The sequence below is a fragment of the Paramisgurnus dabryanus genome, chromosome 12, assembly GCF_030506205.2.
Source record: "Paramisgurnus dabryanus chromosome 12, PD_genome_1.1, whole genome shotgun sequence".
NCBI lineage: Eukaryota > Metazoa > Chordata > Actinopteri > Cypriniformes > Cobitidae > Paramisgurnus > Paramisgurnus dabryanus.
In genome coordinates this window covers 5,480,981-5,616,223 of record NC_133348.1, presented here as the reverse complement: position 1 = coordinate 5,616,223, position 135,243 = coordinate 5,480,981, and the positions used below count along the sequence as shown (strand labels likewise).

At 37.5% G+C, this 135,243-nt stretch overlaps 4 protein-coding genes and 1 long non-coding RNA gene across 7 annotated transcripts; 4 read left to right on the top strand and 1 right to left on the bottom strand.

Annotated features, from left to right (window-relative positions):
• Positions 1–16,528: 16,528 nt before the first annotated feature.
• On the top strand, positions 16,529–20,293 carry vgll2a (vestigial-like family member 2a). 2 transcript variants are annotated; one of them, XM_065256257.2, is made up of 4 exons: positions 16,529–16,745; positions 17,444–17,735; positions 18,271–18,732; positions 19,218–20,293. In XM_065256257.2, exons 1-4 carry the CDS (start codon positions 16,662–16,664, stop codon positions 19,256–19,258), a joined length of 879 nt encoding a protein of 292 aa, XP_065112329.1. In that variant the 5' UTR covers positions 16,529–16,661; the 3' UTR covers positions 19,259–20,293. The 2 variants fall into 2 exon arrangements, with proteins under 2 accessions (XP_065112329.1, XP_065112328.1); XM_065256256.2 differs by having other exon boundaries at positions 19,075–20,293.
• Positions 20,294–44,779: 24,486 nt separating this feature from the next.
• Positions 44,780–82,577, top strand: dcbld1 (discoidin, CUB and LCCL domain containing 1). Its single transcript, XM_065256255.1, has 15 exons — positions 44,780–45,028; positions 47,753–47,971; positions 52,818–52,961; positions 53,479–53,536; positions 55,287–55,359; positions 61,544–61,677; positions 64,786–64,823; positions 67,189–67,383; positions 72,933–73,054; positions 75,787–75,943; positions 76,030–76,116; positions 76,210–76,294; positions 77,631–77,680; positions 78,185–78,304; positions 80,866–82,577. Exons 1-15 carry the CDS (start codon positions 44,953–44,955, stop codon positions 81,441–81,443), a joined length of 2,136 nt encoding a protein of 711 aa, XP_065112327.1. The 5' UTR covers positions 44,780–44,952; the 3' UTR covers positions 81,444–82,577.
• A 3,076-nt stretch (positions 82,578–85,653) lies between these two features.
• gopc (golgi-associated PDZ and coiled-coil motif containing) lies at positions 85,654–106,607 on the bottom strand. 2 transcript variants are annotated; one of them, XM_065256253.1, is made up of 9 exons: positions 106,114–106,607; positions 93,293–93,457; positions 91,814–91,837; positions 89,070–89,245; positions 88,655–88,820; positions 87,398–87,493; positions 87,109–87,273; positions 86,635–86,809; positions 85,654–86,552 (listed from the first exon to the last, which is right to left on the bottom strand). In XM_065256253.1, the coding sequence occupies exons 1-9, from the start codon at positions 106,393–106,395 to the stop codon at positions 86,434–86,436; spliced, it is 1,368 nt and encodes a 455-aa protein (XP_065112325.1). In that variant the 5' UTR covers positions 106,396–106,607; the 3' UTR covers positions 85,654–86,433. The 2 variants fall into 2 exon arrangements, with proteins under 2 accessions (XP_065112325.1, XP_065112326.1); XM_065256254.1 differs by lacking the exon at positions 91,814–91,837 and having other exon boundaries at positions 106,114–106,606.
• On the top strand, positions 98,433–100,097 carry LOC135731447 (uncharacterized). The gene is made up of 3 exons (XR_012338025.1): positions 98,433–99,111; positions 99,351–99,455; positions 99,763–100,097. It is a non-coding gene; the product is annotated as an uncharacterized lncRNA (long non-coding RNA).
• A 3,359-nt stretch (positions 106,608–109,966) lies between the features above and the next one.
• nus1 (NUS1 dehydrodolichyl diphosphate synthase subunit) lies at positions 109,967–120,859 on the top strand. Its single transcript, XM_065256252.2, has 5 exons — positions 109,967–110,491; positions 113,265–113,396; positions 114,138–114,290; positions 118,619–118,718; positions 119,765–120,859. The coding sequence occupies exons 1-5, from the start codon at positions 110,143–110,145 to the stop codon at positions 119,853–119,855; spliced, it is 825 nt and encodes a 274-aa protein (XP_065112324.1). The 5' UTR covers positions 109,967–110,142; the 3' UTR covers positions 119,856–120,859.
• Positions 120,860–135,243: the final 14,384 nt, after the last annotated feature.

Sequence of the window (135,243 nt, the reverse complement as noted above, 5' to 3'; positions counted from 1 at the left end):
ATGGATGGATGGATGGATGGAAGGACGGGCGGACGGGCGGACGGACAAACAGACAGACAGACAGACAGACAGAGATTCAGACAAAGGGATATACAGATAAAACTGATAGATAGATAGATAGATAGATAGACAGACAGACAGACAGACAGACAGGCAGACAGACAGACATACAGACAGATAGGTGGGCAGGCAGATTTTCAGACAAAGAGACAGATAAAAAAGATAGATGGATAGACAGGCAGACAATCAGACAGAGAGATAGACAAATAAAACTAACAGACAGACAGATAGACAGACAGACAGACACTCAGACAGAGGGGGAGAGAGACAGATACAGCAGATATAGGCAGGCAGACACCCAGACCGGCAAACAATCACACAGAAAAAACAGATAGACAAACAGAGATAGACAGACATACAGAACAGACAGACAGAAAGACAGATATATATTTAATATAATATATATATATATATATATATATATTTAGATAAAAGTCACTCATTACTAATTTATAGGTGTTAGGGGTCCCCTGCTGCCTAGCGGTCCTAAGTAAGCTTGGAAATGCAAAGCCCAAATTATGTATCCCATTCTCTCCATGTCTAGCATGCACCTTGTGTCCAAGTATGGTCACTATGAGGGAACTGTCAGTTGTGGAAAATGAATGGCGACAGAGAAGGGCAAGAAAGACAGGACAGGTGCCTGTCGCCGGTGGGGTCAGACCACAGGCGCAAGGGCTGATGTACGGTAGGTGCTCTTATGGTATTTACCTTACACAAGTTTTTCTGCTAATCTGATATTGCTGTCAGCAGCTATAGCTCATCTCTTCACATTACCCTTCTGCATGGCCTTGCACAGAGCAAACACAAACAAACATTACCCCAAACCAAACACGTTTCTGTTCTAAAACTGTCACACCAAAAGGACGCCCCCAAACTGTTTTACCATTAACATTTGCAAAAAATATGATATCATGAAGACTTCCATAAACAGTATTTTAAAAATGAACTGTAATTTACTGTAAACAATACATTGAAATACACATTGATCAACAAACTAAACGTTGTCTTATTTTTTGATTTAATAAAAAAGTCTTCTGATACATTTGCGGTGCAAAAGGACCATTAAAGGAGTCTCCATTCTGATAAATATCCATGAAACCCAAGTCAGGTTGAGTGTACAGTGGCTGTTGTCCTACATCTGTCCACAATGGTCCCTATAAATACAACACAAGTGTGACTAAAAAGATGACACGATCAATCAAGTGACATCTAATCCGAAGAAACACGTCCATAAATCTTATTACAGCAAACTGATTCTTTCCTCGATCAAAGTTAAGTTAAAAAAATTGTTAGGGTTAAATGTAGATTGACAATGAAAAGGTAGGAGTTGTTGTTTAACGAAAAACAGTATCTTATAACGTGTACATGTGTGATATTTTGTGGAGTTTTTAATCGTGTCCCAGAGCCCTAAAAATCCTCCATAAATGTGCAGAAACAAAAAACTCAATGGAGGGTTCAGAGACCAAGGACGCATCTGCCCGTGTTGTCTGCAGAGGCACAAAATTAAATCATTTTATTGTGTGTCCGTTGTCCCAGTCAACACTGGAGCTAAAAAAAGCTTTGTGTTTCGTTTTTCCTCGCGCACCCCTTTTGATCCCAAACACACCTCAGCTGTTTAAATCAACCAACCCCGGTTATGTTTTCAAACCTCCATTCACAGTGCTGAGCAATATCATGATGTCATACCGTTGAATGATTTGGCTTGATAAAAGCTCTTATCATTTATTTAGGGCGCACAACACTACCCTGTCCATTCAAACCCCAAAATCTCCAACCTCCCCCCACTGCCAGCTGTCTCTTTAATCTCAGGACCCAATGATGATGGACGGCACATGACCATGACACTGCACCCCTGCGCTCTTCTATCCTCACCGTCGCACGCCTTTGTTGGAAGCGAGTGTGTGTTGTTACAAGCGGGCCACCCTAATTTTAACCGCTAATGGGTCCAGCCCTGCCCAGATCCGAGTCTTTGCTTGAAATAGCCTAACGACGGACAGTCATGGGTTTGACAAGAAGCCAGGATTAGAGATAAAACACATTTGAGTTGGGTGTAATTTCTTGCCCCTATGAAAATACATACATTTTCTTAACCAGTCCACCCCGTTTCCTAAGCCCTCAACACTGCACTCATTCTCAACCCTGGTTGCGAACGGGAACTGAAAAAAAAAAGGGTTTCGAAGGTCACACTAGACATTCAAGTTAAGATACAGTGTGCTTATAGCTCAACTGGTATTGCGGAAACAATTCAAAAGGTCATGGGTTCGATCCCATGGAACACACCAGTGGTGGCCGGTGTCTTCTTATTTGAAGACAAAAAATACAAAATATGTATTACACCCATCATGTGTGTGTGGCTTGTCATGTCAAAATGTGTGTTCGGCGCGTCACGTGAACCTATGTGGATCACACGTCATGTCAAAATACGTGCCTGCTGCAGACACTTTATGATAAAAGAGACGCAGACGTTTGCCGGATACTTGCTTAATATAATGTATAATCAGTTTAGTGTAAATGAGTGTCTTGCGAGTATTTTGTGGACATAAACCATTTCGACGTGTGTGCAGCAGGCATGTATTTTGACATGGCGCATGATGCACATAGGTTTACATGACGCACCGAACACATATTTTGATATGACAAGCCACACAAGTGACAAGCCGAACACATATTTTAAATTCCTGCCCCTCGGAAAAAAAGTCACAGGCCGCCACGAAACACACATTGATAAAATGTATATGCGTCTATATAATTTAGCGTCTGCTAAATCTATAAACGGAAATGTATTCATACATGTGAATGCAGGTGGCCAGAATCAGAAGCTCATGCAAAGACGTTTCAAGTTGAGCTGCGTAACAAAAAGTTTGGTGAACTCTGACCTTTGAATTTATATCATGAGAGGAGCAGGTGGTGTATTTTAACATAAAAGCATTTATTTGCAAATGTATTTAATTGCATGACATTTTATGGCTTTAGGTTCCAATGTTATGAATATTTGTGTCAGTAAGTTTTTACTTAAACACAAAAGTTCATATTACATTTATTTTATGTAAAATTTTGGAAAATACAGCTTTCCTGTAGCTCAGATTGTGTTAGCAGTGCAAAAGGTTGTGGGTTCGAACCCAGGAACGCACCTACTGATAAAACGTATACCTTGTAACAGTGGCGGCCGGGACTTCTTTTTTCGAAGGTGCTCGATGAGAAGTTCGTCACAACATGTAAGTAGCACGTCGTGTGTGGTTTTTTTTTATAAATATGTGTTCTGCACATCGAGAGATCGTGTGTGCATCACATGTCTTGTCAAAATAAGTGCCTGATGCAGACGTCTAAAGGGTTTATCATAAAAGAGACGCTCGCGTTTGCCAGATACTCGCGTAAACTCATGCGTAATCAGAGTTTAGTGTTAACCCTACTGAAAAATCCAGCTAAGACCAGCATAAGCTGGTAGCTGGTTTTAGCTGGTTTCAGGTGGTTTACACTGGTCCTGCCAGCCTGACAAAGCTGGTCATGCTGGTGGGCCAGCTGGTCTTCCAGCCTGACCAGCTAAGTCCAGCTAGACCAGCTTAAAAAGTGAGCAAAACCAGCTTAAACCAAGCTGGAGACCAGCTAAAACCAGCTTATGCTGGTCTTAACTGGATTTTTCAGTAGGGAAGAGTGTCTTGGGTGATTTTGTGAACGTGAGCGTCTCTTTTATCATAAACGGTTTTGATGCGTGTGCCGCAGGCAGTTATTTTGACAAAACACGTGATGCACATGGTTCACATGACGCAACAAACACATATTTTGAAAACACGAGCAACACACATGACACTTCGACAAAATATTTTGAATTTGAACCCCTCGGAGGAGCGGTCACGAGCCGCCACTGCCTTGTAATGAATTGTAAGTTACTTTGAATAAAAGCATCTGCCAAATGCATTAATGTCATGTCATGTAATGTAAAGTGCTGGGCGATTAAAAAAATCGTCATGGTATAACTTTGTCATTCACACAACTATATAGTATATATATTATACCTTGTATGTAACCGTAACATAACCTTTTGCTGTATTTGCTGCAAGCTAATTATTTTACTTATGAGTTTTCATGTTTTCAAGAAACTTTCTTCCATGAAACGGTCTGCTTTATTTTTAAATTCTGGTCCAAACAAGAATCTTAAGCTGTACTCTTTGAAAACTGGTTAATTGGATGTCTGTGCTTGTATATGGAGCAATTTTCAGCGCATTGTTCAGGAGCACAAGCTAATTTTTTTTTAAATAACAAAAAACACTTGAAACGGAAAACGTCTTCCTGAGCATCAGTCCTTTTAAGTACCCTAAAACGTTATCATCAGATAAACTTTAATGCTATGCCACTCGAAAAAGTGCACTTCAGTTCACTTCCATCATGTTTTATCTAAAGGATACAACAAGAGGCTGCTGGATTTTTAACTAAATTTTCTACTCTCGTTCTGTTCCTGTGTACTTTGGAAATCCTGGCTCTTTTGGTCCGCTAACCAGGGGAAATCATGACAAAAATACTTTTTATTAAATGATGAGCGAGTTCTGTTTTATGTTCCTGGTATAGAAACACAAATTTACACATTTACAGTGTAAAAATGGTCACCAGCTGGTCAAGAAATGGTGCCTAGCTGTCACTGAGGCAGTACCCTTTCAAAAAGTACCCTATACTATTGCACCTAAAGAGTTAATATTAGTACCTCTGAGATACATATACCAAATGTATGAAGAACCCCTTATTATGATATTTTGGTATTTTTTCAGCAAATGGCCAAACTTTGCCACAGGATCTTTTGAATAACTGCAATTAGTTTTTTGAAGAACTTCGCCTCTGCATTGTTTCCCTTCAATTGCCAATAAATGAATAATCCACAATGTTTGACAGCGCAAACAACAGACCTCACATATAGCACTGCCGTCATTTTTCACATTGACATAAAAGTAGGACAAAAATGATTGCTTACCAGCATATCGGTTTCTGAACTTTCAAGGTCTTTACTGCGGGAACTCTGCATTAGTCCATTCTGCACCCACTGGGACGGCCAAAATAATTCACTGAAACATTTGGTTATTCAAATATCAATTTAAATAGCTGGCCTTGCACTTCTAAACAGTAAGAATAACTTTAAAAAAAATGAATGGAAATTGCATTTAGCAAAACATAATGACACTTGTATGAGCTATTGAGTTTGATATTTGAATGTCTGCCTTATTTAAAAATGAGCCAGAAAGTGTTTTTAAAGTGGATGTTGTAAGACAGCCCAAATAATAGAGCAATATCTAATAGAATAATAGAACTAATGACAAATAATCAGTTTTTGTAATTAAAAGTTGACCATGAATTCAAAAGCAATTGGCAGATATCTATTATTTTTAGCTATTTAAACTCTGAATGGAGGAAATGTTGTTTTCAGCACAATAAAGCTATAACCAATCTATTCGTGGATTGTTGCATTTAAATGTATTTTACATATCACTCAAACACAACAAAGTCAAAACCCCATATTGTTATAAACAAAAGGTTTTATAAAATTCTTTTATGTATGAATTTCTTTCCTTTTGTTTTATTTGGCATAGATTTTTGCATTTAAGGATCTTGTTTATAAAGAAAGTTTTGTTTAATGTCAAGGACTCAAAGTGTGTTGTCTACCTACTGTGACGTCTTTAAACTGGAAGTTTCCACACGTAAGAAGCGGCATGTTTTCATCACAATGCATGCAGATGTAAAGCATGTTTTGTGTTTAATATACCATATTATTAAATATTATTATTAAACGAATAGAGTGCGGCAGGGATGACATATATTTGTAGGCCAACCCAGAATTTAACCGGACACTGGGTTCCTTTGACAGAATGCCCATTTTATTTTCCAATAGACTTTGGAATTATCGCAAAATATATAAAATATACTCTGTGTTTAACAAAAGTTTTGGACACTTACCAACAAGATAATCTTCACAAGTGAACAGTCTAAATTAGCTTTTTCATTTGTAATAAATGCATTCAGACTTCAAAAATCACAAAAGTTGTATTCACCTGTGAAGATTAACCTGTCAGACAAAAGTGTCATAAACTTTTGTTAAACACAGAGCTTATATATGGCGATAATTTAAAATGAAATGGCTTTTTACCCATGTCCCGAAAACTTCCGGGTTATGCCTACAAAAATACGTCCCGGGGGTAGTGTTGTAGTCAAGACCACCTAAACCGAGACCAAGTCATCATGACCAAGACAGGCCGAGACCAAGTCAAGACCAAGACCAGTGCAAGTCACTGCATTAAAACACTTGATGCTGAAATGATAAATGATAAAAAAATTGAATATGCATATGATTAGGCACTTCTCGTGTGTTTGTATGCCATGAGAGAAGTTGATAAAATAATAAAAAATAATAATAAATTGGCACCGTAAAATCAGTTAATTAAAATACTTATAACAATAATTTAATAATTAATGATAAAAAATTATTTTGTGATACACTGTAAAAAATAATACGCTGGATTACTTTCAGTGTATGCTATTGTCATGGGCTGCGCAGCCACGGACACTTTACCCCTCTACAGGGGCGCCGCTAGCAATTTTGGGCCCTATGAAAGAATAGGGGGTCAGGCCCCCACCATACCCATTTCACACCAAACATCCAATCCAACCTACTGTAGCTATTCAAAATCTTTGTCTGTAATTTAATAATACAGAACTATTTATTTTGCTATTGTTATGACCACAATTATCAGTATTTATAGACACCTACAATGTCTGCAGCTAAGATAATTTATTGTTCAATGTAAATTTAATTGAAAAATACAGTACATTAATCGAATATTCAGAGAAAATGCAACATTCTTAAAGATTAAAGATAAATGTGACCATGCCTGTGAAAACCCAGCTGAAGTATTTATTTGTGATTTACTGTTTTCCACATAAAATCATCCTATATAATGTAAAGAACATTTTGTGAAAATATGAACTTGATATATTTAATGTTGACTGAGTAATGTCATGTCAGCGATTAAAATCATAGTGAAATTAATGCTTGAAATTAAACTGTGATGCTTTTTATTTCACAATAAGATTTGAGGCTTTAGTCTGATTTTCACATGCAGTCTCAGTGACATACTTGAGCTGTTACACACATACCATTGTAACATTTAAAAATGGCGAACAACAACAATGCATCTTTTCTATACCTTATGCCTCAAATAAGACTGGATCAAAAATGCTTGATCAAAGCCTGTATTATAATTATTAGCATTATTTATAAGGTAAAGAACAAGTTTCACACACCAGCAGCTTCAGTAAAGCAAAAATAACGACAGATCATTGAAACCGTGAACTTAAGAAAACAGCTATACTGTTATTAAATGATTCTTCAGACTGTTTATTAATCAACGGGGCTTTAAAATGAAATGAATGACAACTATAGCAGATTACGACATAGATTTCCATTGATTTCTTAAACCTGTTGCAAGGTGAGAAGCTTTAATATACATAACTGGACTAGTTTAGCCTTAGTTGCATTTCAGTTTTATCACAATCAACTCGATTCACGACTGCATAAAAATCCTTCTTTGGCATATTGCGTTGCAAAACATTGAAGTGTGTAACCGATCGCATTTCTAGTTTATGTTAATTAGCTTATATGGGCTACGTTAAATAAAACAGCTTATAAGGGCTGACTTCGCGTTAGAATCATAACACAAAACAGGGAACGTAAATCACCTTGTTTATTTTTAAACTGAGGTGAACAGAGCGAAGACTTTACAGTGGAAAGAAAACTGCATTGTATTGCTCCAGCGTCACATTGTGTAAACTGCATTTTTAGTAAGGAAGTGCACATATTCAGATATCATAGGAAATAGCAGTAAATACACACACCTTGTTCTCTTCTGATTCTGAAGTTCACGCGCACTGTGAGACCGTGGATTGAAGACGGCGCTAACACGCAGAGTAAAGACGGGGGCGGAGCTAAGAGGGCTCAGCTTAAGGGGGTTGCGTTTGCGGCACAGTCCTTGGCTGGGGCCCTCAAAAGTTAATGGGCCCTTAGAATCGTCCTAACTTTTCCCCCCTTTACGGCGCCCCTGCCCCTCTACGTTTCAGCCGTTTGTTTTTGGGACTCAGTTTGTTCACCCTGTTGTTGGCCCACCCCCCCTCCCTGATTTGTTGTTTTTGTTAAATCATCCCAACCCGTTTGTTTTGTATGCGTGTTTACCTTTAATGTTTATTGTTATTTTTTCTTGGGTGTTCTCTGTTGTGCAGTCTCTTGTTCCTCGTGTTTAATGTTGTGTTTGTTGGTGTCTAGTATCCACCTTTAAAGGAGGGGGTACTGTCATGGGCTTGCCAGACCTTTTGTACTAGATTCAGGTCTGAGTGTATCTGGCACATGGGCGTCGGAAGCAAATGAAAAGTGGGTGGGTCCCCACATACCCCCCCCCCCCCCCCAGAAAAATACATTTACTGCAATAGATGACATTTTAATCCTTTTAATTAGCCTGAACATTTGCGTTTATTAAATTAAAGACAGTAGCCTATTACGGTCGAAATTCTGGTAATAGCCCTTTAAATATTTTGCAAATAATGACAGATGCATGTTTCATTTATCTTTCTCTGTGTCATTTTTTTTCTCTTCTCTGCTGACAGTAGGCTACAATGTTTATTTTTTATTTTGAGGAAATAAAAGGTAAGAAAAACGAATGAAGGTAAACTGATACAACTTTTGTATACCTTTTTTATTTGTTATACCCAATTTCTCTTTCTCTCTCTTAGAGAAATATAAATGTGAGATTCTGGAAATGAGATCACTTTATTTTATGGTATCCATCGGGAAACAATGCTGTCATAAGAGTTTGAGCATGTGTACTTCTAAAACACAATCGATTAAACACAGGTATGACTTTATGAATTCTGCAAATGTACCTCGCAAATAATAACAATACGTGAGGACGTTTATGTCGCAAAAGAAAAGTAATTGCAGGCTTCTGTAAAAAAAACTTGAAAATTATCCAGCGATCGTGGGACCATAATAAAAATAAACTATTTTACAGCAGTAATAATATTTTAACGATTAGCCTACACTTTTAACGTTTGAAAGGAACCACATTTAGTGCTGTGTTAATTATCATTAAAAGCAAAACGGGAGTCTCTGTGCCTCCGCGACAGACGCAATTCTTCTGGCATCTCTCCTCATCATCTCCTCTTTTTTTCTTCTGTGTCTTCAACTTGGGGCTCGAGTCCGACCTAAGGTTTGAGCTGCCTTTAAGAACACCAAGCTAAGTTCGTTTACCGTTAATTATTAAGACTAAATGGGCAGGCAAACTCGTGAAACAATGAAAGTAAAATAATCCGCTATAATATGGTTTTACACGTCTATAGAAAATTATACTATAAATAAAGCAGTTATTAATTTTCCTAATGCATGGTTGTTTGACATTTACTTCTGTTTAAAACATTTGGCAAAGGAGGTTTTTCAGCACTATGTTCGAACAGCAACTCAGCGTCCACTCACCCCCGCGAATTATGTTTAAAAGCTGAAACGGGTCCGCAGTGTAAAAAAAGCAAAGGTTAGGGATCCCTGCTCTAGTGGAATGGATTTGGACTAACAGCGCTTTGATAAGTGAACAGACAAATGCGCTAAATTAGAGAAAAAGTGGGTGGGTCCATTATCATTGGTCTTAAAAAGTGGGTGGGTCCTGTCCCACCCACGTATAATGGTTCCGACGCCCATGATCTGGCAAGACCATGACAGTACTATGTTCTTCGTGGGGACACGTGGAGTCATATTGTGTGTGTGTGTGGCTTCCACGTGTTCCCAGTGTCTTGTCGCTGTCATGGTCTTGCCAGACCTTTGTGTAAGATTCAGGTCTAATTTCAGAGGGCAAGATCATGGCAGCATTGTGTTTTGTGTGGGGACACGTGTTTTCACTTTATGTATTTGTGTCACGTGTTCCCAGTGTCTTGTCACTTTTACCCTACTCCCTTATGTACTCGTGTCTTACGTAATTAATTATGTTCACCTGTTCCCCATTTGTGTGTGTGTCTTTATAATGCCCTCTCGTTCTCTGTCGTGTGCTCGTTCGTTCGTCTGAATTCAGTGTGATTCATGTTCTCCGTGTTTCTGAATTCTGTTATATGCATCAGTGTTATTTTGTTCCAGTGTTTTGTTCCTCTGTTTTGTGTTTCAGCACCGTGTTTATTTATCTTCTGTTTTACCCCCACGTGGGTTTTTGTGTTTAATTAAATAAACTTTCAGTTTATTTTATACTTTCGTCGTGTCTGCATTTGGGTTCTCCTTTGTTAAAACCAGTCATGACAGCTATCAGTTGTGGTCTTGACCAGTCTTGAAATAAAATTCTGAGTCCTCTTCGTCTGAGACCTTGATCATGAGTAAAAATGCGGTCGATTACTACAACACTACCCGGTAACACTTTATTTTACGACCCGCAAAGTACCGCGTAATTAAACCGAATTTACAGCGTACCTATTTGTAACAACAGAGTACCTCTACAGTACGTACTTGTAGTTATAAGGGAATAATATTTTAAGTTTGGGGTAATAAGGGGGTAAGAATATATGGAAAATTATTCTCTAAGTATTTCATAACTACAGGGTACATATTGTAATATTACGTGGTATGTATGACTTACGTCTATGGGTAATATGGTCTATGTGTAATATGTTTTTTTTTTTCATATTTGCTACTTACCTGATGAAGTGTTTTGTATAGCCTACAGTTGATGTCTACAAGCCACGTCGGCAAATAAAATATAACACACAATAAAAATAATAGCAACTTGTACCTCTTTGATCTGTATATGTATACAGGAGTTACCAGGTAACTCTTATATTTGCGGGCTGTAAATTGAAGTGGGGCTTATTCCCCGATTGTTCGGTGTATGTACCAGGTAACTCACATATTTGCGGGCTGTAAACTAAAGTGGGGCTTATTCCCCGATTGTCCTGTGTATGTACCAGGTAACTCTCATATTTGCGGGCTGTAAACTAAAGTGGTGCTTTGTTCACCTCTTGTTATAGGGTAAATACCATAAACATACAGAATATTGTTATTTTTATTTTAAAACAACTTATTTCAAAACATCTTTAAAACACTATAATTAAGCCAACACTTAATGTTTATTATCACATAACTTTTATTTAAAATAAAAAGTCATGACAATTTTTCATTGTTTTTGCGGCTTGGCTTCCTCTGTTGGTGTTCTTGTCCACTCGGATGATGAGTTGATGTCGTCTCACAAATGCTGTTCTGCATTACATATAAAAAACATAAATGAAAGCCTTCAGTAAATGTTTCTTCACTGTGCCTTGACAGAAACAGAGTAACCTGCTACCGTTAGCTGGCAACTTTCTTGAAAAACATTGTTTGAAATGCGTGAGTCATGTATTAACAAAACCAGTCACCTTATCCAGCATGCGGAACCTGCTAACATCACTCGCAGCCGTACTCCACAGTGTAGAACGTTTTTAAAACCTCTTAAAGAAATTTCACCTCAGGATCGCGTTCCAACAAACCTCCTGCAGACGGCTGCGCATTCTACACCTGCGCAGTAGCCTACGCATGTAGTCGTCTTTTGCTTTAGCGGGAGCTGATATCTGCTGTTGTTTCATTCTGGTTTGCCATTGCATAAATTATATTTGGCTAAAATACTTGTGTTTACAGTAAATAAATTGCAAAGCACCACTTCAAATATGTCCGCAAATGTAGGAGTTTCCTGGTAAATAGGGAATAAGTTGCTATTGTATTGTACTTACCTTAAAAAAAAGATAACCACATTAAATCAGTTGGACTTTTGTTATTAAAAGCAAGTAATATAGGCTACTAAAATAAAAGTGATATGCTGTTATATTTATTTGCCGATGTGGCTCGTAGACATTGACTGTATACAACATTCAGTAGTCAATATGAAAAATTCACAATAAAAAATAAATAAAACATAATTTCCCCATAGACTTGACTAAGTCATACATACCACGTAATATTACAATAGGTACCCTGTTGTTATAAAATACTTAGAGTATAAATAATTTATAATTCTTCATATTCTTACCCCCTTATTACCCCAAACTTAAAATATTATTCCCTTATACCTACAGGTTACCTACCCTGTTGTTACAAATAGGTACGCTGTAAATTCGGTTTAATTACGCGGTACTTTGCGGGTCGTAAAATAAAGTGTTACCCACTACCCTGCGGCACTCTATAGTTCCGGTATTTAATTATGATTGGTCATGCCTGTGACACATACATAGACTGTGAAAAATATGGACGTAGTGTCCTTGACGCCATCCATAGGTTTATAAATAGCTTTTTTGAAGCCAATAGTCAGTATCTTGGCAGTGCATCACTGCGCATTACTCATGGATAACCGAAAATGGATAAAGAGGCGGGACGTATATGTGGAGCTGAAGTTGCTGGTTGCTGAAACCACGCCCCCCCCCCCCCCCCCCCTAACTCAACTGTAGTGATAGCAGTGGCAGTTTACCTGTAACTCAAGTGACCATGCCCTTAATTATGCAGAACTTTAAGGGTTAATATCATATAACTGATAAGTTACAAAAAAATTCACGACCCTCACCGTTGTCACAAAGGGAAAAATTTGCTATAGTCCAAGAACACTTTTTTGTACCAGGTTGTAAACACATTTATTTCTGTTGTAAAGTTGGGCATTTTAATATGGGGGTCTATGTGAATTGACTCCCTTTTGAAGCCAGTCTCTAGCGGCCAGTCGATGAATTGCAGTTCAAGTCACTTCCGTGTTGGGCTCACTCTCCTGCTGTGACCTCATTACATCAGTATTGCTGCGCCACTGCATATGTTGCTTGGTAACCATTTCGCTTCTGAAGAACTACATTACGTGGCGGAAGAATAATATTTTTATTAAGATCCTTATACTTTATTTCCGTGTGTTTCATTCATGTAGCCCTGCCAGGTGTATGGAATAACCAAATCACAGCTTATTGCTTTATATACTATTTGAAGATGAGACTTGTTGTGAGCGCACAGCATGAGCGAATGGAAACGCGTGTGTGCACCTGTGAGTTCACGTGGACCGTACTCGAGCCAAAACCACAGCTGACGCTATGACCTCAGTGAATGACGAGTTGATCTGGTAAGCGTGGATTTCCACATTTCCTCCACAGTCGTCGTGACTTCATAACGACCACAAAAAGCAACAGGTGTCAGCGCCTCAATGTCACTAAGGTTTGAATCCAACAGTTTTATAATCATGATATTCCGCCTTTATAACATTGAAAATTACCTCAATTTAAAACCCCGATGAGGCGACTACACAAGAAAGGCGCGTTCACGAGATAAACGATCCTGTTTTCAAAGTCTGAAAGGCGGCAAGACTGTAGACATGCGCAATGTCCAAATGTGTTAGCCTAACGTTACACTAAATTTTTTTTTTTATATTTACAAACAAACGCTATATTACTCAGTCTATTAGATAATAATTTGGAAATCTTTAATCCAAGACAATCAATATAAATATTATCTATAAAAGAAAGATAATATCACTTTGACTCCTAAATCACTTTTGACCCATAAACAATACAACAACAAATTCTGGTGGTCTTCCAGTAGATCTAAAGTGATTCAGTGGTCTGAAATGGTTTGTTCATACATTGCTCTCTCTCTCTTCACGATTAGGACAGGTGCCATTCTAGTTCTCCTAAAACAGACACTCTCTGTTTCGTTTTGCACGCCCCCCTCCCCAAAATCTCTCAACAGTTGTCGTGGTCATACTGAGTGCAGTGGTTCACTTCCATGTCACAATCCCACAATTCACCAGGGCTCCTGTTGCCTCATCAGCAACACATGGACCCTCAACTGTTCCCTTGACCATAACCCAAATATAATCATTTCTGCCTTGTTTAAAAAGTAGTTCATAAACAAAATGCTGTCATTGTTTACTTGTTTCAAATCTGTATGACTTTCTTTCTCGCACGGAACAAAGAGGAAGATTAGCGGATTGTTGATGCTTTTTCCATAGTGACCAGGGGCTATCAAGCTTGTATGCAAATACTGTATAATTGAAGTATTTTTTCTGAATCTGGAATATGATGCACAAATCTGATCTCACTTTATGATCACAGACTGGTTTAATTAAATTTTTTATATTAATACGTGTTTGCAATGAGAGAGATGAGAAAGAGTGTCATTGCATTAAATTAAATCAAATCGTTGCTTTTTAAAGAAATCTGTGCATGTCACCGTTTGTTGAAACATTTCTACATCCTTTACTCAAGTACATGTTGACATTCCTTCCTCACTTCAACTTGTCTTGACAATGTCTTTGTGCTCTTTTTCTCTCATCTCCTACCTCTCCAAAGAGCCCTGGCCCCACCCTCAGTTTGGACCAACTCAGGCAGATTACCTGCAAATTGATGGCTGGGGTCTTTTCTGTCAGCAGAGGCACAAAGCCAGGAACTTCTTTTTTTGTCACATATTAGAGAAAAAAGCCTGTGTTGAAATCAAGGGGGCCAGTAAAAGCTATAAGTGATGTGCCGTGATCCTTTCTTATTCATTAGATGTGTTGAATGCACAGTTGTTTCAGCAGGTTAGGTCGTATTAGCTGTGTGTTAGCACTCAACATTTCCTTGTCCTTAAGCTATTTGTGTAGAAATAGAAACCTTGTCAGGTTACACGGTCTAAAACCCTTATTGTTTGAGAGCTGTCACATCAGAAATGGAGAGTTATTGCACGCTGAAACTCTATCTGCGAACAGGTGTGAAATCGCTAAACTTGAATTGGGAACGAGGAATTTGAGTTAAATTAGAGGCAATTAAAATTTTTCCATTGGTGTTTTTATTAGCATATTTGGTCTAAATAAAATGTCAGATTTTATACAAAAAAAAATAATTGTTAGTTATGAGATTTATGTTATTTATAATAATAGTTAAATGCTTAATTGTTAACTTAAAATGTGACCTATTTAGTAAAGTTTTTTTATTTTCAAAATATAAAAAATTTCTTAACAAATTTCTATGTCATGTTTTGAGACTTTTTCTTTGTTAGGCAACATGATCTAGCTTGTTACTTCCAGTTTAATTTCAGTTGCAAAGTATTGTTTACAAATAAAATTAAAGTTTTTTTTGTAGATAAAACAAATATTTTTACAAATTGGTGCAAAGACAATCTCTTAAATGATAAGACAAGAGGTAAATAATGATACAGGCTTGTAATTATTTTGTTGTTGAGTAAATAACCACCCATCTTATCGTTTGCCAAACAAACAAAATACAAATTGGCACAGACTGGACCCATTTTATTCAAATCAATGTGGTAAAATAATTAGATCCCTTTGGAAATATACAATGTCATGCACAAAATTGTACAAATCCCATGAGAACCTATCTCAGACTGTAACCTTAGAGCTTTAAAACTGTAAGGTGGATTGTTTTACACCCCAGATATTGGCATTAGTGTTTGCTGTGAAATAACTGGAATATTTAACCTCCAGCACTCTGGACAGCGCTAGTTTAGCTTAATATCCGAAAGACACCATGAAGTGGATATATACTGTAGTGCCGGAATACCAAACATTCCTGTGAAATTCCCAGGAAAACCATGATGAGCTTTAACTACATGACCTCAGCTGCTCTGCTGTTGTATATTGGTTACTACAGCAGCATTGTCTTTGTTTTAGATCGAGCGACTAGTGTATCCGCGTTTTCTCAGTTGCAGTATATTGTTGATTTTAGGGGTCCTAATAACAGAAAAATGCCCCTTGACCCTAGCACCAATTGCTTTAAAACTATTTGACCTTCGACCTGGAACTCTAAAGAGCGCAGGGCAACTGGGCACATTGAACCATGGAATTTTAAATGGAGTGATGGTGACACCGTTTAGTATTAATTTATTTGTTTGAGTTGTACAAGTGACGTTGCAATCTTTAAGTATAGTATTAATAATAAAATAAAAATTGGCTATTACCTCAAAAAATTGTCTAGAAAATTGTTTGAATGGTATCTCTACGTTAAACAGTTAATTGCCATTATCTTTTGTGTTTATAGGTGGTTGATATACAGTGTCACAGTATGTGTATCTTACATTATAGACATTACAGAATAAATTTAAATATTTAAAAATAAGCTAAATTTAAATACACTTTAATTGTTAAAGAGATTCTTTGCACCATTCATTGGCAGCTTTTGGTCTCTGGCTCACGTCAAAACGCCTTGTTTTATAGTGTCCGGTTCTCAAATGAGTCTTTTGAATATAGATTCTAATAGTTCATGAATTGATTTCGGGTCTTTGAGGTAAAAACAATTTTCTTCATCAATTAAACTTGTTAATTTAACACACATTATTATTTAAAAAATAAATTAATAGTTTTTAAAATGTTGAATCAATTGAATCGATTCAACGAGCTGACTCGTCCGAAAGAACCGATTCGCTGAAATGACTTACACTCGCGCATAAAGACAGAGTACAGAACATTAAGGTACTCATTGCGCTTCAGGCGAACGTGACGCGCGGTGCTTCAGTTTCCGTCTGTACTCACTGAACCATCGCTTTATTTCAAATGAAGCATCCTCTCGTGCCGTTATTAAGTTTTGATAGGTGATATAACAGCTTCAACTTCGCCATGAGCTGCTTGGATGTAATGTATCAAGTTTATGGTCCACCTCAGCCATATTTTGCCGCAGCATACACACCGTATCACCATCAGGTATGTACATTTATATTTCTATAAGCCTATATACTGGGTACGTTAGGTTTATTTATGGTTTATTCGTTTATTTTATAGATTTGAATGTTCTCTGTTTTTACTCCGAGCTTAAAACTTTAGTTTCTTTAAAACTTTAACTTTTGCGGTCTTGGCAAGTAGTTTATTATATTGAATTTCCTCACATAATATTAATAATAGCCTATAGCTTGATGCCAACAAGTGTTTGCAATTTTTAAGTTTTACTTAATATGTGCAAAAAAGTCCTGTTCATATTTTTAGTAGTTTTATAAATTAGTAAAAATCATGTTCTTATTTTTAGTGATGTAAAGGTTATAATTTTAATTTGATGAAAATCTTTCAGTATTTATATAGAATATGTGTAGCCTATAACACATAAAAAACACAATAACTGGAATGTACAGTATATGGATTCATATTAAGTTTCTATATCTGCTTATGTATCTATGTATCAATCTATATAAACTCTGTTTATATATAAATAACTATATCTCAGTTATTTCAAAGTTTCGAAAGAGTAAAGAAACAGACATGTCCAACACAAAACAACTTTTGTTGTTTTATTCATTCTTCATTCATTTTAATTTCTTGTTAATTCTTTATGTACTAATAGAGTATGTGTGCAAGTCTATATTAGATTTTAATGTAAACTGATTTTGCTATTTTTTACATAATTATAGAAATTGGCATTTTACTCGAAAATGCAAGAAGCACCAGAAACGGTCAGCGGAAGCAGTTCGTCTTTTTCCACCCTCTCCGGGCCACCCATAAAAGAGGAGGACTGTACCCGAGAGAAAGATCACCCACCAGAGGCTGAGTACATCAGCTCCAGATGTGTGCTTTTCACATACTTTCAAGGGGACATCAGTTCGGTGGTCGATGAACATTTCAGTCGGGCTTTGAGTCAGTCCAGCAGCTACCCATCTGCATCCAACAACAGTAAAACCGCAAGAGGTGCATCATCCTGGAGAGGTGGGAAACCTTACATACCTTACATTTCCATCATTCATGATGTTATTATATGTGACAGCAGAGTATGATTGGCCTTTTATTGTAATTCACATCTTTGGTAAATGTTTTTGGCCTTGTGTATAAATGGCAAAAATATTTATTCTAGACATGAGAGCACCTAACCCAGCAAATGTATTAATGCTTGACAAAACTTTATTTATTAATCATATTGATGATTAATAAGTGTTAGATTTTACACAATACACATTGGGCATAAAAATATTTATTGCAAATGTAGTTGCATATTGTACATGTGTTGTTTAATGCACAGCAAGGCATAAGTGATATTTGTAAAGTAATGTTATACATTGTTAGGAAATGTTCTTGATAAATTATAATACTTAAATGCAACCGTCTAGTTTCTCAGTTCAATCAGGAAAAAAAATGACAGAATTGCCTTAAAACCCCATGCAAATATTTGTTTAATTTCTGTGATTGCATTACATTTGGATACCTTTGTCAAAAATGCAGAATAAACAAATGTGGATCTTTTCAGATGGATCATTCCCTATGAACCAGAGAAGCTTTCCTCCATCGTTCTGGAACAGCGCGTATCAGCCGTCATCTCTCAGCAGCGCTCTGGGATCCTCCCATTCGGATCTTCCCTTCCCAGCAGACCCATACTCCACCGCTTCCTTACACAGCCACCTCCACCAGACCACCCCAGAGCCCTGGCACCCGTCTCACCACCATCACCCTTACTCACTCAGTGGGGCGATCGGCACCCAGAGCTCGGCTTACCCCCGGCCCTCTATGCACGATATGTACGGAACGCACTTTGACCCCCGTTACGGCTCTCTGCTCGTGCCCTCGGTGCGGCCGCATAGACTTCCCCCTGCCACAGTACCCGCGTCTGGACAATCGCCATGTGATATCAGCAAGAGCGAGCCGGGCAGCTCAGCGTGGTCTGGCGCTTTTACGGCGGCGAGCTCTGATATGGGTCTGAACATGGATGCAGGTGTGAGCAGCAATTATATTTAAATATCAAAAAGATAATTAATTATGTCTCTTGACCTGTGTCGCAAGAATAATCATTGATTTCAGGTTTCCTAAATATTGTTATTGGTTAGAGGAACCGATGCAAATTTTGCTATGTTGGACTTAAGAGTGTTTATTAAGTTTTTGGCTACATCTAAGTTTTGTTTACAAAAATGTGCTTGGCTGACTTCATTATTCGCTCTTCATCTTTAAGTCTTTAATACTTTAATGCTTTCTTGCTTCAGGTCTATTCACTTTCCCGTATTTTCTTTCTTCTTTTCCTGACCCTTTCCTTTTCTTCCCCCTTCCTTCCTTCTTTCAGGTCTACAGAGCCAGGATAAGAGCAAGGACCTCTACTGGTTTTAGTGCCCCGCGGCCACTTCTTCTTCTTCATCTGGCTTGTCTTTTCTCTGACCTGTAGACAATCAGAGGCTTTTCTGTAACAGATTCTCATCTCACTTGCAGCTCGACGCTACACGCTCTGCAGCGGGACCGTCCGCAGCTGAAAATAAAGCCACGGCGGATAACCCATTCGGACGAGCGTGAAACTCTCTAGATAGAGAAAAGACAGAACAGAGAGAAGCGGTGAGGCGACACGGCGGCTTTCCAGAAATACACGGTGGCGTGACTGACTGGCAGCTGCTCTCGAACCCTTCCCTCCCTCGACCTTCTGCACGCTCAGCAAAACGGACCCAAAATGAGTAAATAAATAGACGTGTTTTTGGGGGGACACTTGAGATGGATTTCCCTTTTTTTTAAGAAATGAGAGTTTTTGGTGGGCGAGCTGCATTCCTTATCCCACAACACAGAGAGGGGCTGTTTGAAGCCACTTTACTCTATGTATATTGCTTTCAGCACCTGTCATCGACAACTGCTGTGGAACTTATAAGACACACAATGGCAGTTTCTTTGACCGAGCAAGCGCCATGGATTTCATAAAAGAGGCATTTTGTTGAATCTGGACGTACGGCAAAAGGGAACAACTGGTTTGGGGGTTTTCGTGAGACGTGGGGGCTGACAGGAATGGGACAAAAACATTACGTTGTATATACTTTGTGTCTTAGTCCAGTGCTACAAACAGTGTACGATCAAAGCGCATGTGTGGTCGTGACAATATGCAGGTCGATTTTGTTCATTTGTACTTTTTTAAAGAACGTTCTCATCCAATTTAGGGTGACATGGTCTCACCACGATGTATTTGAATGTATTTCATCATGTAATATATTACATCCTAAAGTATTTTTCCATGATATTGCATCGAGGTAAATGAGCTGTTGTCTGTTTTTATCTGTTACCACTCTTCATACTAAAGAACAAAACATAAAACTCGACAATATGCATTTAAATTTTTAGTCCTTATTCCCTTTTTTTATTGCACGTTTACTTTAAGTATAATCACATCTTTTAACAATCAAACCTAATTTATTTCTGCATAGTTTGGGTGTTGAGAAGGAAACAAATGGCTGTATTGTAGACCCGCTACTCAACCTTCAAACCCTCAAAGGCGACACCATGGACGATAAAATATTTTCAACTTTTTACCAATTTGTTCTCTGTTCAGGGTCTTTTTAAATGAATTTAGTCACCTTTATTATTTGTCAATGTCATAAATCCTATAAATACTGACACTGCTGTAGACATTGAATAGAGAGAGAGTGATTTCTAAAGGCGAGTGAAGTGCTTACCGTACCATTAGCCTGATATAAGGCAGTACGTGTAAGAACAACATTGACCTTCACAAGAATAAGCCACGGTAGCTGCTAACTGGTGTATTATACATGCTGTCGAGAGGCGACACAAAAGATGTTTTTCAGTATGGATGTATTCAGCGTGGCTCTTAGAAACATGAAAACTCTGTGGAAAGAACTTAAACATGTGCCATATAGTATAATGCTTTGTGCACCGAGCTGTAAAGTCAGCCAATCTAAAGCGAATAGAAAGCACGAATCATGCAGCCATTTGATGCTTTTCTTTCGGGTTGCGTTGGGAGTGAATACCGGACAGCTGTAGATTAATATTGGCAATGAGAGACGAGACGGGGGTGGCCAGAGGTCGCTGAAGTAAATGAAACAAATGCTACTTCTCCAAAGTGACACTTAAGGATAAGATAAAGTGCAGGAGAAGCTGAACGAGTTTGCGAAATAAATGACACAAGAAAAGTTAGTTACATTTGCTGCGACAGGTATGATTTTTTTACAACAATACAGCAAAGTACAGTAATAACGTTTTATCAGACTCTTGAACATTTATTTAAATTCATGCATTTGACAGACATTTTTATCTAAGCAACTTGCATAGCACACACAGATGTTATCATAATTTTATTTATGTTCGATAGGAATCGAACTTGTGGCACAAAAAGACAAGCTAAAGACAAGCTCACACTACAGAATTTTCTAGACTGATCTCACGGAGAGTCGTGTTATTGCACAAAAAATTTGATTCATTTATTTCGTGTCCATGGCACGACAGTGGCGGCTTGTAACTGCTCATCCAAGGGGCACAAATTCAAAATAAGTGTTCGGAGTGTCGTGTGTTGCTTGTGTTTTCAAAATATGTGTTTGTTGCGCCATGTAAACCATGTGCATCACTTTTTTTTTTTTAAGAAGTGTCTGCTGCACACGCGTCAAAACCGTTTATGATAAAAGAGACGCTCACGATCACAAAATACACCCAAGACACTCCCTTAAAAGTAAACTCTGATTACGCATGAGATTATGAGCGTCTTTTATCATAAACCCTTTAGACGCGTCTGCAGCAGGCACTTCTTTTGACAAGACACGTGATGCACATATTATCACTTATTTTGAAATTACGAACAACACACATGATGGGCTACATATATGTTGTGACGAACTTCGCATCGAGTGGCCACATGTAGTTTGTTTAGTGTGTTGTGATTCGACAGCAGCTTAGCTTAGCCAGAGCCATTTGAGCTTAGCTGAAGACCAATGTATTCCTGTGGGCGGAGTTTAGTCATAAACTCTTATTTTGACATCATTCAACCAGGAAGTAGAGGGCTGTAGTCCAAACTGGACTTATTTGTAGTCCTTGGTTGTTTCTCAATTCCAAGAATGCAAAGAACGGACTTGCGTTCTTGTGAAGACTGGTCTTGCCAGGTGAACTTGGAAGAACAAACTCAGAAGGTCGCGAGAACACAGAACGCACTTGTGAAAATTGAGATGTGTGCGATCTTCCTGTTGGTCACCTGACCTCCCCAGATTTCAGCGCACAAGTCTGCACTTGATGCATCCCCGATATCAAGAACACATCCGGGTATTTTCATGCGTCCTCTGTACTTGTGTTCTTGAGAATTGGAATTGAACTACGACAGTTAATGATGACGTAGAGCGAGAACACAAGGACGCCCTTGAAACAGCCCTTGAAAAGTGAATTCTGTTAAAGAAAATATATCGTTTGGCATTGAAATTTAAGCTTTATCATTTTGCAGGCATTATTTATGCTCTAACCTACACAACTAATGTTTGAAAAATGGGATCATGAAAAACATCCACTTCAATATCTTGTAGTGTGTGATACACCATAATATTTGAATCTTGTAGTGTGAGTATGTTTCTGACTTTAGAGAAGAAAATCTGTCAAGATTCTCCTTATTTGTGATTTTATTATCGCCTACGATATTAAAACTTCCATTGTGAACGCAATGCTTTTACAGTTGAGCTAGAGGAACCCTTGTATTTGGTCGTATTATTTATAAAGTTCAGTTTTATGTCATACTAAAAAATATACAGCAGTTTGTGTTGAGATCAAATGTTTCTTTCAAGCTAAAAAGTTTGAAAAAATAAATTAAAAATACATTTTACTTGAATTAAAAATTAATTATAACGGAAACCGCGACACACTGACATACTTTTTACAGCGGTTTATATCACTCATGTTAAAAAAAAACTATGAAGACATATGATTACGTAAAGCTGTTACATTATCCTTGCCTGGTAACTCCAGTGCTAATATTAGTATGACTGGATTTAGAACCGCACGCAGAGGACTGCCGCATAATTACGTGCAGAGCGACACTCGATATCCGACGTTTCCTTGACCGGACGTTGGGTAAAGTGGATGCATAATCTTACAGCAGTAGTTTATAAATTGCCAAGGTCTTATTAGGGGTAAGAGGACGAGTTGTCAGTCACTATCCCCAAAAAATTCAAATGCACTTTTTGGAAATTGGTGGTGAGGAATCCACAACCAGTTGTCACTATGCCCACCCTTTGCCAGACGAAACAATCATCATCTATGCGAAAGGTCAACGCTGCAACACTTTAAAAGCAGATCAACAGTTCGCTGGTATTTTAATCAGCTTGTGTCTCATGCAATCTATCAATCAAGAGTTTAAGTTAAACACTCATGTGATAACCATTATGCCGGTGATATAATTGAAGCATTTATAGTCTGCATCATCAAAGTACATGATGCAATGACAAATTATGTGTTGTATTTATCATTTGTGCCAATTTCATTCGACATTAAAACTAAGACTGACTTGCACCTGTACTGTCAGATATGGTCCATAGCTGTCGCTGGGCCAGTACCCTTTCAAAAACCTTTGCACCTAAAGAGTTCATATTTGTACCCCATGAATACATATCAGTACGTATATGGTACACAATAGGACCTTTTTAGGGGGTACTGCCCCAGTGACAGCCAGGGATCATCAGTGACTTTTGGTTGACAATAATTCATATGGCGTTAATTCTGATAAAATATCTAGTGTGATTTGTTCGTAGGTGCCATTTTGTTTGATCTTTAATGCAGTGACATTTATACTCTTAAAAGTGCCCAGATAAATTTTGGAACTGTGTTCATATTTGGGTATTTTGGGTATAATTGGGGGTAATTGCATTTTAGACCAAATCTACAGCATGCATATGTGACCCTGGACCACAAAACCAGTCTTAAAGGTGCCATAGAATGTAAAACTGTATTTATTCTAGACATAGATGAATAATAAGAGTTCTGTACATGGTAATAACACATCGTAAGCCTTAAACATGATTGTTTTATCCTTCATTTGTAAACCTTGTGCACGCAAAAGACAGCTGGAAAACAGGCCAATCTCAACATAACATCGACTGTGACGTTACAGTCGAGATGTACGCCCCAACATTAAATTACACATTAAATTAATTACAATACAATGCTAAAAACTTTGGTGTTTCGGTTTTCGGCCTTGGTTTCCTTTTTTTTTCGGTTTCGGCCAACAATTTTCATTTCGGTACATCCCTACTAAAAACAAAGTTGTGACTGCTGAGTTAGCGCTATATGCTAGTTAATGCTATATGCTAACGTTTACGTCTACTATGGACGTATAGTAACGTTTTGCCGGTAAATGTAATCTACTGATAAACACAAACAAACTTAGCAATCAGAAACGTCCATTTACAAATTCCAAACAATTGGTTGTTCCTCAAAATCTGTATCTTCGTCTGATACAGGCTCAAACATATAAGGTTTACTAATGTGAGCTACTGACATGAGCCTCATGAGCCTAGCTGTGAAACAGCCAATCAGAGCAGAGCTCAACATTATTATTCATGACCTTTCCAAATGGGCAGTAATAGACATTTTCATTCAAAGGACAAATCCTAGAGTTATAAATGGACACGTAAAACGATTCTGGATAATTTTTTCACTTACGGAAAGTCGTGTTATAGTCACATAAAATTTTATTAATTTATTTGTGTCCATGCCACGAAATTCAGCTCTTTTTTGTGCCTTTAGCACGAATGGCTTTTTCGTGTCATTTGCACAAATTTCTATAAATAGTTTTACGTGTCCGTGGCACAACTTTCTTTTTCGGTTCATTTTATGTACTATTTTCTCATTGTTTTTTCCTATTTTCTTACTTTTGTCGCTTAGGGTTTGGGCTAGAATCATTTTCTGTTTCATTTTTAGACATCCTTACCCAACAATGATTTAAAAATAGGGGGGGGGGATGAGAAAACAATACATAAAATGACATGTAAAAGAAAGTCGTGCCACGGACACAAAAAACTATTTATAGAAATTCGTGCTGAGTGACACAAAAAAGACATTCATGCTCAAGGCACGAAAAAAGCAGAATTTCGTGCAATGGACATGAATAAATTAACTTTTTGATCAAATTTTTCATGTTTCATGACTGAAACACCACTTGCCTTGAGATCATGTTGTCTATTATTTCAAAGCATTCTTCGACATATATATATATATATATATATATATATATATATATATATATATATATATATATATATATATATATATATATATATATACATACATACACGGTAGGACATTTACAAAATATCTTCATGGAACATGATCTTTACTCAATATCCTAATGATTTTTAAAGGATTAGTCCATTTTCTTAAAAGAAAAATTCAGATAATTTACTCACCACCATGTCATCCAAAATGTTGATGTCTTTCTTTGTTCAGTTGAGAAGAAATTATGTTTTTTGAGGAAAACATTGCAGGATTTTTCTCATTTTAATGGACTTTAATAGAGCCCAACATTTAATACTTAACTCAACACTTAACAGTTTTTTCAACAGAGTTTCAAAGGACTCTAAATGATCCCAAACGAGGCATAAGGGTCTTATCTAGCAAAACGATTGTCATTTTTGACAAGAAAAATAACAAATATACACTTTTAAAGCACAACTTCTCGTTTAAATCCGGTCGTGATGCGCCAACGTGACCCCACGCAATACGTCTTGAACTTCAAGAGGTCACAGAGGACGAACGCGAAACTCCACCCCAGTGTTTACAAGTGTTGAGAACGAGGACCGTTCCTACGTTGTTGTATGTCAACTGATACTAATTAATGTCTTTGTGTCAGTTTATTGTTTAAAATGGTCCGCAAATGTGCGTTTATATATGTAACACGTGACCTCCCTACGTCACTACGCATTTACGTTAGGTCGCGCTAGACCGGATCTAGACGAGAAGTTGTGCTTTAAAAGTGTATATTTGTTATTTTTCTTGTCAAAAATGACAATCGTTTTGCTAGATAAGACCCTTATGCCTCGTTTGGGATCGTTTAGAGTCCTTTGAAACTCGGTTGAAAAAAACTGTTAAGTGTTGAGTTAAGTATTAAATGTTGGGCTCTATTAAAGTCCATTAAAATGAGAAAAATCCTGCAATGTTTTCCTCAAAAAACATAATTTCTTCTCGACTGAACAAAGAAAGACATCAACATTTTGGATGACATGGTGGTGAGTAAATTATCTGGATTTTTCTTTTAAGAAAATGGAATATTCCTTTAACATTGAAAAAAAAAATTTTGAACCCATTTAATGTATTGTTGGCTATTGCTACAAATACACATGCGACTTATGACTGGTTTTGTGGTCCAGGGTCACATATGTTCTCAAGATGTGGTTGATACTCCACATTACAGCTTCCAGCTATCGTTATTCTTAAATAAGGGATCAAAGTCCTGTCGACATATAATTTGCCCAAAATAATCTTAGTATATCTCCAGCGGTAATCCAACCTCGATAAGCCATACGCAAATGTAAACACACTTTGGCCGAATCACAAAGTGAATTGTGTTTAATTTAGCCTGTGTGAACAAATGTCAGAATGACTCTCACACTTTGTTCTGCACAAACATGGAGTCACTAAATATACGGCACGCTTGACTCCATACAAGAGATCAGACTTCATTTACATTTCTCATCAAATTCTTTCAATACCACAATAATGCCATACGATAGGCTATCATATTTTAATATCATTACCAATTTTATATGTTGATATGTTATCAGTTAAATTAAGCTGAGAACTCCATTAAGCTCCATGAGTGATTACACAGCCACCTCTGGGACTGACAGTACCTTAAAAGTGTTGACAAAAGCAACCTCATGCCAACAAATTTTCCCTATTTTCTTGTGTGTCGTTACAGAGAAGTGTTCAAAGGCAACTTTGTGTTAGCGGGCAGATGCTATAGCGTGTGTGATAACCGCGGTGCTTGTGGAATGTGAGCCGTGCTAATGCCGGAGCTGAACGCCAAACCCTACAGTACATACAGAACATGCACAAGTGCTACATGGTTGTCAATTTTCACACCACCGCTGGTGGTATTTTTCACATTAGTCAACATAAGCAGTGAATTTCTCTGCGGCAAAGCCGACGGACGACGCATCGGTGCTCACGCGTACGACTTGTGAAGACAGCTGCTTTTCATAAGAAGCATGTTGTCAATTTTTGAGGAGTTTTTTTATTTGAAGATATGTGTGACATAACCAAGCCAAGTCTCGTCGCTTTTATGTTTCAAGGGCATTATGTTGTAAATGTCCCTGCACTGCACTGTTACTCTGATGTAATATTGGTCATCTAATATTGGGTCATTTAATATGCAAAAAAAATTAGCACATTACAGGGGATACATTAAAACTTTACATGTTAGGTTGATGAAGGTCAGAGAGCTGCAGATGTACTGGGAATCTGCTGGGAATGTTGATGATCCTTCATCTAAGAACAGGACGTTTACAAAACCTTTGGCTCATACCCTGAAGTCTGGAGCTGTCAATCAAACAATATAGTTCTCCTGAACAAACATCGGCACTGGGCGCTGTCTGTCGGGTTGGCTTTTCACATGGTTTGGACATTGGCTAGGCCTAAGTGAAAAAAATGTGCATTGTTTATGTTCACATAAATGTACAATTTGTGTTTCACATTCTAAGTTTACTTAGAAACAAAACTAACACAATCTCATGGCAATTTGTATGTATTTTATTAGGTGGCTAATTCGAATGAATTCGAACAACCAAATTTTCACGTTTTTGTACGATTAACTTTTGGCCCTGTGACATTGGGGTTAGGGGTGGGGTTATTATTATAGTTTATTACTTTTATGAATTCATGTGCCCACATAATCTTTAATCAAAAATGCAAATCTCCTCCACTCCTTGATACGATAGGCCTGTTCAACTTCATGCGCCGCCGCAAGAACCGACAGCCGATGACGTCAATCAAAGCGCCGCATGAAGTCGAACAAGCCTGACCACTCTTTACCTCCCGCCCCATCTTTTTTCGTTTCAGAAGTAGTTTCACCAGATAAGACAATCGCTATTTTCATTTAATGGCAAATTTTCTGCCTCACTATCCCCATCTCTGTTTGAAACATGAAACTGCAGGTTACTTTACATACTTATATTTGTTTATTTAAAAACAACTGACCTTTCCACTTCACTGATGTAAATTGTTGTAAGACATGGAGACAGATTTGAACACTGATTGTTTACTTGCTCAATAACTGATTTTTGTTTATTTTTACCTACAAAATGTTACATATTGCAGCTTTAAATAATCATGCAGTTCCAGAGTATATGAACACATAACACATAACAGTATTTTTAATAATAAAGAGTAGCAGTTAAGTACATGTTTGATAGCTAATGCGTTTATTTTAACACTCAGCCGCCTTTTATTCGTGGAGATGAAGCATCACTTTTACTTTTAAGATGATGTTGTGTCTGAAGTGTTAAGCCTAGATATCACATTTCACCCCGCTCCACAGTGTTTGGCTTTTCACCGAAGCCGAACATGCCTTACAGAAGCAAATGAATCCAAAGGTCTCGTCCTGGGAATTCCTCACATAGCTAATGTGCTTTGTTACAGTTCTTCCGACGAAACGCATAAAGCCTTTGCTTTCAGAAAGTCTGACAAATTGGCAAAGTAAAAAAAATGAACAGGCGGGCATTTGCTAAATGGAGGGTGGCATATACGGGGCTTTTAAAGTAGGGTAAATGGGACGAATAATCAAACCCCTGCCAAATCTGTGATTTCACCTATGCAGAAAGTCCAAACGGCTGTTTAGGTTTTCTTACATTTCCCTTCCTAAATGAAACTGTAAGCTCATTTCATCTCCTGGAATTTAAATGAAAGTGGAGACACATGTAAACACAGGACATTTGGTTAGACCGATGAAATGTATGCATCAACAAATCCATTGCCTGCTTACATTAACCAATCTGAAATTGTGTCACCTCTCTGATTGGAAATATGAAATGCTTTTAAACAGAAACATGGTTGAGGTTTGGAAACCAAGGGGTTGGGTTTTCTGTGCCAAAACTGTCTACCGTAACATACAGCAGATTGACTTTTATTGAGTTTCGTTTATGGCTCTCTTGGGCTAATTCAATGACCTGTCATTTATATATTAAAGGATGTTAACAAACCATACGCTTACTTGCCTGTATCATATTAACATTTTACACTGTTCCTGGATCAGAGATATCAAATAACCTTAAGTGCCAAACAGCCATTTTACCTTTAAAGAGAGTGGCTTAAACAACTGACAGATGGTAAGAGCCAATTGGAAAGACAATCTTTGTGTAACAATATAAATTCAATCATCACATCAACAAGACTTGGATTTTGTCACTGAAGCTGGAAATAAAAACGCCCCCATACTCTTAAAAATTAAGGTTCCTAAAAAGATCTTTCTCAAGCTGTACGGTTCCAAAGAGAACCTTTAACATCCACAGAAAGGTTCATTAGCCTCGCCGAAAACGCGTGCATGCTAGGAATAGGACCGATGCCTATTTTTCATGCCACACACAAGCGTCTTGGAAGCGTTTCCAGACAAAATAGAACACAAAAAGTGGTTTATATGTCAATTTGACACGACGTTGTTTGACATAAATGCAGACATGTAAATAAAAAATATAAAAAATCTATTTCCAACTATTGAATCTGCCAACAGGTTACAGAACAAAAGTCTTTGTGTAATCGAATCAGTATATGTATGTTTAACATGAATAGTCTATTGCAGGTAGTTCATTTTCATACGTCTCCCCATACGTCGAACAAGGGCGATCCAAATCACGTGACGTTTTTGTAGTTGAAACTGGACACTTTCAGGTCAGTTTATCATTAGGAAACATACATGTATACAGAATAGGCTAGCAGCAGCAGTGCTGCGTCAAAAACGCTTCTGGTAAGCAAGGGCATAGAAAACGCAATGCAACAGACACGCCACGCATCCGGTGTGAATCGGCCCTTAGCTGGTATATCATTGTGTTAGCATTGTGTGAGCATTGCTAGTGGTGATATTGTGAATTGCAACCAACCTCAATTTCGAAATGCAATGAGAAGCTACGGTAGCTGCCATCGGACAAACATGTTATCTTCTGAGACAACGTAGGGACGAAACGAGTTTTATAGACGGTTTCAGCAGAAACAACATAAACAAGCGGCTTTCGTGGTCAACACGTAACTTCCGGTAAACTCAGCTAAGAATAAATAACAACAAAGTACTTTAAACGTAGTTTATTTATATAACAACACGTAGATTACCTAGGAAACCAGATGAGGTATCAAGAGTTCAGTTTAACTAGTCAGACCATAAAAAAAAAACTCAAACTGGAAGTAAAGTTCGGACCAGACGCGTATTGCGTCACCGCACGTGCGTCCGATGAAACGGTCTGTAGAACAGTTTGTCCATTTAGGGCTACTGTAGAAACATGACGGCGACTTCCATGTAGGGGACCCGCAGTGTATGTAGAAAAAAACGGCTCATTGTAAGGTAATAAAAACAATACAATTTATTATGTAAGGTATTTACACCACTGATAATATAGTTATGTATATTATATTGCATTCTGTCAAGAGATCCTCCTAAAGTTCTACATTACACCTTTAAAAGACTACAAATATAAATGTGTACATATTGAGATTTGACAAATAACATGGGTAAAGCTTTAAAGGAAACATATAATGAAAATCTGACTTTTTCCATGTTTAAGTCCTATAATTTGGTCCCCAGTGCTTCTAGAAAATGTGAAAAAGATCAACCCAGTAACTTAGTTTTGGTAAACCATTCACTGCAAGCATTAAGTGAAAAATTAGGTAATTGAAATTTGGCTCCCCCTGTGATGTCAGAAGGGGATAATACCACCCCTTAATCTCCACTATCCAACCACAGCACTGTCATTTAGTCCAGAGATCAGCTCATTTGCATTTAAAAGGACACACCCAAAAATGGCACATTTTTGCTCACATCTACAAAGTGGCCATAAATGATCTATATGATATTTTGAACTTAAACTTCACATATGTACTCTGAGGACACCAAATATTTATTTGACATCTTAAAAAAGTCTTGTGAAATGTCCCCTTTAATATTTTAAACTTCTAAAAGTCCCACATTGCACTAAAATGCTTATAATAAATAAACATAAAAAAATTTAAAAAAATGGTAAAATTAAGAATATTTTTAAGAGTATTAAAGGATTAGTTCACAAAAAAAAGGACAATTCAGCTTTTTACAAAATGTTTATGGTACCCATTGACTTTTATAGTAGGAAAACAAATACTATGGAAGTCAATGGCTACATGTGTACATGCATTCATTTATCAAAATATCTTCTTTTGAGAAAAACATTATGAAGAAACAACAAGAGGGCGAGTGAATGATGACATAATTTTCTTTTTTTGGTGGAACTATTCCTTTAAGTAAAAGGCCTATTAAGTTGTTAAATGAATAAAGATTGTATAGGTAAAATAATTTGCATTTGGGTAAATTGAATGACAAATGTTTGAGTTCATAAAGAAATCTTTAACAATATTGACTTTTTATTAAAGTCTTGCCAAATCCGAACTCCGTTTGTGACATTGTTGAGATCTTTTTGAAACTAATAGAGACATCTTTAAGATTTGTGGGTCTTCTAAGGAGAAATATCTGTGATGCAGCTACTGTTTGCTCTCTAGGACTTATACATTTTTTATATTAAAGATATCTATGATTATTCTTTCTAATGGGGATATATTTTAATGTGAAAATACAATAAAGTACACACAACCAACATCCCCGTCTATTGGCTCAGTAACTATGGCCTTGCTGGGAGGTTGATGACATCATGCATATCCCGTCATGTTGAGCTAATCTAAGACAGCACTTAAAGTAGCTTGCACACAGATGAAGAGAACAGAACATTTCAACACATTAAAAAAATGGAAAGGGTAAATTACACTCCAATAAGTTGCCAGCGCTCATGTTTATTGCTATTTCAGGCCCTGTGCAGGGCCTTGGGTCTTTTTCTGGATCAAGGATAAACTGGCAGCATTCACGGTTGGGCAGTTGTCTCTTCACACTTAGGGTTCTGAGTGTTAATATGTCATCATGGTGATTTCAACAAAGTAGCCCTGGCCAACCCAGGGAAGTTGTGAGATTACCCAGCCTGATCTCACGAGAATTCGTACATATTTTACAAGTTGGCTAAATTGTACAAAATTGTACAAAAACTTATAATAAAAAATATTAAAGCAATAACGTAAATCCTCCCCTAACCCCAACGTACACAGGCAAATTGTACAAAAAAGTATGAATGTGGTCGTTCTAATTCATACAAATTAGCAATCTCGTAAAATACAATACGAATTGCCATGAGATAGCCAAGAGACATTTTTTGAAGACGTGGAAGAACATTGGAAGTGCTTGAAGAGCCTGTGCCAAAACTGCAGTGATTCCCGAAAGTTTTAGGGATTTTGACGCTAGCCTATCTTTTTCTTTTGAAAGGGGAAACCCAATGCCGAAATTTGAACAAAGAGCCAATCTGCTGTGTTTGAAATTTGCCATGAGAGCTTTAGAAATTTTTAAAGAAATCTTAATTTATAAAAACTAAAAATGTTTCTTTGCAGAGTTGCGGTTGATAAACCCCTAGTGGTTCGTGGGGGAATTGCAGAACAAAACAATCAGTTACGATTAAATCATAAAATGAAAATAAATAATAAAAAATGTATATGTCTAAATAAAACACTTACTAACAAAATATATGTTATTATTTTATTTCTTTTTATTTTATTTTATTTATTTAATCTGACTATTACACAACACTGTTTTATGTAGCAATTAAAGAAAATAATAATAACTTTTAAATAGATGAAAAATAAATGTTTTTGAAGTTAAACCGGCAAACTTGCTGCCTGATCTCACGAGAATTAAAAACCCAATACCCAATTTAAACAAAGAGCCAATCTGCTTTGTTAGAAATTTGCCATGAGAGCTTTAGAGATTTTTTAAAGAAATGTTTATTAATAAAAACCAAAACTGTTTCTTCGCAGAGTTTCTCGAAACCCCTGGTGGTTCGTGGGGGAATTGCAGGGGGTTCGTGATTTCATGAAAAAGCAATCAGTTACGATTAAATCATAAAATATAAATAAATAATAAAAAAATGAAAAACACTTACTAACAAAATATATGTTATTATTTATTTATTTTTATTTTTTAAAGTTTAGTTTCGCGTACTCATGTGAAAATTTCGCGTGCGCATGTGAAAGCAAAAGTTTCACATGCGCACGCAATAGATTCACGTCCGCACGCGATAGATTCACATCCATACGCGAAAGTTTCACGTGCGCACGCGAAACTAAACACGAAGGTTTCACGTGCGCACGCAATAGTTTCGTGCAAAACTTAACTTTATTTATTTTTTGCTCCATGTCCCCTATACGGCCTCTATATGATCTCAAGAGAATTTGTACGTATTTTACCAGTTTGCTAATTCGTATGAGTTCCTACGAAGTGAATCATACAAAAACATACAATTATCTTTTTATTTTTTAAACAATATCGAAACCCTGCCCCTAATCCCATCGTCACAGGGGCAAAAGCAAATCGTACAAAAATGTGGTCTTATGAATTAATACAAATGGGCCACCTTGTAAAAATACTTACGAATTTCCATGAGATAGAGTTGAAATGTACTGTTACATTTTTTAATATTACCTAAAATCTTAGGAGCTTCTTTTAGGTAAACAGTTTAGGTCGAAAGGGGTTCGGCTGACAAAAAAGTTTGAGAACCCCTCTTCTATGGCATCCCTGTAAAGAACCATTAAAGCACCTTTATTTTTAAGAGAGACTGTTTCAAGTCAAAAACAGATGTGTATTTTAACAGTTTCTACTTCTTCACCGCTTTTGTGCAGAAACACGAAGGCTTAACAAGGATGACAAACGTGTTTGTTTATGTTGTAGGAAAGATCAGAAGATATAGCTGTACAACACGAGCCGCATCACTGTCAGTCCAGAAGATATATGATTGCTTTCTGAAATGGGGTTTGTCTCAGTGCCCGAAACGCTGCTGGATCTCACACAACATCAGGATTGTGTCTCAACCATCTACAACGTCAACAGGCCTTCATCTCTTAACGCTTCAGTGCTTATTCATGTCTCATAACCTCCGGACTTGAAGTGATAAAAGTAAACAAACATTGTTTTACCTGGCCAGGTAACTTGAGCTTCCCCAGCTTCCTGCTTTGTGGATCTGTTAAGAGCTCAGCTCCAGCCACCCCTGCCATTAGATCTGTGCCCCGGGCTGAAGGGGCTTTACGAGATGGGGGACAACTAATGGACCTTAGCTACATTAAAGCTCTTGACACACCGCTGAAAGCAGCACCTGAATGGAAGGGGGGTTAGGGAGGAAAAAGAACTAAGATGAAGGGCTGTGAAACCCAACTGAGATCCTGGAGAAAGTAAATGTGCTCAGTTCATTAAATCAGTCAGCATAGATATGCAATAAATGGGAACTGCTAACCTTTCACTAAATTTTTAAGTACAATTAATTTCAGCTTATTTTTATAAGTTACAGCAACTTGACAAAATTGAACTAACTTATTTCAAATATTTTTACAGTTTATGAATTATATAAAACATTGTAAAAATACCACGTTTTTATTTCCGATCCGATTCCGATACCAGAATTCTGATACCTGCTGATCCGGTACTACTGTAATTTGCTTGGACTATTTAAAATTGCACACATACACACACAAAATGTTAAATGTGTAAAGTGCTTTCTGCTACATAATATAAATTTTAAATGTAAAAAACAATTATTTAAAATTATTTATAATTACAAGAATATTAATCATGACAGTGTTTAGGAGAACAAACGTATGTTTGATCAAATAAGTATGCTAAATATATTTTCATTAATTACGTAAAACTGTCACCGTAAAAAAGCTTGTTTGCAGATGATTATTTTGGGAATTATGTGCTTGACCGGACCTTTTATGCACATCCCGGGTGCAGAATTGATGCACCTAAATCATCCTGCAGGCAATGTTTATGGTGCTTTTATAATACTTTGTCCTTTTAATAGCTTGTCAGTAACAACCATGGCTAACGCACAGTATCGGAATTGGATCGGTCCTGTTATCGGTCCTGGATCCGATATCCGACCCAGCCAAAAAGCCTGTATCCAGGGACGGATTATGGCGATGATGTGCCCTGGGCACAGATGTCTCAAAGGCCCCCTTTACCAAGTTTTTTGGGCAACAGCGTTGCACTTGTATGCACAGGGCTCAAGTGTTGGTTCGCCTCTGCCTGTATGCCCCATCATACAGGATTAACAATGGCACTAATCAAGGGGAGAGAATGCACACAATATTCTGTACTTTCACACCACAAATTGGTTTATTTATATCTCACCAGTATCTGTCAACATACTGTACAACATACTCCAAAAAGACGAGCGGAGCTTTTCACTCAAAGTTGAATATTTTTGAACTCTTGACGCTCAGCACTGAGTGTGAATAAAACCTCGAGCGCCGGTTTTCAGTGCGGAAAAAAACCCGCTAGCTGCTTGCTTATTTGAAAAACGCAGAGTTTCCATTGGAATCAACTGAAAACATGCGCCGGCCGCGGGCGTAAAAGCTTTGGTGTGTCCAGCCCCTAGCTTAGAACAAAAAAGTTGGTTTAAAAAAAAAGCTGGTTTAAATTTACCTTAGCTGAGGGGTATCTTTCTCGATTTCCTCAGAGAAAACGCTTTCACCACATCATCAAAATCCAGTTCCATCACAAGATCGCATTCAATGGCCATTAAAGACGTCCTTGACACATTTTGCTTCTTAGTTCATTTTTTACTCTTGCCATTAGAAAAAATGAACATTTTCCTTCACAATTGCTGACTGGCGTGGTGAGGAAAAGCTGTCCTTTTGTGCTTTCTTTTCATTGATCCACTTGGTTGTGGTTTTAAACTTATTTTTGTTTTGTTTTTTGAGTAACCGTCTTCTACACGTGACTTATATATTACGCAATGCTTTTCACTCGCCTCTAGATGTCCCTTTCAACAGCGCAGCAATACATTAAAATTATTTCTTTGATTCATTTACTAGTTAATACTTTGCAACTGCAAAAAAATTCACATTATTCCTCAATATTTAACAAAATTTTACTGAAAATAAAATTAAAATATTTACTTGAAAAGAATAGACACAGTAAATTTGACAGGGCCCCCTGCTGGCCCAGTGCCCTGGGCAAGTGCCCAGTAGGCCCGTGCGTTAATCCATGCCTGCCCGTATCGGCCCCAATACCGATCCAGAATATCGGATCGGGACATCCCTAATATTTAGCTTTTTCTTTCAATTTTCAAGTTTAATAAAACAGGGCCATGCAAATCATTTCAACATATATGAGATCTTTAATTTATAAAATAATTAATTTAATTAATTAATTAATGTTGTATTAATAATTCATAATTAATTAATGTTGTGTTTTGTGTTTTTTCCTAAAAATTAAAATTATGAGCTTGATTTGTGTGATTGTCATATAACATTGATGTTGATTTTTTTTTTTAAGGTAAAAAGTATATTTATATACTCTATAAGGTAAGTATATTGTATTTGGTGGGTGCTATAAATGATCACCAATTTTTCTGTTTACTATCAGCATTTTGCTTTTTATATTCAATTTAACTCTGTAGCTTTCAAAGTATAAATATTTCAACATAAGGTTTATGTTAATATAATGGCAGTAAAACTATATAATAATGGATTTGGGAAAAGCTGTTACTCTATATCACGCCGCAGGACACTGTTTATAGTGTTTGAAATGTATCAACTATCCATTTGGGTACCGAATACAAAAGACTATAATATAGCAGTGTGTCTCGGCTCTCAAAGTTCACATACGTAATTTGAGGATTGAAAAACACCAGCGGAAAGACAAGTGGTTGTCATACACGTAGCCTCTGCTTATAACCGAGCCGTGGCCAGGAAAGCAGCGCCCATGAACAGGTGGGCATAGCGCCTGTCAAACGGACAGAGATTGATGCGCTGGGTGACGGGGCTGCTGGGTATTCTCTTTCCGCCCAGACAGCTGTGCTGTACTGAACAGAGATGTGTTATCTCTTACAAGGGTGGGACACGCTGGAGCCCTCCAAATTCTCTGGTGAATTTGGGGTCATTGTCTGGTCCTGGATTTAAACACGAGTAGATAAGTATTTATTAATAATCACAGTGGGATTATTTGTGACCCAGTCTGTGAAATCTCATAATCTAACTATGAAGAAAGTTTGATTTCACATTGATTTCGTTCTTTGTCATAACCTTGGTAAGTCAATATTAAATCAACCTATTGGCTGAAATGAAAGTTGAAAGAAGAATGCACCCAAGTGCTTCAGCGGTAACCAAACATAACCTTTAGCTTTACCTTAACAATCTCCTGTTACAGTGGATGATAAAGCAATATTTCGAACATATAGATCTGGCATACCAGTATTTCCAAAAATCTGTACAAAATAAAGAGGCGACAAATATCTTTAAAAAGAAAAAAAGACATCTGGTATTTCGGACCCCAGTTTCATGACCTTGAAAGTAACAAACTTGTGTCTCTTTACATTTGAATCTTTGTACCTCAGACACAGATGCATTCACAAGAACACGTCTTGCTTGGCCGCGTTCCTGTTTTTCAAAGAAGTTTAATGATTCATTCAAACACATTGAGCGTCATTTAAACCGAACTGCTGTAAAGGTGAAACAAGCGCTTTCTCAATCCTTCGAGACAAAAGGAGCAAAAGTACATTTGAAAATCTCTAATACAAAAAACTTGACCGTGACGTGAATCTTTCTGTCTGAAACATTTTCTTCGTTTAAAAATGGTACCTAACGATTCATTAAAACAGTTTTGGGATATAAAAAGATGTCAGGGCTTTGGAAACAGAAGTGTAGCACATATTAAAGGGTCTCATCCTTGGACCGCATGTTACACTTTTAGTTTAGTGTTGAAATAAGTGTCTAATATTGTCGACCTAAAGCGGTATTGGCTCAGACACGATGTATATATACAGCCCTATTGTTCGCCCAGAATAGCTATTATCTGTCAGGAACCTTGAACCAGATGACAGTATAGTGATTTTTACAAAGCTTCACAGCATGTGCTTGGTTTCACAAAATAGAGTCTCAAAAGAGTAAAAAGCAAGTTTCTTCACTTTACTTGCCTTCAATAGTGTGTCTGATGTTTTAAAGCCTCATCTAAAGTCCATTATGAAACAACAAAGTACACTGTCAGGAAAAAATGGTCCCAAGCTGTCACTGGGGCAGTACATTTCAAAAAGGTCTTATTATGTATCATTTAAGTACAGATATATATATAGGTTTGGTACCAATATGTACATTTGAAGTACTAATATGTCATCTTTGGTACCAATGTACACCTCTGAGGTACTAATATGTCCTCTTTGGTACCAATGTGCACCCCTCAGGTACTAATATGTCCTCTTTGGTACCAATATTTACCTCTGAGGTACTAATATGTCCTCTTGGTACCAATGTGCACCCCTATACTAGTACGTCCTCTTTGGTACCAATATTTAACTCTGAGGTACTAATATGTCCCTTTGGTACGAATGTGTAGCTCTAAAGTACTAATATGTCCTCTTTGGTACGAATTTGTACCTCTAAGGTACTAGTACGTCCTCTTTGCTACCAATGTGCACCTCTGAGGTACTAATACATCCTTTTTTGGTACGAATGTGTACCTCTGAGGTACTAATACGTCCTCTTGGTACCAATGTGACCTCTAAGGTACTAGTACGTCCTCTTTGGTACTAATGTGCACCTCTGAGGTACTAATATGTCCTCTTTGGTACCAATGTGCACCCCTGAGGTACTAATACATCCTTTTTTTGGTACGAATGTGTACCTCTGAGGTACTAATACGTCCTCTTTGGTACCAATGTGTACCTCTGAAGTACTAATATGTCCCTTTGGTACAAATGTGACCTCTGAGGTACTAGTACGTCCTCTTTGGTACCAATGTACACCTCTGAGGTACTAATATGTCCTCTTTGGTACCAATGTGCACCCCTGAGGTACTAATACATCCTTTTTTGGTACGAATGTGTACCTCTGAGGTACTAATACGTCCTCTTTGGTACCAATGTGTACCTCTGAAGTGCGAATATGTCCCTTTGGTACAAATGTGTACCTCTAAAGTACTAATAGGTCCTCTTTGGTACCTCTAAAGGTACTAATACGTCCTCTTGGTACCAATGTGTACCTCTGAGATATTAATATGTCCTCTTTGGTACCAATGTGTACCTCTGAAGTACTAATATGTCCCTTTGGTACGAATGTGTAGCTCTAAAGTACTAATATGTCCTCTTTGGTAAGAATTTGTACCTCTAAGGTACTAGTACGTCCTCTTTGGTACCAATGTACACCTCTGAGGTACTAGTACATCGTCTTTGGTACCAATATTTAACTCTGAGGTACTAATATGTCCCTTTGGTATGAATGTGTAGCTCTAAAGTACTAATATGTCCTCTTTGGTAAGAATTTGTGTACCTCTAAGGTACTAGTACGTCCTCTTTGGTACCAATGTACACCTCTGAGGTACTAATACATCCTTTTTTGTACAAATGTGTACCTCTAAAGTACTAATAGGTTCTCTTTGGTACCTCTAAATGTACTAATACGTCCTCTTGGTAGCAATGTGACCTCTGAGGTACTAATACGTCCTCTTTGGTACCAATTTGCACCTATGAGGTACTAATACGTCCTCTTTGGTACCAATGTGCACCCCTGAGGTACTAATACGTCCTTTTTGGTACCAATGTGTACCTCTGAAGTACTAATATGTCCCTTTGGTACGAATGTGTACCTCTAAACTACTAAAAGGTCCTCTTTGGTACCAATATGTACCTCTGAGGTACTAATATGTCCTCTTTGGTACCAATATTTAATTCTGAGGTACTAATATGTCCTCTTTGGTACCAATGTCCACCTCTGAGGTACTAATGCATCCTCTCTGGTACCAATGTGCACCAATGTAAATCCTTTTTGGTAACAGTGTGTACCTCTGAAGTACTAATATGTCCCTTTGGTACGAATATGTACCTCTAAAGTACTAATATGTCCTCTTTGGTACAAATATTTACCTCTGAGGTACTAATGTGAACTCTTTGGTACGAATGTGTACCTATGAAGTACTTATATGTCCCTTTGGTACGAATATGCACCTCTGAAGTACCTATATGTCCGTTTGGTACCAATATTTACCTCTGAGGTACTAATATGTCCTCTTTGGTACGAATGTGTACCTCTGAGGTACTAATATGTCCTCTTTGGTACCAATATTTACCTCTGAGGTACTAATATGTCTCTTTGTTACGAATGTGTACCTCTGAGGTACTAATATGTCTCTTTGGTACCAATATTTACCTCTGAGGTACTAATATGTCTCTTTGTTATGAATGTGTACCTCTGAGGTACTAATATGTCCTCTTTGGTACAAATTTGCACCTCTGAGGTACTAATATGTTCTCTTTGGTACCAATATTTACCTCTGAGGTACTAATATGTCTCTTTGTTACGAATGTGTACCTCTGAGGTACTAATATGTCTCTTTGGTACCAATATTTACCTCTGAGGTACTAATATGTCCTCTTTGGTATGAATGTGTACCTCTGAGGTACTAATATGAACTCTTTAGGTACAAAGGTGTTTTTAAAACGGCACTGCCACAGTAACAGTTTTTTTGACATTGTATAAAGACAATTAATACAGAAAGTAAAAGTTGTACAATGCTAATAAAGTCTATACAAGAACACAATACAATCCTATCTGATGAATGTTAGCTGTGATTAAGTTTTCCACAGCAAAAGTCCTTGCTAAAAAACTTTATATGCAATACTGAAATACAAAAACTCACCAAAATGTTACATAAAGTCGATTCACATTAGAGAAAGCAAAGCATAACCCAGATATGTTAAAAATAGTCTTAAAAATTGAGTGTTTGTGAAGGTCTAACAATTTGGCATGCTTAAATAACTGCAGTCAACTCTACAAATGACTTGATCGACACTTGATAAAAAAACGTATGCATTGAAAAACGGTTTTAATGAATAAGAAAATGTAACCTTGCCTTTCTTTAATAAAATCTGCCTCATTCTTTTAAATTGCTCTTTTAAAAATGGAGGAGTGTTTTTTGGCCCATCGTCAAGCACTTAACATCACTCCACGCTATAAACCGAATCGCAATACAGTGATCAAAAGCAGAAAAGTCAGACATTAGTTTTAAAGTAGTCAATAGCCTATCCTTCATATACAAAAGGGTTACCAAGGTCTTACACCATTCATTCATTATTCTCCGGAGATAAAATCTCTCAGGTATTTCAGCAATCCTTTTATTAATTAAAGGGAAAATGCATTACAAATACTTCAATACGTTTATAAACTTGCCCATGGTTTCCATTTATTTACTTTTTAGTTTCTTGGTTTTGCTTTATCTGGAGACGTTATTATGACTCAAAACGTCTATGGTATTTTTTCCAAAGGTGCATTTCCATTTATAATCATTCTAGCTATTAAACATGCATATCTGAAATGATCATGACCGCACAATTGGAAACTATACAGTACTATGGTATTCATTTGAAATTGCAGATATTATACAGTAGCGTTAGCCTATATAAACTCTTTGGGGAAGTTTTCCGGACAGGGTTTAAGTCTAGTCCCAGACTAAAATACAAGCTGTCTTAACTAATCAGCTTGAATTGACGTATCATAAATATATCAGTGTAAGGTGTGTTTGTAAAACTTAAATTTCCTAATATACCTCATAGAAAATGAACTTGTTTTTAGGCATTTTTTTAAACATCATAGGGTGAAAATCTGACTTTTTATGTTTAAGTATTAAGTATTATTGGGTCCACAGTGCTTCTATCAACCTAGAAAATGTTAAAAAGAACAACCCAGTAACTTAGTTTTGCTAAACCGTTTCCTGCAAGCACGTGAAAAATTTGGTTATTCGGATTTCACCTGTTTTGTGAGATAGGTAGCGAGTCTTATTACAATAATACCGCCTCTTAATCTGCACTATCCAACCACGTCACTGCTATTTAGTGCAGAGAGAAAGAGAGAGAGAAAATAATTAACAGCACAATTGAGATTTAATTTCAACGAACCACCATCATTGTGTTTAGTGTTTGAAGTTCATCAACTTGAACATGAATTTTAAAGGACAGACCCAAAAAATGGCACATTTTTGCTCACACCTACAAAAAGGCAATTTTAACATGCTATAATAAATTATCTGTTAGGTATTTTGAGCTAAAATTTCACATACACTCTCTGGGGACACCAAAGATTTGTTTTACATCTTTTTAAAAAAAATTATAATATGACCCCTTTAAGGACTTCATTGTGCTTCATTGTCCATTGTGCTAGTATAATTTTAAAAGGCATTACAGATATGTCTTTCCCTATAAGGATTAAACAAAAAGATTAAACAAAAACACTTAATTGATCCAGAAAACGTTATCAGCGAGATTGCTCCCCCTCAGCTGTTAAAGAAATAAGACAGCGCCATCTTGCGTTAATCTGTGGTTATTCACTTGATTGGCATTCAGAGTTATTCAAAAATCATCTTAATAATCAGTATTTCTGTGAATTTCATACTATCGACAAGAATTGTCCAAAATAAACCATGGTTTTAACTAATAGGCTATTATAAATAAAAGTTACCTATTCTTATGTGCTAAACAGATTTACAAACATATGGTCCACATAAAGTATTTTTTATAGCTCGTATGTTTTATTTTGAAATTAGGAATACACAGTTTTCGGAAAACAGATAAGATTTTATAGCAACAAATTAGACGACTATGGACTTTCTCTTGGACATTGAATATTTTTACATTAACCATAATTTTCCGCTAGGGGGCGCAATGTGTTTAGAAAATTTTGCATCACAGTAATTCAATTCAACCTGCCCTAAAAATAGCATAGAGATACTATATGTGGAAAATAAATCTTCATACACAGTCAGTAAGGGTTTTACATTTGCTTAAATTACTTCATTGTGTTTGCTGGGTTGTATTTGAAGCTACAGCAAACATTAAACTATTACACTTACAAATATCCCACTATCCCCTGTGGCCGGTTGCATAAACCTTTAAGACTAGTCTTAAAAGTTAGTCATGAATTTTTTTCTTCAAGACTGTGACCAGTTGCATAAACCTTTAAGACTAGTCTTAAAAGTTAGTCATGAATTTTTTTCTTCAAGACTGTGGACAGTTGCATAAACCTTTAAGACTTGTCTTAAAAGTTAGCCATGAATTTTTTTCTTCAAGACTGATTATAACTGTTTTAACTGTGTTACATAGAAAGGTAGATTAGTCTAATTTAAATCTAAATAATAAGACTGATTAGTCCTAACTAACTGCTAGTTAGTCAGAATCATTCTTAAGACGCATGACATCACGGCTATGTTTATGCAACTGGCCACAGGCCTATGTGTCTTTCATCTGATTCCTATCTGATCTTTAGGTTTGTCCACTAGGTTTGTTACAATGAGAGTCATTAAACCTTATGGTGCTGGATCATAGACTGCCGGATGTTAAAGACAGGCCTGTATTCTCCTGGGACTGAATACCAATCATATGCTGTGGAGTCTGTCCAGGGCCATGTGTTGGGGGAAATCCACTGGTTGCTGTCTGGAATTAGGGCACAGAAAACAAAACAGGAAAAATTATATAATACTTGTGTTTTGATGCAAAATCTTTTCTATAAAGTAATACTTAACTGATATAAACTAGGTTGTTTTAATATAATTGTGTGTATGTATATATATATAAGAGATTTTAGCTTACTGTACAAATTGTGGCTCAGACTAAAAATGCATGTTTGAGCTGCTATAATTTCCAAACACCTTGCACTGACACATTTTAACATTTATCAGTGCCATTGTTTTGTCTTGAGATGCACACCAGTATTGTCTTTAGTAATGTTTGTTTGCAAACACTACCTAAAGGCCAAGTCCTGGATTAAAGGTGCCATAGAATAAAAAAACTGTATTAGGCATAGATAAGAGCTGAAAAACAGGCAAATCTCAACATAACATCAACTGTGACATCACAGGCGAGATGTACACCCCCAACATTAATTTGCATATTAAATAAATTGTTAAAATGCTAAAAACAAAGTTGTTGCTCCTGAGTAAGAGCTATATGCTAGTTAATGCTATTATGCTAGCTTTTAGGTTGAATTTCTACTATTTACTTTACAGTTATGTTTTGCAGGTCAATACTGAAAAAAACAACAAAAACTTACCACTCAGAAAGTCCATTAACAATCTGCAAACAATTAGTTGTTCCTCAAAATCTGTTTTTTGAGGAACAATATAAGGTCTGTTTGGAAAAAACAGATTTTGAGAAACAATGTAGTTTACTAATGTGAGCTACTGACATGAGCCTCAGAGCAGAGCAATCAGAGCAAAGCTCAATATTATTATTCGTGACCCTTACAAAAATAGACCTTTTTCATTCAAAGGACAAATCCTAGGGTTGTAAATGTAAAAACAATTCTGGATATTTTTTGCATTTAATACGGTTAAATACCTTCTATGTAAATATCAAAGAACAATTTGTTCTTATTATTTCAATACGTTCTTTGGCACCTTTAATCAACATAACTCAACACATTACCAGTTGGGACCCACAGAAACCATTAAAGTTTCCATTAACACAAGAACTATTTTCGATTATAACCATTAAATCCATTAAGACTTATATGAAGGTTTTTTTTGTCAGGAATATTAATACTTTTTCATTTTCAAACTATATTTTATTTTATAAAAAGTGGTCCCAACACATAAATTCATCATAAAAATGGCTTTTGTACATGCATCTAAACATGTGTATCTATTTAATATTCTGTCCAATTTTACTCAATCTCAGTTTTGTAACTGTCCTACATGAGGCAGACCCGTCAGACGGGTTCAGTAACCGCTTGGTGCCGCCTATGGGAAACACGGAAGAGTTCATTCAAGGCGTTTTGAGAGCGTGGGCTGCTAATCCACGGACACACACACATACGCGAGAGTTTTTCCACTGTAAACATGCTGTCGTGAAGCTTCTCCAATGCGTCCTCGCGTTTTACTCTTGTTTTACTTTGGCTTTAATCGGAGATGTCTGGATTCACATTACTGCATGGACTGATTCTCGTTTGCTCGATTCAACCGCTCGTGTCCGCCGAGAAACCGGGTAAGTGAACAAAAACAAGACAGATGATCGGACACAAAAGCGTCCTCGGCTGATGTTTGGCGGTCTGATCGGAGCTAACAAATATTTTAAAGGACTTTCTGCTGTTTGTATGTCGATGCGATACTTTGTATCACTGCAAGTGCGCGTGGATAGTAAAGCGTTACAATGTTTCAAACGCGCGTTCGCTACATTTGTTTCAGATGCTTTATTTATAAACTCCATATGTTTCATTGGTAATTTGACTCGATGGTTTTTATAAACAAGTTAATGTATGAAAAGGGATCTGTGTTTCTCTTTTTCTGCTTACCTTATTTTTGTCAAGTTGGGGTTTCCTTTGAACCCGGGCTGTAAACGTGGAGATTTTAACGTGGGACATTTAAAACAGATTTTAAACTTCAGGAAAAGCTAACTTTCACACATATTAAAATAGTGTCGTTTACTTTAGTTTTTACTGTAGTAGATTGTAACATACTGTAGTAGTACACATAATTAGCCTAGTGCACTTTGTAAACGTATAGTTTAGTATTTGTAGTATACTATATTACTATAGTGAACTGGTCAGCAAGTTAAATACTACATCGTACATGCTTATGTTTTTTTAGATTAAAACACTACATTGTAGTGTATCTAGACATTTAACTACAGTTTATTATAGTAAATACAAAAGTGATAGAAAATACGGAGGGTTTTTAGTCAGAAAATGTGCTGAAAACATCAGAAATACAGCAGTTGACACAAACATGCAGGCAGTCTCGCAGTGGGCCTGTTTTGCCTTCCAAGTGCCTGAATGTTTTCACATGCAGATGAGATGGTGCTTTGGTCATTCATCTCGTGACAAGCCTGAAATTTCAGGTGATTTTACTGATGGGAACTAATTTACAAATTTGTTTTATTTGAGGTTTTGAACCTCGGTTACTCAGAATGCTTGTATAGCTGCTGTGTTTTTTTTTTACATATTGAACTTTCAATTATAAATTGTGGCATTGCCGTTTCCTAGAACTATGTTTTTAATTGTATCACAAACTGAATGAACTAGCTTGACCCGATACTTGGCGTTTGTTGGGAGACGTGCATTGCCTGTACATGCCGAACTCACTGTGTTGTGAATATTTTGTGCTCCACCCTGGGGCAGAAGATGGCCAGGTGTTCCTCGACATGCTGAAAAGTCAGCCATGCTCCTTTCTGTTAGAATAAAAAAAGCTTCCCAGGATGCTTACAACCTTTAATATATTGGATATATACTATATCCAAAAATGTAGATGTTGTAGCTTATTGTATGTTCGGTGGGTTTGAACATTCTTGATTCTCCCTGATGAATGTGTGATGTCATTCATCTACCCCACCTGCCCTAAGGTGGGTCCCTTCGGTTGATATTTTCCACCCACCTATTCAACCCAAACCCCACATCTGGACGAAGTTCAGTCGCCACCACAGAGGCCACTGTGTCCGCTTACATTTAGCACTGACGTAACCCAGGCTGAGGTCAAAGAAAGCATTTTTGTTAATCCCTGGTTAGTGCACGTCCCCTTGGAAACCCACAGTTTCTGAAGAGCTATTTATAGCATCCATACCTTGTGTCATTTAAGAATGTCTTCAATGTCAGAAACGTCCATGGTCTTTTACTGTTATGTGCATACATCAGCATCAAGTTCCTTTATGGCTGCTGGTGTCGCAGCTGTCCGGTAGGAAAGGAAGAGTTGTTGGTGCCATCACAGGTGTGAGTGCCTTTACTGTGAAAGACAGTGCCGTAACATATCAGTAAACCGGCTGAAGTGTGAGACTCTGATTTGTGCATGCACAAATGTGCATATGGACTCATAAACCCCCCTGCGTGGGATCCCATCACCCCTGTCTCATCCACAGGGTCTGAACGCAGCAGCTGACTGTTTCTAACACCCCACCTTTGTCTCTGTCTCATCCTTGGAATGAGTAGGTTTTTTCATTTCTAATAATGAAATCCAAGTTCAGGTCCACCTACTGTAAGTGAAGGCTTCTTGTGTTTTGACTTGTCTTAGGGGCCAAAGGCATGGACGTGTTGAAACACCATTTTAATTTAACCTTCTGTCTGCTTCTGTGTGACATAATATTGTTTGATTTATGCTACGTTGCATGTACTGGCTTGTTGCAATCGTTTGTTGCAAACTAGGAATAAGGGATTCAGGGTCTGTGAGAAACTTGTTTGCATTTTTTATAACAGATTGGATATTTTGATTCCATTGACTGTATCTGTAGAATTTTGTGTAATTGGAAGTAAATTCTTTGGTTCCAAATAAAATGGCTTAATTAAATAAATGCTTGCAAACATTTCCACCATTGTATTTCCACCCGAAGCAAATGCTTTCCACCACAGTAGCTATACACAATATGAGGAGGGAAAATGCTATATGTGATAACTGGCTATATTAGGCTATATATATATATATATATATAAACATTCAATTATTTCTGGAAAATAATCTCTCTTTTCAAACTTTTTAATATATTAAAGCAGTAACATACCGTGACTCTTGAACCTAGGCCCTCTACCCCAATCAGCAGGCTTCTGAATGTGAATAAAGCAAGATTTTTCCAAAATAGAAAGACAAAGACATTTAAATCATTTGCTTATAGTTGTCTCTGCACAAATACGCTTTATGCACTTCCTGATCAATAAATTAAAAGTTCAGTTTCTCCAGATATTAAATTCTTAATAGCTCATTTTATGATCTCTGTACTCTCTTCTAGATGATGGTTGTGGTCATTATGTCCTGGGCCAAGAGAGCGGCGTGCTGTCCTCCAAGAACTACCCAGGAACTTATCCCAACAACTCCTGGTGTGAGTGGCGGATCCGCGTGCCCATCGGCCACACCATCATCCTTAAGTTTGGAGACCTCAATATGGAAGAGAAGGACTGTGGGTCGGACTATTTGGAGGTTCTGAAAGGATCCTTTGGGGCAGAAACTGGTGAGCTGTTTGAGTCATGTATTGCATGGATACTTAAATATTTGCACAGGAGGATTAACATTATGTGACCTCGTGTGATTAGAAATTACCCTACATCTGAATTTGGTGTGGCGCTTTTTGAGATATGCATATTGTGAGTTGCACTTTGACGAATATTATCACAGGAACTCGGTGTTCGGTGAAATATGACAGGTCATTTGCGGGGGAAATTTTAATTTACAAATTACAGACATGGCCGATTTGCAAGGGATCAGGATCATAGACAGGCCAGCAATTATTACAAATGACTAGAGGTCAACAGGTAATACTAATATGGTGTGAATTGAGCTGTAGAAGTTTAGAAGTTGTAAGGTATAGCAATTTCCAAATATGGTCAGTGCAGCCAGAGAAATATCAGATGTTTTGTCTGTGCTTAGATCTTGAAAATGTCAACTGTTGTGTCTGGGCTTCTTTGTTTGATATGATGCATTGAAATGTTTTATTTATTTATTTTTTTGTTTGTTGTTGTAATGCCATTGGAACGTCAAAACATCAAAGAACCTGAATAGTTTTCTCCTCAGGCTTTAGGAAGATTTGAACAAGGGGCCTATTGGTGTTAGGATTAAGTGGGATTTTCCCCCAAATGATCAATCAGGAATTTTTCCTATAAATATACAGCCGCAGAAAATATGAAGAGACCACTTTTTTACTTTAATCATCATTTCTAGGTGTATTGTGACCATTTTAGTCCAGTGTTTGTTGAATTTCAACAAAAGCAAACCTCTTGCAAATGTAAAAGACTGAGAGCAGGACAAGACCCTTGAAAGATGCGACTAAAAATAAACATTAGTATTTTGTTGTTGAGTAATTAATTCGAACTTGTTTCCTCTGGAGTATTCAAGATCGAAAAAACACTGCATCTTTTTTTTTTGTTATTTTGGCCATGTTTTCCCTATTTCAATTTTCAATAAATAAATGCATATATAAACATAATTTTTATTAAGAGTTTGGCAGAAATGTTGTCAGTAGTTGACAGAATGAAACAAAAATTATAATTTTACGATGTAAACGCATACCTATAAATAGGGGTGTAACGATTAACCGTGCAAATGCACGTTTTCTCAATGAACGAATTTGAATGAGTTACGGTGAAATCCCGGCACATCCGAACGCCAGGGGGCGCTCTTGTGCAGAAACTCCCTTTGTGCCACAGAAGAAGTAGCTTTACAAACGCTATTCCAGGAAATGTCTACAGGAATGTTTTTACGCTGCTGTTCAAATTGTTTCAGGTATTTTCATGATAATAAATAATATTTTGAATGATTTTTATTTAATGAGTGTTGCTTTTTTAATTTCACGTTATAAACGACTCAGACTCATAGTGATTTTAGATTGATAAGGACTTCCTACTGATCACAGAGTCGTATTACACGCACAAGCTGTGCATGAAACAAAGAATCGGAGCCTTGCGATTCAGAATCGATTTCACACAGGCATTTTTAATGGGACACGCGATTGAATCGTTACATCCCTACCTATAAATAATAAAACTAGAAACTCTGAACTGAAATAGTCTCTTAAAGGATTACTCCAGATAATTTACTCACCCCTTTGTCATCTAAAATGTCTTTCTTTGTTCAATCGAGAAGAAATTACGTTTTTTGAGGAAAACATTCCAGGATTTTTCTCAATTTTATAGACTTTATTGGACCCCAACACTTCACAGTTACAATGCAGTTTAAAATTGCAATTTCAATGCGATCTCAAACGAGGCATAAGGGTCTTATCTAGCAAAACGATTGTCATTTTTGGCAAGAAAAAACAAAAATATGCACTTTTAAAACACAGCTTCTCGTCTTCCACCAGTCATGTGACACACCAGTGCAGCCTCACGTAATTGCGTAAGCATGTCGAAAGGTCCCATGTTACATATATAAAATGCAAATTTGCAGACCATGTTAAACAATAAACTGACACAAAGACATTAATTAGTTTCATTCCACATACAACAACTTCTGAACGGTTCTCTGTCTCCACACTTGTAAACAGTGGGGCGGTAGTTTCGCATACGTCATCATCTGTAACCTTTTGACGTGATGACGTATTACGTGAGGTCGCACTGGCGTGTCACACGGCCGGTGCAAGAAGAGAAGTTGTGGTTTAAAAGTACAGATTTTTTATTTTTCTTGCCAAAAATGAGAATCGTTTCATTAGATAAGACCCTTATGCCTCGTTTGAGATCATTTAGAGTCCTTTAAACTGCAATTTTAAACTGCATTAAAAACTGTTAAGTGTTGGGGTCCATTAAAGTCCATTCAAATGAGAAAAATCCTGAAATGTTTTCCTCAAAAAAAATTATTTCTTCTCGACTGAACAAAGAAAGACATCAACATTTTGGATGACATGGCGGTGAGTAAATTATCTGGATTTTTTTTTTTTTTTAAGAAAATTGACTAATCCTTTAATTTTGTGATATAGGTGATCATATGGTCTTTAGTCATACTATACTCCCTCAGAGCACATTACTGTGAGTAAACCTGAGTAACACATTTCTATCAGAGCTTTACAATGAGCTGGCAGACGTCACAGATTGATGAATTTACTGTAAAGCAAGAGGAAACCACAAAGGCCAATTTATCGGAGGAAGTTTAAAGTTAAAAACTACATGTTGGCAGTTCCTTTAACCCCTGCATGAGTTCCTCATATCCTAAAGGATAATGTCACTTGTTATCACTTGTTTGTTCCCATTGCTTAACTGCTAAAGCACGATGCTACACTTATAAAATGCTGGGTTGTTTTAACAAAATATAGACAATTTCTCTGTTAATTGAACTCAAACTGGAAGGAAAAGTTGTTTCCTTTAAATTGTGACTGGATATTTACATTTACATGTATGCATTTGGCAGATGCTTTTATCCATCCAAAGCGACTTACAGCATTTACATTGTATCAGTATTGAGTATTAACATTAGATTAATATGTTCCTGTCTGGGTTGAGTGAAAAAGTGCAGTCGCAGTGACTCATTATTGAAGCCTGAAGTGAAATATCAATGAATTTTGGATTTAGCGAACAGGGCAGAAGTCATCTTAAGCACATGAAAGCTCTCGCACTCCGTCAGTTTCCACCTCTCCCAAGTGTTTAACCGCAAACAGCATCACGGTTTGAGAGTCAAACCTCAGACACATTCACTGATCAAAGCTTCAGCTGTGGGATGACTGAAATTCCTCTCTGAGTGACTCTTGAATGGTGGTTTGGAGCTGTGGGTGATTTGAAGCTTTGTAGTGGTGGGACGTTTGACAGATACGTCAGTCACACTTCTCATTGTTTTGACCCTTCTGCTTCGTTATGAAGTTTAGCATACTGATAATCATAAGAGCTTCTTTCATCTGCGTGCTTTGTGTTTTCAATATTGTTCTTTAGTCAGCAGATGTTCCTTAAACTGACCACAGCAACACACCACCAGCTTCTTAAAGGGATAGTTCACCCGAAAATTATTTACTCACCCTCATGTTGTTCAAAACCTGTATGAGTTTTATTTATTTTGTAAGAAGATATTTTGATAAATGATGGTTAACCACAAAGTTGACTGTACTTTTTAAACTTTCATAGTAAGAAAAACAAATACTACGGAAGTAAATAAATAGTGATTTTTTTAATTATTTTTATCCCTTTAAGAATAAAGACTTTTCTTTGCTCATTTCTGTAAAATTACCCCAATGATCAAATTTTCTTTTTGCAACAAAACATTTATTTCGTTTGTTTATTTTGCAATTGGTTAGGGTTTATTTTGGACCCAATTTTTTATTTACTTCTGTTATCTACTTGTGTTCATGTAGCTTAATTGGTAGAGCATTGTGCTAGCAACGCAAATGTCATGGGTTTGATCCTAGATAACATACATCCTGATAAAAAGTAATTATAAATACTGGAAAAATATAGTTAAGTGTTGATTAAATAGATAGTAAGTCACATCTGCAAAATTCATAAATGTAAATAAACTGTTTATTTGAAATTAGATTAAAGGGACACCCCACTTAAAAAAAAAAAATGCTAATTTTCCAGCTCCCCTGGAATCCATTCATTTTAGCATAGCTAAGCATAATCCATTGAATCTGATTAGACCATTAGCATCACGCTCAAAAATAACCAAAGAGTTTTGATATTTTTTCTATTTAACACTTGACTCTTCGTAATTACATCGAGTAACAAAGACCGACGGAAAATTAAAAGTTGAGATTTTCTTGAATCGGAAAAATATCAAAACTCTTTGGTTATTTTTGAGCGTGATGCTAATGGTCTAATCAGATTCAATGGATTATGCTAAGCTATGCTAAAAGTGGTACTGTCAAACCCGGAGATGGGTTCAATGGATTCCAAAACGGTAAATTCAATTGTTTTTACTCTAGGGGAGCTGGAAAATAAGCAACTTTCAAAAAGTCCCAGATTTTGGTTAAGATTGGACTCTTTATATGTACCTCCGTATTAATGTAAAAATTGGTAAAAGAGTTAACACAAAAAGAAAATTACGTCATAATTTACTCACCCTCATGTTGTTTCAAACCTGTATAAATTTCTTTGTTCTGCTGAACACCAAGAAAGATATTTAGCAATCAAGCAGGAAACAGAAGCACCATTGTGCCAATACTACAATGGTGCTCAAAAACAGTTTGGTTACAAACATTGCTTCAAATATTTTCTTTTGTGTTCAGCGGTACAAATAAATGTATACAGATTTGTAACAACATGAGGGTGAGTAAATGATGACAGAATTTTCATTGTTAGGTGAACTATCCATTTAATTTTGAACAGGGTTACGTTTTAAACAAGTCATTTAAATAAACATCCCTTCATCTTTTTTTTTTTTAGTCGAATGGAAGTACTGTGGTGGTCCTGCATCCATGCCCACCCTGATTCACATCGAGTCCAGTGAGCTTACTGTCCGCTTTCGCAGCAGTCAGCACATCTCAGGAAGAGGATTTCTGCTTTCATACTCCATAGACAACAACAAAGGTAACTTTGTTTTAAAAGCATGCCCACACAATCCCATAAGACGTAACTCTGCCCAGATTCACAATTTGCTGTCACTTGCGTGCATGTAACGCTTAAGATCTCAGGAATCATCTGTGTTTCTTGGCTGGCCTCCATCCTTGTAACATGCCCTCTGCCCTTATTTTTTCATTTTTTAATTCAAACTTACACATTTTGAAATGTATCAAAGCAAATTTACAGTGAATAAAGAAAAGTGCAGGCAAATAAAACCAAGTAGTTAATCCAGAAATCAAAATTATTTACTCATACTCGTGTCATTCAACACAGATGAGTTTTTTTCTTCCATTGAATCCAGATGGAGATGTCAACGGGGGTTTATGTCTATGTGTGTTTTTGTGTGTCCAGGCATGTCACAGGAAGCAAGCCTGTCATCCTGTTGTGATGCTCATGTCCTGTTGTGCTTGTTGTTGTTGTTGTCGGGCCGTTTCCTACTCCATTTTTACCCTCATTGTATGTCCTCCTCTGCCTTCCTCCACAGAGCTGCTAACATGCTTGGACAGAGACAGCCATTTCCAAGCGGTACAGACAAAGTACAGGTGAGAGAATGTGCGCAAATGTTTGTGCTTGGTCAGGATCTATCAGCGTGAAAAAAGTCAGACGTGTGTAACTTTACAACTATGCAACTGTCTCTTTAATAAAGCCCTTCATCAAATAGTTTCTCACTGAGGCCATGTTTACACAACAACGTTTCAACTGAAAGCGGTAACCTTTCAGCTGTTCGTTTACACAATAATAGAGACAGAGCGCAGTTATGCTAATTTGAAAACTACGCCCACCGGGGGAAAACAATCCAACCGTCCCCATTGACTTTGTATTGCGAGAGGCTGCCTCCTTGTCCTTTCTGGCTTATAACAAAAACAGAATAATTCCTAAAAGCTGTTGTGTGACAAGGTGTACAGCTAACAAGCCAAAAAACCCAGAAATAAGTTTTTATAAGCTGTCCAGCCGTAAAACCCAGCCTTTAAGTGGATCGCCGACTACGTTTCCCCCTAGTGGGCGCAGTTCTTATAATAGTAATACTATGAAAAGTTGCCTGTTTCCAATTTTGTGTCTTTAAACGCTCGTTTCTTTGGGGTCGATAGCTTATAAAAACTTATTTCTGGGTTTTTTGGCTTGTTGTCACACAGCAGCTTTTAGGCATTATTCTGTTTTTCGTTATAAGCCAGAAAGGACAAGGAGGCAGCCTCTCGCTTTGTATCGTTTTAGTGCAATAATTGTTGTGTAAACATATCCTTAGACAATCTTATCTGCCATACTCATTTTAATCTATTGGCACTTTTGCATTGCATAGTACCCCACGGTTTGGTTTGGGTCAGGTCGGGTCTGCTCACCTCACTTTGGCTTGGTTAGCTTTTCCATCGAGTTTAGTAACACTTCGGAATGGGAGGGATTATAGGCGTGCCGTTACATTTGCGCTGCCTACTACTGTGATGATATACTAGTGAGAGGGTCATTGTACATTCCCATACATTCATTTATTTCTCAGTCCGCCACAAAATTAAAATTGACCATCACATATAGATGTTTGCACGTCGCATTTATCACTACCTCTGTCACAAATGACAGTTTCTGTACAAACACCAGTCAGTCGACGCGCGCCGCTAAGCCTCATTTAAGTTGCATTTAAGCATATATGCGAACGTGCGCGTCACAAATGTGTCGCCACAAACTGCAAGTCTGGAAAAAACAGTTACGTGTTCCTGATTCTCAACCTGTGAATGTTTTTCATCGCTAAAAGGGAGTTTGGGAACTTATAGCAAAGCACAGATGACAACGGGTTTACTCGAGACAGCGCAAGCTAGCACAAAGGTAAAGCTAATCTTTTACATTATAGCGATGGCGCTGGTAGTGACGATTCTCTCAGACCAATCAGTGATCTACAATGTTTTCGCATCACATTCTGGTATGAGCTCGGGTCGCTTGGAACCCCAACCGAGGTGGTCCTAAAAAATTATCGGGTACTATGTACTGCACCCAGTGGAGAGCCCCCAAAAGTATGCTGACCTAACCCAAACCGTGGGGTACTATGCAATGGAGTGCAATATCTTGTCTGATGATATGCCAGAAGACAACAAGTTGCAAATAGGGATGGGGCTTAGTAAAATTCAATTGAACCGATATTGCATAATGAAATCATGTGATACTGCATCATCACAGTAGTTCTAAGTTTAGTTTCTCACTCGACTGTTTTTAACCCACAAGTGTATCCGTTACCCTTGTTACCTTTCACCTATTATTAACTGACAGGTGTAAGCAGACATTTTGCTTTGTTCTCTCCTCATGTAGGAAGTACTGTCCGGCCGGATGCGCTGCTGTGACGGGAGACGTGTCTGGAGACATTTCCCTGGGCTATAGACACGTAAGTACCATCTCATTGTTTTTCTCAGGTGCGGCCAGCATGCGGTGTCTCATTCTGTATCCGCGGGATAACGTTATTCAAATTGCGAGGGTTATTTACGAGGGCGACGTGCGTCCACGATGCTTCCCGCACGGGTTTCAGTTGCCACTGCGGTCGCTGTAATGTGCAGGCAGGAGAAGCGGCTTTCCTGTTCAGATTTTCCCACAGGTGCTCAAACCTCCGGGGACTTTATTGGGAATGTGAAGCAGGCCTATAGTCGGGGGTGGAATGTGCTAATGGCTCGTCTCATTGTCTGTTGGGCATTTGTTGTGACAGGGCTTGTGTGTATATGAGGGAGCCAAGCAGTATGTGTTTTGGTGTGTGTGTGGATGGCTTGAGGACACGTAGTGTCAGATCATTTGTGCCGGCTCCATTGTTCTCCCTGGTCACTTAGTGGGCAGTGAGCTCTGAAAGAAAGCCGTTTATGTAATTGTGCATACCTCTCCAGTGAATCGGGGTCGGAGATTTGGGTTACATGAGGGATTGGTCGAGCTGCAACGGCTGGTTTTGATGTTTTTGTGTGGAATGAATCATGTGCTCGGGCTTTGAGCTATAACTCGAGAAGTTAAGGGCCGTTTCTGAAGGTTTTGCATTGTGGTAAAATCTTTTCCTGTTTGTGAAAGCACGACTTACGGCACGCTGTGCTGGTATTGCTTTTGTGAGCGTGATTGAAAAGTTATTTTCATCTAAATCTTGAACCTTTTTGTGGTGGTTTAGTCAATGTTATTGATCACTGTGGGATTTGTTTGTTTGGGAAAACAAGGTCCAAATGAATGTGTGAAATCAAGTTTTTGTTTTGCATTTTTCTTATTAAAGATCCACTGAAGTTCTTGAAAGTGCACAGCTTTGTTTGATACTATGACATTTCCACTGAAACACTCGGACATATTGAGTTCCCCTCCCCAATACCGCTTTGGTTTAGCTCATAACCTGGAAACTGATGAGAAGCTGAAGTGCAGAGTGATGTCATAAAAATCTTTAATCCGTTTTGGACAAAGTGAGAGACTTTCTGTTTTGAATGCTTATATCTGCTAAATGCAAATGTTGTCTATGTTTTGGAGGCCACTAGTTTATAGATTTCCGTAAAGCTAATATATCTACACTAAACATGATTTCATGGGGACTTTAATACTTTTAAGGTTATTTATTATTATACGGAGTGTCTATTTACACTAAGTGCAAGCGTCCCTTGTTGGCAAACGCTATTTACACTAGATAGATTAGGGCTGTAACAATAAATCGTGTGTCCCATGTAAAAGACCTGTCTAAAATCGATTCTGCATCGCAAGGCTGCGATTCTGTGTTTCATTCGCAGCTTGTGCGTGTATAAAATCATTATGAATCGGAGTCGTTTATAACGTGCATTTTAAAAAGCAACACTCGTTAAATAAAATCATTCAAAATATTCTTTATTATCATGAAAATACCTGAAACAATCTGAAGAACGGCGATATAAATATCCTCCTATACATTTCCTGGAATAGCGTCCGTAATGCTGCTACTTCTGTGGCACAATTGGAGTTTCTGCACGAGAGCGCCCTCTGGCTTTTGGATGTGGCGGCATTTCACCGCAATTCATTAAAATTCATTCATTGAGAAAATGCGCGTTTGGACGATAAATCGTTAGAGCCCTACTATAGATCATATGGTTTGTAGATCTGGCTTTTGATGTTCGAATACACCTTTTCTCTTCTCCCTTTTCCTATCACATATCACATCGTAAAGGCATTTATTTTCAATAATAAAAAAAGTTTACATTTGTGAAAATAAAGTGCCTAACGATAAGTATATTTTTTTTTGGGGGGGGGTAGGATTAGGGGTCAGTGTAGCGAAGGTTTTTATTCTCTCAATAATGGATCCATTTTATAATTTTAATCAATTTAATCTTTTAAATTGTATGTTAATTTTTGGACCCTGTTAATCTACAAATTTGATCATTTTATTTATTAAATAAAAATTATTTTCACCTACTGTAAATAGCATATCGCTAAGAAAATGCTAATATTGGCACTTAGTGTAAATAGATTATATCTGATGTTTTTCTTAGTGTAAATAGCCACTGCCTTTATTATTTCATTAGAAATTATATAATGCATTTTGATTAGTGCCATAGAAATAGTGCCGAATCTTATTTCTTATTTTACGTCAGTCACTTTACAACAGTCCAAACGAATGTTGATACACAAAACTTATGGCGGTGCGTAGCTCCAAAAATATCAAAAAACAAAACGATTGGCCCAAAAATATAAGGGGAATGTATTGTCTAGAGGCCAAAAGTGAGTGCAAAATGTTTTCGGGATCAATCGAAATGGCACTTATGAAGGTTTGGTCCTGATAACGTTTTGCACCTTTGTGGCCCCTGGACAATAAATTCTTTTAAGGTTTCGTGTGCAAATATCTTTTGTTTTTTGATCATTTTACGCAATGTTAATTTTTATTAATCATGAAACTTAGATTTTGAGTCCCATGTTTTTAGTGTTGTCTCTGACTTTAGGACCCCTTTGTATTTTCAGTTATAGTTGGTAAACTAAAGAAATACTGTAAATTTGGAAAAATGGGAGCATCAACTATCTTCAGTGTAAACTGCTGCCGGTCCATGTGTGCGACATCATTTAGGTTCTGAATGTGGGAATACTTCAGTCTGTCAGAGCGTGACTATCTCTCAGCACTGTGTTTTACTAATGATACATTTCCACACATTAAAATCATGTTTATGGGGGCTGGTTTTGCTTGAAGTCATTCTAACCCCAATCACGCATCACAGATTTTTAAGAAAGACAACAGAGACACGACTCCCAGCTCAATGCACACCCGATGGGGTCTTAACCAACAATAAAACACGGGGGGTGCATTTCCACCCCGCTGCCATCTGCTTTGATATGCGAGCAAGGAGGGCTTTAGAAAGAGCGGGAGCGATTGATTACTTCACATTGGCTTTTGTGAAGCGGGCGGAGAGGTGGATTCTGGGATTACAGACAGATAATGCCTGTTTAGTAAGGGCGTGAATCTGCCCACCAAAGCCGTTCAGCAGTTGCCTCAAACACAGATGCATTTATTTTATTCATTATTTTACATATTAATCTCAGCTCCAGGCTGCTCCGTGCTTCACTGAATGAAACTTGTTTGCACTTTGTACCGTCTTCCTCTTTATGCAAATGAAAGAAACTGAATTTCAGTAGGGCACAGTTTATTGTCTCTAATTTTGTTTTTGTTACATATGACGTCAATTAACAAATTTCATGTTCCTGTTGTATGAACATATCATTTAGTTTTATCTACAAGATGCCAACATATTTGAAAATAAATGTTTTGTTACTGTGCCATCATCATCATAAATCACAAGTAGAGACATTAGAAGATGTATTGATGGTCCGGACTGGAGGAGACATGTTCAGGTTAATGAAGCATCACTGTCTGAATAGAGAGCAGCTGTTTCTACAGATAAGATTTAGTGAATCTTCTGCAGTCCCGTCAGAGTAATGATTCACTAATGATGTAAATACAACACACCAGACCACACAAGAGACCCTCCCATCCTTTTCTGTGTTTCGCTGCAGCCCATAGTGTTGCTCAAGATGAACTCGTATTGGAAAGCAAAAAAGTTACTGTAAATCCAATATGTTAAATGCCCTCTCAGTTGAAAGTCGCTTTGAACAATTATGTCTGCTAAATGAATAAATGTAAGTTGTAAAATTCACTGCAGATAAGTTTTAATGAATTTGGTTTTGCAGTAAAGTCAGGCTCGCCTGTATCTCCTTAACATAAGGAGTCCTAGGAAGTCACGATCGAATATCACACAAAGAAATTAGCAGGTGTTGCTTGTCTTTTTCTCTGTGAATTGATTGGATATAGAAAAGTAGGCGTTTCGTCCAGAAATGGAACTTGAGGCAGACTGACAGTTGGAGGGGGCGGAGTTAACAGATGTTTACGCCCAAGTCGTCTAGCATCGGAAGTAAATTTTTTGAGTTTAAGTTTATGAATTTTGGAAAAAAAAAGAAGACTTCCAAGTGTCAGTTTTGATTTTATGGGGACTTTTAAGTGCAGCAGTAATAACATTTAATTTTTAACCAGCCATCGTTTTATAATTCTATTGACGAGTTATCTGTTCAATTAAGAGAAAACATTTGCATAAAAAAAACGTGTTCCTGATGAGGTTTTATAAAAATCTGTAATACTGTACTTAAGCAACATTTTTTTTTTTACTAATTTTAAACTGTGTTTTGATAATAGTTCTGAATCTGATCTTTAACAAAATTACTTCACAAAAATGCTATTATTTCAGATTTTTGTTTTAAAAAATTATTTTTAAAGAAAAATACCCATATTTAAGGGGGCGTGCACCCCAAAGCTTTTACGCCCGGGCCGGCGCATGTTTTTAATTTATTCCAATGGAATCTCTGCGTTTTTCAAATAAGCCGGCATTCTGAAGTTTTTCCGCGCTCGGTGCTGAGCGTCGAAAGTTGAAAGAGATTCAACTTTGGTTGAAAAACTCAGCTCGTCAATGTCAGTTCTCACACGGCCGTCCAATCACAGTGGAGGAGGGGTGGTACGAGTATCACAACAACCAACCAGCTCACTGGCAATTGGTGTCCTCAAGGCGTTTTCATCCATGTTTAAAAATGTTGGTGTGTGCACAACCCCTAGTGGTGCACCCCCACCAGCCACGGTAGAGGCGGCAAAAATGCGCTATTCGCACGTAGTTGGACACTTGAACATTTGAGTTCAATCGCTTCATTCGCGTGTGAAATTCTAGTCATTCGAGACATTCACGCAGAAATTCGCATCATGGGAGGGGCTTCTCCTACTCAGCTAAGACTTCGCCACTCCGCTCGCTTCCTGTAATCATGTCACTACTACAGCAAGGTCCTAATTGGTTAACGCAGTGGGGAAATCCACCAAAGTTCAGATTTTTCAACTCCCGCGGCAACACTCAATTCTCGCGGAACGCACGTTCTGCGCCATTCACGTTGCGCTTACCGCGTGTACCGTGCCACAGGATGCTTAATTGCATCTTTGCATTGACTTAACATGTAAATCACTTGCGCTTGCCGGGTCTACCGCGTCTGGTGTAAACCCTGCATTAGAGTGTATAAGCAGAGAAAACAATATAGATAGGATAAAAAAATCCTGTTTTGTTTGTTTGTTTGTTTGTTTGAAAGCAGCGGGTCTGTTCTTTCATTTGATATATTTGTATGTTTATATATTTTTAGAAGAACATTTTCCTGGAAGGCATTTTGTGAAACTTTTGTGAAAATTACAAAAAATACTGGTGGGCAACTTTTCAAAAAGCGAATGAGTTTGCTTTAGTAGGATGAATTCAGGATTGATGTTTGTTTTTGACAAATCTCAGTGTCAAAAAGTGTTCCAGTCTACTTGAATTAACAATATTTTTTACCTATTTTCACCCTATTTTTTCATTCATTTTGATTTTTGAATAATTTTCATTTTATACATTATCACTCGGCGTCAACTTGTAGAAATAGATGTGATCTTTTTTACATATTAAATCACTGTGTTGAAGGACCTTTTACTGTCATGGTTATGTTACCCGGCTCCGGCTGGGACATTTGAAATGTTTGTGTGAAGACGTTCACTTTGATAAAGTCCTAGAATAAGCAGTGTTTGCTGAGGAATGCTAAGCATTTCTATTGGATGCTATAATAATTACCGGTACTGTAATTGTTGCCTCTACGTTAAATTATAAAGTCTCCTCAGTCAGGCATTTTACATTATTCTGTGTTATAAGGAAAACAAACGCTTTGTGTTCGTTGGAGGTCTCTAGGCCATTACCAAATGCCAAAACAAATTTAATTGAAATACCTATGCTAGCAGGATTCATACAGGTGGATTACAACCCACATAAAAATACTGCAGTATACTTTAGGATTTACAGCTTCTTAGACCCTATAATGTTTTTTCCATAGTAAATATTTGTGCAAATGTATTTAACATTTGTGAAATAACCTCTTGGATAACAATCTTTCTGTACTTCTGTACTTATTTTGCTTAATTTTTAAACCTCGTACATGCATGACAACATAAACGTTGTCTATGTGTGAAAACATGCATGTTGAGACTTGTAGGCCTGTTCTTTATCCTCTTTCTCTCCATACCTTCAATATTGTTTCTCCCCTTTCCATTTTAGACGTCAGTTCTGTGTAAGGCAGCGGTGCATGCCGGGGTCATCATGGATCAATTTGGAGGACCAATCACAGTGGAGGAGAGCCGAGGGCTCAGTCACTACCCTGCTGTCAGAGCTAATGGCATCCAGTCAAAAGAGTGAGTTATGCTGTGGTTTCTGTGGTTTTTCCTGAATGACAGAAGCTAGAAACCTCAGATCTGATTAAGGCTACTTGCCATTTCAATGTTTTTATATTGTAGATTAGTGTGACATATGAGCTTTGCTTAGACATGGAAATATGTATATACACTTCCGTTCAAATGTTTAGGGTTGGCTCATTAAAATGTTTCTTATGGTATTTAAAATCTTTCGATCTAAAAGGCTACATTTTTGAAAGCTATTTTTTAAAGACAAAAATTGAGTACATTGTAAGGAAAAATGGTCCCTAGCTGTCACTAGGGCTCTACCCTTTTTTTAGAAAAAGTACACATTTGTACCTAAAGGGTTCATAATAGTACCTCAGAGGTAGGCATGTGCCGATCAGAATATTTGCAGCCGATACCGATTACTGATTTGTTGTCTTCGTGCGATGCAAATTTTTCAAGCTGATATGCAAGCTCTTTGAAACCATGTAAAGACCTACTTTCACTAAAAGGGTTGTTTTTACTAAACCATTTAGAGTACAAGCATAACTCTCTTTAGAGAGAAGACACTTTGAGCTTCATTTTTCAGGTTTCAAATTTAAAGTTAGAGAGGCTGAAGTAAATCTGAATAGATGTTTGGATAACATCTTTTTTATTACTAAAAATCTTAATGATAAATATGTGTGTGAAACTAGAAATGAAATGATCTCAAAGCCACAAGTCTAAAGAAGTTATGCTTCACGTTTGAGGTCAATAGGCCCAAATATTTTCCATGAAGTCATTGGAGGAACGAGCGAGTCAAATGTCGTCACGATTTTTGACAGCACTGTTTAAGAAAGTTTGAAACAAAGTTTGAACGCGGGTTTACGTGTTTACTAGAAGCTAAAGTGTAATCTCATATACAGTGTTACGACGTAAATAGTCCTCAGATTGTATATTATAATCTATTACAAGATGTTAATGCGAAATCTGATGTTAACAACAGACTAAATATCTATATTTCATGGATTATATGCATTTGTGGACAACGTTGGTCATTGGATGTATTCTATTAGACGTTTTTCATGGGTTATTCACACATCTGAAACAGACTGGATTCTACTCGGGATCGTAATATAAACACATAGGTAAGAAGTCCCGTGTATATTTTGCATGCTATCATCTGGACTTCTGTCACAAAATACTACATTTATGCATCTGTACCTCAAAACAGAGACCATACATTGATGCTAAACCCGTAGACCTTTTAAACAATGTATAGTAATGTTAATATTATTAATGTTTGTAGACAGCAGTCTATATAGATATTGTTAGCAGCGTTAAAAAAACTGACGTCATCCCGCCCGCGAATGAATGCGCGTCGAAAGGTTAAATATGTCACATGTTTTTATGAAATCTTTTTATACAGATTATGGAAAATCATTGGCAGTGTAAATGAACCAACAATCTAACGATCCTGGAAAATCCCAGATGCTTTTTTGTGTATTTTCCATAATCTCTGTGTGGAAATTGCTTAAATGGCACATATTAAGATCTTTTTAAAAAATAATGCCCCAGTGACAGCTAAAGACCATTTTTTTTGACAGTGTGACCCTAAACTTTTAATTAGTTATGTTTAAATATGCTTAAAATATTTTTTAAAGTGAAGTTTGCATTTGTGTATTTCTTGACAATTATTTAGGAGAGAGAACTTATTTTGAGGCTGCTAAAACTTGACAAAACAGGTCCATCCATCCATGCCATAAACAATGGTTAGATTTTGCTAGATTAGGCCGTTTAAAAAATTCAAACTAGTTTGTCTTTTGAAAGCCTGTCTTTTCCTGACAAGTCATAACAAGTCTTCAGATCTTCATCTTATAGTTGAATGTGACCTTCAGATCGAGTGCATGTAGGGATTCCTGCCCTGTTAGTGTGATAAACGGTCAGGGACATTGTCTGGACGGGGTTTGTTTCACAGATGTGTCACATGGGATGGGGGCGGGTTGACAAAGATACTCCGATTGCCTTTTATTAGTGTCTCTCAGGACGATTTGGTGGTCTGCTGAATGCTGATTTATCAAGCCAATGAAAGATTTCGACAGCCAGATAGAGTTCATTCATTTAGACCAACCTGGTGAAAATAAAGCAAGTATTACTATCTAGATGTTTTGTTTTTGATGTTCTTGATGTTGATGGTAGATGCCAGACTTGAACTTGTGTCAACCACTTAAATTCAAATGGCAGCATTTGTTGTTATGGACAGCTGGAAAGCAAAGCAATCTGTCTATATTTGAAATTGATTTCGTAATATTTCACATCATAAATAATGATAACCGTTTTAATGATGCAGCCGAAAGGTGCTGGTGACATCAAGCACAACTTCTAAATATGAATCCCATGAAAGATGTATGTGAAACGTAACTCAGTTATATTGGTTATTCCAGATTGATTAGTCAAGCTAAATCTATCATTTCCACTATAAGGAGATTATGTTGATGATTCAACAGTCCTCAGGGTCTGCTTTCCTCCATCGAACAATAAAATCCAATATGAGTTTCAGTAATTGCATTGCTTTGATTTGGTTTGATGTCAAGCTGGTCACGTTTCTTTGCCTGTTTCGTGGGTGCTAATTACATTTGATTCATTTTTTGCATTGATTTTACTTACATTTGTCACACTTTATTGCTCGTATTTGCTTCGACGGATATTTGCCGGCACGCAATGCTCCATATATCCCTTTTTTTTCACGCCGTCGTAACCACTTTGCACCCTGAGCTTTGCCTCGGATTGCTCAAATGGCATAAGAATAGTGAAAAACTTATCACAGCCAGGAAGTGGGTGAAAATTACAGGTTTTTAAGTAATAGCTCACAGAGAGGCAATTTCCCAGCGTGCTCCCCTATAATTAACACCACACCGGCTCTTTTCACGACCGCAGATGTACCCCAGTTCTGTCAGACGGGTGGATGTGGGATGCATTGAGGGAGGTCTAGCCAACGGCGTAACTGTGATTTGGCATATGAACAAAAGATTGACAATGGGAATCTCCCTGTTGGCATCAGTGGGAGTGGCCTTCGCATGACATGTCCTTAATTAATCACTGTAATAATCATCTTTTAAGACTAAATTGTTTTTTGTCTTACAGTGGATCCTTGTCTGAAGCCTTCACATTTGTCACAAACGGTAAGATCTTAATTTTCGTTTTTGGCTGTACTAAACGTTAAATTCTGTACGGGTTCATGTTGACATATAATTAGTTTTTGCCACCTGCTGTTTGTCCTGCTGTCGACACTGTGTTACAGTTTTGCTCGACTGGTATATTGACAGCTCTGTAAAAAAGCGGATGTAGTTTGGAAACGGAGCACATTATTTATGGTTTATCAGAATGAAGGGAAGGCGTGGGAACATCTTATCACCTGGGTTTGTTTTTACTTCGGCTTTTTGAATATGGCATGAACCTGCTTCCTCTGGAGGGCATGTCTGTGCAGATTTGTTCACACGCCGCATGCCAGACGTAGACCGGTGCCAACATGAGTTCCAAAATGTTTACCTTCTCTGATGAGCTGGATTGCATCATTTCTCACTGACAATTAGGATACATTGATCGTCTACTGTTTGCTTTCGTGAAACACACAAGCTGCAGTCAATTATTATGGATTTATCAGTGCGTCTTTCTTATTCGATATCACTTTAATCTCTTATGGTCCAGAGATTGTGGATTTCTGAAAGAGTAGATGAGTTCCTGGTGACAGCAAGTTGATAGATTTTTGGACACCAGTCGATGAATGTCAATTGATTCACAATAACCCAATTAGCTTAAAGCCTGTGCACAGTTAACAATGATAAGTGTCCTCAAAAAAGCCCCTTACGTAATGCTGAGGTCTTTCAAGATTTTGACGATACTCAATAGATATCTTTGTACTTTTTCTTTTATGTGGAGTAGTCAAAAAGTTGCTTTCTTTTGCACCGATTAAAAATAACATGATTTGGACTAAACTTTTCATTGATGTGTGGTTTGTTAGGATAGGACAATATTTGGCTGAGATACAACTATTTAAAAATCTGGAATCTGAAGGTGCAAAAACATTAAGAAAATCATGATCTTTACTTAAAGGGACACTCCGCTTTAAAAAAATATATATACTCATTTTCCAGCTTCCCTAGAGTAAAACACTTGATTCTTACCGTTTTGGAATCCATTCAGCTGATTTCCGGGTCTGGCTCTACCACTTTTAGCATAGCTTAGCATAATCCATTGAATCTGATTTAGACCATTAGCATCGCGCTCAAAAATAACCAAAGAGTTTCGATATTTTTTCTGTTTAAATCTTTACTCTTCTGTAGTTACATCGTGTACTAAGACTGACAGAAAATTAAAAGTTGTGATTTTCTAGGCCGATATGGCTAGGAACTATACTCTCAAACTGGAGTTATAATCAAGGACTTTGCTGCCGTAACATGGCTGCAGGAGGCGTAGTGATATTACGCAGTGCGCGAAAATAGTCCCCTGCTATAGAAAGTTACCAAGGGGACTATTTTCGGGAAGTGAGTAATATCACTGTTATTTTTAGCGCGATGCTAATGGTCTAATTAGATTCAATGGATTGTGCTAAGCTATGCTAAAAGTGCTAGCACCAGACCCGGAGATCAGCTGAATGGATTCCAAAACTGTAAAAATCAAATGTTTAACTTTAGGGGAGCTGGAAAAAGAGCACATTTTCAAAAAAAGTGGAATGTCCCTTTAATATCCTAATGATTTTTTTGGCATAATAAATTAACCCATACAATGTATTTTTGGCTATTGCTACACATAAACCCATGCGACTAATGACTGGTTTTGTGGTCCAGGGTCACATATTGCGAATACAGTATGTCCAAAATATATTCATAGATGCCTGGATGGTGCACTTTTTCAAATTGTTATACTGGTTGTATAATGTGTATAAAAAAATGCCAAGTGAACCAACTTTTACTTGTGCTTTGAGACATTTGCACCCAATGTACATAGCCAAAGTTTGCAAAATGTCTTCAAAGTATGCAGTTACATCAATCAGATCTTGTCTAACCTCCGGCTGGTCTGTCTTTAAATGCTTGATCTCTGAAACATGATAATGTGGCAGATCAGGAATAAGCACAGGATGTATTGGACATGTTTTTCCTCTTTAAAGGAAGCATGTGTCTTTCCCCCTCTTTTATTATAATATTGCCATGTTCATAGCACATACGTCTTCATTTAACCGTACACATGGTGGGCATTTTAAGAGCCCAGTGTTTCCTGTTGAATCAGCGTACACGTAACTGAGATTTTGCTCACATGTGCATTTTATTATGTTGGTAAATGCTAGACACAACTAGAACTAACCCCTCTTTTGATGTTCAGTTTTTTGATGAATAAGAAATGTTGGAATTGATTAATGCATAAACTTCAATGAAAACATGTCTGGCCACATCACAAGATCACTGAGATGAAACGGCTTTGACCTTTATTTAAATGCATATATGCATTTTCTAACCTAACCTACAGGATGGTTTGCTTTGTCTCCTACAGACTGCGATAAACAGTCAGTTCTTCAGATGGTGACAACCTTCACAAGCTCCTCATGGCACAATATCACCTCTGATGGGTCTGAAGTTGAATGGTTCCCTAACAACACCCACCCATCCATCTCCGAGGACCCTGCTGAAGTTAATAACAGTCCACAGTGGCTCCAGATCGACCTCGGAGAAAAACGAAGGATCACAGGTAATACACACATAAACCTTAGACACCTGACTTGTTTATTGCAGTACATTCTAGGATTGCCTTCTTCATGCATGCTTTGCTGGCCTAGTTATCTTTTAAGGCATCGTACTATACAATGCTGTCTAGGTATGCCTGCTAGGTCATTTACATACAGTTTAACTGTTTTCAACTAAGCGTATCTGGACATGCACAATTCCTGACGCTCGTGATGCTGGAAGTCGCTAAGCTTCCATTGAAATGAACGAGATCATTCAAAATTTTGCGCTTTTATGACTTGTCCCGTATCTGGACACCCACAATTCCTGACGCTCGTGTTGCAAGAAGTTGCCAAGCTTCCACTGAAATGAACGAGATCGTTCAAAATTTTGCGCTTTTATGACTTGTCGCGTATCTGGACACCCCACATTTCCTGACGCGCGTGTTGCCGGAAGTCGCCAAGCTTCCATTGAAATGAATGAGATCATTCAAAATTTTGCGCTTTTATGACTTGTAACGTATCTGGACACCCACAATTCCTGACGCTCGTGTTGCCAGAAGTTGCCAAGCTTCCACTGAAATGAACGAGATCGTTCAAAATTTTGCGCTTTTATGACTTGTCGCGTATATCTGGACACCCACAATTCCTGACGCTCGTGTTGCCAGAAGTTGCCAAGCTTCCACTGAAATGAACGAGATCATTCAAAATTTTGCGCTTTTATGACTTGTCGCATATCTGGACACCCACAATTCTTGACACTCGTGTTGCTGGAAGTCGCTAAGCTTCCATTGAAATAAACGAGATCATTCAAAATTTTTACGCTTTTATGAAACGAACAACCAAAATGCATAAAAACCTTGTTGTGTAAACAGCCCCATAAATCTCATTACTAGACTTGATCCCAACACAAACAACAATTTGAAATACCTCAGGATGGGTTAAGAGGGGTGATTATCCTCTCAAAAGGGCTTTCTCGTGATCAGCTCTGAAGTTTTAAGCATTACTTTCCGAGCACATGAGCGTAGACCAACACCCCCATCAACTAACTGGTATCTGTGTCTTTTGAACAGTTCCTGGTATCACATGAAGAAAGACCCTCTCTGTGTCCATTCATCCCAAGTACAAACCCTCTTACAAAAGCACATTTAAATATAGGAAGACGCAGGACGTGTCGTTTATTTTGAGCGTGCAGCGTGTAGTCGGCACAGGCGAGGTAAATCTGCTCCGCTTGAAGAGTCACGGTGTACTCGAAACAAGATAATGCTCACTTTGTCTCCTATGTGGGAACTGTGCTTTGGGATATGATGACCTTGAGTGAAACCAGCACAGTTCAGAGTAAAGGCTCTGTTATCTTCATGGTGATGCCGTAAATTTGCCAGGCTAAATATGGCTCAAGAAAAATTGTCTACGTCCTTAGGGTCTCCATGTACTGTTGTTATTTTTCATCTGTGTGAATAAAAACTTAATCGTAAATTGCTAAGAGAGTATCATAAATATAGCAATAAGGCACGGGGGTTATTTGTTATAATTATTTTTATGGATATAAGTCACATACACCGCATACTCCAGCCAAATATCAAAATCACCTCATGATTTCCTCGCCCTCAAGCAATCCGAGATACATATGTCCATCATCTTTTAAACAAACACATTTGGGGTTATTTCAGTAAATGTCTTTGCTTTTCCGAGGTTATAATGGGAGAAAACGGGGATCAGGGAACAACTTCTGACTTTAAACCCCCAAAAAAGTGCGTTCATGCTTTACAGGGGTAATCCACATAGCTTCACCGGTTTAGCTGGTCTCCCAACTTGGTTTTAGCTGTTATTGCTCGTGTAGCAAGCTGGTCTAGCTGTGTTTTGGTCACTTTTTAAGCTGGTCTAGCTGGATTTAGCTGGTCAGGCTGAAAGACCAGCTGACCCATCAGCTTGACCAGCTTTGCCAGGCTGAGGGGACCGGCTTAAACCAGCTACTGCCACCTTAAACCAGCTAAAACCAGCTACCAGGTCTTAGCTGGATTTTTCAGTAGGGTAATGATATTTTGATATTGCAAAATAAACTTGTATTTCAGTCAACAAGATAAACTAGATAGAAAAGTTTGAAGACAAACTTTATGTTGGCTTGACAAAGCCTAGCCTGAACGTTTAAAACAGATTGAGAGAAATTTAAAACAAGTTTAGTTTAGTAATATAACTTTCCGTAAACATGATACCAAAAGTTACCATGTTAGCATGTTTAGCACTAAGTTAGCATGATGTTAACATAAATTTGCATGAAGCTAGCATGATGTTAACATGAATTAGCATGAAGCTAGTATGATGCTAACATGAATTAGCATGAAGCTAACATGATGCTAACATGAATTAGCATGAAGCTAACATGAATTAGCATGAAGCTAGCATGATGCTAACATGAATTAGCATGAAGCTAACATGAATTAGCATGAAGCTAACATGATGCTAACATGAATTAGCATGAAGCTAGCATGATGTTAACATGAATTAGCATGAAGCTAGTATGATGCTAACATGAATTAGCATGAAGCTAACATGATGCTAACATGAATTAGCATGAAGCTAACATGAATTAGCATGAAGCTAGCATGATGCTAACATGAATTAGCATGAAGCTAACATGAATTAGCATGAAGCTAACATGATGTTAACATGAATTAGCATGAAGCTAGCATGATGCTAACATGAATTAACATGAAGCTAGCATGATGCTAACATTAATTAGCATGAAGCTAGCATGATGCTAACTTGAATTAGCATGAAGCTAACATGAATTAGCATGAAGCTAGCATGATGCTAACATGAATTAGCATGAAGCTAGCATGATGCTAACATGAATTAGCATGAAGCTAGCATGATGCTAACATGAATTAGCATGAAGCTAACATGATGCTAACATGAATTAGCATGAAGCTAGCATGATGCTAACATGAATTAACATGAAGCTAGCATGATGCTAACATGAATTAGCATGAAGCTAGCATGATGCTAACATGAATTAGCATGAAGCTAGTATGATGTTAACATGAATTAGCATGAAGCTAGCATGATGCTAACATGAATAAGCATGAAGCTAGCATGATGCTAACATGAATAAGCATGAAGCTAGCATGATGCTAACATGAATTAGCATGAAGTTAGCATGATGCTAACATGAATTAACATGAAGCTAGCATGATGCTAACATGAATTAGCATGAAGCTAGCATGATGCTAACATGAATTGGCATGAAGCTAGCATGATGCTAGCATGATTAGCAGGAAGCTAGCATGATGCTAGCATGATTAGCATTAAGCTAACATGAATTAGCATGAAGCTAGCACGATGCTAACATGAATTAGCATGAAGCTAGCACGATGCTAACATGAATTAGCATGAAGCTAGCACGAAGTTAACATGAATTAGCATGAAGCTAGCACGATGCTAACATGAATTAGCATGAAGCTAGCACGATGCTAACATGAATTAGCATGAAGCTAGCACGATGCTAACATGAATTAGCATGAAGCTAGCACGATGCTAACATGAATTAGCATGAAGCTAGCACGATGCTAACATGAATTAGCATGAAGCTAGCACGATGCTAACATGAATTAGCATGAAGCTAGCACGATGCTAACATGAATTAGCATGAAGTTAGCATGATGCTAACATGAATTAGTATGAAGCTAGCATGATGCTAACATGATTAGCATGAAGTTAGCAAGATTTATTATGAAATTAGCATAAAGCTAGCACGAAACTAGCATGAAGCTAGTATGACTTAGCATGGAGCTAGCATAAGGCTAACATGACCAAAAGACCCAACCCCCATGTCTCTATGATGTTCGGATCCAGAGATATAAGGCTTTGTTTATTATGTTGCTAGGGTGCTCATATTTGGTTGCTAGGGGCGTGGCTTAATACATCAATAAGAATCCTCCGAGACTGATTGGATGCCTGAGCAAAATGAGCCCACCCCCATGTCTCTGTGACACTGTGCTGCAAAGATATCCATCTGGGCATTTTATAATGGCAGTCTATGGGATATGTTGCTAGGGTGCCCAAAAATGGTTGCTAGGGGCGTGGCTTAATAGTTATGGGGCGATCCTGAGAGACTGATTGGATGCCTGACTAAATTGAGCCCACCCCCATGTCTCTACGACACTCTAAAGTGAAGATATTCCATCTGGGACGCTTTTATTCCCTTATATGGGCATGTTCCCTGCCCCATTATAAGTCAATGGGGAAATTTGGGTGCCCCTTACACCCCAAGGGTGAAACTTACACCCCAATGTGATGTATGTTCTTACAGAGCCTGCCAGCCTCTTCAAATGTGGTAACCCACAAGTTTCTAAAAATTTCTCGCTTGCAGCTATGACCCGTCAAAGTTTGTCGCAATGTTAAGTCAATGGAAAATTTGGGGTGTTTGAGCGCCCCGTTTAGGAATTCGGTAGGTCCCATCAGTTAGAAAAGTCATAGCACCAATCTACGTACCAGTCTTAAAAGTTTTGTAAAGTTTTGTGGGTGTAGCTTGAAAGCTCTAGGAGGAGTTACTGTGAGAAAAAGTGTGGACCAGAATAATAATAATAATAATAATAATAAGCTTAGATCGAAGAACAGTATGTTGGCTTTGTCAAGCCAACATAATAAAAACTAGTGTTAACTAAAATAGGAAAAATAAGAATTTCCCTCCATATTTATATAAAAAATTTGAAAATATTTCATCTTAAATGAAAATATTTGGTAACCCTTGTCTAATGCTATGTACACTCCGAACGCGGGGAACCGCGTTACTCGCGGGATTTAACTTCGTGTCATGCAAATGTTTAGCGAATTTGGGCGAAGACGTGTTTTAGGCTTATAGCACGGCAAATGCACCGCCATTATCGCGTCATTCGCATCGCCCCACGCAAGGACGCGACTGATAGCGTCTTTGCATTGACTTTGTATGTAATCTACTCACGCAAATCGTTGAGCTCGTGTCTGGTATAAACCCACAGTAAGAGATATTCTTACCTGTTCAGTTTTATAATTCCTCTCTTGTTTATTTTGGTGTATACATGCATATTAATCTTCAAGGACAAGTTTTAATGGCTTTTAAAAAGGTACCACCTCCTCTCAGGTTTCTTTTCTTGCTTTATACAGCTGCTTCTCTTTGAACTGTTCAGGCTTTTCGCAGACGAGTAACTTCCTTTGACAACTCAAGCACACTTTCAAGTCATCACACTTCAATCTCAAAACTTCACACTTTTTCTAAATGAAGTGGTGGCTCCACATCTTTGATGTTCTTAATTGTTCTCAGTGGGTAATAACAGGGCTTTGGGTCTTTCAGCACTATCGTGTAAACTTCACTTCAGCGTTTTCCTCAAGAATGTGATATTTAACCGAAAGAGTCTGGTAGGCGCTGTCTGGAAGTGCTTGTAACATTAGGCTATAGACTTCATTTCAATCACATTTCTGGTCTGAATGAATGCTTACATCACAGGAAAATGACTTGAGGGGCACAAAGGGCTAAATGCCTTTTTTAAGATCTTTTTATCATGATGAATGTTTCTCATAAACTGTGTTTGTTTTGTAGGTATTTTGACAACAGGGTTGACTATTGCGAACCTTGAATATTTTGTGAAAAACTACAAGATTGAGTACAAAGAGAGGAATCGCTGGCGGGTGTTTACCCAGTATAACAGCTCCAGTGATATGGTAAGACTATCTTTACAGGTTGGATTTTTTTACATAACATGCACTATCATGCAAAATATGATCATATTAATCATAGTTTTGGCAGTTTGATTATCATTTGTAATACCAGAGTTTTACTAAAAATTTCATGGTATCATGGTTTGTAAATTTGTGGAAACAGTGGTTTCACTACAAATTAAAGGACAAGTTCGGTATTTTACACTTAAAGCCCTGTTTTCAGATTGTTTATGGTGAAATAGAATGGTTTTGACTGAAATTTCGACATATGCGGCTGCCCCGAGAATTTTCGCGTGTTTGTGTTTCACCTCCCACCTCTACAATGGGTTTAATGGTGCACTGGAACAATCCTTCCTAAAATGCATTAAACTTTCGTTTACAAAGACGTGAAACTCACCGAGTGGTCAGGGGTGTTCACTGAAATGCTCACACAAAAACCTCTGCAAAATACGCATTCCAACGGGTTTTTGCCGGGAACTTTGTTTCTATTCTTGCTATTGGCAATGGCGGATTAGTGCCACCTCCTGGGCTGGAGTGTCTATTATTCAAGCTCTAAGCGGAAGAATGTACGGGTGTGAGGCGTTTGGAAAAATAGGTCCACAAGTTAACAACGAATGCTAAAACAGCTGTTGGAAAGCATCTTTTGCAGCGATTTTTTTGTGAGCATATCAGTGAACACCCCTGACCACTCGGTGAGTTTCACGTCTTTGTAAACGAAAGTTTAATGCATTTTAGGAAGGATTGTTCCAGTGCACCTATAAACCCATTGTAGAGGTGGGAGGTGAAACACAAACACGCGAAAATTCTCGGGGCAGCCGCATATGTCGAAATTTCAGTCAAAACCGTTCTATTTCATCATAAACAATCTGAAAACAGGGCTTTAAGTCTAAAATACCGAACTTCTCCTTTAAATCAGAAATGACAGTAAATTTTCATAGTGGACATTTCATGGTAATTTATATAGCTCATTTTAACATTTATGCATTCGAAAGATGCTTTTATCCAAAGCAATTTATGCTACGTACACACCAAATGCGGGGCATCACGTTACCCGCTCTAGATTACCCACGGAATTTAACTTCGTGTCATGTAAATTTTTTGCTTGAGTTGAATATTTTCAACTTGGCGGAGACACGTTTGAGGCGAATAGCGTGTGTTTTTGCGTCACATGCACCGCCCATATGCGTTATTCGCATCGCCCTATGCGAGGAAGCATCTGATCGCGTCTTTGCATTGACTTTGTATGTAATCTACTCGCACAAATTGTTAAACTCGCGTCTGGTGTAAACCCACAATTACTGTGCATTGCAAGGTATCCTATAAATTGTTTATCATCTTTCCCTTGGTTCGAACCTATGACCCATGAATGTTGCATTGTTTCAAAAGAAGCTTTACATGAAAGACGAAGAAAAGAAAATGGAAAAATTATAAAAAGTGGGAGGGGGTTTAAAGGTATTTCATGCATTCTGATTTATTAACACAGTTTAATGCTGCATTCACATCAGCTGCGGTAGAGGCGTCAAGCGCGAGTGATTCCAACGTTAAGTCAATGGAAAGACGCGTTTGCGTGCCACTGGAGGTCTCGCGGCGCAAATGAGACGTGATTCTGCCTCATTTGTGCATCTAGTTCGCGTGAATCGTACAAATTGAGCGTTGCAGCTGGAAACGTGCAAGTTGAAAAATTTGAACTTTGGCGGAAAATGTGCCGCGTTAACCAATCAGGAGCTTGCTCTAGTAGTGAGGTGATTACAGGAAGCGAGCAGAGTTGCAGAAGATCCTCCCATGACGCAAATTTCCGCATGAATGTCTCTGACTAGAATTTCACGCACGAAAGAAGCGAGTACACTCAAAATGTTCAAGCATCCATAGGGCTGTCACAATGATAAAATAATCGTCTCATTGCGATGAGGTCGAACATCATTTCAGATCACCGCAATGATTGCAGATCTATCTTAAAACACAAGGGGGAGCTGCAGCGCCTGTGAAAATGAGAACGTATCGGATGGCATATCGGATTGCAAAGCCATTCAATACAGTGGAAAAACAGCATTTAAAGAAATGCTGCAAAACTTTGATAAGCAGTATGAACTGCCAGATAAAACATACATTTCCAAAACGGCTATTCCAAATTTAGAGAAGTGAAGAATGCTTTTTAAGGATTTGTAGGAATAGATTTTTTTTGCGGCCACTACAGACGTGGTCCGGTACTTTTTACACTTTTAAAGAATTTACACTTTTTTAAAGATAAGTTAAATAATTACTTTTCAATATGTGTGTTTTAATATGTACTGCCAGGTAAACCTTATTTCATGAAAAAAAACAAAGAATTATGAGAATTAAATATCAAAGCAATAAAACAGATAATTAATCATCAAAGCCCTAAACAGGAAAATTAATCGTCATAACCGTCACAATTTATTAGACAATTAACCGTCAGCCAAATTTCATAACCGTGACAGCCCTAAGCGTCCAACTACGCGTGGTAGACGCGAATTTGACGCCTCAAACGCGTCTGGTGTGAACCCACAGTAAGAGTTGAATTCCTAATGCTAAACATAGGCAAAGTGTCAAAAAAGCAGTTGGACGTGTGACAGAGTATTTCTGGTGTAAAACAACGTAAGGGGGAAGGAAACGATGACTTTTAATTTTAACTATCCCTTTTAAGAATGTAAATGTAAGTGCAATGTTTTTTATTAAGAATATAAATATAAATGCAAATTTTTCATCAATCTTAGATTTTTGAAGGAAATGCAGACAGCTTCCACCAAACACGCAACACCTTCCATCCGTCCATCGCAACGCGATTCATTCGCCTTGTCCCTCAACAATGGCACAGAATAATGGCCATGAGAGTTCAGCTTCTGGGCTGTCCTTACATAAAACCCGCCCCAGGTACGTTTGTGTAAGGCATTAGTGTATTACAACCAAATTTTTTACATTTAAACTATTAACTAAAGCTCAATTTTGTCTCTGTGCAGTGAATTCATCTCAGGTGACACAGGAGGCCTTGCCTACGCAGCCCATTCAGAATATGACTAAGCCGGTTCCTTCTCAGGCTGATCTGGGTATGACTGTCAGACTTAAAATGATGAAGTACACATTACAGAAGTGCTGGTTTTCTTCCTCTATCTAACCTGTGTTGTATTTTTACTTCTCAGTTCATCTCATTGTTATCATCGTGCCCATTGTTCTGCTCGTGGTCCTTCTGCTGGTGGGGATTTGTGTTGTTAAAATGCTTTACAGGTAAGTCAATTGTATTCACTTTGGTTAATTAGCCAAGTTGTTGTTGAGAAAAAAACATGTTCTCTCTTGATAACCGCCGGGAGGAAGTAATTTACAAATTATGTCAGATAAGACATTTAAAGCTCATACATACATTTTTACTAACAGGAGAAAATACTCCAGTCTTGTCAAAGTCCTCTATCCATTAAAGGTGCAGTGTGTAAATTGTATAGTTACAAATCTAGTGGTGAGGTTGCGAATTTCAACCAACGGCTCAGCCCACTGCTCACCCCTTACTTTTGAAACACACAGAGAAGCTATGGTAGCCGCCACCGGACAAACATGCCCTTGTCGTAGACAACTTAGTTAAAACACTTTGTCCGTTAAGGGCTTCTGTAGAAACATGGCGGCACAAAATGGCGACTTCCATGTAATGGGACCCTTGGTGTATGTAGATAAAAACGTCTCATTCTAAGGTAATAAACCTTCACTATGAGAGGTCATTATACTGATAATATAGTTTTGTATATTATTTTGCATTTCTGTCAGGAGATCCTTCTAAAAATTACACACTGCACCTTTAAACATCTTCATTAATTTTACCCCTGTAAGGAACTTGTTTTATTCTGTTGATGAAGTTTTTAACCAAGTAAATCAAAATGTAGTTTTACATTATTTAGGAAAAATTTATTAATTAAACAACTTTACTTTTATTCCCCATCATTAAACCTGGTTCTTGCAATAAGTATAGACATAAAAGCTAGCATGGTGCTCAAAAACCTGACCTTCAGTCCATTTACAGTGTTGAATAAAGATTACGATTTTCCAGGCATTGCTGTTGTATTTTGTCTGCCTATTCTCTGTTGTCTGTCTTGAGAGGGCTTAAGGGTCAGATATGTATACTGGAGGACTTATCTCAGTCTGTATGAAACCCCCATTATCAAACACAGCAGACGCGTATGCTCATGCAGTGATTTGCCTGCCCTAACAGATATTGCAGCCGCTGGTGTCCATAAAGCAGCCACCGTAAACTGATATAAACTGAGCACCTCGTGGGCTGTTGTGATTTCTTCAAGGCACTTGTGGGTTCCATTCATAAAGAATGGAAATGTTAAGGAAGGAAGATAAAGAAGGGTTGAGGGTCAAAGGTCAGTGTCAGGAGATGTGCCAGCTGAATCAGTCTCTGGAGAGAGAAAGCTCTATGATGTAATGATGATCAATGACTACAGATGCTTTCATAGAGGTGTTTCAGGGGAATAGTATGGCTTTTTTATGTGCCGTGAATGATGAGGGTTTAGGGAGACTGCGGACTGTGCCACCTGTGTCTCTGTTGCTGATGTTTGTCATTGTCCCACAGTAAGAAGACAAAGGAGAACACGTACGGCTCTGCGGATGCACATCACACGGGTCAGTGAATACACTTAAAGGGACAGTTCATCCGAAAATAAAAATGTGTTTTATAATTTACATCACAAATCACATTTCAAGTCATTGCAAACCTGTATGGTGTTCATGTTTTGAAGGTGGTTTATTCATTTTGTCCATGCAATAAAAGCATACTTTGAAAAAGGGCTGTCAAGCTCTATATTTGCATCACAAAGTTTCAAGACATGTGTTTTAGGATTGCATTTGATAGGGTTGTGTTTGGAATAGATAAGAAATAATACTGGTAAACAAAACAAAAATTGTGTAATGTACACGTTTGCACCGACAACAAACCTGACTGTAATGGCATACTTCATTTTTTTTTTGTCTCTTCAATCTTTAATCCTTCTTATTGTCACCATGACATCTCCCTTCTTATATACTTTCCTTTCTTTTCTGCATGTATAATTAAGGCCTAGCTGCTTGACAAGCGTGAAGGGTAAATCCATATTTCACGGCTGATTGTTAAATGATTCTCATCTACAGGCTGTTGGAGACAGATAAAACAGCCCTTTGCCAGACATCAGTCTACAGAGTTTACCATTAAATACAACACTGAGAAGGACCCCATCCAGAAACTAGACCTGGTAACCAGTGCAATGGCAGGTGAGATTGAAATTGAACAAGCACATATTTGGTGTTTAGTATTTAGCTATATATAGTGGTTTTCGGACCAAGATTTCACTGTGGGTGGAGCAAACCATACGGCAACAACAAAAACATTTGGCCAAAAATATATTTTTAAATGTATTTATTTTTAAATTTATATTTAAATATATGCTACATACATTTTGTAGAAAGTGAAGCTTAATTAACTCTTTCACCGCCAGCATTTTTTTAAAAAGTTGCCAGCCAGCGCCAGCGTTTTCATGATTTTCACCAAAGTTTAATGCCTTCCAGAAAATGTTCTTCTTTAAATATATTAACATACAATATACCAAATGAAAGAACAGACCCTCTGCTTTCAAAAAAAAAAAAAAAAACGTTTCATCCTACCTTTAGTGGTTCTTTTGCAATCAGCTTTTGAATATGGGTAGGTTTCTGCAAAAACACCACATTTTGAGCAAAAAGCAGAGATAATTCCATTTTTGTGACGAACTTTTCATAGAGATCCCATTCAGAGCGATCTTTAAAACAGACACGGACATGCAGCCGCTTGCCATAGGGCAATACTTCCGGGTTTAAAAAGTAGCGGTATTGCGGAAAGACGGAAAATCTCGTCATTGGCGGGGAAGCGTTTTCTCTTAATTGATGAGATATCTCGTCAATGGCGGTGAAAGAGTTAAAAATATTTTTGAATTTGAAAATTGAATATAAATTTTTTTTAAATGTATTTCAGGGGCAACAAATACATGTCTTCTTTTACAACCCATAAAGCAAAAAAATATATTTATCCTGGCCAAAATATAAAAGTTTAGAAAGTATATTTTTCAGTTCAAAATATATTTAATTTTAACCTTTTTAAACCTGTTATCTTTACAGGTTATAACATAAACACAGTTTTTCTTCCAATGCGACGTGAATATGAATGCTTTAAAATATATTTCAAAATATACAAAAAATGGCCAAAAAATATATTGGTGAATATTTATTTTTATAAACATATCTACAAATATATTGCTATATATATATATATATATATATATATATATATATATATATATATATATATATATATATATATATATATATATATATATATATATATATATATATATAGCCCATTTTTTATATTTTGAAATGTATTTAAAATTGTATTAGAAAATATATATTTTTTGCTGTATGGGTTGGATGTTCATTTATATGTCAATGACATGCTTGCACAATACTGGCACGCATTAACCAGCTTTTTTAGTTCTTTTTGCAAATGCGTGTGAAGTTTTTTTAATTGAACTTTATATTACATATAAATATTAAAATATAACTTATCAGGACTGGACTCACAAAGACAAAGTGTTTAATTCTGCCACTGTAGTCTGGTAAAAGACTAAGGCCTGAACACTTTCTTGAGACGAAATACTCATTGGCTGATAATTGAGCAATTTATGACATTATCATTCTGCGCCAAGAAATAATTTTTTTTTAAATAATGGCAACCACCTGAACGCACGCCAAATGAACGTGTCTGCTGATGCTGAATTGACAGTTTTCCCTCTGCTCTCCTTCGGGGCTGTAATTAATGATGATTTGAGGTTTGCGCAAGACGTCAAGCTTACATCCACTTATTAAACCTTGACGCTTGACTTTCAGCCTCTCAGAGGAAATATAAAAAAGGTTTACATTGATTTTAGTTTGCTATTACATTTTTAGTCTTAATTACAGTTGTAGAGAGATGCAGACAGTTTATTTATTACTCTGTCAGCTGTTCTTCATTAGACTGTAAGGGAGCATCTTTAAAATATCCGTTTTTTATGTTCCTCATATGATGGCATTGGTTATTTCGTGTTCTTGGTCCTGTTCTTTAACTCTTTCACCGCCAGCGTTTTTTAAAAAAGTTGCCAGCCAGCGCCAGCGTTTTTCATGATTTTCATCAAAGTTTAATGCCTTCCAGAAAATGTTCTTCTTTAAATATATAAACATACAATATACCAAATGAAAGAACAGACCCTATGCTTTCAATAAAAAAAAAAAAACGTTTCATCCTACCTTTAGTGGTTCTTTTGTAATCAGCTTTTGAATATGGGTAGGTTTCTGCAAAAACACCACATTTTGAGCAAAAAGCAGAGATAATTCCATTTTTGTGACAGACTTTTCATAGAGATCCCATTCAGAGCGATCTTTAAAACGGACAGGGACATGCAGCCGCTTGCCATAGGGCAATACTTCCGGGTTTAAAAAGTAGCGGTATTGCGGAAAGACGGAAAATCTCGTCATTGGCGGGGAAGCGTTTTCTCTTAATTGATGAGATATCTCGTCAATGGCGGGGAAAGAGTTAAAAATGCCACAGTTGGTTAACCAGGTACATTTCTAGATAACTCTGCATAAACCAGGATGTTCCTAATTTTCATTTCAAGCTGTCTTAATGTTTAGCCAGCTATATTAACAGAGAAACGTATCCAACTTCTTATGAAGAAGATATCTCAGGTTATACTATTAATAAGCATGTTCATAGACACTGTTGTCATTGTTTTATTGCTCCCATACTGAATCTCCCTCTTCATCTTCAGCCGAGTACCAGCAGCCACTTATGCTTGGCACGGATACGGTGTCTAGAAAAGGCTCAACATTCCGGCCCATGGACACGGATGCCAAAGACAAGGACATTGAGGCTACATCTCACTATGACCGCTTGCAAACAGGAATCCAGTACGCCTTGCCACTGACCAATCAAGAGCCGGAGTACGCCACGCCAATCATCGAACGCCACGCTTTCCGCAAAGATCCCTTCATAACAGATCCCAGCTACAGCGTTCCAGGGGCGGTACTTAACAAAAGCCCATCGTTTCGGGCGATGGAGGGCAATAACTGTAGAAAAGTAATCGGAGGGCTGGCTGGAAGCTACCAGATGCCTCAGGTCAAAAAAGACGGAGGGAAGTGCTTGGAGGGTATCTACGACAGCCCGAAAATCCGCAAGTCTGTCAGACAAAATGGAAATTTGGAGTACCAGAGACCCCAAATAAAAGCCCCCGTGCATGAGTGCTATTCAACTCCAAGAGACTGTGTTAGACTGGCCATCTCTGGACCCAGACCGGACCCCGAGGGCAGTAGATCTGACCCAGAGGGCAGCAGCTCAGATGGTACCTGAGCAGAACTATACTGTGATGTGCTTGATATATCAACCAAATCACCTCCGGATTCTTCTGTTAACTTATTTGTATGTAAGGGACACCTTTGTTTTGTATTTTTGCAGTTGAAGACAGATGGGGATGTGAAATTGTGTATTGTGTGTATATATGACTTGCATCGTTTTAAATAATTGTTTTTTATTCTTTCTCCTGTTTCGTGAAATGGGAATCTATTTTTTTTTAATTAATGCGATAACACTTTACAGTAAGGTTGTATGTGTTAACATTAGTAAGTACATTAGCTTACATGAACTAACAATATGCAATATAGTTTATCAGGGTTTGAATAGTTTGGTTCCAAAAACAGATAACTATAGGCTGCTATAGAAGTTTTGTTTATTGTTAGTTCATGATGGCACATTTACTAATTTTATCAAAAACAACCTTTATTGTAAAGTGTTACCAAATGCTTTGCCTGTATCAGAGGACAAACAACAAAATGCGGAAATATGCAAAAAATGTGTCTTTGTGAACTGTGAAAGTGAGCCAGATTTTTATGCATACAATGTGATCATCTCAATGTTTTCAATCCCAGGTCTACAGGCAGAAAACTAGAGATGGTTTTGTTCCTTTCTAACCCAGTTTAGACTGCTTGTAAGGATTGTATGTTTACCTTATCTTTACCAGTTTTTCTGTCATTTTATTTCCTGCTTCTTCATGCTGATTTAATTTTCTTCTTCATGCCGACTGTTGTCCTGATGTCAACGTATTGGGGCATACACTTGTTTCTTTGTCCAGATGATTGTTGACTGCGAAGCAATAACAGACTGAAATGTTATTTGGTCCTGTTCGTTTAGTGTATGGGAATATACATGCATATGTACATGTTTGATTTGTATATTAAGATGAGAAACAAAAAATAGAGGAAATGTTACTGCGTTCCTGAAGATCTGGGCATTGCTGCTGTGTTTGAAGGACAATCCTTGTTAAAGATTTCAGACAGGTCTTCATTTCTGTGAAATGTTGGTGGGGATTTGGTTTGGGACTGTGCCCATGAAGATCTTGTCGTGCTGGTGTGTTGAAGTGCTGGGAATCTCAATGCTGTGTTTGTGCTCATCTTAAACCCTGATTAAAAACACCAGCTGCTGAACCTGCCCTATGAAGGTCTATTCACTTAAAAATGTGCACATCTCAGCAGAACCAAAAGAATTTTAAGGCTTTAGTGAAAACGGGTTGTCAAACCAGACATCCCAGAAACCCTTGTGTGGTATTGAAAAGAATGTAACAGTGTAGTGTTAGCTTATTGACCCTCTCTTTTAACCTGACTGCCACAGATTTGAGGTCGTAGGCCTATGTATAAAATGCAGGCATATATAGGTACACATACAACCACACATGTACAAACAGATGTGTGTTGTTCATTTGATAAAGCATTATTTTAGCAACAAAAGGGTTATGGGTTTGATCTCATAGTTCAATCTGTTTTAAGTCGATCTGGAAAAATCCAGTGGAATGATATCTTATGGCTTTATTAGTTCATGTAGTATTATTTATTGTAGCTAATGGACTTTGTTTATCTTACAAACGCGGTGTTGCCAACTATTTTAAATGTAAAACTAGATAAAGTCAGCTTGAAGTCACTTATCGTACCAGATGATGTGATACTCACGACGCAATCAATAGGTTTTTCGAGCCGACAGGCGCATGACGTCAAGGTGCCGCGAGAGCGATAGAGAAATCATACAAAGAAGCTTAATTTCGAATCGCTCTCGCGGTACTTTGACGTCATCTGCTTGTTAGTTCTGGCGGCGCTGCCTGAAGTGGAACAACAAGCGCGTGCATGTTGACAAACTGTCACACACTCAAATCAGCTCGCAGTTTTTCATAAGAGTTTTATAATCTCCTCAGAGTTTAATATGCGCACAAATCGCCTCAAAGTTTAATATCAGCAGAAACTTGATGTCTTAAGCAGAAATGTTTACAATTTTAGTACTTTTATCAATTTGTCCGTCGAGTTAAAACAATGCGCGCATCGTTTGGACTACTTTATGACACTTTTATAGTGTTTGAATTTCTTTCATGGACATTTGTTCATTTTTATTGTTATATGGAAGAGTGACCAGGGATATTCTTCAGAAATTTGTATGTTACTGATCAACTTGAAGGTAAACATGACTTTGAGGTAAGCAAGCAATTCTATTAAATCTATAGCTCGGATTTCTGCTCTAATGCTACCCCCTACTGTTCAAATGCAGTACTGCAATGGTTAAAGAATACCTACAACAATTCACATTCACATTTTCATCAGTGTTAAACTCATGACCTTTAGCATAATGCAATGCAGTATTATGTACCTAAGTTATACAGAATCAAAACAGCAACACTCAGGGCAAACAAATGTAAGTTTATTCAAACATTTCATGTCATACATAACTACACGTGTAACATTGATTCCAAATCTCCCAAGTTACAGAAATGATGACACTGAAAATAAAAGCAGTGTTTAAAAAAGATAAATGCAGAAACCAGTTAAAAATAATTTGCTATGAAGAACTAAAATGACCATCTGGGTTGTCTGTGCCATGCACTGGCTGTGTGGGAAGAAACTAGTGCCCCAAGGGGACGCACTGCACCCGAGTCCATACTAATCAGTAACAAAGAACATAAGTTACACAAACAGCTCACTTAGCCAACCCACATACTGATAAGAGAAGACCATATGGCCAAAAGAACTGATTGCCCTCATATAACATCTAATAAAACACCTGTGAAGATTACAGTGAGGAAAACAAAGCAGCAGAACATAAGTGTGAGGATCATGAATAATGTAAGTATTGCACTAAGGCATAAGCATGTATTCTTCATTTAGGGCATGTTTATATTGCCCATATGTTTATTTAAATATGGAGTAATCAGTGTAGGAAGATCTTGAGACGCAAGAGCTTTCACAGCCGAATATGTTTTTAGGAGATACATATTTCATACCGTGAGAGTTAGTGATATGTTAAATAACTGAATAATAGGAAAGCAACACTGATGATTATAGAAACCGTTATAGTGAGCTATACAGTAGTGATCTTACAATTCACAGATTTGAGGCACTAGAGCTAACTTTACTTGGACTGAATAGGGGGAGGTGGTTGTTTAAAATCCCTACAGAAAAACATTTTTATCCTTTATTATTCGCACAACATAGAGTAAATAGGTTTGATTTAAATAAACTCATGTTGTTGACTAAAAATACTAGTACTCTCCCCTAACCAATTAATAGTAGTTAATACAGTAGGTATGTTCAATGACACTGTCGGGTCTAGTAGTGGACACTGTTCAGCATGGAAATATGTTCAAAAATACTTAAGAGGATATGCAAGAGAAAATATCATCAAGAAATCTCTACTTTTGATATATATTTCACCCCAAATAAAAAAAAGTAGAGATGCACCGATACATCGGCCAATAATAGCTATAAGCCGATAAAAGCTATTTTTCCACACTTTCAGTTATCACACGATAGTTTTAAAGCAACACCAAAGAGTTTTTTTTACCTTAAAATAACGCTTCCAAAACAGTTTCAGTCGTTCATCCACTCTAAACAGGGTGAACAGCACTTTCACATTCGCTTTGCAGCCCTCTATCGGCCAAAACCGCACTAAAGAAGTTTCCAAACGTCGGGTAGTGGTCCTGTAGTCTGAGTGAATACTACAAAAACTTGCTTTATGGCAGACCTACAATCCAATCAGAGCCAGCTATGCCTCAGTATTTATGACAGTGGGTAATGGACAATTACGCTTCTAACCTGTAGGGGGAGCAAAGAGACAAAACTCTTTGGTGTTGCTTTAAAATAGCCGATATATTCTGTCAATCAAAAGAGAACCGGAAAATTCAATAAATTTGGGCTCTGTGTATAAAAAAATGTTAAGTTACATCACTAGTTTAATGTTCAAGATTAATTGTCATTATAAGAATAAATAACATAAAAAAGTAAAAGTAAATATTTATGCAAGTAAATATATCCACCAAACTAAACTATTGGTATCTGGACCGGTATCGGCAGATATCAGTCTGAATAAAAGTCATTGATGGAAATTTTTTATATCGGAGCGTCTCTAAAAAAAATAAAAATAAAAAAAACATTTTATTTGACAAAAAAATGTAATCTAAGTTTGGGTATTTTTTTAATGATAAATTAAGCATGAATGCACACAATTTATTAATTAATTTAAAAAAAAAAAATCACTGCATTTCATTACTGTAATAAAGTGAAGACACAATGCAAAAAGACAAAAACTAGGGGTGAAACCCGGACAATTCTTTAAAATTCTCTCTATACATTTCCATTTACTAAATGGGACTCAAAAACTGTGTACATGTGTAATGTAAATAAATCATGTGTGCATTTGCACTGTCCTGTTTCCATCCCTGTCACCTGACCACCCTGTCTGCAAAACAGGAAGTGACATCACTCTGGACCCACTGCTTTAGAGCACACAGGAGGACAGCTAAGCAGGTTTATCAGCACAGACTTTATCACACTAGACTAAAAGTGAGACATTAAAACTACTGATGTTTTATTTGAAGTTATGAACATATACTTTCTCTTTGCTATATCCATCTACCTTAGGCAATAGGTTCACGCCAAAAATGAAAATTCTGTTGTTATTTACTCTCCCTCAAACTCTACTGAAGGTCATGATATGCATTGAGACAAAAATATACAAAATAAGTTTAGACTCATATGCCGTATTATCCTTAAGAAGCTCCTAATCTTTCCTCCTAAATGTAACTATTATACCATGCGAACAATCCTGTGTGTCCGCAGAGAAACATGTCCTCTCTTCACTCAGTGGTTCATCTCTAGTGGACGTCAAAACAGTCGGTTCTCCATACTGCATCAAACAAAGTATTTTCTTATCTTACATATTTTACACGTGCAGTCTTAATCTCTTTCTGCTCCTTTTTATCCGGTGCTAATCCTCCATCTCCATAATCCTTCCCTCTTAATCTGGAGAACTAAGAGGAATGCTCCGTACATTCCTCTGTCTTGGAGATCTTCTCGTCTGATGGACTCTCACTGGACAAGGCTGTATCTCCATTCTCTGTTCTGTTCTTCACTAAGTGCTTTCCTACAGCTTTAGGAACAGATATCGGGAGGTCATATTAAAGCAAATATGTTTATTTACCAATCGTGCAATTCTTATTTAAATAGCTTGCCTTGTAAGGAGGCGGAGTCAGCAGTCCCATTATTCTGATTGGCTCCTGCTCCCTCCTCCATTTCATCCAGGTACAAACGGTACCGATGGCCACTGTCGTCTTCGTACTCCACGTTCTCATCATCAGAGTCCACTTCTGGAGCCACATAAACCACCTCGAATTCGATCTCGCCCCTCTGTACAGAAAAAAACCTGTGAGGCTCTAAACCTAACCGAGGTCAACATAACCTTTGCTTCCTTGAGAGCTATCGTTTCAGAACAGGGGGTTGTTTGTTAAGCACTCCAGTAATAAGGATTTAAAGGGAAATGTTCCTGTTTACACCTCACAAGCTGTTAAAGATCATCTTAACCTTTGGTAGGCACTCAGCATGGGATTGATACACAGTTCTATTAATAAATTATAGGTCACGCACTTATCCTGTTGTGAAAGCCCCCTTTCGGGGCTGCAAACCAAGCCTCCGTGTGCATCTCTCACCTGCTGTGAAAGTATGGTGACTGCCTCTTTATGCTTGGCATCTCTCAGGTTAATGTTGTTAACTGCTAAGATGGCATCTCCGACATGCAAGCCTCCGCAGCGTTCTGCCGGCTGGGAGGGGTGAATTTCCGAGATGAGGATGGGAACGCCGTGCTCTTTACCACCCTGCGTTACGCGGGGAATGCAAACATCAAATTACGACATCCAAGAGAATAACTATGACTAATTTAGTATCCTTCAAAGGACCTGGATAGATTATCTTACGCATGCAAGCAAAGGTTAAACTCACTGTAATGGAGATTCCAAGTCCTTCATGGTCTTCTTTAGTCAGAACAACTTTGCGTATAGGACCAACACCCTGAGTCTTCTTTAAAGAGTCTGTGTCCTGGAGAAGATGATATACAGGAGGAAATGCATTAGTTTTGGCATAAGGGTCAGTGACAAAACGGTTTGGCAAGATGAGAAATTCAAAAATCTTTTAAAAAACTTTTTTTGAAAGCACACATCAGGTTTATTTCAATGCACATAGTGAATTTATGTTAATTTTATGCAATAAAAAATTACATTTGCACTATTTTTATGAAAGTTAAGACTAAATGGACCTGAAAATGTTAAATGGTGTAACCGCCAATTGTGCCAAAGAATGTAAAATTTAATGCGTTTTTGTAATATTGGTCCTGACATATGCTGAAAACAGTTCTGTTTTCTAAATAATCTTTGACAAATTATGTAAAAATGTATTTAAATTATTACATATTACACTACATATTACACTAAACATTATATTTTATACCACATATTTTATGAATATATGTATATTTTCATTAAAATAAAATACTAGTTACACCAATTGACACACACCGTTACACCACATTGACATTTTTGCAATTATTACCCAAATATTCTTTTAAAATGAAATAAAACCAGAAATTTTAGACTTGGTCCTCAAAAAACAGAATCTGCAAGTAATCTGCAAATTTATTTTGAAATGTTAACCCTTTTACATTTAATTGAACCATACGGACACAAAATAATTAATGTCATGTCATTGACCCATAAGCATGTACTATTATTTGCTAAATGCTTTTATTTTAGAGTAAAATACACTTGATATCATGCATATTACATTCCTTACTAGGGATGCTAAACAATTAATCGCGATTAATCGTTAGCAGAATAAAAGTTTTTGTTTACATCACATTTGTGTGTAAACTGTGTATAATAAATATGTATATATATAAATATGAACACATTCATGTATGATTTTAAGAAAAAAAATGTATATATTAAGTATTTATATATAATATAAATTATACATAAATATACAAATGTATATACACATGTAAACATTTCTAAAACATATACATGCATGTGTGTACATTTATTTATACAAAGTTATTATACACAGTTCACACACACATATATGATGTAAACAAAAACTTTTATTCTGCTAATGATTAATCACGATTAATCGTTAAGCATCCCTATTCCTTACTATACAAAGTGTGCTCTGAAAGATGGATTTAATAAAAAAGCGCTCTCTTACATGGCCAGCAGGTGATGGCAGAGACTTCTTGGGGTCATTGCGCCCCCTGCAGGCTCGGATGACTGTTTTGTGGCGATGCAGGTGAATCTCTGCTTCCAGCTGGTTCCAGAGTTTGTCATGAGCTGGTCCTTTCATGTCCCGACCCAGCAACTGTATCTGCTGTACCCTGAAACAAAGTGAAGAGCTTTCAGCTTTCAATTGACGCCAAGGCCATGTTTAACATTCATGTTTACTCGGAGATCATGAGCGGGCATCTGACAACAGGACAGCACTGGGAATTGTAGGATTGTTGAAAGCAAGCACTGAATGTCAAGTATTATGCACATAAGAGGCTAAAAAACTTTGGAGGCATTTTTTTTGTCACGTGTTAATCTCTTTAACCTCTCCATGTACAAGACTGGATAACCTCTCTTACCTCCCAGCCAACTCCTTGTCTAGGTATTTGGCTGCCAGTCTGGCTCCATAAACCTCAGCCTGTAGTACGGCAATGTGCCTGCGGAGGGCCTCGTTCTCTTTCTTCAGTAATTTTACTTCTGCTTCCAACTTGGCCTCCTTCATCTTCTCTTTCTTACTGGCCTCCAGTTCCTTCTCCTGTGAGATACATACAGAAAAAAAGTGAGAAGGTACAGAGTCTGTTGACTGGGCTAAAGGCTGATTTATACTTCTGCATCAGAACTATACTATAGTCATGTATACTTATGTGTCGTTGATTGTGCAGAATTACACATGACCACTAGTAGGCAGTGTCCATGGGCATGTTTAATCTGGTCTGATGCATAAGTATAAATCAGGCATAGGTATGAGGTCACATTAAATCAACATTGATAACAGCCATTCTGATGAGCTGCCCAGAGATAGAAACCTGGTGTATCAACTTCACAACAATACAAATGACAAACAGGAACGATTGCAGGACAATGAAACACTTTCTGCAGCTCACACAGAACACACAACAAATGCATGTACTACATAAAAATAGATATATACACTATACAATTGCTAATGGTGTGACACAAATGCAGGCAATAAGGACAAACCAATATCACAAGCCCAATGGGTGAATGACATCTCTTTAATTGTTAAACTCTGTATTAAAGAAATAGTTCACCCAAACATAAAACTGGGCCATTAATTCCTTAACCTCTTGTCGTTCCAAACCCATTCCAGCCTCTTATTTGTTTATGTGGACTTACAATATTACTTACAAAAGTGTAATTTTATAGCTTTTGTAGTCCATTTTGCAGTTTTGGAAAAAGGGAGGATATCTCAGGCTTTCTTGAGTTGATCAACACCAATGAGATTTGACATCGACATGTGCCATATTTGAATTTAGCTATTGCATGTAACTTCAGTTTCACTAAATAAGTTCTCTTATAAATGTGCCCCGGCCTGAACCACAAAACCAGTCATAAGTTGCATGGGGTATATTCATAGCAATAGCCAACAATACATTGTATGGGTCAAAAATATACAGAAATCATTAGGATATTAAGTAAAGATCATGCTTCATAAAGAGATTTTGTAAATTGTCTAGTGTAAATATATCAAAAATATGTCATATGTGTTGCTAAGGACTTAATTTGGACAACTTTTAAAGTGATTTTCTCAATATTTAGATTTTCTTGCACTCTCAGATTCCATTAGACAAATATTATCCTATAGCATACATTAATGGAAAGCTTATTTATTCAGATTATATACACATCTCAATTTTTTAAAAATTACCCGTATGACTGGTTTTGTGGTCATAAATGTGTCATTTTTTGGCATAAGGGTGAGTAAACTAAACTATGAGAGAATGTTCATGTTTGTGTGAACTATTCCTTTAAATTTCGGTGTGTTCCTCATGCAAAGCTGTCACATATAGACCTTATAGAAGAATTAAAGGATTACTCCACTTTCATTTTAAAAAAAAATTACCACCATGTCATCCAATATGTTTATTTCTTTTTTGTTCAGTCGTGAAGAAATTAAGTTTTTTGAGGAAAACATTCCAGGATTTTTCTCCATATAGTGGACTTTAACTCTTTTACCGCCATTGACGAGATATCTGATCAATTAAGAGAAAACGCTTCCCCGCCAATGACGAGATTTTCCGCAATACCGCTCTTCGGCAACCTTTTAAACCCGGAAGTATTGCCTTATGGCAAGCAGCTGCATGTCCGTGTCTGTTTTAAAGATCGCTCTGAATGGGAACTCTATGAAAAGTCCGTCACAAAAATGGAATTATCTCTGCTTTTTGCTCAAAATGTGGTGTTTTTGCAGAAACCTTCCCATATTCAAAAGCTGATTACAAAAGAACCACTGAACGTAGGATGAAACATTTGTTTTTGTTTGAAAGCAGAGGGTCGGTTCTTTCATTTGGTATATTGTATGCTTATATATTTAAAGAAAATCATGAAAAACGCTGGCGCTGGCTGGCAACTTTTTTTTTAAACGCTGGCGGTGAAAGAGTTAATGCCCAACTGAGACATAAGGGTCTTATCTAGCAAAATGATCGAAATTTTCGCCCCCCCCCCCAAAAAAAAGTATTTTTTAACAACAACTTCGCATCTTGCACAATCACATCGGAAGGTCATGCATGACGAATGCGAAACTACCGCTCCAGTGTTTACAAGTGTGGAGAAAGAGGACCGTTCTGACGTGTTGTATGTGGAATGATATACTAATCAATATCTTTGTGTCAGTTTATTGTTTAAAATGGTCCACATAATACGTAACTCGTGATCTTTCGACGTAATTGGATAATACGTAAGGTCGTGCTGCCGCATCAAAGGGCCAGTGCAAGTCAAGAAGTTCTTTTGCAAAAATGACCCCTCGGTTGAGATTATTGAGAGCCCTTTGCATTGAAACTGCAAACCGTTGAGTTCCACCAAAGTCCTATATATGGAGAAAAATTCTGGAATGTTTGCTCAAAAAACACACAAACATCTTGGATGACATGGGGGTAAATTTGAGTAATCCTTTAAACTTACAAAGCATTAGTCATATGTGGACTACTTTTATGGTGTAAAATAATGACAAAAATTTAATTTCGGTGTGAACTATTCCTTTCTAATCTAATACACAAACAGAACATTAGTTTTCAATGAGAGACGTTGAAATGAACAGAAGCGTAGACAGAAAAGGCTCATGCACTCAAAACCATGCAAAACTTACCATTTTGTCCAATGTGGAAACATGCTTCAGGTTGTAAAGAGAAAAAGAGGGTCAATGGTTAGAGCAACAGTGGTAAACAGGTTAGCAGGTTACAGAAGCATCATTAAGGGGTGCTCACACTACACTTTACGTTCCATTGACTTCCATTTATATACACGCAAATGTGTCAAAAGGAAATGCAAGCTTGTGCGAATATATTTCGCTGCGTACCAAAGTCTGGTGAACCTGTGAATCCGTTTGACGTGGAGACATATCAGGGTTTCCCGCGGAAAATTTGTTAGTTAAGGTGGTAGGGTTGTGCAGGTGGGCGGGCCAGGGGCGTATGCGTCATGATAAAAATATTTTTATTTAAAACACTCAAATAAAACTCAATTTTGAAGAAACAATGACAGAAAATGAACACATACTAGATTATTAATGAATTAAATGTTTTATCAACAGGCTAGTTATCCTTCAGACAGTGACGGACCATGTCTTTCTCTCATTTCGGCCATGTGGCGTTTGGGGTTTTTTTTTTTTGGACGACCTAGTTAAGGTGGTAGGGTATCCCAGCTTAGGTGGGCCACCCGAACTGAAAAGTGCTGCGGGAAACCCTGCATATGACCAGTAGAAAACCGCGACATCCCAGCATGGCCTTTCTCTTTACTAAAAAGCAAAGATCGACTAAGTGCTCCCCGATACATATTCGCAGTAACGTCCGAAAAATATTTGCATGCTCAAAGATTAGTGTGACCGTCCCTTTAGTCAACTTTATAGTAGCTGGGTTAAGTTAGGAAGACCTGACTGAGGCTAAAAATGTGCTGATCAAGAATCGCCCACTTGGTTAACAAAATCCGTCTGATTGACATTTAAAGCAATCAATCACATTTCTCTCTTTTATTATGTGATGTTTTATGTTATACTATTCATTGTCATATTATTAAGGATAGGTCATGATGGTTGACTAGTTATTCGACAACCAACAAGTCTTCCATTGTGGTCTGACTGGACTCTAGACTTCAGTGATCCCAAAACCAGTCAAATTATATAGAGTTAGTCACTTATGATTCTGAAAATATGATGTTTTGCACATCCCTATAAACTGCACAGCCTAAAGTATGTGAACATCTCTTTCTAATTAGTGGACTTGACTAATCCAGCCACTCCCAATGCTGACAGCTGGATAAACAAAACCATACAACCATATCATTTCTGCAGACATACAGACAGTCAGTTTGTCAGATTTCTCTCCATAGGGACAGTGAACTGAGTACGTACAAAAGCAATGACAGATTTTGGGTTTTAACTTCAAATGGATGTTCAATAATCAGGTGTCCACATACTTAAGACTACATAATAATGCAATTGACCTCAGCATGCGTTACGCATGTCCTGCAATGTGTCTGTAAACCAGCATCTGGCTACAAAACCTCGTTTCTTGTTAGCTAGATGTGTATAAGCAACTGTAACAGATGGACAAATTTAAGTTTTTTCACCCACCATCCTGTCCTTGATGGAATCTGAGTCCACTGTTTGACCAGCTTTGGCTTGCAGTTTGAGCTGCATAGCATGAAGCTGCAGAAGCTGTTCGTGGACATCTTTCTCCACCACCGCCTTCTCTCCCTGGACATCCGTCAGCTCCGAACGGAGGTCTACCAGCTGAGCCTGAAACACACACACAGCATTAATAACTAGCTACACAAGACTGATGAATCATGCTAAGTCATAGTGCTGATTCAAACTGTCTGAGTATCATGTATTACATCATCTTTCCCTTGTCCAGAATGGTCAAATTCAAAGGATAATTGCAACCTTTAATTTAGGTCACTACATTATGGGGCTTTCGGTTGGCCACAGCAGTTCACGCCATATGGTTGAAATGACACAAGAGTTGGTCAGAGCTATGGCATAGCAGTTAGCCGATGTGGTTCAACACAACATGAAGTTTAAACCCAGCATGCACCACTTAATCATAAGTGTTCCTATAGCTCAATTGTAGAAGCATTGCGCTAGCGGCGCAAAAGGTCATGGGTTTGATTCCAAGGGAACAGACATACTGATAAAAAATGTATGGCCTGAATGTACTGTCGGTCACTTTGAATAAAAGCATCCACTAATTGCATAAATGTAAATATAATGTAAATGTCATTTTCAGTCATTTACTATCTGTATTGCCAACGTAAGGGTTAGGAAATTAAGCCCTTAAAGGGACACTCCACTTTAAAAATTTCCAGCTCCCCTAGAGTTAAACATTTGATTTTTACCGTTTTGGAATCCATTCAGCTGATCTCCGGGTCTGGCGATACCACTTTTAGCATAGTTTAGGATTATCCATTGAATTTGATTAGACCATTAGCATTGCGCTAAAAAATAACCAAAGAGTTTCAATATTTTCCTATTTAAAACTTGACTCTTCTGTAGATACATTGTGTACTAAGACCGACGGAAAATTAAAAGTTGCGATTTTCAAGCCGATATGACTAGGAACTATACTCTCATTCCGGCATAATCAAGGACTTTGTTGCCGTACCATGTCTGCAGCAGGCACAATGATATTACGCAGTGTCCGAAAAAACTCCCCTTGGTAGCTTTCAATTGCAGGAGATTATTTTCAGGCACTGCGTAATTCAATGGACTATGCTAAGCTATGCTAAAAGTGGTACCGCTAGACCCGAAAAAACGGCTGAATGGATTCCAAAACGGTAAAAATCAAATGTTTAACTCAACATTTTTCGTGTAAATTTTAATCTATCACAAAAAACTATATATTGTTGGAAAGGTCTATGAATGTAGTTTTCATATTTCACAAAATTTAAGCAGGTAGAATAATGCAGTCACAGTAATTTATTCATTTGTGTCAAGAGTATGCAGCAAACTGTTGACACCTAGTGGCCGTTGTTGGTAAAACCACTCACAGTGTAATACAAACCTCATTTTTTGAGATAATTTTATGCATAAAATATGTAGTTTATTTCATTATTTTTATTTATTACAATAAATTTAAACAAATATTTTCACCTCCAAAACTTTTGTCTTCTTTAACCCTTCTTTAACCCTAGAGAACCCAAGAACCCTTCTCTTAGCATCAATTAACATCGGCCAAATTTGACCCATGGATTCTCCAGGGTTAAAGTGGGCATTTCACAAGACTTTTTTAAGATGTAAAATAAATCTTTGGTGTCCCCAGAGTACATATGTAAAGTTCTAGCTCAAAATACCCTATAGATCATTTATTATAACATGTTAAAATTGCCACTTTGTAGGTGTGAGCAAAAATGTGCCATTTTGGGGTGTGTCCTTTTAAATGCAAATGAGCTGATCTCTGCACTAAATGGCAGTGCCGTGGTTGGACAGGGCACATTAAGGGGTGGTATTTTTATGAGATGGTCCCCTTCTGACATCACAAGGGGAGCCAAGTTTCAAGAATAGTTTACCAAACTTAAGTTACTGGGTTGTTCTTTTTCACATTTTTAGGTTGATAGAAGCACTGGGGACCCAATTATACCATTTAAACATGGAAAAAGTCAGATTTTCATGATATTGCCCCCCAACACACACATACAAAAAGGGCTGTGCCAGGATGGTTTACCCAAAATTGAAAATTCAGTCATCATTTACTCACTCTCAAGTAGTTCCAGACCAGTATTAATGTCTTTGCTCTGCTGAACACCAAACCGTTGTAACCAAACCGTTCCTGAGCACCACTGACTTCTGTAGTATTAGTTTTTTCTACTATGGAAGTCAATGGTGCTCCTGATTTCTGCTTCATTACAAATATCTTCCTTTTTGTTCAGCAAATAAAAAAATGTGTCAGGTCTGTACCAACTTAAGGTTGAGTAAATGATGACAGATATTTCCTTTTTGGGTGAACTATCCCTTAAATAAAGAATAATGCACAACATCCCCTCCAGTTTTATAATGTGACACTAAACTTTTAGTGACTAAAGGATATTTTACAGGTGTTTGTAAGATAAATAGCAGGGTTTCCCGCAGCATATTTCAGTTAAGGCGGCCCGCCTAAGCTTGGAAACCCTACCGCCTTAACTATATCGTCAAAAAAAAATTCCTTGCACAAAAAGCCATAAAGTGCATCTCGGAGAATAGCACGTATGCGCATCACACCGCGAGCGGGGACGCGCGCCACATGGCCGAAATGAGAAAGACGTGGTCCGGACCATCACTGTCTGGAGGATAACTAGGCAGTTGATAAAACATCTCGGAGAATAGCGCAGACGCGCGTCACACCGCAAGCGTGCACGCGGGTCACACCGCAAGCGTGCATGCGTACCACACGGCCGAAATGAGATAAAGACGTGGTCGCTCATGTCTCGAGGATAGCCAGTTGATAAAACGCGTGTCCGTGAGAACTGTAAGTGGACTTATGTTTTGGGTTTATTTAAGCCTGTTATTGTATTTGTCTATAGTTCTTGCGATTTTAAGGTAAGTTAGTTGGGGGTTTTGTTGGTTGAGCAACCTGCTAGGGTGCCTGTTGATTAGATATAATTGTTGAGCGCTCTTGCTTACTTTATGTATGTGCTTTATTTACATGCTACAGTTTTTACAGTTTTTGCACTATCTATCATCGTTCGGCAGACGTTCTACAACATCTGCTTCAGTTTTGTGTTCAATAACCCTTTAGTTTCACTTCATCATGCAGCTTTTCCTGTTAGTAAAAACATTTAATTCATTAATAATCTAGTATGTGTTCATTTACTGCCATAGTTTCTTCAAAATTAAGTTTTATTTCAGTGTTTTAAAAATAAATGTTTTTTTTATTTATTAAAATATTAAAAATTTCATCATGACGCATACGCCCCGCCCCTTTGATTGTCACGCCCTCGGCCACGCCCACCCGCCCAACACTACCATCTTAACTAACAAATTTTCTGCGGGAAACCCTGAATAGGCAGATATTTGTTTTAAAAAGATGCTGAGTTCATTTCTCTTTCCAACATTTCCTCTTCTCTTCAGAAGAACATGTACTCTGACACACCCATTAACCACCACCGCACAAGTGAATAATGAAAATCTGTCAGCCCCACCACTAGAAACGCCTCAGTCCTCCAATATCTCAGCCTCTCAAGTAACGTGCATGTGTAAAGGACAGATATAAAGTCTCCTCATAGGAAATTCACTCTTTTATTTATGTGCCCGGCCTGCATCAGGTCACCCAAATATTCAGCACTAACACAGAAAGTTTGCTTTTTATTTGCCAAAACTGAATCAGATAAGCGTTATGGCATTAGTCAAATGTGATTTACAATGTATTTCATTTGTATGTGTGCTTCCTGGGAGTTAAACCCACAATCTTGCCCTTGCTCATCAAATAAGCCAGAGGAACAATGCCGGATGTGATCTGCTTTTAAATAATATTGTGTATAGTCTGTGTGCTCTATAACAATTCTATGGGAAAAACATGTAATTTTTCCAGAATTAAAAGTAAGACTAGACTTTATGACTGTGAAACAGTGGCTTCAAAGTACATAAAGGGAGTTCAGCATGTGGGTGGCAGCGGACTGTAACAAGAGAAAAATCAAATGCATCATTTTTGTATTCTGTTTACTGAGACCTTTCACATAGTAGCAGCCTTTAGAAATTGTCTACAATTTAGACATCTGGGTGGATTGTTTAAAACTGAGTGGATTAAGTCGGAATGAAGTCAAAGTTTACCCTACTTATTTGTGTGCATTATTATCAAAAATAAATAATCCTTTTTGTAAAAATGTAACCACTGTAACGTGTTTCCAAAAAAAAAAATCAAGATACAATCTAATCTCCCTTTACATGTTTTATAGCATTATCTAAGGCTATGTTTACACAACCACAATGTAGTAAAAAACAGTAAAGGGTTCGCAATTTTGATCAATTTCTCGTACACACGACAGTGTGTAATAAAGATCCACGATAACACGGATCCGGGAAAAGTCTATAGTATTATGCAGCCAGGCCAGTAGTTGGCGATGTTACTTTGTAAAGAAACACAACACAAATGCGCACATACGCATTCTTCTACAGGTGACCCTGGACTATGAAGCACCAAATTTTGGAAACTTTGTTGGAGAAGTGTTAATAAACTTAGTTTCTTGAGTTTTGGTTATACTCACACACACCTATAGACTGAATGAACACGCTCGCATGACATCACAGTTATCACAGATTCACGTTTACAGTGTACAAGGCCTTGTTCTCAAAAACGTGCACATTGTAACCCCTTTTTCAAAATGTAGCATTTTCAGGACCCCAAAACACTGTTGTTGTGTCAACAAACAGCTGAACAGCATAAAAACTTTATTGAAAACATTGTCGTGAAACGGCCCCTAAACAATGATGTTAGTGTACGTACTAACAAAAAAGTACACTGTAAAAAATTGCTGTAAAAAAACGGGGAATTTTGGACAGTAATTTACCGTTTCTCATAAATACAGTTGAATACTGTAAATAAACATTAATATGACAAACAAAATAATAACAGCAAGCTCCTGTTCAGTCTTACGGGATAATACAGTATTTTTTGGTTTGGTCAGGCATGTCAGACATGTGACGAACTCATCTGCAACCACGAGTCAAACTGATTTAACTACACTGTTTTTCTGCATTTTATTATACGAGAAGGAAGCAGAATTATAGACTGTCTATCCATTTTCACTCCGATTGTGACCCTACCAGCACTGAGACGGACGACGAATTCACTTGTTTTTTACTCCTCGCCTGTATATCAAGGTAAGCACAAACTGAACAGAGTCTGTGTTTCTAAGTGAAATAATTGACAAAATGTTATATATATTTGCTTATTTTTGAAATATTTCTAAAAACGATTTATTTGATTTTGACATATTTAGGGCAGATTGTTAAACGAATTGGCAACTAGCTATATAGGTTAAATACAAATAAAGATGCTAATGTTAATTTGCAATCTAATCAAATGTCTGACTGATGTGCGATTATCTATTGATATTTTTTTTAAACCTACATGAGGGATTGGGCTCTGTTTCACCATTTGTTTGTATCTTTTTTCAATGTGTGCACTTTTAATCTTTGTACAGCGCCTCGTGAATGTGTTAACATTTAGCCTAGTCCCATTCATTCCTATGGCTCCAAACAGGGATGAATTTAGAAGCCACCAAACACTTGCATGTTTTCCCTATTTAAAGACTGTTACATGAGTAGTTACACAAGTAAGTTTGGCACAAAATAAAACTTTTGTTTGGAGCCATTGGAATGATTGGGGCTAGGCTAAACGCTACATTCACGAGGCACTGTAAAAGATGAAGTGCACGCATTGAAAAAAGATAGGGCTGTATTAATTCGTCTAAGTTGAGGTAAGAACATAGTAAAATATTGAAAACGGCTAGTCCAAGGCTGATACTGCTGGGTAAGTGTAACACTAAGGTATGGAGTATAAAACAATAAAACAGTAGGCCTATAGAAAAGTCTTTCAGTCTGTCTAAAAAATCTCTTTCTGTAATTAATATCATTAGCTTTTCTAAGTACTGGATTTGTAGCAGTATAATATCTGATAGTTTTTTGGGACATTAACTATAATTGTTGTCTGCATCAGTTGCTGGTGATGAAGTAACATTTGGATGTTGGATGATCAGCAGTGAAAACAACATCATCTGTGAAGGCAAGATGAAGCTGCGAGGACACTGGAGTTTGTTCAAAGGTAAATCCTCTACTAGCTGTTCAAGAATGTCACATTGCGTTAAATTAGTGTCTCTTTCTTTTTTGTAAATTGACTTTAATTGCATTAGGTCTTTTAAATAGTAAGTCGAAGTTTAAGCTAGCATGTGCATATAGACATAACACTGGGTTTAGGCCAAATTTGTTGTCATGCTACATGTTTTTGAATAAAGTATTTCTCTCTCATTACTGCCAGAATGGCAACAACCAGAATATTTATACTGTGAATGCAGTTGGTTTTATCTGTCTTCATTGCAATTAATCTTTACTTCTCTCATTGTACTTTGTAGATGCTTAATTGGTGTGAACCCTAAGAGGTGAACAAAAGCCAGGCAGGTGAAGGTGTCCGAGAAGACAGGAAAGCTTGTCCAGAAAAACGCAGCAACTGTTAATCCCCATGTGACCACCCTCATCAAAAACTTCATGGACTTTGAGTGGCTTTCACATTGTATTCTGCAGTGTTGTGATATTTATGTGACATCACAGCATTATGTTTTATTCAGCCCAGTCTCATTAGTGAGGCAGAAACTGACATTTAAGAATGCACTGAATTTTGTTATATTTAATAAAAACAGTGTTTTATCATCATCCTTTGTTTGAGAATTTTTTTGCAAGCAATTTTAAGTGTTTATTTTAAAATTAAATTTTAACAATGCTAGAAAAATCACATTCTACAGTATAAATAACAGCAGGAACCCTAAAATAACAGTATAATGCATCCAAACATCTGACAGTATTATACTGTGCAGCTCCCTTTTTTTACAGTACTGTCTCGTAATATTTGTACAGTAAAAAACTGTTGTTGTAAATTACAGTAGGTAATCTGTAAAATTACAACTATATGCTGGCAAATCTAGCTGCCAGTATATTACTGTAATTTAACAGTGAAATTTTTTACAGTGTACCAATTATTGCAGTGTTACCATGGCTTTTCTGGACAGGGTTAGGGTACTAAGTGCTATCATGCTCATTTGTTAGTGCATGGCATTAATAGCACAAAGGTCATGGGTTTGATCCCCAGGGAACACATACTTATAAAATGCATCTTTATAAAGCACAGTAACTTTGGATAAAAACATCTGCCAAATAAGAAAATGTACAACCAAGGGTTTTTGGAGCACCACAGTGACTCCATCATGGTAAAATGATTCCCCCAATGGAAGCTTTCATAATGGACTATGAGCTTTAATAAAGACCCATTAACAGATTTAACAAGTGCTGGGGAAAAGCAGATAAGACAGTTATGCTGCCATGTGAAATTCAAGTATTTTAAAGGCAGATATATATGGTAGTATTAAAATCATAGGAAACATAAGACCAGACCAGATCTGGCTCAGCAGGTTTAACAGGCTCAGGCTGTATAATGCTGTAGTTTTGTCTACATCAACAATGTTTGCATACTGGTCAATATTTTGCCCACATCACAGAAACAATGAAGATGGATATATGCATGCATCTGAATCTCTATGAACACTTGCATTATTTAGCAGACCAAACACAACAGGCCATTGAATCTGTCATCACTGAGTTGTTCAGATAGGGGGAAAGCATAGAGAGTATGTGGTTTGTTTTGAAGAACACTAATACGCATTGTATACAAAGCTCACTGGTGTGCATTCTGATTTACATATAGTCACTTAGCAGATATTTTTAACCAAAGTAACACAGGCCTATATATGGTCAGGATATTTTTATAGATATACTTGAAGAGTTTGGTTCCAAAAAGCTATAAACGCCATTTAAAAAAAAGTAGTTAATTCATTTTACGCAAAATCCGATTTACCTGCTGTGTTATTCTGTCATCTTTTCTCCCTTTTTCTAAACCGCGACAAACGGCAGTCCTCCTTCTCTGCAGAATGCAATAAATCCGCTTAACCAATCGCAGCGCACCCTTCCACGCATTGTTAACAATAATGGCGGCACTAGGGCTGTGACGGTGGCAAATTTTTACCACCACGGTGGAACCATCAACAACAACCGCCGGTGTTGCGGTGGTGGGGTCCGTGGGGGGGGGGGGTTAGGGTGGATTAAAAGGTGAAAGAAAATAGCGTTTCACTAAATGCGCTTCCTGATGCGCGCGACTTTAACCTGGTAAATTTTTTATTTCACATCAAAAGACAAACGTGATGTGTATGTATTTCACTGTCACTGGAGACCAAAAGAAACTAACGCAGACGCACAACACAGTGACATGGCTAAACTCCAACGTGCTGAGTTATGCTAAAATCCACCAGTTTAGTGGAAACGCCATACATGTAGTGGAGATTTGTGTATTAACATAAAACAATGTTATAAATTTGTATCTTAGGCTATAAATTACTGTACAACTTTTGTTATTATTTTTTCACTTGTACAAAAAACTGCAATTTTTACTTATTATTTTGTTTAATTATTCACCTGATATGTGACGTCACACAACTGCCGGTGGCACTTCAACACTGCCGTGGCATTGCACCACCACGGTGGTGCGGTGGTCATGACAACCGTCCCACCCCTAGGCGGCACTTTGAATACTCACGGATTCCTACTTTTCCTCATCTACTTTGTACTTTGTGATCAAAAAACAAACAAAAACTAAATAATACTTTTGATCTATTATGAAATTGTTGTTCATGTTTTTGTTCATGACGACATTTTGGGAGTGATAAATGATTGAATATATTTTTGGTCCAGTGCCTGTATGGTGTTAGTACTGACCAAGTCCAGAGGCTGTCATATGTTGATCAACTTACTTTGTTACTTAAAAAATAACTTTTATATTGAATAGATTTATAGCATTTTGTAATAAAAAACCATCAGCAGAAAAAAATCATCAGTTTTTATAATAAATCTTTGAAAATAAAATTATGGATTTACATTTTTAATGTTATTATAACATAAGGATGCTATGTTAAAGTTTGTAACAGAAAATAGTTGTTTTCATCTTTCAAAACGGATTTATTGTGTTTTGGAACCAAACTCCTTACTTTTTGTTGCAAAGTACTGCATTGTGAAATAATTCCTTCTAGTGGTCGACCAATTATATTAAGCATTTTTATGGTTATCGGTATTTGCCATTTTCAAAACTGATTTGCAGATAAAAAAAATTTTTTACACCAGACATGTACAATAGTTCAAAATAAAGGTTATCGATTTACTTAAAGGCTCTCTAAGCTAATCTGCGAGACGTTAGTTATTGTTGACGTTTGAACTGTTTTCAAACAGACGGAGTGTAGCTAACTCCTCCCCTTCCCCCTCCCTTCCGTGCTTTCATGAACACGCCCAACCCCCACCCCAAATCCTTTTTGTCGTTTATTGGCTGGAATACTTTGTTTTGTTTTATGATGCTAGGTTTGGCCATTTGTTGATATTGCCGTTTGTGAAGCCTGGGCTGTCTACAGAGATCGCGTTTTTTTACAGTTTGATCAGCGGACAGGCAGCAAGCAGATAGTGAGGAGATGTTTCCGGTATGTAACAAAAAAATGTTTATGGTCTAAAACGCTTCAATTCGCTTAGAGCGCCTTTAATCTGTCATAATCAGCATCTGCCCTGAAAAACACACATCGGTCGACCCCTAAAGGTAGACGTATAGTCCCGTTTTTACACATATGCAAGGCCCGCGAACACTGCGTGTAATGCAAATTTTGTCATCAGAATCGGGGTTGTGCACCACTGGGACAGGAGAATGTAGTACGTACAGGAGAATGTAGTATGCAGCCCAGGAGATGCATTGCATTTTGACGCAATGCACATGCGCATATTTTTTTCATATTTATTTCTACAAACATTGAACGTAACATTAACGTTAACCTAATTAATAGTCTTCTCCATTAGATGTCACCCTCTTTTCTGCCTTGCGCGATGTTACCAAGGAGCGAGAGCCTAGCCTGTCATTCATTCAGTGCTTAAAATAACGGTTTTGGGTGCTTCGTCGACGTTGATGCCACCTTCACATAAAAAGTCAGAGGTATGGAAGCATTTTAGATTTACCAAGCAAGAAGACGACGATTGTGTTGTGAACAAGAACAAAGCTATATGCGTGATTTGTAGTGCAGATGTGAAATGCTGTAGTAATATTAAATCTATATTCATTGAATTTAATCGAAATCTATCCCAGAATTGGATTTGAAAATCGTTCCGAGAATCGGAATCGAAAATCGAATAGAGAATCGGAATTGAATCTATTTGATAGCTTATGTATCTGAAAAATGTAGATGGCTTGTTAAAACATCTACTCTAATTCAGGATATAATCATTTAAAGTGCAACTATTTCATTGCTACAAAAAAAACTTTATTTTGTGAATTTAGTATAATAAAATGTGTTTGTGTGGTTTATGGTTAAAACCATACTATGTCCATTTTTTTTTAGTCTACGGCCATCATTTATCAATATCTTCATCATTTATCACAATACTTCCATAATGTTTTTTTTACTACTATGGAAGTTAATGGTTGCAATCAGCTGTGTGTTTACCATCATCAAATATCTTATTTTTTGTGTTCATAAAAAAAATTCATGCAGGTTTAGAACAACACAAGTTTAGAAAATTATGATTTATCATTTTCATTCTTGGGTAAACTATCCCTAAAATATAAAATAATTCCAAATAGTTTTAGATTGAGTCAAGTGGTGGTCAGAGCTGTGGCTTAGCAGTGGTAAATCACAACATTGAGTTCTAACCCAGCTCGCAACGTTACCCAGGTATGCAACCCACTGCTTCTTACTTAATCACTTTCTGGCATAGCATTATTCGTAAAGATGGAAAGGTCAAGCCCAAAAGAAGTTGATTATAATGCATAGATTGAACAATTTCATTATAGATCAATTTAAGTTGGACAACAGCAGAACTCTATGTAATGTTTCAGTGTTCAGCCTGAGATCTGTCTAAAGACTTTAAAGCATAACATCAGGGTCTTATTTCCATGGGCGGAAATCCCGGGGGGGTCGGGGGGGACAGGACCCCCCCTATCTGAGGGTTGTCCCCCCTAAATTATCATTAGAATATGTGTATTGAAAATAATTTAATGATTTATAATACTTAAACTAGTTGTGTAAGAAGTGAAACAATACAAATGCAAACGGAGCAACAACAAAAAAACGTTTTAAATATTTGGATTCCCCCTCCCTTGCCTCACAGTGGTTTGGTCCACTGCCCACGCCCCTTTTACCTCACCACCACACATTCCGGTGGTAGAGAAGTGTACGGAGCCGACGCGTTAATAAGCTATATACAATACAACGTTTCCCATCACTTATCAGTTTATCCTCATATGTTTTAAAACTGGACTATTTTGACATATAAACATGAACATATTTCGTTTTCTGAGAACAGAAGCAGATAAACGATCAAGAAAACATTTTTATGCATTCATGCAGAGGTGAGGCAGAGCTGAAAGTAACAAATTACATTTACTCACCTTGCTGTAACTGAGTTTTTTGTGTACTTTTACTTTGAGTAGTTTTTAAAATCTGTACTTTACTTTTACTTAAGTATGTTTAAAGTATTGTTGGTTACTTCGCTACATGTTAAATCATATCCGTTACTGAGTAAAAATAAATAAAAAAGTAAGGTGATAAAGACGCGCCACGGTCGGATGATTGATTGATGGGCGGGGGAACGCGCAAAAAGAACCATGGAGAGGGACGAGACAGGCGCAGGCTAATGCAGACCCTCAATTCAATTCTTACGAAAGAAACCCCTGGCCATTGACGCAAAGCGATTGTTTCATTCAGGTAGGGTTCATGCTCTTGAGTACGGAGTTTGAGAATTGCCGACCGTGTTTAACCGCTAATTTGCACGATGCATTTTTAATACATGCGCATTATCTTCCGAGGTCTAGCAGCTTCGCGTCAAGTCAAACAACTTGAGAACGTCCTCGAGAATGCGCAGATCATTAGACATTGCAGAGAGAGAGAGAGCGCGAGAGAGATAGATTGAAAGACATCAGGTACACAGGTCTGGGAGCTAATAAACGTGTAAAGGATGTATAGTGTATAGCCATGGCACTCATCTCATTATATGTTCATTTATGTATATAGTTTAATAACAATGTATGTTACTAGCAATACATCAATTACAACCTTCATATAATGATTGTATTTACTAGCTGCTGACCTCATATTATTTTTGCTTCAAAAGTGCATAACTCACCTGTAAAAATCATTAAATAATTCCATAAATGTTTCTTAGTTATAAAAAGCTTTTTATTTTATTAACATTTGTTATTGCACTTTAATTGTAGAGATGTTTACAATTAAAAACATAGTTTGAGATGTATATATCCTTCCTTTGTGAACTATACTAGAAACCTCTCCCCGCTGTAAAAAAGTAACTCTTAAAATTAAAATGACTTTTTACTTGAGTAGATTTTTAGACCAGTAACTTTACTTTTACTTAAGTAAAATATTATTAAAGTAACTTTACTATTACTTAAGTAGAAAATTGTATTACTCTTTTCACCTCTGCATTCATATGTATTAAAATTAAATTTGCGTCCGTTCATAGAGAAAGAGAAACGTTTTCTATCTGTACCCATTTCCTTGCAAGTACAATTTTGCCTGTATTATTGGTGTCCCCTTCAAAAATTGTTCTTGAAAAATTTTATGTTTATTGTCCCCCCCAACATTTAGATGAGATTTTCGCCCCTGCTTATTTCTCACCTCCAGTTTGTGGTTGAGCTGAAATATGGTTTGTGCTTTATGACAGAGCTGTGCGAAACACGAGCTGAGACTGGTCATCTTCTGACGGCCCTCATACGTGATATCCGATTGATCCGGATCTATCTCTCCCATTAACAGATCGACATCCACAAACGCCTTATCGAACTCCTTTTCCAGTACTTCCAACCACCGGAACATGGACATGCCGGATCCGGGACTCGAAACGGGACCGACGGAGAGGCCCGAACCCGGAGACGCGGCACCGACAGCGGATGCGGACATGTTCGACACCGACACGGATCCAGGAAGAACAGGCAAAAACCCTCAAGATATCAAATATCGTCCTTTCGCGGCCGATCAGCTATCGGTTTCAAGTTACGTAAATAGCGGGATTCTTAAGGGATAAAGAGTTAAAGTGATCGCGGTAGAAGTGATGTTTTTATGAAGGTTTATCCGCGCTCTCATCTGACCAGGAAATCTGAAATCGAATAGTCAACAGCGTAGATCGATTAGTTTGGTCTGCCACACGGTGAGCTCCGCCTCTGTCGGTGAGGAAATCAGCTGATAGGCGAGCGAATCGATCGCTGAGGAATCAAATCAGAACTGCGATTTTATATGAATTTATTTCATATATAGCTTATATTTAAAAAGAAAACTTAAATTACTATTTTATCAAGCATTTTATTGTATAAATTGTCACTGAAACTAACTTGAAAATATAACTGACGAAACTGTTTAATGATTAATAATGATATATTCATATACAATTTAATATGAAATATTAGTTGAAATATAAAATTTTATATTAACATTGCATGTTTCATTTATATATTATATTTAAAGTTAATTAATATCAACATTTATGTATAGCAAATTGTCAATAAATAAATAGTGATAGTAATAATATATTGTCATTAAAACTGATTAGAAAAAAATGTCTTCTACAAAAGTCGGTTCTGTTCTGATTTTGTGTAATGCTGTATAAATGTATTTGTAAATTTGTATGAACATATTAAAGGGGACATTTCACAAGACTTTTTAAGGATGTAAAATAAATCTTTGGTGTCCCCAGAGTACAAAGTTGTGAAGTTCTAGTTCAAAATACCCCACAGATAATTTATTATAGCATGTTAAATTGCCACGTTGAAGGTGTGAGTAAAAAATAATGTGCCATTTTTGGGTCCCTTTAAAATGCAAATGAGCTGATCTCTGCACTAAGTGGCATTGCCGTGGTTGGATAGTGCAGATTAAGGGGCGGTACTATCCCACTCTGACATCACAAGGGGTGCCAAATTTCAGTTACCTATTTTTTCACATGCTTGCAGATAATGGTTTACCAAAACTGCTTTGATCTTTTTTACATTTTCTAGGTTGATAAAAGCACTGGGGACCCAATTATAGCACTTAAACATGGAAAAGTCAGATTTTCATGATATGTCCCCTTTAATTGAAAGCCTTATACCATGATAGGTTGTCATGGTAGAAAAAAGTATGATAAACTATATCTTTCACTTCTTTTTTATTATTATAATTTTTTTCAAATATTTGGTTTAACATTATAAAAATATTTCTTCCAGTGTCTCTCATCATCTGTTGTTATTATTATGTTATTAACCTGTTTTTGTAAATTATTTCAACAGTCCAAAACTATAACAATGAATCAGGTCAAGTTAACATTACTGAGTGGAAAAGAGGACACAATGCTCATCCAGAGGAACTAGCCGGAAAACTGCAAATAGTTCTATCAGCACATTTTACAAATTGGTAAACATTATTACTTGTATGTCAGTTCCTCGTTGGTGTCAAATGTTGTTTTCTAACCAAAATAGTGATCTAAGCCATTGTTTTGGAATACAATAATCTAAAAGAGTTTAAGGTATTTATTGCTATTTTTATTGCTATATTTTAATATTTACATGCAATATATTGGATAAAATGTTTCTGTATTTAATAATTCATTAGTACACAAATTGTAAATAAAAAAGTCTTTGTAGTCTAAAATGTATAATTTTAGACTACAAAGTATTGAAACAAAGTATTGAAAATTCTTTTCCACTGATGTAACTTCAAAATTCACATTGGCAATTGAATGATGTGAATCAATGAATATACAAAAGTCATTTAGCAAAAGTGCTCAAAATTACAAAAGTTAACATTTCTCTTTATGTCCTTTTTCACTTTTTTTACTTTAATCTAATAAATTATAAATATGATTTTAATACATTTTTAATTGATCAATTTTATTACTTTTTACTCAAACAATATCTAAACTGACCCCCCCCCCCTTATTTATTATAGGTCAGAGATTTCTCTGGTCTGCCCAATCTTAAGGAAGTAATTGTTTCATCAAGTGGGGTGGAGAAGATAGACACCAACATATTCATATCTCACATGGCGTTAAAAACTCTGGACCTTCAAAAAAACAAGTTGAGACACTTTCCCAAAGGTCTTCCCTCTGGCCTGGAAATCCTTCATTTGGGTCACAACAGGATACACAGCCCCCGAGAGTCTTTCCTGGTGGGTCTCAGAAAGCTACAGGTCCTGAATCTCCAGAATAACCAGATAAGCAGCCTGCGTGCCAACACCTTGAAAACCTTGAGTGTCCTTAAAAGTAAAAAAACAGACAATCCTCTTATTAAACAGGAAAAAATAAATTCTCCTAAATAAAACCAGGTTAACTAATTTCTCTAACAAACACGTCACTTGTTTGAAGTAAACAAATATATTACGTATTTAATGATCAACGCATTGAATTTTTTTTTTTTTATTCAGAAATGTCATGTATGAAATACAAGTTAGCATATAACACAAAATGTATTAACAATACATTCATAATCATCTGAACAAATAGAAGAGAAGAAAGGAGAAAAAAAACTTTTAGGTTATTAATTACGGTACATGAAAGATATCATCATATTTCTTCAAAAAAGAAATACATTTTTTGTTATCAATTAGTCTAAGTGATTTAATTAAATGTTCTACTTCACACAAGAATTCTATAAAGGTAGGTATTTTCTTAAGAAACCTTTGTTTGTGAAAATAGAATTTTGCCACAAGGATAAGAAAGTTAACAGTTGATTCTAAAGATTTGTTTTGATGTTCAAAAAAACAAACCACATCCTTAATGTGCAAATTACAATTCATATTAATTTTAGAAAAACAATACACACTCAAATCTTTCCAAAAAAGTGTTGAAACATTGCACGAGAAAAATAAATGGCAAATATCTTCACTTTCTTTTTTACAGAAGGTACATACATCAGCTACATCACAAAATTTAGATAAAGAGGCATTACATGGGTATATATTGTGTAAAATTTTAAAGTGCACTTCTTTCATTTTATTCGGTATACAGTATTTATATGGTAATAACCATGTTTTTTTCCATTTAATGTTATCAATTTTAGAACCCCAAAAAAATTTCCCTCTTGGAGAAATTGAGTTGCGAGATTGAGAAAGATGACGAATAAATGAATTATTACAATCTTTGGTTGAAATTGAAACACCACCCAAACATAACTGTGAAAGTTGTTTTTTGCATGACTCATGGGTAAGGGAAGCTTTCATTAGACATATTAATCCATCGGGAATCGCCTTTATAACAGATTTAAATTCTTTAAACGGAACAGGAATTTTCATTAATACGATTTACACACTTTACGCCACCGGACCGAAGGCCAATCACATCCCGCCTTCCCACATCTGATTCGAGATCAGCCTCTATCTTTATTCCAAACGTCCCCCTATCATGTGTAACCCTCGCGAGACAAACTCCTGACCGACCCCAGACCAGCGCTTACCGCACGAGAGCGCGCTCCATCCGCCGTCCAATCAGAGAGCTCCATGTCACACAGCAGCGGGTTCAGAGTGGAAAGGTGGCAGGAAGAAGAAATGGCAGCCGGCACGCTGTGATGTTGGCACTGTGGTGTGTTGTCAGTGACCAAAATGACTCATTCTCCGATATCACATCGCTCGTTTATATTTAGCATGAGGAGCTAATTTAATAAACACGTTTGAAGACTGTAAACCATGGCTGTACTGTATGAAATGGCGTGGCGGTTTTTGTACGCGCTGTTGCACCTCCAACGCGCGCTGGTCACCTGGTTCCGCGTTCACATCTGGAGGTGGAAACGGGCTGTGGTGGGTTTATTACTACCCCTCGCCCTCGGGTTTCATCATCAGAAGAAGACCGGACCCGTGGGCAAACGGCATACCCGCCGGGTTCGCTGCGGAGCGGACGCTCGGACTTTAGAGAAGGTTCCGATTCATGTGGGTCTGATAATCACTGAAGATGAGATCCACTACACTGACGTTGCGAACCTGGTGGTCTGGTGCATGGCAGTGGGAATATCATATGTCAGTGTGTATGATAACCAAGGTAAAAGCATTACAAAAATCCATTATGTAGTTAGTTTTGGGTTTATTTCAGTATGATTTGTTGGGGTTCAGTTGGTTTCAGATAACATCCCCCAATATATCCACAGGGACCATTACAGGTTCAATTAAAATTCTCTTTATTATAACCATTCAATTCATCAGCATTTCTGTTATGTTATTTTTGTTTTCAGAATGATGGGATTGTTGTGCATTGAATGTAAATGAATGAATGAAATGGAAGTGATTCCAGATAGTCACATGTCCTAAACACTCATGATCCATTTGATGTCATGTGTCAGATGTTTATAAATACATGAATGCATTGGGTTTCCTTTATAACTCACTTTAAAGACCCCTTTCTTAACTTTGACATTGTTGTCCTCTGTGGCAACATATATGTTGAGAAATATGTGTGTTAATAATGTTACAAGGAAACATTTCAAACGGCCTAAAGGTTGTAAGTAAATAGTCAGACTAATCCAACTTCTCTCTTTTTTATATTAGTAAGAGTGATACTCTGTCCTATTTCCTAAGTCGTATTCAGCTCTGCGTACTTCACAATAGATGTATCAGACAGTATTGTATTGCTCATAACCTTTGACAGATATTTTACAACTGTTTTAGGTGTGGTCTCTTTAACGGAGATCTGATTGTCTATTTAAAGGTGAATCTTGGGTTTCTTTGGTCAGGATTAACTTCTGTTTACGTTTACATGTATTATGAGCATTTTGTGAATGAACTAACAATAAGTGTTGTCTTTAAAGCCATGTTTACAAGTAGGACTATAAGATGAAAAACTTGAAAGACTGATTTTTTGTTAATAATCTAAGTTAATTTAATTAGAAATCAAGTAGTGATGCACCGATGTATCGGCCGCCGATATTTATCGGCCGATTTTTGATGAGTTTGAAACCATCGGCATATCGGCAATAGCACGAGAAAGGCTGATACCAATTGTTTATTAATTAACTGCATAAAGAAATCCATTATATGTCAAAAAAAAAAAAAGAGTTAATATTGTTAATAAAATAAATGCTAAATAGCAAAAACCACCTTTGAAGGTTGTCATGCTGTCTTATTATATTTGTTTTAGCTTATTTTGTGCCTCTTTTATTAGGTTGGTCAGTTGAATGTTAATTAGATAAAATCCATGTTCAGTAAAAATAATTTGATGCAGAAATAAACTAGCTAACAGACCAACTGTATAGTATTGTATACAAGTGTTTAATATCGGTATTGGCATCGGTATCGGCCAGAAGTTGTCTGTTTAAATCTGTATCGGCCCAAAAAAATCCTATCGGTGCATCCCTAAAATCAAGTTAAGTGAACTTAACCTCCTAAGACCTGGTATGTGGACACATTTTTTGTTGTTTGCACCATCATACTTAATTCTGTGTAACTAGAATCTGTTGTACACAAATGTGGACAAAAACACTGCTTTATGTTCAAAGAAAAATATTTGGTTATAATATTTATTGGTTCTTCCTAACCCCAAATAGCTGGAAGAAATCTAAAATGCAAACCAAACCAAAGCAAAGCTCTTAGGAGGTTAAGGGTAAATTGAGACTAGGGATGCTAAACATTTAATCGCGATTAATCGTTAGCAGAATAAAAGTTTTTGTTTACATCACATATGTGTGTAAACTGTGTATAATAAATATGTATATATATAAATATGAACACATTCATGTATAATAAAAAAAAATGTATATATTAAGTATTTATATATAATATAAATTATACATAAATATACAAATGTATATACACATGTAAACATTTCTAAAACATATACATGCATGTGTGTGTACATTAATTTATACAAAGTTATTATACACAGTTCACACACATATATGATGTAAACAAAAACTTTTATTCTGCTAACGATTAATCGCGATTAATCGTTAAGCATCCCTAATTGAGACATATTTTGATAGTCATCTCAATCTCCTAGTTTTCCTAAATTTAGTCTCTTTTATGGCAGGGGTTTTACTTTAGGATCCAAATTGTACATTTAATTTGTCAACACACAGTATTTTTTATTTTTATTGGTGAGCAAGCGACCATGTACAATGTTCAACATAAATGCCGCAGTCCCCTAAAATTAAAATAGCGTGTTTATCATACAAATTTATTAGAAACAAATGTTATTTATTATTATTACTATTATTAGACAGCGCTCTAAAATGCTTGATTCCAAGGTTTGTTATTCCCAGATTACAACCGCCTGAAACTAATAACACACAGTAACCCACAAATAATTTTTACAGGTACAGTTTAATAGTGCAAAGAAAATCTTATTAACATATAAAACATTATATTTAGAAATTATTCAACCAAATCGTGTTTGTGACATTTGAACGTCTTGTCTTATATTTAAACCAATATTAAACGGGTTTTCCTTGCGTAAGGTCTGCATTAATTAAAAATGAGCAAATAAAATATTTCAAATCAATATTTAATGCTCCCTACCTTACTTATGAGGTAAATAGTCATGTAATAAGCGGGATAATGTACAACCAGCAGGTTGTTATTGTGAAGTAAGCCTCTATAGTGTCATGCAAGACCCTACATAATTATTATTCATAGTTCACACACATACATGATGTAAACAAAAACTTTTATTCTGCAATAGATTAATTGTGATTAATGGTTATGCATCCCGACTATCCAACCGTTTCACCGGTATAAATTGTCAGTTGTGGTTCTGTATAAGCAGGTTCTCTAAACACTTTAGTCTTCTCCAACCGTTTTCTTATTATCACTTTGTTTTCTAGGTGTGTTCAAGAGGAATAACTCCAGACTCATGGAAGAGATCCTGAAACAGCAGCAGGATCTTCTGGGAATGGACAGCTCCAGATATTCCATGGAGTTTCAGAAGAATGGAACGGATAAACATGAGCATCAGGGTGAGGCTTGAAACTTGGGAAGTGGGGCAGTTGCTTAATATGTGTGAGTTAGAAGACAAACAGGTTGGATGAGAACATTTCCCCTGATATGAATGCAGTTTTAAGGAGGATTTTAATGGCTAGTTGTAATGAAGTTCATTTGTAGTTAAGACTGGCTTATTAACTTACTAATAGGGCTACATGATTATGAAAAAAATCATTAATGGCGATTATTCACCTTGATATTGTAAATGTGATTATTATTGACGATTAATAGATTTTTATGTTGACGTTTTGAATGTTTTATAACTTTTTGTGAAGCAGCCGCATGGTAAATTCTAAACGTCCAAAGCGAAATAATATAAAGTAGAGAACAAATAATTATGGGAGTTATGTTGGTAGTAAAAAATGCAAAATGAATGTCTAAAGGACATGTCAGCGTATTAATTTAACACCACTGTGTTTATAACATACTGGTAAAACGCACAGAAATGAGCACAAATGGTAATTCACAATTTCACCACTAGATGGGGGTAAATCCTACTTCTTGTCTCTAATGAAAAACCACCTGTACACTTATGCCGTTTAGGCTTTTCCAGATAAAAGAAACCGTTTTACGCGTTTACATGACCGCACATATTAAGTGCGTCTTACGCCAATTATGCGCTTAAAAATTGATATTGTGTGAAAACGGAAGACATTTTTGGATCACTGAACAAAGACACACTATGATATATCCCATTGTCATCTTTTCTCTTGTAGTGTTATTTTGTCAGTCAGCGGTAAAGGTCTTATCACCAGATGATGGGCAGCTCAGTATCGTCCAGGCAGCCCAGCAGCTCTGTAAAGCCGTCGAGCAGAAGGAGAAGACATCCAAAGACATTGACGTCGCTGTGCTTGACTCATTACTCAGAGGTGAGGTTACAGCGCACCTGTAGGTATTAGGGATGGGCATAATTAATCGACGATCGATAATTGATTGTTAAGAATTTCGTCGATCACGTTAATTTGTTATCAATTAATTGAATGCATTTTTTTTAATCTAACTCCTGTTTCACAAATACTCCGTATGCAGTGCGTTTGCGTATGTGTGCGGCGAATCCGTCAAGCACCTGTTGCAGTGCGCTGCTGACCGCTTATTCTGCATATAAAACGTTCATGTGATTGACACTTTCTGTGAACACTTTTCCGCATAAACAATAGAACAAAGCATCATTTTTTTTCACAAAACAATATATTTTAGATATTATTTGACAGACTAGTAAATGTGGATTAAAGATGTTTAAAATCTCTAGCCTGGTGGTCAGGATCTGAATGGATCAAATCAGCAGTTTTGCAATGCTTTATTTATCTCCACATATATCATAAATAAAAATAAGCAGAGTAACTTTGCAAGTCTAGCCTTCCACATTATATATTTCCTATGTATATGATTTCCAAATAATAAACGAGAGTATTCAACGACAAAAAGCGTCTCATATGGAAATAAATCCTCACAATATTATTATTTCTCAAAACTTTATGACAAAAATAAGCAACTGTATTCATACAGTTATTCAAAGACGCACACATTATTCCGCATATATTTGAATATTATACAAAAGTATTCATATAACGGCACGTTTCATATGGCAAATAAATATTCTCACATTAACATAACAGCATAATGAAATGAATAAACAGACAATGAAACAGGATTGAAATATAAATTGTATTATTATTACCGGAAAAAAGCAATATTGCTAAAATAATCTCTGAGGTAAATGCGTCAAAAACGCTGTTACCCGCAAAATAAGTCTAAATGAGCAATTAAAGTGAAAAAGCATTATTAGGCAATGTCTCAAAACTTTATATGACAAAATATATTTAAAAGAAATGTATACTTACAGTTATTGAAAGATGCACACATTATTCCATATTACTCCCGTTTATGAGCACGTTTGTCTCTGGCCTCGCTCTGTTATGTAATAGATTGACAGGTGCGCATCTCCGTCTTTCAAACATATATAATTTTGTAATTACTACCTTAGGAAAATTAGCCATGATTTTATCATTGTGAAAATGTTTTTTTTTTTTTTTTTTTTTTTGCAGATTAAAACGATTTGTATTTCCGCAATTTTACTACAAATAGCATGGTTATGGTATATTGTGGAGTTGGAGACCATAGTAAATTTGTGTCTACTGTTGTTTTACAACAAATAAAAACTAAAAGACTTTGTTAGTATAATTAAACAATGGTGAATGGGGCTCACAAAACGCACGCTGTTTCACACATACTCTGTATGCGGAATAAGCCAAGTTTGCGCTGAGGTATCTGTGCATCCCGGTCAGTCTCCTCGGAGCGGCTGTTTTCGGCGGCTGCTGGACTGACGGTCACCATGGGTTGCGGTCGCGTCTGACACCAAAAAATGCTTTTATTTCTCAAAAAAAATCAGTAGACTGGTGCAGAAGTTTTATGCGAGTTACTTAAGTTAGTTATTTTTCACGAGGCTTTAAGTAGCCTATTTGTTATAGCCTAATGTTAGGAAGGCTAATATCTTGCACTTTCTTTTGGCTTGAATAATTTTGAGTTACATTTTGACAAAACCTTTCAGATCTAAGTATTATGTTTTTTGTTTAATTTAATGTTAAACATGAATCTGTTTTTTTATTTATTTTGGAAATAATGAGGTCTCTGTTTAAGAACGCTGGCTCGCAGCTGCAGGTTGCGCTGCTTTAGAGCACAGCACATGCACGCAAATATATGTTTGAAACATAGTTTAACTGTCTGCCACAAGTTGATCTTGTAATAAAGGTCTCATCGAGGAAAAACACGCTGTATATTTGTATTCATTGCATTTTTTTAAGTATAAAAGTTAAATAACAAATTTTATTATAAAAATATTAATGATTAATCGATAGTCGATCGTTAATTCTCCCGACGATCGACAAAGAAAACTTAATCGAATGCCCATCCCTAGTAGGTATTCTGAACCATCAGCACAAACTAGTTGTTAAATACAAAGATTCATCCCCAATATCATTCTTTGTTTTACTTATGTTTGTTGCCAAATGTTAAATTTGTCGCTGGTTAACTCTTTCCCTGCCATTGCCAAGTTATCTCTTACCCAATTTATAAAAAAACTGAAGCTAAAATGCTATTTACTCATTTTAAACTCTGTTTATGTTTTGATAATCGTTTTGAGTCTGATCTCTAACAAAATTCCTTCACAAAAATGCAATTATTTCATTGTTATATATTTTGTCAAGCTGATTACTAACAATATCTATAATGTTTTCAACTACTTGTAAATTGAGAAAATTGCTGCCCTAAACAGTGACACGGGGCAGTGCAGTCACCTGTAAATGACGTTAATATCTACGTTACCCTTTGTTACCGCCTTTACTGACGTAAAAACCACATGACAACAGTGTCGTGGACAAAAGCGGAAGTAATAGCGTCTGTCGGGCCACTCGATGGTAAATTTGTTTATCTGAACACTTAAAGGAATATTCCATTTTCTTAAAAGAAAAATCCAGATAATTTACTCACCACCATGTCATCCAAAATGTTGATGTCTTTCTTTGTTCAGTCGAGAACAAATTATGTTTTTTGAGGAAAACATTGCAGGATTTTTCTCATTTTAATGGACTTTAATAGAGCCCAACATTTAATACTTAACTCAACACTTAATCGTTTTTTTCAACGGAGTTTCAAAGGACTATAAATGATCCCAAACGAGGCATAAGGGTCTTATCTAGCAAAACGATTGTCATTTTTGACAAGAAAAAAAAAAAAGCTCTTTTAAACCACAACTTCTCATCTAAATCCGGTCCAGCGCGACCTAACGTAAATGCGTAGTGACGTAGGGAGGTCACGTGTTATAAAACGCACATTTGCCGACCATTTTAAACAATAAACTGACACAAAGACATTAATTAGTATCAGTTGACATACAACAACGTAGGAACGGTCCTCGTTCTCAACACTTGTAAACACTGGGGCGGAGTTTCGCGTTCGTCCTCTGTGACCTCTTGACGTCATGACGTATTGCGTGGGGTCACGTTGGCGCATCACGACCGGATTTAAACAAGAAGTTGTGGTTTAAAAGTGTATATTTGTTATTTTTCTTGTCAAAAATGACAATCGTTTTGCTAGATAAGACCCTTATGCCTCGTTTGGGATCGTTTAGAGTCCTTTGAAACTCTGTTGAAAAAAACTGTTAAGTGTTGAGTTAAGTGTTAAATGTTGGGCTCTATAAAACTCCATTAAAATGAGAAAAATCCTACAATGTTTTCCTCAAAAAACATAATTTCTTCTCGACTGAACAAAGAAAGACGTCAACATTTTGGATGACATGGTGGTGAGTAAATTATCTGGATTTTTCTTTTAAGAAAATGGAATATTCCTTTAATTCTGTGCTGTGTTAACAAACCATCATATTGGACTAATACTGTAACATCTATGACTAACAATTGCGTTTTGAACATTACATGAAACCTTACATAATGAAAAAAAACGATGTCATCAAACACAACATTTATAAAACTTGATTACTTTACCTCATGTGTAACATGATTTCTCGTTCCCGTCTGATTGATGGCCATCAGCGTTTGAGTTAAAGACAACAAATCCCATCAGTCCATGCAGCTTCAGAGCATCATTAATCTACGTCATTGTTATTGATTTGATCTGGCGCCCTCTAGCTGCGCGGAGTATACAAATTGCATCTTTAAGAGTTTATAAGCAGGGAAAAAATATAGATAGGATGAAAATTTTTTCCCATTTTGTTTGTTTATTGTTTGTTTGAAAGCAGAGGGTCTGCTCTTTTTATTTAATATATTTGTATGTTTATATATTTTTAGAAGAAAATTTTAGTGAAAATTACAAAAAATGCTGGCATGCAACTCTCAAAAAATATCTGGGTGGGAATGAGTTAACATTTACATTTCATTTAGATGAATGCTAATGCTAATACAATCTTTATCTCCATACCTAAATTGCTGATGGCCAGAAAGTATTAATCTTTTATTAATTGTTCGTGTAACTTTGAAAATGTAATGTACACTGCAAGTTTATAAAAATGTAGCTTAAATGTGTGACATTAATAAACAGCACTCATAAACGGCTGTTTTGTATGAAGACCTCGAAATAGTTTTCCTTACATCACGACGTAACAACCTTGTATATATTGTCACAGTCAGCATTTTACTTTTGGAGCTGTTTTTTATTTTACCAATGCCTTTTGTTGTTCCCCATGTAGAGTCACACACCAGACCTGACCCAGACCTGGTGCTGAAGTTTGGCCCTGTTGAAAGTACACTTGGCTTTCTGCCTTGGCACATCAGACTAACAGAGATTATGTAAGTATGTTTAATTTATGTGTGGATGTATTTGAGTAAGCATTTGGTATTCATGTTTTGTTTTTACAGAATACAAGCCAAGTCCTACAGCCTAAAATTTCTTTTTACTTCAACTTTTACTCATGATTTTAATACATTTTGTAAAGCAAATGTATGCATGTCCATTAGTGGACTTGAACTACACTGTCCCCCCATTCAATAAATACCATGGTATATAAACAAGGCAGTTTTTTTACCATGGTCATTGATCATTTTACTATGCTAGTACCATAGCACAGATTTAAGACCTACATTTCATTACAAGTCGTGTCCTGTGAGTAACTGTATGTAACAAATAAACAAATTGAATTGAATGTGTGCTTGGAAAACTATCACACTTTTATTAAGCAGAGAGGTGCACAAAGTGCTCAGCTCATTTTCCTAGACGGAGAAAACACTTAAATCTTGTAGTGAGATTATCAGCACAGATTAACAGCTAAACCTCTCTGCACTTGCTCTCTTATCTTAGTAAGTAGGCATTGCTTGTGTGTTAACCTGTATGAGAATGCAACATATTAAAGTGATAGAGAGGGCCTTTAAAGCATTTCAGTGTGGCCTTGTTTGTTTGTATAAAACATGAATAATATTGCTACTGTAAGTGCTTTTGAATTATATAAATGTGATGCTGATCCCCCCATCAAGCTTGATAAAAAAGGTTTTTTACACTGCTGATCAATTTTATTAAACATCCACTAGATGGCAGTGTGTCACTGGAGCTTTACAAAAAAGACAAAGAAAAAACACAGAAAAAGGGAAGCTATTAAATATGTTCTCCACATAAATAGATTATAATCATAGAAATGTCCTGAAGAAAAAATATATGCACCACACAGCTACAAAATCAAAACGGCGATGATTGTAGTCGGACCATTACAAGAATTTACAAAATGCAAACTAATGTTAGCTGCCTCCCAGAAGGGCTGTATACATTCCTGCTGTTTACATTCCTCTCCATCATGTCTTATTGATTGTATTATTTTTCATTTTTTATCTCCTGCCCTCTGCAGCTCCTTACCGTCCCACATAGACGTCTCTTACGACGACCTGCTTGCTGCTCTCCAACGCTTTTCGACGTGTGAGCAGCGCTTGGGCAAGTGAGGAACTGTCGGAAGCAGAAAACGAATAGAAAGCGAAAGAAAGGGGTGGAGGGCATCCGTCCTTTTCATCATGTTTACAATACAAGCACTGGAGCCCCAGCGTCAGCAACCAACTGCTGCTGCTCATCCCCGCCCGGATCATCTCCGCTTTTCTCCGCGAGGCCTGCCATACATCTGTGTGTGTGTGTGATTGTACTTGTATGTTTGTTTATGTGTGTAAGCCTCCCATGTCTGCTCGTCTGAAGGACCTGAACGCCACTTTATACATCACGCCATCCAGCAAGCCGGTTGCAACGCAGAGCTCCGTTTAGCCGGAGGAACGTTGTTAGTCATAGGTTGTTAATTTGTCGTCACTTTTTTATGTACCGTAGTACTGGACACATGGCGGACTCTTTCGAACCACGCCCGTGCACTGAACTTTATGATGGTGGTGCATTCGTACATCTTGCATAACGTGACTTTTGTCGAGAGCCCATGGAGGGAAGCACGTTGTTGAACTTGCAAAAAGTGAACTACAGTCTCACGACTGCTTTCCGATCGTGTCAACAAACAAGATTTTTCTTCTACGTTCAGAATCCATTACGGCTTTGCTGAAGTGGAAATGGTTAAATTTGTGTTTATTTGTAGTTGTTGTTTGGATGTATGCGGATGTGCCACAAATGACACTAATGAGTATCAAACCCTGAAATTTTACCAAAAGCTTAAAATAGATTGTTCTGCATTGCATCCCCCCCAAAGCAGATGCTGTTTGCTTGTTTTTATTTGACTTTTATTTTTCATTGTAAACATCTTGACATTTTTATTAATGGCTAATCAATGTCTTTATTGATCAGAGAAGTATCATATTAAAATGCTGTGAGATTCGTAATGGCATAGGCATTGCATTATTCTGCACATCACAACGCTTCTTTGAAGAAGTCTTAAATGTATAATTCATGGGCTACTGTTGGCAGGGTTGGTTTAGTGTCCAGCGTGCATGTACAATAAACGTTACTGAAACCTGGAGTAGTTTGTGTTTATGTGTAAATCAAAAAGGGGATTTTTTTTCCTTGCTGCTTTCTTTTTAAACTTACTGTGTTTATTTGTGTGGTCAACGTCTTTTAATCACCGTCCCTCATTAGATCATTGAGCATCTGGATTAATTCATTATGCTGATGCTTACAGTATATGCAAAGCACAGTACAGATCTCAGTTAAAGCAACACCAAAGAGTTTTTTTTACCTTAAAATAACGCTTCCAAAACAGTTTCAGTCGTTCATCCACTCTAAACAGGGTGAACAGCACTTTCACATTCGCTTTGCAGCCCTCTATCGGCCAAAACCGCACTAAAGAAGTTTCCAAACGTCGGGTAGTGGTCCTGTAGTCCGAGTGAATACTACAAAAACTTGCTTTACGGCAGACCTACAATCCAATCAGACAGGGCCGGCCCTGGCCAATTTGCTGCCCTAGGCAAGATTTCACCTGGTGCCCTTTAGAATCACAGAATCACAATTGTGTTCCAATCATTTTATTCATAAACTTACACAGAAACAAACAGCACAGCTTTGTCTTGTTTTTCTTTATTTTGAAAATGTTTTGGAAACACACACAAACACACGAACACATACACACAATACCCTGTTACTCAGGCATTTGATCTTGACATTGTTAAAATCTTGTCTTTTTTACATGTTTTAACACTGTACATTTAACTTAAAATATTTAATTGTGTACAAGAAAACAGCTCTTATTAATGAATTATTAGTAGCATGTTGTAGTGTCTCGGGAGATTGTGCTCATTGTTAAATAGCTTTGTACTGCACTGAAGCGGCAGTTTAAAATATAAACCCAGAATTCAGCGAACGTCAAGAACAAGAAAAAAACAATAAGACCAAGACGCGGGATTTATACGTTACACGGACCATGTATAAATTTCAATGTTTCTGGACAGAAATACCAACTTTGTCTGGTATTAATAAGCTGCACATTGGAGTGCTGGCTGCTCCCCGCGGTGCTGAAGACGCGTGATGGCACATATACACAGATATCTACAGTACGTGCAATCTATCGGAAATGGAGGAGTCATTAGCTGGGTTAGTAAAATAACGAAATTAAAGCTTTTAAATAGAAGAAAAACGTTTTTTTTTTTTTTTTTGTAAAGAGATATATTTTTTTTTAGTTTAAAAGTGCAGAACTCTTCTCAAGGGGAAGAAAGCTATACTTTTCTCCTTACGTGCAACCTATCGGAAAGCGCAGATGAGTTAGTTGGGTTAGTAAAATAATGAAATTATAGATTTAAGTACAAAATAGTATTTATATAAAGAGAAATATTGAAAAAAAAGTGCAGAACTCTTCTTAAGTGGAAGTAATAAAGTAAAACAACGAATACTAATTATATAATAACGAATAATAGTTTCCAATAGGTTGCACGTAAATATCTGTGCTGCCACCAGTACTCCATCCGAGCGCGTCTTCAGCACCGCGGCCAGCACTCCAATGAGCAGCTTATTAATACCAAACAAAGTGAATAAGTTGGTATTTCTGTGCAGAAACATTGCAATTTAAACATGGTCTGTGTAACATTATGTAAATTCCGCGTCTCTGTCTGATTGTTTTTTCCATTTTCTTGTTCTTGACGTTCGCTGAATTTAATTCTGGGTTTATATTTTAAACTGCCGCTTCAGTGCAGTATAGCCACAGAGTTATTTAACAAGCACGATCTTCCGAGATACTATGCTACTAATAATTCATTGATAACTGCTGTTTTCTTGTGCAAAATATTTATATTATAAAATATATAAATATTTATTGTTAAATGTTTATATACATATATTAAAAAAATAATAATTTGGGCGCACGGACGCCCCAAGGGGTCGGCGGCGCCCTTAGCATTTGCCTATTCCGCCTATGCCCAGGGCCGGCCCTGCAATCAGAGCCAGCTATGCCTCAGTATTTATGACAGTGGGTAATGGACAATTACGCTTCTAACCTGTAGGGGGAGCAAAGAGCCAAAACTCTTTGGTGTTGCTTTAAGCTACAGGTCCTCCCCTAACATTTCGTTACATGATCAAATTTTGCATTTTTAAAGGACACACCCAAAAACGACACATTTTTGCTCACACCTACAAAGTGTCAATTTTAACATGTTATAATAAATTATATGGTATTTTAAGCTAAAACTTCACATATGTACTCCAAATATTTATTTGACATCTTAAAAAAGTATTGTTAAATGTCCCCTTTAAAAAAGTAAGTTACCTAGTTGCAGTGGCGGCTGGTGTTAAATTGTTTTGGGGGAGTGCAGCAAACTATAATAAACTAAGTTTTATATTCAGAAAACGTAACATATTTTTGCATATTTAGTGTCCTTACGCAAATCAAATCAGCCTAAGGGTGGTGCTCTGAGGTTGACTAGCAGGCGCTAAAATTATATATTGAAAGCTCTTATACACTTGTGGAAAATTCAGGAGAAGTAACCAAAGTTACATGAATTCTCAAAACAATTTACCAAAAGTAACCTAGGTGTGCATGGGGAACTGGTATATTTAACCAAAATACACAATAAAATAAAAATAATTTTCATATTTATCTTTATTGGTTGTTGTTCTTTTGCAATTGCTTGTGATTATGAAATGAATATTTTGTATATTTCCATTCAAGTTATCACAAGAGTATGGTTTGTGATTTTACTAATTTCATATTAGAATTTATTTAGCATTTGTCTAATGTTGTTAAAATGCGCAGCTGATACTGAAATGCTTTAAATTGCTATAGTTTTATTATAGTAAAAGTGTAGTAACATGCTTTTAGGTGGATTGATTACCATTTGTATAACCAGTTGTACTACAAATACCATGTTTTTTTGTAGCAAAATAGGTTTTATTTGCAGTTAAACCATGGTTGTGATAAAATATTTAGGCATCCATATGTACACAATCCCTTGTTTAAGAAAAATGAGAGAGAACAATAAGTATTGGGAACAGGTTGATACTATCTCTCAGTCCTGAAATTTGCAGTTTGGGACACAGGAGGCGGGTCTCTGTAAAAGTTTAGCCAATTGCTGATTCAAATAATGACCCAACTGCTGGGTTGTTTCACTTCAGGGTTGAGTAACAATAACCCAGCCGTTGGGTCATTTTAACCCAGCAGTGTGTTCTGTCCAATACTGGCCAAAAACAACCCAGCACTTTTAGAGTTTAAAGTTTGTAATTTATGTTGTGTTTTCTAAAATAAGGAAATATAAAATTTGGAAGAAGATTAGAACGTACACTCACCTAAAGGATTATTAGAAACACCATACTTATACTGTGTTGGACCACCTTTCGCCTTCAGAGCTGCCTTAATTCTAATCTACGAGATGGACATGGTCAGAAACAATGCTCAGGTAGGCTGTGGCATTTCAACGATGCCCAATTGGCACTAAGGGGCCTAAAGTGTGCCAAGAAAACATCTCCTACACCATTACACCACTACCAGCAGCCTGCACAGTGGTAACAAGGTGTGATAGATCCATGTTCTCATTCTGTTTACGCCAAATTCTGACTCTACCATCTGAATGTCTCAACAGAAATCAAGACTCATCAGACCAGGCAACATTTTTCCAGTCTTCAACTCTTCAATTTTGGTGAGCTTGTGCAAATTGTAGCCTCTTTTTCCTATTTGTAGTGGAGATTAGTGGTACCCGGTGGGGTCTTCTGCTGTTGTAGCCCATCCGCCTCAAGGTTGTGCGTGTTGTGGCTTCACAAATGCTTTGCTGCATACCTCGGTTGTAACAAGTGGTTATTTCAGTCAAAGTTGCTCTTCTATCAGCTTGAATCAGTCGCCCCATACTCCTCTGACCTCTAGCATCAACAAGGCATTTTCGCCCACAGGACCGCCGCATACTGGATGTTTTTCCAGCAGATTTTGAAATACTCAGACCGGCCTATCCGGCTCTTCCATTCCTTGGGAATTTATATGAGACATACAGGCACACCTACATGAAATGACAAATTGTTGGCCTTTAAAGACAAACTACATATTTTGAAGACCTGGAAGTGGTTACAAGATACAAATAAAGAAGTAAAACACTATTGTAGACTCGTTACCAAGAATCTGTAATATTTTATATTATATTTTATAATTATTATTTTATTACAGTTATTAATATTATTATTTTTTAATAATTGCATAAAAAATACTCTTGATGTTGTGGTCAGTGCACAACAAAACTGTTGACCTCCCTCCATTCTGGGTTGTTTCAACCCATTGTTTGGTCAAATATGACCAAACATATTTTAACTAACCAAGTTAACACTTTTTAAAAATAAAGGTGCTTCACAATGGCATAGAAAAAAACCTTTTTGGCTGAATGGTTCTATAAAGAACCTTTCTGTCACACAAAAAATTGTCTTTAAAATATAAAAATTTATTAAAAAAATCTTTTTTTTTATTTACTTTCATTTACATTTCCTTTGACTGAAAGGTTCTTTGAGGAGCAAAAAAACATTCCTATATTTGTCATCACTGTGAAAAACCTTTATTTTTATGTGGTTTTAACCCTTGGTGTGCCTGTAATAAAAGGAGAAGATAAATAAAGGCAAACAAACCCAATCTTAGTTGCAGACTGAAGATGATATGAGTTTTGTTATTGAGAGTGAATTATGAATTTATCTGTGTCCGCCAGACTGACCTTTAATGCGCTCTTTTAATAATCCTTTGTTCTTTTTGTTGTAGCTTACTTGGTTCAGATAAGGGTAAAACGTCCTGTGGACCTTCATTCAGTCAAAAAAGAGCATTGACCAGCTCTAGGTTATCCATCCCCCGTAGCAAATAAGATAAATGTTGCATCAGCAGCGCCAACACCTTGACCGAAAAGAAATCAATTGATCACCAGAGCGAATTGAACAGAAGTGTTCAGAAATAATAATTCAGGCCTGCGCCTGCCTATAAAATAAGCACTCATAGTGGATTACTCAAAGCCTAAATTATAATAAGGTTGTTTTAGGGAACACACAACAAAGAAATTCACTCATGAATCTTACTTGATGAGTTTGCACATATTGATTCCTGTGTGTGTCTATTTATAGTACAGATACTGTCAGGTCATTCTTTTCTAATGGGATGTTTGTCGACAAAGAAGTTGTGTTTCGGCCAGGTGTCCTCAGCAAAGGTAAAATGATTATTTATATAATTTTAGTGCGTTGCAGGCTGCACAAAACTTTTAGATTTCAGACACACACAATATCATTTAGTTATCATAATCGATTATACGCCACTGGCTGTGTTCAGAACAGAATATCAGTGGCGGCTGGTGACTGCTCATCCGAGGGGCGCAAATTCAAAATATGGATTCGGAGTGTCATGTGTGTTGCTCGTGTTTTCAAAATATGTGTTTGTTGCTTCATGTGAACCATGTGCATCACGTGTTTTGTCAAAATAAGTGCCTGCTGCACACGCATCAAAACCGTTTATGATAAAAGAGACGCTCACGATCACAAAATACACGCAAGACACTCCCTTAACAGTAAACTCTGAGTACGCATGAGAGCGCAAGCGTCTCTTTTATCCTAAAGCCTTTAGACGCGTCTGCAGCAGGCACTTATTTTGACAAGACACATGATGCACATAGGATCACTCGACGCGCAGAACACATATTTTGAAATTACAAACCACACACATGACGGGTTATATACATGTTGTGACTAATTCCGCGTCGAGCTCCCTCAATAAAAGAAGTCACCAGCTGCCACTAAAGAATATTAACTTAGCTACTAGATTTGTCAATTAAACATGGTCTTATTATAGTAAAAAAAGTGTATTATTGATTACTATTTGTAAAAGCATGGTAAGACTATTGTTACTGTAGCAAAATATTGTTAATTTATAGTAACCACTATACACTGCAAAAAATGATTCTCTAGAAAAAAATCTTAGTATTTTTGTTTTGTTTTTTCAGTAAAATATCTTCAAATTCTTAAATTAAGATGCTTTTTCTTGATGAGCAAAATGACCCAAGAAAATAAGTCTAGTTTTTAGACCAAAAATATCAAATTTAAGTGATTTTGTGCATAAAACAAGCAAAAAAAATCTGCCAATGGGGTAAGCAATAAAATCTTGAAAATTTTTCTTAAACACTAAATTCAAGAAAAATTCAAGAAAAATTTTCTTACCCCATTGACAGATTTTTTGCTTGTTTTAGAGATCAGCTCATTTGCATTTAAAACGACACACCCAAAAACAAGATATTTTTGCTCAAACCTACAAATTGGCAATTTTAAAATGCTATAATAATAAATTATCTATTTGATATTTTGAGCTAGAAATTTACATACGTACTCTTGGGGACACCAAAGATTTATTTGACATCTTAAAAAAGTCTTGTGAAATGTCCCCTTTAAGCTAAACAATTTCAACTTGATTTTATAAGTTATGTCAACTTTTCACAAGCCAAAACTTAAAATAGTAGGTTGAATTGACTTTAAAGCGTAACTAAACCCCTGGTCAGAGCCTGACTCCACCCACTGCAATATTTGAAAAATGCAGAAAAAGTGGGCAGATCCCAACGGAGATAGGGGGGGACGAACTAAGTGTGTGGTGAGATCGTAACAAGGGCGTGGTGAGCTTGAACCTGCTTACGTCACGAGTCATTTCTTGGACCCAACATCCAATAGGAAAATTCAACTGCAGTAGCCACCGTTCAACCTCAAGAGGGCAGCACTCAGACGTTTTTACACCATATATTGTAGTATTGAAACACTTTATATCCAAATGTCAAAAAACGTACTAAAATCAATGAACAGCACTAATAAAGCATCATTCTTACAGATCATTAACTAAAAAAAGTTGGTTTGGGGTTTAGTTACTCTTTAATAATATGTAATTTTCACCACTAGAGGTCGCTAAACAACAACGTCAACAACTTGATGACGCTGTGAAAAGAGTAAAAAGAGTTCCGATGTTGACAGGAATCGATCTGACAGGATCTAAAATTCATGTTCATGAATGACATATTGATAATATGTTTAATAACCTTTACATTATTGTCATGACTGCTGGGTGATCGATGGCTGTGTGATCTGTGTGTGTGTGTGTTGTTTACCTGTGGTGCCGGTTCCTCGTGTGTTCACTAACTCCGCCCCCTTGTTTCAGTTGATTGTTCACCGGTGGTGTCTCGTTTACCTTTCCCTTTATATTGCACGTAGTCCTGTCCTTTGTTGCGCGCTCATTGTTTTATCACAGTCCTGCTGCCCTGCCTTGTCTTGTCAGTCGCTCTCTGTCTTCTCCTTTGTTACCCCAGGTTTGGTTTCGGCGTTCGGGGACGCGTCTTCACCCGGACCGCTCGCTTGTAGGAGCATTGGATTATACTGACTTTGTTTGTCTCTCGATACAGCTGGTTCGCTTCGTTTCTAGGCGGTATACCAGCTGTCTCCCTCTCTCCGGTTTGCATCATCACCCGCGGTGACCAGTGGTTTCCGGGTGGTCCTTCTACATCTGGATTACACAGTGGATTACCCGTCTGAGAACTTGGACTGAGAACCTGTTTCATCCCTCTGTTGCGTGTGGTGACAGTGCTGGCGTTCTCGACGGAGCGCGTGGGTGGCTCTCTCTTCCTTTGGATCTGTACTGAATTATTGTGTAGCGCCGACTCACTCTCCCCTACTGTGGGAGTGATTCATTCCCACAGTAGTGTTTCCATCGGAGTGAGTCAACGGGTGTACGCCGTGTGTGGATCTACCAGTGACTTGCTCTCCTGTTTTCTATATTTTTCTAAATAAACTATTTAACTTGCACTTGACTCTGAGTCCGTTTCCTGACAGATGAGCGCGCCAAAAATGGAGTCAGCAAGTTTAGAGAGTCTGGAGGTACAGACCGCCCTTCACCAGCAGGGGGCGGCCATCGACCAACATTCGTCGTTATTGTCTGCTGCTGCCAGAGATTTCAGCATCCTGTCTGAGCAACTGAAAGAGCTCAGCAATCGCTTGGACCAAGTGACTCCTCGCCATGAAGCCTCAACCTCATCCGGGGAAGCCGCTTCATTTGAACGGGAGCCACACACGGCTACACCCCCCACCTACAATGGCGATCCCAACACCTGCAGACCCTTTTTACAGCAGTGCTCTCTCGTCTTCGCGCTCCAGCCCCGTCGATTTTCTTCATCCACTTCCAAGGTGGCCTATGTCCTGACATTACTCACTGGAAGGGCGAGAGACTGGGGTATGGCCGCCTGGGGGGCTAAAGCTCCTTTTACTTTTTCATTTGAGGCTCTCGAGGAGGAGATGTTAAAACTGTTTGACCGCTCACTCAAGGGAGACATGGCAGCGGCTGAGTTGGTGAGATTACGGCAACGTAATGACTCTGTGACAGATTTCGCCATACGATTCAAAACCCCCTGTGAGTTTGTTTGTTTCTGGCAATCTTTGTGAGGAGATTGAATTTTACATCTTAGAGGATTCACAATCGCCAGTCATTTTAGGTCATGACTGGCTATCCAAACATAATCCTCACGTTGATTGGCAGAACAATGTTGTGTTATCATGGAAGTCTTCGTGTTATGTTTCTTGTCTTGGCCCTGCTCCCTCTCTTGTCTCTTGTTCTGTCTCGCAGGTCCCGGCTATCGATCTCTCAGGGGTCCCGGCGGAGTACTCGGATCTGTATCAGGTTTTCAGTAAGTCCCGGGCTACTTCTCTGCCTCCTCATCGGTCGTATGATTGCGAGATTAAACTACTTCCCAACACTTCTCCGCCTAAGGGTCGCATATTTTCCCTAGCTAAACCAGAAAGAGAGGCTATGGATAAATACATTAATGACGCTCTTAAAGCCGGTCTCATTCGCCGCTCCTCGTCTCCAGCTGGTGCTGGATTTTTCTTTGTAAAGAAGAAAGACGGGTCTCTTCGTCCGTGCATTGATTATCGAGGGCTGAATGACATTACTGTTAAGAATAAGTACCCCTTGCCTTTAATGTCATCAGCATTCGAGTTATTACAGGGAGCGCGCGTATTTACCAAATTAGATCTGCGCAACGCTTATCATTTGGTACGTATTAGAGAGGGCGATGAGTGGAAGACAGCCTTTAATACACCTTCTGGACACTGGGAATATTCCGTTCTGCCGTTCGGTCTTTGTAACGCTCCAGCTGTCTTCCAGACCATGGTCAATGAAGTGCTGGGTGACATGATTAACAGATTTGTCTTTGTGTATCTCGATGACATTCTCATCTTTTCTCCCTCCATGCAGATACACACTCAGCACGTTCGCATGGTTTTACAACGGCTTTTAGAGAATCAGCTATTCGTTAAGGCGGAGAAGTGCGAGTTCCACAAAAAGTCAGTTTCGTTTCTGGGTTTTGTCATTGCCGAGGGAGAAATTCGTCCCGATCCCGCTAAGGTTAAGACGGTTGCCGATTGGCCAGTACCCGACACTCGGAAGGAGCTTCAGCGATTTCTGGGGTTCGCCAATTTTTATCTGCGTTTCATCAGAAATTTTGGTCAGATCGCTAAGCCTCTCACCGCTCTCACTTCACCTAATGTATGTTTCCGTTGGAGTAGAGAGGCTCAGGAGGCCTTTGATGTGTTAAAATCCCGGTTCATCTCTGCGCCTGTCCTCTCTATTCCCGATCCGGCTAAACAATTTATAGTGGAAGTGGATGCATCTGATGTCGGGGTAGGCGCCGTCTTATCACAGCGATCGTCTATTGATGGGAAAGTACATCCGTGTGCTTTTTTCTCTCACCTGTTAAACCCAGCAGAACGTAATTACGACATAGGGAATCGGGAGCTGTTGGCGGTTAGACTCGCTTTGGGTGAATGGCGTCACTGGTTGGAGGGAACCTCGGAGCCCTTTCTGGTCTGGACGGATCATAAGAATCTTGAATATATCCGTTCGGCCAGAAGACTAACATCTAGGCAGGCTCGTTGGGCACTCTTCTTTGATCGTTTCAACTTCACCCTCTCGTACCGGCCTGGCTCGAAAAATACCAAACCTGATGCTCTCTCCCGTCTGTTCGAAAAGTCCGATTCGGAGAGGGCGGAGACCATTCTCCCGGAGGGGAGGGTGGTCGGCGCCCTCGTATGGGGAATCGAACAGCGGGTGAGAGAGGCCGGCCGGGAGGGGGAAGTTCCGGAGGGGTGTCCAGCGGGTCGCCTATGGGTTCCTGAGCGGTTACGTTTCGATGTCATCCGGTGGGGTCACGAGTCCAAATTTGTCGGCCATCCAGGTATTCGGAGAACGTTGGCTGCCGTCCGTCAGCGTTTTTGGTGGCCTTCTATGTCCACTGACGTCAGACAGTTTGTATTAGCCTGTTCGGTTTGTGCTCGTAATAAAGCATCTAATTTACCACCCGCTGGTCTGCTTAAATCTTTGCCCGTGCCCTCCCGCCCCTGGTCTCATATAGCTCTTGATTTTGTCACCGGCTTACCGGCATCTAATGGTAACACGGTTGTTCTAACTGTGGTGGATCGTTTTTCGAAGGCGGTTCATTTCATTCCCCTGCCCAAGCTACCTTCTGCAAAAGAGATGGCTCAGGTTTTGATTAATCACGTTTTTCGGTTACATGGTATTCCGACTGACGTAGTGTCAGATAGGGGTCCTCAGTTCATCTCTCGTTTTTGGCAGGAGTTTTGTAGACAAATTGGCGCCACGGCCAGCTTGTCTTCTGGTTATCACCCGCAGACCAATGGGCAATGCGAACGGGCTAATCAGGATCTCGGTAGAACGCTCCGCTGTCTGTCGTCACAATATCCGAATTCCTGGTGCGATCAGCTCCCGTGGGTTGAGTATTCTCATAATTCTCTTCCCGTTACGTCTACCAATTTGTCCCCGTTTGAACTTTCCATCGGTTATCAACCTCCCCTGTTTCCATCACAGGAGCCCGAGGCAGCGGTTCCGTCTGCGTTAGCTTTCGTACGCAGGTGCAGACGCACCTGGAGGAGAGCTAAGACACTGTTATTATCTAATTCCAGACGAACCAAAGCTGCAGCTGATCGTCATCGGCGACCTCCACCCCGTTACGTTTGTGGTCAAAAGGTATGGCTTTCTACCAAGGATCTGTCTCTCCGTGAGCCTTCTCGTAAGCTGGCTCCGAGATTCATTGGGCCATACAGTATTTCTAAGGTCATTAATCCGGTGACGATTAAGCTTAAGTTACCCCTTTCTCTTGGTCGGGTTCACCCTGTTTTTCATGTATCCAAGGTTAAACCTGTGATGTTTGCTCGCTATAACCCCCCTGTCTCTGCCCCCAATCCCCCCGCCCCTCGTCTAGTGGATGGTGCCCCTGTCTACACTGTTAAGAGGTTACTAGACTCCCGCCGCAGGGGCAGAGGATTTCAGTATTTAGTGGATTGGGAAGGATACGGTCCTGATGAGAGGAGCTGGGTTCCGGGTCGGGATTTGCTGGATCCTGGGCTGATCGAGGACCTCCGTCGGCGACAGGGTGAGTCTCCCGGTCCGTCTGGTGCCGGTCGTGGAGGGGGGGCTACTGTCATGACTGCTGGGTGATCGATGGCTGTGTGATCTGTGTGTGTGTGTGTTGTTTACCTGTGGTGCCGGTTCCTCGTGTGTTCACTAACTCCGCCCCCTTGTTTCAGTTGATTGTTCACCGGTGGTGTCTCGTTTACCTTTCCCTTTATATTGCACGTAGTCCTGTCCTTTGTTGCGCGCTCATTGTTTTATCACAGTCCTGCTGCCCTGCCTTGTCTTGTCAGTCGCTCTCTGTCTTCTCCTTTGTTACCCCAGGTTTGGTTTCGGCGTTCGGGGACGCGTCTTCACCCGGACCGCTCGCTTGTAGGAGCATTGGATTATACTGACTTTGTTTGTCTCTCGATACAGCTGGTTCGCTTCGTTTCTAGGCGGTATACCAGCTGTCTCCCTCTCTCCGGTTTGCATCATCACCCGCGGTGACCAGTGGTTTCCGGGTGGTCCTTCTACATCTGGATTACACAGTGGATTACCCGTCTGAGAACTTGGACTTCCATCTCCGCCTGTCATCCACCTTCAGGGCGGCGTGTTTCATCCCTCTGTTGCGTGTGGTGACAGTGCTGGCGTTCTCGACGGAGCGCGTGGGTGGCTCTCTCTTCCTTTGGATCTGTACTGAATTATTGTGTAGCGCCGACTCACTCTCCCCTACTGTGGGAGTGATTCATTCTCACAGTAGTGTTTCCATCGGAGTGAGTCAACGGGTGTACGCCGTGTGTGGATCTACCAGTGACTTGCTCTCCTGTTTTCTATATTTTTCTAAATAAACTATTTAACTTGCACTTGACTCTGAGTCCGTTTCCTGACAATTATAATGTAAACACACAGTGTGGCTTGATAAAAGAAGAGAAGAGAAGAGAAGCATGCTGGACGTTGCTTCTGCACTTCGCAAATATATATTTTATTTTTTTTATTTAGTTTTTTTATAACTTTTTTAAAAAATGTGTTAGTCGCATTTAGAAGATATAATCATTTAAAACATACATTTTCACAGGTACGGATCAACGATTTTCTATCATCATTCCGGATTTCGCATACTTCTGCAGATTGATCGGCGTATGACATCAACTATCGCGAGAATACTGCATTCGAATCATTCTCGTGATATTATGATGTCATAGGCTGATCGGTCTGCGCAGAGCCACATGAAGTGAAACACACAGGTGGATTCTATGGCAGGAAAACGCAAACCGAGGATAAAATTTAAACATTGTTAAAAACTTTTGGGATAGTGTAAGTACACGTGAACAAAATATTGCAATGTGCTTATAGTTTTTAAAGTGTTTAATTCAAAAAGTTTATATTTTGTGCGGAAATTAACCATGGTTTTATTGTGGTAATAGTGTAATAACCATGTTTTTTGGTGTATTGATTACTATCTGCAAAACCATGGTTTTACTACACTAACCATGGTTTAAGTATGGTTTTTGAAAACCATGGTTGTCAAAACTATGGTTATTTTGTGGTTACCATGGGTTTTTTTATTTATTTAACTGTAGTAAAAACCATTAGTAATTTTTGTAAGGGACATTATTAATGCTGTTGTATTTAAGCAAGCCATTGCGTTGCAGTATTGTGCAGAAGGCTATTAAAGATAAAGGACAACCTAAAATCCCAATCTAGACACAACAATGTATGTCAGCTTAAGAAAAGTAGCCAATACAAAGCTCAGTCAAGGACAGAAGAACATGATCCAATCACAGTGCCAGCTACTTCCTTGCCAAAGTCCAAGGTAACAACATCCATTAAACGTGTTGCTTCCCTAACACAAAGATTTCCCGAAGGATATGATTGCACCTTCTGTCTGCGTATTCCCATCTGAACAGAGCAATGACCCCTCTATGTGGTTCAGACACAAAGACTGTACTCCATACTGCAGCTTCTCACACATGCAATGTAAGACTGAATCCTGTTCGGCATGCTGGCCACTGGTTACCATGACAACAATGGGGTGATGGGTGGTCAAAGCCTCTATGAAAACAGTACTTTCGGAGCCTAAACACTGAACTGACTATCTAAACATTTAACTCTATCATTATATTGAACTCGAAAGGAAAATTGATTTAAATTCTTTGTGTATCAAACTATATAAAGACTACAAATGATGTGTTGCGTGCAAAGGCGATCAATGTATGGATTTTGGGCAAATCCATCTATAACTGTTGTTCTTTTGGTTCATTAACAAGCATCTTATCTTAGATGTGTGACTCCCTGGGAAACGGCAACCGCTCGTGTGTGCTATTTGTTGACATCCTGGTGCACAGGGAAATGAAAGACCTGTAGTCTTTCCCTACATCCACAGAAAATAAACATAGAGAATTGTTTTTGTTCATGTGTCGTTCATCGTTCTTTTTTCTTTTATTAGCTCAGAAAGATCAAAATCAATAGCAGTAGCATTTATAATAAGTAAAACTTAAACCTTTCGCATTGTATTTGCTGACCAATCACTACTGATAGCTTTTCAACGTCAGCTAGATCTTAGTGTAAAATTATTATTTCTTTTTACAAAATGAATTGACATATTTGCCACCTCCTACCTCTTGGAGGTATTATTAAAGTATATTATATTGCATAATAAAGATATGAGATCTAAACTGGTTCTTGTAGAGGATGGTGGTGCAATGCCAACATGGATACAATTTCCAGGGAACACAGCACTGATAACAATGAAACTGATTGGAATAGCAGTGATGAGACTAATAGCAGGTTAGATGATTAAAATCAAAATTATGCTTTTCAATCAGCTCATTAATTTAATAGTCAGGGCACTGATCAAGGAGTCTACCATTTTAAGGGCTGTCTGAATATTAAATCCTCCATAAAAATCCTACAATACTGTAGTCATGTGCTGATCATGTCGACTTCCATAGTATTTTCTTTTCCTGAAAGTCAGTTGGTCCAAACACCTTCTTTTGTATTCAACAGATCAAACAGCTTAAGAATGACATGAAGGTGAGTAA

Excerpts from the sequence above, each read along its gene's own strand:
- vgll2a (XM_065256256.2), top strand. The coding sequence starts at position 16,662 with ATGAGCTGCTTGGATGTAATGTATCAAGTTTATGGTCCACCTCAGCCA. Across the intron at positions 17,736-18,270 it reads AGGTGCATCATCCTGGAGAG|ATGGATCATTCCCTATGAAC; the intron begins GTGGGAAACCTT and ends GGATCTTTTCAG. Across the intron at positions 18,733-19,074 it reads GGGTCTGAACATGGATGCAG|GTCTACAGAGCCAGGATAAG; the intron begins GTGTGAGCAGCA and ends TCCTTCTTTCAG.
- dcbld1 (XM_065256255.1), top strand. The coding sequence starts at position 44,953 with ATGTCTGGATTCACATTACTGCATGGACTGATTCTCGTTTGCTCGATT. Across the intron at positions 55,360-61,543 it reads TTTCCCTGGGCTATAGACAC|ACGTCAGTTCTGTGTAAGGC; the intron begins GTAAGTACCATC and ends TTTCCATTTTAG. Across the intron at positions 75,944-76,029 it reads TTACATAAAACCCGCCCCAG|TGAATTCATCTCAGGTGACA; the intron begins GTACGTTTGTGT and ends GTCTCTGTGCAG.
- gopc (XM_065256253.1), bottom strand. The coding sequence starts at position 106,395 with ATGTCCGCATCCGCTGTCGGTGCCGCGTCTCCGGGTTCGGGCCTCTCC. Across the intron at positions 91,838-93,292 it reads ATTCCATCAAGGACAGGATG|CATGTTTCCACATTGGACAA; the intron begins GTGGGTGAAAAA and ends TACAACCTGAAG. Across the intron at positions 89,246-91,813 it reads TTTCCACATTGGACAAAATG|GAGAAGGAACTGGAGGCCAG; the intron begins GTAAGTTTTGCA and ends TGTATCTCACAG.
- nus1 (XM_065256252.2), top strand. The coding sequence starts at position 110,143 with ATGGCTGTACTGTATGAAATGGCGTGGCGGTTTTTGTACGCGCTGTTG. Across the intron at positions 110,492-113,264 it reads CAGTGTGTATGATAACCAAG|GTGTGTTCAAGAGGAATAAC; the intron begins GTAAAAGCATTA and ends TTTGTTTTCTAG. Across the intron at positions 114,291-118,618 it reads GCTTGACTCATTACTCAGAG|AGTCACACACCAGACCTGAC; the intron begins GTGAGGTTACAG and ends TTCCCCATGTAG.